Source organism: Aptenodytes patagonicus, chromosome 26, assembly GCF_965638725.1.
Source record: "Aptenodytes patagonicus chromosome 26, bAptPat1.pri.cur, whole genome shotgun sequence".
Taxonomy (NCBI): Eukaryota; Metazoa; Chordata; class Aves; order Sphenisciformes; family Spheniscidae; genus Aptenodytes; species Aptenodytes patagonicus.
Window position 1 is genome coordinate 1713987 of NC_134974.1, and position 128925 is coordinate 1842911.

The following is a 128925-nucleotide window of genomic DNA, read 5'->3' on the forward strand; positions in this document are numbered from 1 at the left end:
TTCCCCGTATTTACATCTGACACACTTTTTTCATTTTTACCATCTCTCTTTCATATGACAATCAAAGATTTCTAAAGGCGCTGTCTAACTACAGCCTAAATAAAACTTTGCAGCAAAGTATTTATAGGTTTGTTCTGTACATTGTGATACTGAAGCACAGATCTGAATGGACCTGTTTGAGGGATCCCTGTGAGTCAGTAGAGCATCACCCAAAATCAATTGTGCCTGACGTCTAATCCACAATCCATCCCAGTGTTGACACATTCTTGCCTTTTATGGGACAAGAAAATGTAATTGCTGCGTTAGATGGGAATGACCTGTACGTAGTCACAGAAAGGAAGACCGAAGTTCATCTGTGATTCACGGGAAAATCCAGGCTCAGAAGCATCTACCTCTACCACATTACGCTGTTTTGTTTATTTTTTCTTGAGCTACAGCCCTGTCTAATGCATATTTCCATAAGAGCTGCAGAGATGCCATGGCTGAGTACTGAAAGCAGGACAGCAATACTTAGCGCTCTGTCCCAGCTAATAGTCCAAATATCATCTTCAACATTATTGTGAAATTAAAGATTTCACCTTACTATGGAGGGAGGCACATGGCCCACCTTCTCACAACGTCAACTGCTAAAAATTTCTAGAAAGTAAACTAAAGACAGGTTTTATTTAAAATCCTGGGAAAAGAATTAGAAGTACATTAAAGAAGGACAGAGGAAAAGAGGAACAAAGAATAACTGCACCTCTGGGAGTGCGAGCAGGACTTAGGCTGGTGGGTTCACCTCAAACCATTCTGCTCTGGGATTTGATGTCACTACCATCAACACCATATTGCAGAATGAGACTAAAACACCATCTATAACAAGAATAAAAGAAATCCTTGATAGGACACACCATGCAGACAGGTTGAAATTATCAGTGAAGGACATCTTTGGGCTAATGCCGAATGTCTCTTTAAAATACCCAGTACCATTGGGTAATTCAGCTAGAGTATTCCTGCGCTAAATATAATCCGCATGAGTTAACATTAGTAAACATTTTTCTTTCACATGGAGGTGTTGATCATATTTAGCTCTTGGTCCATGTGACATCCCGGAACAGCTTGAGGAATTGGTACTTCTGAATTACAAACGTCTCTTCCGCTTGATACTTGTTGTCCATGACCAGATGCATTAGTTTCTTAGGTATTGGCGTCACTTTGCGTGAAATACCTTCCAATCTCTTTCATAGGGAGGTGAGGGAATTAGAGTGCTATTAATAACCTATGGGACAATTACAGTGCTAAAAGCACAGTGCATCAAAGGGAAAATGTCGGAAGCTGAATACAGCGGATAGAAATGGGCTGGGATATGTAATTAGGTTACACTTGCCAAGAGATGTCTCATGTCCCAGATAACCCTTTGGAAGAGTATAAAAGGTCTCTCATCCCCGTTTCCTTCATTCGCTTCTCTGCTTCTATACACCTTCCTTCCTGTTGCTGAAGGGGTAAGTGCAATTTTTCTATTTCTCTTGAGTTTCTTTATGAAACCAGCTGCTTTCATACAAGCTTTGGTAGAGTTGGAGTATGATACTCACTCCTCACCTCTGGACCTCGGTCATGCCAGAGACCAAGTTCTTGTTACCCAAAAGCTGTTTTATTAACACAAATGACAAGTGGGATATAGACTTAGCAGGCAGAGGCTCAAGCCGAACCAAAACAGCAGAAAGATTGGAAAATACAGAGAGAGGACAGTCAGAGGACTTAATGGAAAAGACACTTCGAAGTGTTTGAGTAGAAGGCACTGGAGGGTCCGGGGCTGCATATGGGCAATTTTGAGTAATTTTCCTCTGAAAAGCAAATTGCATCTGTAAAAGGTCATGTTTTTAGTGGGGGATATAAATCATCTCCCAATAGCTAATCAGCATTGAAATCGCTTTCTTATCCCTGAAGAACTAGACATTAAGAAGAAAATAGGGAATTCCAGAGCAAATTAGAGAATGCAGGTATGCTCACGTACATTGGGGCCGCTGTACTAGCATGACCATTTCTCTCTTCCCTACAGCTTTGCCGATACTCCAGAAAGATGTGCTCTCGCAGGTCCTGCCACAGCCATGAAACCTCCTGCCACGACTCGGGGCCCTCCTGCCATTACACCATCCAGAGGCAGCCTGTGCAGAAGTACAACTACGTGACGCCCTGCAGCCCCCCTGTGCAGCCCTGCTGCCCCCCCGTGCAGCCCTACTGCCCCCCCGTGCAGCGCTACTGCCCCCCAGCCCCCTACTGCCCCCAGTACACCAAGAACATCTGCAAGCTGCCGCCGACATACCCCAAGTACTAGCAGCAGGATCCAGCCCCGGCACCCAGACCCACCGGCTCGCTCCTCCCTTGGATGCTCTCAATGCCTAAAGTTTGAATCACTGGATCTCTTTTCCCATTTTTGGTTTGCGTGAATCCTTGAATATCTCATCTCTGATTAGAATTTTCTTCAAAATATAAATCTGATGTATTTTAATTTATTTAGCATGCAAGATCCAGCTTATGTTCTTTTCCAAAAGGCTGGGAATGATTTCTGCTGGTAGTGGTTTACATGTGATATGTCAACCTCCAAAACCTGTAGATGAGACAATAAAATTTCATTTCCAAAAATAGAAGTTGTTTATGATTTGTTTATTCTTTGACCTCTTTACTTGAGAATTATCTTTACCTCTGACTTCTTAGTCACCGCTTCTCATTCTTTTCTTCTCAAACTTATCACAAAATGCCCACATCCTAAAGTTGCAAAATGAATGAAAGCCAGTCATTCCCGATGCATTTCTGTGGGAGATGAATGCATTTATGGACAGCACACAGGGAGCTCATCTGTACCATATTTAGCCTAGGACTGTCTTTCCCAGTTTCCTACTTCAGCAGCACCTAATACTTCGTTTGTCACTCTGACTCAGAATTACAAATGTTTTGAGGTGTCTAATAAATGCAAATAGGCTCCTGGAGGGCTTCTCTAACCCTCCTTCTTTCACTGAAGTTCAAATTACTGTTTTCAATGAAAAATGCACACACTTAAAAATAAATGCTAAACCTCTCTCTGCTTTTTACAACCTAAGACTATCCTTATCTTCCCAGCCACCAGCCCATCTAGCTGAGACATCTGTTCTAGAACAGGATCGCTTGCTTCCTTCTGCCAGTGCCTGCTTCTCTGCATTGGTTTCACAAAGAGCTCGACAACTAGCTTCAGCTTAAATTATTAACTTAGAGTAACTAGAAAAGGGTGACACATATGCACTCTACGTGACAGAAGTGACGTAAGGGCCTTCCCAAAACTTACTTTATCAACCTAGATGAAATGTTTCGACGTTACTTATAACTCGCAGTGCTGTTCAGAACGCTGCTGGTGAGATTTTCCAAAACAAGAGCTAGCTTTAAAAGACTTTTTTAATTTTTTTTTTTTCCGAATCATGGCGTTGAAAAATAAATTAAAAAAACACAACCAGAACATGAAACCATGGTTTCCCAGGATGTATTTTCAAATTCAGAATGAATTAGCATCACAAAAAACTGCTTGCAGAGTAGCAAATTTTTTTTTCCCAAAATTTGACATGAAAACAGAATCATAGAATCATAGAATAGTTTGGGTTGGAAGGGATCTCTAAAGGTCATCTAGGCCAACACCCCTGCCATGGGCAGGGACATCTTCAACTAGATCAGGTCGCTCAGAGCCCCGTCCAACCTGACCTGGAATGTTTCCCGGGATGGGGCATCCACCACCTCTCTGGGCAACCTGTGCCAGTGTTTCACTACCCTCAGCATAAAGAATGTCTTCCTTATATCTAGTCTGAATCTACCCCCCTTTAGTTTAAAGCCATTCCCCCTTGTCCTGTCGCAACAGGCCCTGCTAAAAAGTCTGCCACAATCTTTTTTAGAAGCCCCCTTTAAGTACTGAGAGGCTGCAAGAAGGTCTCCCCGAAGCCTTCTCTTCTCCAGGCTGAACAACCCCAACTCTCTCAGCCTTTCATCAGAGCAGAGGTGTTCCATCCCCCTGATCATTTTCGTGTCCCTCTTCTGGACCCGCTCCCACAGGTCCGTGTCTTTCTTATGCTGAGGGCTCCAGAGCTGGATGCAGGACTCCAGGTGGGGTCTCACCAGAGTGGAGTAGAGGGGCAGAATCCCCTCCCTCGACCTGTTGGCCATGCTTCTTCTGATGCAGCCCAGGATATGGTTGGCCTTCTGGGCTGTGAGCTTCAGCACATTGCTGGCTCACGTCCAGCTTTTCCTCCACCAGTACCCGCAAGTCCTTCTCGGCAGGGCTGCTCTCAATCCCTTCATCCCCCAGCCTGTATTGATACCAGGGGTTGCCCCGACCCAGGTGCAGGACCTTGCACTTGGCCTTGGTAAACCTCATGAAGTTCACACGGGCCCACTTCTCAAGCTTGTCCAGGTCCCTCTGGATGGCATCCCGTCCCTCTGGCATGTCGACCGCACCACTCAGCTTGGTGTCATCTGCAAACTTGCTGAGGGTGCACTCGATCCCACTGTCTATGGCATTGATGAAGATATTAAACAGTACCGGTCCCAATACGGACCCCTGCGGGACGCCACTCGTCACCAATCTCCATCTGGACATTGAGCCATTGACCACTGCCCTCTGGATGCGACCATCTAACCAATTCCTCACCCACTGGACAGCCCACCCATCAAATCCATCCCTCTCCAGTTTAGAGAGAAGGATGTTGTGGGGGGACCGTGTCAAAGGCCTTACAGAGGTCCAGATAGATGATGTCTGTAGGCCTTCCCGTGTCCTCTGATGTAGTCACTCCATCATAGAAGGCCACTAGGTTATAACGTCAGGCAGGACTTGCCCTTGGTGAAGCCGTGCTGGCTGTCTCAGATCACCTCCCTGTCCTCCATGTGCCTTAGCATAGCTTCCAGGAGGATCCGTTCCATGATCTTCCCAGGCACAGAGGTGAGACTGACTGGCCTGTAGTTCCCCAGGTCTTCCTTTCTTTCCCTTTTGAAAAATGGGGGTGATGTTTCCCCTTTTCCAGTCAGGGGGAACTTCACCGGACTGCCACAACTTCTCAAATACGATGGCTAGTGGCTTAGCAACTTCATCTGCCAGTTCCTTCAGGACCTGTGGATGGACCTCATGGGGTCCCATGGACTTGGGCACCTTCAGGTGCCTTAGATGGTCTTGAACCTGATGTTCTCCCACAGTGGGCGGCGCTTCATTCTCCCAGTCCCCGCCTTTGCCTTCTGTGGCTTGGGCGGTGAGGCTTGAGCACTTGCCGGTGAAGACTGAGGCAAAAAAGTCATTGAGTTCCTCCGCCTTCTCTGTGTCCTGGGTAACCAGGTCTCCTGTTTCGTTCCAGAGAGGGCCCACATTTTCCCTCGTCTTCCTTTTATCCCCGACATAGCTATAGAATCTTTTCTTGTTGCCCTTGATGTCCCTGGCCAGATTTAATTCTATCAGGGCTTTAGCTCTCCTAACCTGATCCCTGGCTGCTCGGACAATTTCTCTGTATTCCTCCCAGGCTCCCTGTCCTTGCTTCCACCCTCTGCAGGCTTCCTTTTTGTGTTTGAGTTTGTCCAGGAGCTCCTTGTTCATCCATGCAGGCCTCCTGGCGGTTTTGCCGGACTTCCTCTTTGTTGGGATGCATCGCTCCTGAGCTTGAAGGAGGTGATCCTTGAATCTTAGCCAGCTTTCCTGGGCCCCTCTTCCCTGCAGGGCTTTCTGCCATGGCACTCTACCAAGCAGATCCCTGAAGAGGCCCAAGTCTGCTCTCCTGAAGTCCAGGGGAGTGAGCTTGCTGTGCGCCCTCCTCGGTGCCCTCAGGATCTTGAACTCCACCATTTCGTGGTCACTGCAGCCCAGGCTGCCCTGGAGCTTCACATTCCCCACCAGCCCCTCCTTGTTGGTGAGAACAAGGTCCAGCATAGCACCTCTCCTCGTTGGCTCCTCTACCACTTGGAGAAGGAAGTTATCATCAATGCATTCCGCCAGTTCCTTCAGGACCCACAGATGGATCTCATCAGGTTCCATGGACTTGTGCACCTTCAGGTGCCTTAGATGGTCTCGAACCTGATGTTCTCCCACAGTGGGCAGTGCTTCATTCTCCCAGTCCCCACCTTTGCCTTCTGTGGCTTGGGCGGTGAGGCTCAAGCACTTGCTGGTGAAGACCAGCAAAGTCATTGAGCACCTCCGTCTTCTCCATGTCCCAGGTAACCAGGTGTTCCGTTTTGTTCTGGAGAGGGCCCACATTTTCCCTCAATAAATAAAATAAACCCTGAAAGATATGAAGACCTCTCAATAGGGACAGCTGCTCCCTTGTGAACTCGATAAGCAACTTTTAGGACCCCCTTGTTCTAGTTGCATCAGGACTTGCCCATGGGATGATCCCAAGGCGTTTCTGCAGCACCCTCCTGGATAAAAGTCACAGGAAAGGAACAATTACCCATTTCATTGTCCTAAAGTAAAGACTTGGGCTACTGTGAGAGAAACTCAGTCGTAAATAGTGAAGCACTGCAATGAGTAAAAATTACAAAACTGCTTAATTAAGACAGGAGCCTGAAGCAATTTGGGATCTGAAAACAGGCTGCCAATAGGTGATAGCTTCCCAGCACAAATCCTTCCTGCTTAGGATTTCAAATCCTCTTCTTCTAGGAGGAATGTAAACAGGATAATATCATGACACAAGGGAAAAAAATCTAATGGTTGGTGGGCTCACAAATGGCATGAAAATATTGGAATTGGGGATGTCCTTCTAGCGTCATCTCCGGTATTGAGGCGTAGAGGTGCGTTTGAGCTAGTCAAGAGAACTTCCCTGTAAGTGGAGTCCATGTGAGTTGTGGCTGTTAATTACAGTCTCTTGTGTCACGAAAAAAACATATCAATCAAAATGTGAGTCTGCCATGCAGACCAAGGGGCAGCATGCAGGTTAGGAGTCAACACTTTTGAATTGTACGTTGATGCAATAGTGGTTGCCCAACAATAAATCACTTAATAACTCTAGGGTTAGGTTCGTTTTTAATATGTAAATATGCAACTGCCTTCAAAATTCCCTTATAAAGCAGATTGGGAAATCCATTGCCTATTAACATGTTAGGGAAAAAGTCATAATTGTTTTTCCTGACTGTGTCAAATCGGAAATACTAAAAACTAGACACAGAAGATAGATATGAACGTAACTACTTAATTAATTGTCAGCATTGCCAAGAGATGCATAATTTCTTGGACAGCCCTTTGGAAGATATAAAAGTTCGCCATCCCCTGTTCCTCCTTCATTCAACATCAGCTCTCGGCACTCTTATTCTTCTTGCTCCAACAAAGGGTAAGTTGGATTATATTATCTGCTATTGAGCAGCAGGAGCTCACATAGGAATTCTAACTGACTAGTTCTGCATTTAGACATTAACTTTGTCTTTGAAATTTCTTATTTTTGGTGACTGGGTACCTGAACATGTAAGCTACACAAAGAGTGTTCGTGGTTTGCTCACAGCAGATGGGATGACAGAAAAATAGGACTAATTGAAGGACCAAATCTACCAAGACACAGAGTCTTTTGGACCCAGCAAGGAATTAATTCCCAAAGTAGCTGGTGATGGAGGGAGAAATGTCTCAGGCAAGTCAGTACAGTTTTAGAAGGAAATTTTGCCTGAAAAAGCCAACAGTAGCATCTTGGTAGGGAAATGCCCACCAGAGCCAGACCATCGTAGAACATCCCCCAAAAGACAGGGTAGTATCACGTTCAGGGTCAAGGTATCCCACATATGACAAAACAGAGGAAAACTAAATTTCCCAGACCACTACAGAAAAAGAACCAAGGAAAATGCAGGAGGTTACAGTGGGGCAGCCGTGCCCAATTGATGGTCTCTCTCTCTCGCTCTTCCCTACAGCTTTGCCGATACTCCAGAAAGATGTGCTCTCGCAGGTCCTGCCACGACAATGACTCCTCCTGCCACGGATCCCACTCCTCCTGCCACGACTCGGGGCCCTCCTGCCATTATACTATCCAGAGGCAGCCTGTGCAGAAGTACAACTACGTGACGCCCTGCTGCCCCCCGGTGCAGCGCTACTGCCCCCCCGTGCAGTGCTACTACCCCCCCGTGCAACGCTACTGCCCCCCAGCCCCCTACTGCCCCCAGGACACCAAGAACATCTGCAAGCTGCCGCCGACATATCCCAAGTACTAGCAGCAGGATCTGGCCCCAGACCCGGACACACCGGCTCGCTCCTCCCTTGGACGCTGTGGCCGTGGATGGCCTCATCCTTACTGAAATCCCTGGCTTTCTGCCGTGTGCCTCACTGCTGGTCTGGATGAAGTGTTCCCCTAACAGTCATTCAAGGTGTCAGTCTTTCTAATTATCCAGGAAATGTCCTTTCTAATTATTCCGTGCATAATTACTGTTGGGACTCTTTCTATGCCATGCACTTGTGTTTCAGACTCATTTGGGTGTGGGAAGCAATAAATCTTACAATTCATGAGACCCGCGTTGTCTTTCCATTTCTTTAGGCACTTTTTCCTTTAGACTTTTTTATTTTTTTCGGGATTCTTCAGTCCAATTGCCTCATATTCTCAAAGTGTCCCAATATTTGGTGGCCAATAACAACAATTCCCATGTTCATTTGGGAAGAAACCAGACACGTCAGTAGAGGAAAAACTTCTCACCTACCAAAAATCCACGAGGACCTAAAGGGCTGAGCAGAACAAAGCTTCCCCTGCTTACACCAGACAATGAGCTGGTCTACACAGAGTTTTGTTCCGTCATTTTGCAAACAACAGGATCGAGGACAAGTGAATGCAAACTCTTTGGTTTTGGGGACAAGCATAGCTCATTAAATGAAAGAGGAATAAGTAGTTCATAGTTGCTAATATTCTTACTCAATACATGCAATAATTTCCTCCAAGCTCAACTTCAGAACTTGGGCATATACATATTTTCTAATACCTTAATACCTCTGAGCCTCTCCAAACAGAAGTCACAAACTTCTTTTTCATATTCCAGTGTTGCTTGTCACTAGTATATACTTCAGAGCGGAGAAACGCGTTAGCCCGGAGAAGGTCCATCTCGTGTAAGACTCTCGTGCACTCGCAGAGCACAGATCTGAACACCACAGTATGCTACTAGGTAGAGCTTGTAAACCAAACACTGCTGAATGTAACCGAGCAAGTATCAACCCCCACATTGCTCTAAAAATGACATTTCATCACCGTAGATTGGGCTTCCCTCATATACTCCCCTGAAAGAACTGCAAGCAATGGATGATAACTCTTTAGAGATCATGTTTTCCTTAGCAGGATCTGAACTTGAAAGATTCAGAAACGTTTCTTGGGAGGGTGTCGCCTAGGACACCCCAGTTTTGGAAGGCTGTTGAGGAGGTAGAAAGATTTTGGAGGAACATTGGTGTGATGGTCCAGGCCAAAGCACGGAGGAATGGAGAAGTGTCACACAAGCACCGGCTTCGCCGACTGGGCAGCTGCAGCCTTTCTTGGATTTGGACCCGCAACTGAGTCACAAAATGTCCCTGAGGGATTCATGCAATCCTCCCTTGCTACACAAAACTCACCACAAGCCATTATACCACCTCTAACCTGAAGAAAAGCTCTAAGAAACCCATACGTTAGAGAGAGCTCCTCATTAGCAGTTAGCAAATTGCTCTAGTGGGTAACATTTTCCAAAGCTGATGAGTCATGGGTTTCATTTTCTTACGCTTCAAGGACTGAGTCAAACAGGACTATAAATCCAAGTTCAGTGCCCGTAATTTTGCCACTGGTGACAGAACCCAAGATTTGCTCAAACTCCAGCTCATACGCTCCCTTCCTCTGAACCCTTTGCGTTCCAGACATCTCTGCAGGTGAGGTCAGGGGAAAAGAGTGTAAGAAATCAGTGAAGGGAAAGAGAAACCAAGGGACAGCAAAACTTAACATACTCGGACGTTGTACAGAGCTCATCGCCAGACATTGTTCTCTGATCTTAAGTACCGAATAACCTTTGATACACGTGGCACAATCTGATGGGGTCATGCAAATCATCTGGCAAGTCAAGGAACACGTGAAGAATCAGAAATATTTCCGTTTTCGCCATACCAGGGGATGGAAGAGATCATGCAAGAGTTCCCAGCATCATGCCATACCCGTGAGTTGCAGCTGGTAATCCCATTTCCTCTTGGCATTCAACAACATGTAAATTAAAACCCTGAGCTGTCACCTGCACAAAACGGTAGGCCTACCCCAGGAGTCAGCATTTCTGAGACGTAAAGACGTCTTTCTGTCACTGATGTAATCCCAGTTGCCCATTCACAAGCTAAGTAACACCTATGAGATTAGTGTCGGTCTCCAGGAAATGGGAGAGAAATGCCTTCCAAAATCCTTGTTGGAAATGCATTCGGAATTACAAACGGGAGGAAATACAGCGCGTCAAAGAGGAAACGCTAAAAATAGGATAGCGCAAACATCTGCGGGATTGAGTGTGGAAATAATTAAATTGTCATTGCAAAGAGGTGTCTCACATCCGAGATAATCTTTTGGAGCCATATAAAAGATCGCTCAGCCCAGTCCTCCTCAGTCGCTCACCATCGCTTCCAGACACTTCTCCCTGTAGCTGAAAAGGGTAAGACCAATTTTACTAGTTCTGTTTGTGCTGGGAGAGAAGAAACCTCCACCAGAGGGTTCATGGACTGCCTGGGAGCTGGGACTTTGCTAAATGCCCTCTGCTTGCACCCTTGCGGTGCTCTGAGGCAGGCATGGTGAACGGCGGACGGAGGGATGGGGATCACCAGGGAAGGTGCAGCAAAGGCACACAAAGGGATCCTCGGGTGAGACAAGCTCCGTGCTGTTTCACAAGGGAGATGGGGTTTGGGAGTGGCTCATGGGGCTCATTGCATCGGCTTGCAGGGACCTAGCTTCAGACAGCGATTGCCAGAGCAAGCCCTGCAGATTAGGCAGGGTCGAAGGGGCATTCGGTCGGGATTAGGCAGGCAAAAAGAGAGAAACAGTTTGCCGGGGAGCTCAAGACAAATATTATGAAAACCAAAAAGGGGAGGGAATGTAAGAAGTGGATCGGGGGCTCCTCTCACCACGTTGATCTCTTGCTCCTGACAGCTTTGCCCATTCTCCAGAAAGATGTGCTCTCGCGAGTCTTGCCACAGCCACGAAACCTCCTGCCACGGATCCCACTCCTCCTGCCACGACTCAGGGCCCTCCTGCCATTCCACCATCCAGAAGCAGCCTGTGCAGAAGTGCAACTACATGACGCCCTGCTGCCCCCCTGTGAAGACCTATTGCCCCCCCGTGAAGTCCTGCTGCCCCCCCGTGAAGACCTATTGCCCCCCTGTGAAGACCTGCTGCCCCCCTGTGAAGACCTATTGCCCCCCCGTGACGCCCTGCTGCCCCCCCGTGAAGACCTATTGCCCCCCCGTGAAGATCTGCTGCCCCCCCGTGAAGACCTATTGCCCCCCTGTGCAGCCCTGCTGCCCCCCCGTGCAGCGCTACTGCCCCCCCGTGCAGTGCTACTACCCCCCCGTGAAACGCTACTGCCCCCCAGCCCCCTACTGCCCCCAGTACACCAAGAACATCGGCAAGCTGCCGTCGACATACCCCAAGTACTAGCAGCAGGGTCCGGCCCCGGCACCTGGACCCACCGGCTCGCTCCTCACCCAAAGCCTCGAGCTCGTCTCCTTGCTCTTCGCTTGCCAGCCCGGCCGCTTCTCTGCAAGCACACACTTCTAAACCGGTTGGAGGGTAGTGTGGCATTCGCATGAAGCCTCTCGGTTTAATGAGCCTTTGAGCTGTTTATCTTCCTTCTGCCAATGCAAAGCACACTGTCCGCTGGGAATAGTTTCTTTCTTGCTTTGCTGCTTCATTCTCCAGCAAGACAATAAAAATTATGTTTCAAGCCTACCTAACAGTTCTGGATGTTTTTGGTCACCGCTCCGTCATATCTGCTTGTCTGGCGGCATCTGGTTTTTCTCGTGGTCTTAGAGCCGTGCTTTAATCCCTGGTGAAAATAGCTAAAGTAGGAGGAACGCCAAGGAAACATGAAAGTCAAGGAAAATGCCCAGGGCACCCACCAGTGACGCCAGGAACGCTGCACCGCATGCAGAAGGCTAGGAGAAACACGTTGGGTTAATTCCTGGGGAAACGAATACTTGCACTGAGCTCAGCAGATGCCACGGGGGTTTCAGAGTTACAGCCAGGGGCCTGGCCTGCACAGTCATGTTTTTACTGCAGACGTGATCTTTAAAAGCCGCTGCTATATTTAGAAACAAAACAAAGCAAATCCTGCAGGGTTTGGAACCTGCCTTGGAACACCCTCCATGAAACAATTTCTACCGTGTAAAATGAGAGAAGGGTTCCCCAGCATGACTCATCCATCCCAGGGCAGGCATGGGAAATAGGCTGGATGAGCCGGGCACTGCTAGTACCTAGTAAATGACCAGTTGGTATCTAAGGAATTGGAATTAGTTATTTATAGGTTACGGAGAAAATTGTCATTACAGAGGACCAGGCTGCTAAAAAGGAAAAGTTGCCAAGAGGATGCAGAGAGCAGTTAATTACTGACCTACATTCAAGTTGTTGCCGTTGCAAAGAGACGGCTCATTTTCACGCGACCCTTGGCAGCTGCATTACAAACTCTTTTCCTTAGGCGTTCTTCACCTCTCTGCAGTTGGGTATTGAGTCAGGAAGGCTCTCTGTCCATAGCAGTGGTTTTGTCCTCACGTACATACGTTCACTTTCCCTTGCTGCCCCAGGCCTCCAACTTTCTGTCCTGTGACTAATCACAGCACGTTTCATTTCCTCTTCCTTTTCCTAGTCCCACAAAAGGCACAAAGCCTCTGGACTGGTTACGCTTCCTGCTGTGCTCAAGCTTGAAATTCCTGTTAACCTGAGGATGAGAAATGGCAGCAATAATGGGGAAACGAGAACAAAGCGTGTTGTGTTGCGTTGCGTTGCATTTTGTTTCGTTGCATTTCATTTCGTTTCATTTCGTTTCATTTCATTTCTATTCTATTCTATTCTATTCTATTCTATTCTATTCTATTCTATTCTCAGCTTTTGTCAGCCCTGGAGAGGTTTGACACCTGGAACATCAAGGACCAAAGCCTTTATGAATGCTTTACCTCGTGAGGATAAGTTTTTTAAATCAGAGACCGGAGACATTTGGCAAGAGAAGAAGTCCGCTATACCTAACGCTCCAGAGAGCTTAGAGGAACATTTCTGCTCTGCTGAGTATGTGTTAAACAATGTAACGGCGGATTTCCACAACCAGGATAAACCGTGAGCAAACCCCTAAGGATTAATGCGGAGGAATTTGCCTTCGCTGTTTCACGGCGAGGATTGCTTCACTGCATCCGTAACTCTCAAATCCAGCCAGAGAGAGTGGTGTTACTCTGGGCATCTTACGGAGCCTGCTAAGTTCATTCACTCAATGTGAAATTTTATTGGGATTTTTTTTTTAATCTAATTTGAATCTTTTCTTTTGTAAAACTCCTCTTGTAAAATCGGTTACGGGTCTCCCAGCTGCCTAGGGATCTGTCTCACATGGCTTTAGACAGCTCTGACGTTCTCATCCAGCTCTAACAGCAGCAGTGGTGGTTTTGACTCCAAGGGACACGAGGTGAAGCAATGCACCGGATCCGTACAAAGTCACGCAGAAGACTGCCTCGTTTTGACCAACGTCTCCTGCTTTACCTCGCTGCTCAGGATCCCCCACTTTTCTGACGGCGGAGTCTCCTCTCATTTCTCCGAAGGCTCAGAAATCCCCTCCTGGCCATCTCCCAGGTTGCCATGAGCCTCCTTTATTGTTAGCTGAGATGCAGGTACTCGGCTGCTGTAAATCTCCAGCACTAATCAGATTAGCATTTCTAACGTGTGGCAGTAGCCTAACCGGGTCATTAGCATGAAGCCAACCTCAATAGGAAAGGAAGCCTATGTTTTAGGGGACAGGAACATTGACCTTGGAAAGAGCTTGCCTGGAGAAGTGGTGACTTCATGGTCCTTTGAATTCTTGGAAGCAAGACTGGGTAGCTTTCTACAAGCTGGGATGTAGCCAAACAAAAACAGTGGCCACCCAGCCGAAACTGGGTGCAAACGGATGCTTTATGCCACCAGCAGTCAAACCGAAGGTTCACGATGACCTGTCCCGTCCTCAGCATCTGTGATCTGGATCGCCCTGTGTTTCTATATGAGCAGAAAGAGCCTGAATCTTGTCTCCTTCGCCGCAGGAGAAATCAGGATATCTCCAGTGAAGCTGTATGCTGTGGGGGAGGGTGGTCAAGGGTCCTTCAGTGCTCTGTTCCCACAGATGCACAGCCCCGCAGCAGCAGGAGCAGCCCTCCTCCTCACGGTGATCTCAGAAATGAAACTTTTAATCACGCCAGTCACAGTCCCGGCCCCCATGAATTCCCTCGGACCGGAGAGAGATAATTTTTTAAAAAGATGTAGTTTAATTTGAAATCCTAAAGATGCTCAGCGCATCATGTGAGGCCTTCAGGCTTTCGTGCAAAATAAATATTAACATCATTAATAAATAACTGCAACATCATCATTGACATCAGCACTAATGACTGCCAATGAGCGACTGAGAACTGAGCATAGACTTATTTCAAAAATAACATCCGTAGGTGGATCTTTCGTTACTCGAGGGCATACTACAACTTAAACCAATGGAATAGGAATTTTGCAGATCAAGTTATGCTAAGCAGAAACAGGATGCCAAACTTCCAGAAAAGTTTTGTGTTTTGCTTTTATTTAAAGATGTTCAAAAAGGAATTGGAAAAATATAGACTCCGACCTGACCCAAACACGACTCTAAATTTCCATGATGAATTTGGACAGTCCTTTGCACCTAAAATTTCTGATATTGGCAAGGCCAAGGGCATGGTTTTTACCGTGCATGGATGGGATGAGGCAACAAAGGATGAGGTGCCAAGAACTTTCTGTTCCATATTTGCGCTTCTGATGACCCGAGCCCCCAAAGACAGACATTGGGCATCACCATTTCTGCATTCAAAAACAAAACATGGGACCATGGAATTACACTTGCTGGAATTCTGGTTTAAAAAATCGTATCAGGGAGTGACTGACATCCAGAAGGCCTCTGCATGCCTCTGGAATCCACTGCTCCTCAATCTTAATTATGATTTTTATGTCAATTGAGCACTCGCTAGCTCTGAACAAGCCACCTAGCATCTCAATGTAACAGCGTTACCATATGCAAAATGAGCAGAAACATACCTTTTGGGCAGTTCACAAGCAGCACACAAGAATTAACTTGACATTAAAAAATTGTAAAAAATTTACAGAACAAATTGATAATAACACAAAATTGAGGGGTTGGTTAAAAACAATGAGGCAAAGACTAAATAGATGAAGGCACATTCAACAAATAAGTATAGGCTTAGTGCGTAAATCATGAATTGCTGTGGGGTACCTCATTTCCGGCAGGACAATTTCGAGCTAAATAAAAGGTCTCCCCATCCCTTTGCTCCTCACTCAACTGCACCACTCAGTTAGCACGGTAAGTGTTACCTACTCGTAGTGTTCCTTGATAGCAATGGTTCTCATTTGGTTTTGGTCAAGCAATGAATTGAAACGTGTCTTTGTATCTGATCTTTGTAGGGGGTTGAACTAGATGACCTTTAAAGGTCCCTTCCAACCCAAACTATTCTATGATCTACAGCTCTCTGAAATCCAGATTTTTCTAGCCTGTTGGTCTATTGCTTATTGAAAAGACAGTTGGTGTAGAGAGCATAGTTGAAAACAAGCTTCTTGGGATGGAAATTCAGGGAGTGATCTTCATGGATGAGCACAGGGAAGTTAGTTACCAGAATAGCTCAAAAGATGCACAAATATCGCTGGGATAGTGACAGGTGGCTTGATTTCTGTAAGGATCTTTTTTTGCAACTCAAGACAAATGAATAGGAAGCAGTGTGCAATATGGCTATCACCCATGGGCCTAGACAGCAGCATCTGCATGCCAAAATAAAACACATCTATATAATTGGAAAGATGGGTTGTATCTGAAAGTACGCTGTGTTTCAGGTTCTCCCTCCTTCCACCTTTGACTACACTACAAACAACATGTGCTCTACCAGATGTTGCTCTACCGGATGCTGCTCCGTCGTGAAGAGCAAAACGGTGTGCTGCAGCCAGCCGTGCCAGAAGACCGTCTGCTGCGACCCGTGCCAGCAGTCCTGCTGCTGCGACCCATGCCAGAAGCCCTGCTGTGACCCATGCCAGCAGTCCGTCTGCTGCGACCCATGCCAGCAGTCCGTCTGCTGCGACCCATGCCAGAAGCCCTGCTGTGACCCATGCCAGCAGTCCTGCTGCTGCGACCCATGCCAGAAGCCCTGCTGTGACCCATGCCAGCAGTCCGTCTGCTGCGACCCATGCCAGAAGCCCTGCTGTGACCCATGCCAGCAGTCCGTCTGCTGTGACCCATGCCAGAAGCCCTGCTGTGACCCGTGCCAGCAGTCCGTCTGCTGCGACCCATGCCAGAAGCCCTGCTGTGACCCGTGCCAGCAGTCCGTCTGCTGTGACCCATGCCAGAAGCCCTGCTGTGACCCGTGCCAGCAGTCCGTCTGCTGTGACCCATGCCAGAAGCCCTGCTGTGACCCATGCCAGCAGTCTGTCTGCTGCGACCCATGCCAGCAGTCCTGCTGTGACCCATGCCAGAAGCCCTGCTGCGACCCATGCCAGCAGTCCTGCTGTGACCCATGCCAGAAGCCCTGCTGTGACCCCTGCCAGCAGTCCTGCTGTGACCCATGCCAGAAGCCCTGCTGTGACCCCTGCCAGCAGTCTGTCTGCTGCACCAAGGTGTGCCAGAAATCCTGCTGCTGCTGTAGCCAGCGACCCTGCTGCTGCTGTGGTTGCTGCCCCTGCTGCTGCCCTGGATGTCTGTCTTGCTGCTCCTACGTGGTGAAGAAGAAGCCCGTTGTGGTGTGTTGCAGCCCTGTGCGTTACTGCTCTCCCATGAGGAAGTGTTGCATACCCATCCAGCAGTGCTGCACCACAGTCAAGAAGTGTTGCTGAGCCAACTCCGGGTAGCAAAAGCAGGTCTGCCAGCTCCCATCTCTGGCGTGCAACAAGAACAGGCACAAGGAGATGAAAACCTGCTCATTCACTTCGGGTTCAAACGATGATGGAGTAAACGCCTAGCGATTTTCTTCTTGTTTTCAAACTTAAGCGATCTTCTTCTTTCTGTCCTTTAATTATTGAACATCTGCAGTGCACTTGAATATATCACCCATTGTATAAGGCGAAGAGCTATTAGATATTAGTGTGGCTGTTAATTCTCTTCTTGGTGTATGGGACTTCGCTGTTAATGTGGGACTTTGCTGTTAATGTGATCATCCTTCATTTTCTCTCTTGACTTGTAGACAATAAAACTTAGCATTAAGCAAAACGCAAAATATCTTGTCTTTTGGTTGTTCTTACACCATTTTGCCCAGAATGTGTCCTCATTCTGGTGTCGTTTTCTATGCCTTCAGCCAGGATCCTGCTGACTACAGACATGCTCCTGTGGCACAGCAGAACATTTAGGAAACAAAGAGCTGCCCGGCCATACTTCCCATCGGCATAAATTGGATCATGTCTAAAGACAGCAAGCAGAGCAGTATGATCCCTTCTTGCACCTACTGATCATCTGCCTCAGTTAGCTCAATTTTTACTACAAATCTAAATGGTTAAGATAAATAAAACTCAAAGGACGCAGACTGACTGAAGCATGCATAATTCCACCATCTGAAAACACACCACTCCATAAGATGTATACGAACTCATCCCCGATATCAGAAAAGGTATTTCAATAGGTACCAAGAGGAATTCACTACTCACTGAACGGCAGGCACCGTCTTCCACTACCATCTTCAAAAACAGAATTTCAGAAAATGCCTTAAGTCGGTGAATTATTTTTATGTGAGCAGAGATTTTCATATGCAGCATTCCTGGATTAAAAGCACTGGAATGAAACCCAGGTGTTAGTATCCAACTTAAAAGCTTCATTCCTAAAATAGCACACACATGAGTCAACAACACCCTTTCTACCTGGCTGGGACTTCCTTTACCATTAAAATTCAGGACTCAGCTCTGAATTGCACATCTCCGGAAAATGCCTTGAGCAGTCTCTTGATTGCTTCCCTCAACCAAACCTTCAGAGCATACACAAAGTCTGCATTAGAATAATCTTCTCTACCACGTTAGACTCTCCTGAAAAGATTACTCAGGTGTTTATGAGTTTTTGATAAAGAGGTAAATCAGGTACAATACACTGGCAGAAGGATATCCTATACCATACCATACTATATCAGAAGTGCATTCTGTTAAGGAAATCTTGTGAATATTAATTTCATCATATGCTGGAATAGCTGCCATGACAGATTCCTCCCCGTTCACAAGGGTACTGCAGCTCTCAAATTCATGTAACCACCGTGGAAGTTTACAAAGACATCATGGCATGGCATGGCATGGCATGGCATGGCATGGCATGTAAAAGGGATTTAGTCTAGATGTTATTTGTAACCCAACTATCCATTAAATGCCAGTATCTCCTCAATATCTGTATAAGACCTTGATTAGCAACAGCCTTGCAGGGTTCACATCCATTTTTAAGAAAGACATGGACCTATTGGAGTGGGTCTGGAGGAGGCCACAAAAATAATCGGAGGGATGGAACACCTCTGCTGTGAGGACAGGCTGAGAGAGTTGGGGTTGTTCAGCCTGGAGAAGAGAAGGCTCCAGGGAGACCTTATCATGGCCTTTCAGTACTTGTAAGAAAGATGGGGACAGACTTTTTATATGACAATATGACAAGGGGTAATGGTTTTAAATTAAAACAGGGTAGATACAGACTAGATATAAGGAAGAAATTTTTTACGCTGAGGGTGGTGAGACACTGGCACAGGTTGCCCAGAGAGGTGGTGGATGCCCCATCCCAGGAAACATTCCAGGTTGGGTTGGACGGGGCTCTGAGCAAGCTGATCTAGTTGAAGATGTCCCTGCTCACTACAGGGGGGTTGGACTAAATGGCCTTTAAAGGTCCCTTCCAACTCAAACCATTCTGTGAGTCTATGATTCTAACACAGGGATCATCTTCACCAGTATGACGACAATAAAGCCTGATAAAAAGGCAATGAATGACTTATTCAGTGCACGACATGTTTGAGGGTTTACACAAAGAGGGCATTATTTCCTGCAGGCAGGTATCTGGCTATTATCGCGTGACCAAAACAATGCTCCCCTAGGGACAATTCCAGAAGAGACACCCAACATCATAGGAGGTCATGTTCGCATTTTGGGAAGAAACTACGTGTCCCAGCCACCAAGGATCACCTGCCACCACTCCAGCCTCACATTCAGAGTCTGCTGAACATGATGGCAGCCTTTATTTGCCATCAATAAATGCTGCCTCAGCATCTTGGGACTCTCATCCTATACTGATGACCCCTCTCATCAGATGAAAACTCCATCAACACCTTCTTCTCACGTGGAGTTGTCCTGGCTTTCCACATGGCCACAGTTCCTTCCCCCATCCCCAAACCTGTTTCATAATATCTGCCTTGACTCCAACCATCTCATCCATTCCCTCCTGACTGTTCAGCCAAGCTTTGCGTGCACAGCAGCCTTGGCCTTAGCACATTGCAACCAAAACGACTATAAACAATTGCTGGAAAAGTCCCATCGGTGCCTGAACTCAGAGCATCTGTGAGATACTAGCTGGGCTCCTGAGGTACAGGGGAAAGGCATGAAGAAATGCACTCAGGATTGGATTTCCAGGCTTGAACCTCATGCTTGCCTACAGTGACATAGAATCAAATTGTTAGTATGAAACACTCTAATGTGATCATCACGAATACCATCAAATACAAGCTATCTTGGTCTCACAGGCCTTAGAAATAATCTCAGAAAACGGAGTGTATGAAAACAATACCGAAAAAAGCTAACATGTGTGCACTACTGCTTTGAAAGCTGCTTAATTTAGACTTAATCTATCCCTTCCATGGATGAAAATGAACAAAATTCTTAATAGTTTAGAAGAAATAAAAAGCAGGGGGTGTGAGGACCAAGCACCATGGAGGGAAACCCAAGAACAAGACTGAGAAAGGAGAAACTCTTCGGTCTTAACTTTGACCACACAGCCACCTCTCGGAGGCAGGAAAAAAGGATTCACATTTACCAATAGTTTCCACTGGTCCCCCAAAATCCCAGCCAAAAGCAGAGGGGACACATGAGCGGTGACATTTCCAAGTTCCAGGCATAGTTCTCCCACTGCTTCAGCACCCGCCTCCCCCAGGCAAATTGTAAAGTGTCTCTGCGTCTCAAGGTCATTCCTTGGGAAGTGGATAGGAATACCTTACAGCTACCTCCGGTTCCCATTAATGCAAATTCATTAGAAAATGTGCACCTGTTGTTTTTATGTACCACTAATTATGGTGCAGAATTGAGGTGGTGAGCAAACAGAAGGAGGTAAAGATTAAATACCGGAAGACACATGAGAGGCATCCACTGGGTGATACACGGTGACGTCAGAATTGCCAAAGAATGCCTCATTTCCAGGGAGACGGCTTTGAAGCATATAAAAGGCTCCCCATCACAGTGGTCTTCATTCGCTCATCTTGACTTCTCCTCACTTGTCCTCACTGGTCAACAGGGTAAGTCAGAGCTTACTACTTGCCTTTTCATTTGCACTCTACTGTACTTCTGTGTGCTTTTGCAGGAAGCCATCCGTGATTTCCTGTACTGTCTGGTTTGGGGCCCATTTTGAGAGATTGGGTTTGGGATGCACCTGGGTGGCTTCTTTCTGATGGAACCAGTGCTGGACAATATGTCAAATGCACTGGTGGCTAATGCAAAAATGTGGAGATCTCGGGGACAGGCTGTCATGGGATTCTGGACAGTAGGGACTTCCCCAGCCAGTTTGGGATGGACTTTTGGATAAGTATGCTTTAAGCTGCATAAACAACTGGGAAATTCAGGCAGAGAAAAAGAGACCCTCTCTGTTCCTTCCAGCTTTGCCTACACTACTACCAACAACATGCCCAACGGAGGCTGTGGATGCTGCGGTGGAAATAACTACTCCGTGTGCTGCTACAGCAGCCCAAAGTGCTGCAAGACACCGACATGCTGCTCGCCCATGCAGTGCTGCTACCCCAGCTGCTGCATGCCCATGCAGACCTGCTGCTACACCATGAGCAATAACAACGGCGGCTGCTGTGGCGGCCACTAAACCCACTCGGCAAAGGGCAGGCAGGGCTGCGCTGCCTGCTGCTTCCCTCCTGGCTCACTCGGTGTTGGATACAGATATGGATATGGATACTGCCCTAAATGGTCTTCCTCATTTCCTTAGAGACTGTAGATCATCTCTCCTCTTCTTTGTCTGCCTTTAATCACCAAATGCCTGTAATGTGCTTTGAAGTTGCTACTCACTGATCAGTGTGATTTTCCTTTGTAAGAACTAGTCCTGCTGTTAATTTTCCTCTTGGTGTGTGGGATGTTTAATTCTTTTCATCACTGTTTTGCTTCAATCTGTCTGAAAAAAAACAATAAAATCTGTAGTTCATAACCCTGCAAAACTCCTGGTGGTTATCTGTTTGCTAGCTGGTGCATCCAGAGTGCATCACCACACCTATCATATTTTCTTTGCATTTTCTTCCGGTGTTGGGATGCTGCTGTCTAAAAGGTGCTAACTGGGGGGTTTTGCCTACACAAAGAAAATCAGTGCATCCCTGATGCAGTTCTGAGCTTCTACCTGGGTCTATTCAAACACAAGCTGAGTGTCTGGCATCTCTGCGAGCAATATTTCTCCTCTCACTATAAAACTACAAAGAAATAGGAAGAAAATAATACGTAAACTTGTAAAGGTTATTAATTTCTTCTGAAACAGTTTGACACAGGCACACCCCATCTAGGAAAACTCCATGTATTTCAACGAGCTAGAGGTCTACTTCAGAACCTACAGACAGTCTCTATAAATACTTTAACAGTTACGAGAAGGAGGTCTTGCCTATGCTAAAAAGTCTGGGTTACCAGATTTCGAGCTGAGGTGTTAGAATAAACGGTGAGAAGCCTCAACCGTCTTCAAAGAGTGACTGGGTCAGTAAGAGTGGTACCAAAACAGCATGCAAGATCTGCACTACAGTCCTCAATCTGTGTCTAAGGCCATTTACTGACTCTGTTTCCACACCATTTCAGTCTCTTCTTTGCATTAGGACCCGTAGCCTACTCACCAAAGACCATTCGAGTTACCTAGGTTACACGAATGGCTGGACACGACTACCGTGGGTAGGAAATGCCCACCTAGACCATCACTTCTTCTTGCAGTTGCAAGATTTGCCAATGAGAACGAATGAGAATTTGCCTCCTCAGAGGGGACCAGCAGGAAAGGAAATGCCATGCATGTTCTTCTACACTGTCTGGAGAAGTTGCAATTACATGTGTTGCTCTCCAGCATTTCGCCCAAGGAATTACTCTCATTCCAGGAAAGTCTGGAAAGGAGCTGGCTGCATTTACTGCAGGGGCGAAGAGGCACTAAAATTGCAATCTGCTCCCCCTTGCACTGTGCAGAAAGCAAACCAATGCCCCTGCTAGCATCCTCGGGGCTGGTAGCAGCTCATCTAGGAGCAGCCCTGTTCAGAGCACCCCAGGGATCCCGGAGGATGTCAGGCAGCAGGCAGGGAACTCACCAGGCAGGCTCCACCATCCTTTCATTGGGCAGCACTCCTCTCGGGATAATGTGGTAAGGTCTTCGAATGAGAGCTGCAATTTTAGGCCATGGAAAAAATTCCTCCCAAATACCCGGTGTTCCTGCCAGCATTCAGCCCCACAGCAAAGTGCATTGGAGGCAGTGGCTGGCATTAAATAAGCATTCATCCACCCTGGCTCAGTTGCCCAAGGCTCTGCCTTACCTTGACCTTCCTCCCTTCTTCTCTCCCTCCCAGAAAATAATTGCACCTCAGCAACATCTCTTCCTGCATCACTTCTGAGTCCCTGCCTCCCACTTAGCTCCGTGACCCCAGTTAGGACCAGTTTTCTGTGCTTGTGTCATGGTTTAACCTCAGTCGGCAACTAAGCACCACGCAGCCGCTCGCTCACTCCCCCCCACCCGGTGGGATGGGGGAGAGAATTGGAAGAGCACAAGTGAGAAAAACTCATGGGTTGAGATAAAAACAGTTTAATAATTGAAATAAAATGATAATAATAATATGATGATAATAATAATTAGACACAAAGCAAGTGATGCACAGTGCAATTGCTCACCACCCACCGACCGATGCCAAGCCAGTCCCCGAGCAGCAGCCCCCCCCCGGCCAGCTTTCCCCAGTTTATGTACTGAGCATGATGTCCCATGGTATGGAATGTTTCTTTGGCCAGCTTGGCTGTGCCCCCTCCCAGCTTCTTGTGCACCTCCAGCCTTCTCAGTCGGTGGAGCATGGAAAACTAAAAAGTCCTTGGCTAGTGTAAGCATTACCTAGCAACAGCTAAAACATGGGTGCGTTATCAACTTTGTTCTCATCCTAAATCCAAAACACAGCACTGTACCAGCTACTAGGAAGGAAATTAACTCTATCCCTGCCGAAACCAGGACAGCTTGTCATATCTCTTCCACCTTCATCTTCCTCTCACCCTCTCAGTCCATGCTGGGCTCCTTCATTTACCACTTCCAACACCCACAAAGAGTCCTGCACAACCTCCAAGTCTAAACCCCCCTCCCTCCCTGCTGAGGAGCTGGGCAGGGGTTGGTCCCGCTTGGTGCCAGGGCTCCAGCACACAGGGGGATTTCAGCTGGATGCAAGGGGAGGTTGCAGGAGGGATTTGTTGAATTGCAATGCATCATGCCCAGTCCCAGAGCCATGACTCCTTGCGTTGCCGTTTGCACAGGCAGTGCCGCCCCTTAACTTTTTAATTAAAATGCCAAATATTCTGAAGTGAATATTCAATTCAGAGTTTTTGATGCCCGCATGCAAACCTAAACCCCCCAGACTGGAGGATTTGTAAAAGTTTAGGCAAGCGAAAAGACAAAGATGTCTTTGGCATCACAAAGATGTTCTTAGCATGCATGAGGACAAGATGATCTTGCATGGAGTCACATGCAGGTGACTGAGACCCAGGAGCCAGCATGACTCCCCGATATATCCCAAACACATGGTCTTCTTGCTCCCTCCTCACGTGCATGTCCTGTGACTGGGAACAAACGTAACTATCTTCATGAAATTTTCCAAATATTTGTTTCAAACACCAGTCCGATGACACAGCCCATCACGTGCCCAAAAGACACAAGCCAGGGGTTCAGTTTCGGCTCTTACACTGATTCAGCACCAGCTGCTGCTGAGTAAGTCCCTTAGCATCTTTGACCGTCACTGCATTTGTCAAACAGATACGAGGACGCATTTTTTGGCTCCCTTGCAAGGTTGCAGAGAGGACAAATTCATTAGTATTCATAGAAGCCCTTTGATTATCTGCAGGCTAAACAATTATGAGGTGAAACAAAGGTAGTGATCACAAATAATAAGGCAAAGAGTAAATACCAGAAGACACGTATAGCTAAAAAGTATGGGTTTAGGTTAAGTAAACAGGGAAGTTCAAATGGTCAATGGCTGTCTCACTTCCAGGAGGAAGGTGTCTAGGACTATAAAAGCTGTCATGGCCCAGCTCACTTCATTCGCTCATCTTCTCTTCCCTTTACCTCTCCTCATTCTTCAACAGGGTAAGTGAGAACATCTAAATCTTCCTTCCCTTTTCACAAAAGAAAAATGCTATGGATATCTTACAACAGTATCCATATATAACCAGGTATCTGGACTGGGACTTTGGCTGAAGTTGGGCCTTTATGAACTGTGTACTAGGAATTATGGGGACAAGCTAGAAGCGTTAAAGGATGAAGAGGCCACAGGAGTATCAGCAGGGCCATGCAGAGCAAGGGGACCGAGAATGTTTCATGAGGACCCAGGCCAAGGATTGTGCGCACTGTGCTGTGTGATTCTTGCTAAGACATTAGAGATGCCACGGTACAAGTACGTGGGCATCTACATTGCAGGAAAAAGACAGAAGAGTTACAAGCAAGATTTACTACAAACAAGACAGCACTTGGTTTCAGCACCTTGAATCTCTGAATTTAGCATAAACAGAGCTTTGAATTAATTCTGTATTTCCAAATATCCTGCTCCCAGTCACAGACAGACTCTCTCTGTTCCTTCCAGCTTTGCCTACACTACTACCAACAACATGCCCAACGGAGGCTGTGGATGCTGCGGTGGAAATAACTACTCCGTATGCTGCTACAGCAGCCCAAAGTGCTGCAAGACACCGATGTGCTGCTCGCCCATGCAGTGCTGCTACCCCAGCTGCTGCATGCCCATGCAGACCTGCTGCTACACCATAAGGAATAACAACGGATGCTGTGGTGGTAACAACGGCGGCTGCTGTGGCGGCCACTAAACCCACTCAGCAAAGGGCAGGCAGGGCTGCGCTGCCTGCTGCTTCCCTCCTGGCTCACTCGGTGTTGGATATGGATATGGATATGGATAACGCCCTGAACGCTCGTCCTCATTTCCTTAGAGACTGTAGATCATCTCTCCTCGTCTTTGTCTGCCTTTAATCACCAAATGCCTGTAATGTACCTTGAAGTTACTACCCACTGATTAGTGTGATTTTCCTTTGTAAGAACTAGTCCTGCTGTTAATTTTCCTCTTGGTGTGTGGGATGTTTAATGCAGTTGACGTATCATACTCCCTTTGCTTGCTTTAATCTCCAATTAGTCATGAAAGACAATAAAATTTGTAAGTTATGACACTGCAAATTTCTGGTATATGTTTATCCATTTATTTTTGTCTTTTAAACTATAGCTCTGGTCTGGGACTTTTTTAGCATTTGCTTAGTTTGTGACCATAATGAATTTTTCAACTGTTTGTCACTCTACTGATGACGGCACCCCAGCATATGCAGTAAACTTCTTGGGTCAGTCTCTCATCTGGGGAAAAACAGTGCTTGCTAGTGTCAGTACCTTATCTAAGCTACAGGAGTAGCCTCTTGGCTATGCAGTTTCATGCTACCTTTCCCCTGCTTATGACTTTGAAGATACGGAGTCTGCAATCGAAGCACCTGTATGGTCCTAAAGCCAGAGCTGAAGGGGTTTTTTTGTTAATGGAAATCTTTCCAGTGAATTTGCTGAGCTTTTTGCGGGCTTCTTAAAAGGCTTGATATCTTGTCAATAAGATTAAATAGCAAGCATGGTCTGTATGGTGCAGGGAGGGAGAGAGTCATTGAAAGATGTGGAGTTATAAGTCTAGCCTGAAGGATTCAGAAATACTATCTAATTTCTTCTGGAATTCTATTAAAATGTGGCAGATTTTAAGAGATGTGATTCAGAAATGAAATATTTGCACTTCATGATTTGTAAAATCCTCAGGAAGGGAAGTGACTCCAAAACACCTCTTCTAACATGAAAAAATCCAAAACCAGCATAATCTGGGGACTGCAGTAATGGATTATAAATCTAAAATCCATGTGGGCCCTTAACAGATACCAAGGTCTTTTCCATGCTTACATGAAAGTCCCATGGCTTCCTGCAAGGCAATTACATTTTTCCTGTAGCTAAAGAATAAATTATCTCAGCAGCAGCAAAGTCGTCAGGTCCAAGCACGCGCCCTGGAGTCACACCCCTGAATTCTGCACATGCTTTTCCCAGTGATTCAAACCCAAACGCCACTGGACAAACGTCTGAGCATCTCTTACAGAGGCTCTGCCATGGAGTGAGTGCATGGAAATAGCTTTTGCACTGACAGCCTGGGGCTGCTGTGAGAAATCCTTCGCTGGTACTTAAAAAATGCTTTGACCATCCACAGAAATGCAAAGTGGAGCAGCTATAGAGAAAATGAATCAAAGCAGAAATGTCAGAAAGGTGGATATGGTGCCTGACGAAGCCTGAAATTGTCTGTTCATGAGGTCAGCACTCCTCTGTGGTGTCCTCATTCCAGATTTGCAGCACATAAAAGGGCTTTCGGTGTTGTAGCCACGCACTTGACTGAGGTGCTCCTCACTTGGAAGGGAATTAATTCATTTGAATAGGAGAATATACAACCCATCCACAGCCTGACGTAGTCCACCCCTGCTCCCTGGCATGCTGGTGTCCATTGGGATCCTCTATTCAGAGCTCACGTCTTCCAGTCATCCATACTACACACAGGGCAACAACATCTGCCGCTCATCATGGTCCTGATGTCACCCTTGATTTCCTCACCATCTCTCTGGCTGTCAGGTTTCTCTGTGCTCTGGAAGGTGATGAGCATCATGTCCAGATATCACAGACCTTCTCTGAGAAACAAGGTCCAACCTGCAACCCCATCCACAAAGCCAGCTGGAAAACCTCCCTTGTTTTCTCACAGAAAATTTAAACTTTCCACTAACAAATCAAAAGCCAAAGATTTTTCAGATGGAAGCTTCTGAAAGAAAAAAAAAATCCCTATTGATTGATAACATTTTCAGTGTCAGGAGATGGGTTTGTTTGGCAGAAATTAGTTTTTAAAGAACTAAGTGTACCCTCCGCACTTTTTTAGATGCCTTCTGCAACTTCAGTCCTAGGGTACTCCATGAAGAAAGGTCATCATATCAGGAAAATGTTAATTAAAACCTGATGTCTGTTTTTAAAGAACAGAAGCATTACAATATAAGTTTCAAATGATGTTTTTTCTGAACCTTGCTAATCCAGAATTCAGAGCGTAATAAACAAAAGTCCACTTGGAGTCCGGCCTTAGAGAATAAAATCACAGTTTCACAAAGTTAGCATAATAAAAACAGGTTTTCCCACTTCTAATTATATTCAAGTAGAAATGATAACTGAGTGTAGCTCCTGTTCCACCACAGGGCACTTCCAGCCGCAGATCATGGTACCATGGCACAAAGCGTCAAGAAGAGGCAATAAAATCATCTCATCTCTGCTGAGCGTCAGGCTGGATTTCCAGCTGCGGGTAAAACGCCCAAAGAGCAGTTTGGGGAAAAACCCCAGCTCCATGCAGCACACCACGAACACAACAACTCCTGGTTTGGGGTTGGTCAGGGTGGTGTTAAGCTGAAATAGAGTTGAAAAATCAATCACTTCTTACTGAAAACAGAATTTCACCGTTTCTCCAATTTTTCCTTTTTTAAAAAAATTGCTCTTTATTTTGGCAGGAAGCTTGCTTGTTTTCAATAATAGATTTTTCTCTGTTTTCTTTCAGCCCCTTGAAAAACCATTGCCATTTGCGCACCTCTACTCCAACACCCTGTTTCAAGGCATGAACCATTGGGCACCGGGACCTGGGACTGGACACCAGAACTCCTGGGCCTTTTTGTGGTTTTCCCACTGCCACGAGAAACTCTTTTTGGGCATATCACTCAGCATCACGGTATTCCAGGTATCCTTATCCCAGGATCCCATCTGACTAACATTAGGTAACAGCGTATTTGAACATGACCGATGGGAGAACTAATTAGATAATGGCCACTGCATATGCGAAGAGCTAAGCTGACATTATATCAAAGGAGATGCTAATTGCAGCTGATTAATCCAATAGCAAGTGCCAGAAAAAACACACAGAAGTGGCACTCACTGCTCAGCTATTAATTCCCATGGCATGCCTCATTTCCAAGAGAGCTCTGCCGCATATAAAAGCTTTTGGCCCCAGCGCTGTCCTCAGGACTTAGACTCCCTGCTCAGCCCGTCCGTCACCGGTCGCAGGGTGAGTTGGATTCTCTCAGCTGTCTCTGATTCCTCATTTTTTTCATAGAAACAGCAAAAAAAAATAAGTCAGTGGGTTTTTTTCTTTTTCCCAGACTGTTTATCCCCGAGGGCTTGGCCATCTCTGCCACAGGATGGACTACCATAAAGGTGACAGCGACCAGGACTTGTGCCATGACAGCCCGGTCTGTGGCGAGAAGGGCTGGACGTGGCATGGTTCCACGGGGTGCTGCCACGAAAGCCCTGTGGGCACCACGGACCTGTCCCCTTGCTGTGACCCCGGCAGCCTCAGCCGCGACGTTGAGGGGTCCTGCCAGAGTGAGCCACAGGGCTGCCAGCCCATGGAGCCGTGCCCACCCCGGAGCTGCTGCCCACCACAGCAAAGCTGCAATTTCGGCAAACCCCGGCGGCGGGTGGAGGTGAACCATGTGCAGCCCGTCTGCCCCCCACCCGTGAAAATCCATCGCCGGCCGCTGCAGCAGTACCGCCCACCCCTGCACTGCGAGGAGCCAGGTTGCTGCGGCAAGCCCCGGAGGCGAGTGGAGCAGTGCCCCATGGAGGATGCCTGTCCCCCCGTGATACTGCATCCCCGACCACTGCAACATCGCTGCCCCTGCATCCCGTGCTGCCGCCCACCCATCCAGCACCACTGCCCGGCCACTGTGCCCCTGCCACTGCATCCCTGCCAGCACCAGCAAAAGCAGGTCACTCTCTTGCCACCCTGTCTGCAGAAGAAATGAGCCTGGGGCCAGCGAGGTGTTGGAACCCCTCCCCAGCATGTGCCCTCACACCGCTCAGCATGGGGGATGCTTTGCTCCTTGCCCAAACCGCCGATGCTCCTACCTCCGCTTTCAGCACGATGCAACGCCGCCATGGCTGATGGCTCGTTGCTGCTCTTTGCACAATGGATTCAGGGTCCGCAGTCCCCTGCTTGACCCCAGCACTGACACTTTAAATTCCCAGGGTCCTCCCCTGCCAGGGAATAGGCTTTAATCATCCAAACCCCACTTTGCTCTTCCTCAGGGTAGAGCAGCTGTTTCTCCCCTCTTCTGAGAAGGTGAGCAGCCTGGGGATGAAGAAACCGAACAGAAAGAGCCTGAGCAAGGATGGGGAAACCACCTGCCTTGGATTCACCTTCTCCCATGGGTTCATAGGACTGTGATTTCAAAGTTGTTCGAAAACAGAGACAGGACTGTACTGGAAAAAAAGTACGCACTGCGACTGCAGGAGCATCAGGGACTCCTGCAATTTTATTTTCTCCCTGTATATTCAAGAATAAAGTTGAAAAAATTTAGTTGGCACTTGGTTCCTTTTTTTTACCCCCCAAAATATTACCAACATTACACTGAGAAGATGTTAAAACTCATTAAAATTCTCACAAGGAAACTTGTGTAAATTTAAAATCAAAATTCGAGTTCACACGTGAGGATTTCAGCTCTGGCTGTAGCGGTTTCACCAGGCTGAACTCCATCTGTGTGCTGTAAAACCCTCTCCACTGTGGTTACCCACCACAGGACCAGTGGATGGACTTCACCATGGTCCATCAGCAAGTGATCTAGGTACAAACAGTTTGCTCCATAATGTGTGCCATCACCTTCATTAGCCAGATAGTAACGCTGCACCGGGAGGCCATCCATTATATAAATGTGAATCATGATAATAAGCGTGTGCCCCGGCACATGAGGTGTGTCTGTGCATGCCAGGAATGCCTTTTCACTCGGCGCAGGAAGATGCAGGCCAGGCTCTTCCCCCGCAGCTCCCCACTGCCCAGCTCTTGCAGGCACATTGGTAACGTGCTGTTTCTCTCTCACTTTGCCAGAAAAGTTTTCCACTAGGTGCATTAAATATATATTGTTGTTTCTTTGTATTGCCTAAGCACAGCCCCAGTGTGTCCTCACAGCCACTAGCAACCACAAGGAAAACCAGAAAGTGAAAAAGAAATTCATTCTTGTTTTCTTAATGCAGAAAACCACAACAATTTATTTTTCTCATGTCTAATTTTAACCAAATGAAAAACCACTTACATATGAACTTTAACTTCAGAAATCCCTTATTGTATTAGCTATTTTCTTCCCAGCCTCTTCTCACTGAAGCTATTTCCCAGGCACCTTCCCGGCACGGTGCCTGAAGGGCTGACTCAGAGCCCACAGACCAAGGGCCAGCTTAGCCCTCACGCCGGCACTTCCAGGTCAGCTTTGGTCCGTCTTTTCTTCCGAGCTGCTTTTCACCAGCCGCCCCAGCCCTCCCATCCCAGTTAGGCCATCCCAGCTGCAGGACCGTTTCTCCAGCCTGCTCACGTCCCATCCTCCAGCAATTTCAGCCGCTCACCCCAATTCGGTGCCACCTGTAGATTTGCCAAGTCCCCCCCATTATCCAGGGCATTAATGAAGATGTTAAACAGCACCAGTATCAGCCAGTTTTTCACCTGCCATGTAGTTTACCCATCCAGTCCACATCTCCACCAGTTTAACTACAAAGCTGCCATGGGAGACTGTGCCAAAAGACTTGTAAAAGTTGAGATAGCACCATCCATCGCACTCCACCATCCACAGAGCCAGCCTCTTCATCACCGAAACCCATCGGCATGATTTGCTTTTGGTGACTTTGAGGTGGCTCTTCCCAATCACTTGTTTGTACTTCAGGCACCTGGAAATGCTCCTCATGGATAGCAGAAGGGGAAGGCCGGGACATTAGCACGGTGCACAACACAGCTCCTGACTCACAGGTCACCCGTCAGCCTCCACTCAGTGTCTCGGTCTTCTGGAGATGGTGAATAAGTATGTTATTACCTGTCTCACATAGCCAATGTGTGGCTTTAAACGATGTGAGTTCTTTATGTGCACCACTCGGTAACTACATTATAATTAAGTGATGCTTATCAGGAATCATGAGTCAAGCAGAACATGCCAAGTGCTGGGAACAGCATCCAAATGGAGATGTTTTGTCAATAAAAAATTTAGTCCTCATTCCTGCAGTGTGTTTCATTTACAAGGGGAAGACTTGGAACCATATAAAAGGCCTCTGTCCCTTTGCCTCTCACAATCTGCTCCCCTGGTCAGCATCTGCCTTCCCTTGTGAATTGGGTAAGACACATCCCAGAGCAGCTGGGTTCATGTTTGGATGGGTGTCTGGATTGAGGAGGTCACAGACCTGGCATGCTTGCACTGTCCTTCAGACCATGCTCTACACACAAGGGCTAGAGGATGATGGGCTAAGACAAGAAAGAAGCTACTGGGGGACTTGGGTACGGGATTTACAGCAATGACACTATGTGCTGCAGTGCCTTATGGTTGTTTCTGTTCTTGGAGGGGAAAAAAAAATCAAGGGTAAGGTCAGAAAGAGGGTTTGGACGTAATCTGAGCAGTATTGGGCAACTGTAAGAATTTCCTTTAGATCCAGGCTTTCAGGATAAGCAAGGTTGACCTGTGCATGGCTCACTGAAGCAGCTTTATGGGAAATCAAATGAAAACAGAGGAGATGGAAATGCAAGCCTATCTGGCCATGTGTTTTTCAGGTTTTTCCCTATAACTCAAACATGATACGCTCTTCTGGAAGAGAATCATACTTCAACTTGAACTCAACCTGGTACGATCCCTCAGGGTCCTGGCTGGACACCCGGCGCACACCCTTCTGCTACGGCTATAACACCTGCTCCTCAGGGTGCGACAGCGAAGGCGTTGAAGGCATGAGAGGGCACAACTACCGTCATTACGGCTATCGGCAGCCAGTCTGCTCCGAGAGATGCCACGGCTCTGCTGCGGCTGATTCGTGCCACGGAGGCGGGGGCTCAAGCTGTGTCAGGAGGCCCACATACAGCTATGGGTCATCGGGGGGATGCCACAGCTACGGGAGGTCGGTCTGCTCCGAGAGATGCCACGGGTCCTCAGGTTCGTGCCACGGAGGTGGTTCGAGCTGTGTCAGGAGACCCACATACAGCTATGGGTCGTCGGGAGGATGCCACAGCTACGGGAGGTCGGTCTGCTCCGAGACGTGCCACGGATCAGGGTACCAGGGGGGGAAGCCATGCTACAGCAAGCCAACACAGTGCGTCCCGCAGTGCTGCCCAGTGCAGACCTGTCCCTGTCCAGTGCAGCAAGGCTGCGTGCCTGTGGCAAAGTGCATCCCAAGCCAGCAGCAAAAGCAGGTCTGCAAAGTGCCAGCCCGGAAGATAAAGTAGAGGACATGAGGAGTGGGGATGAATGGGGGAAAATTCTCACTCTTGCAACGTTGCCCTGATGGGCGGCATGTCCCGTGTTGCTCACGGATCTCCACTCTTCCTGTCATTTTGCTTGTAACGTGCTTTGAAGATGTAACCCACTGTCTCTGTGAAATATTAAGTGCTATCCACCTCCTTATTTCACAGCAGACGTGGAGGCAATAAAAAATCATTGTTCATAACCCCCTTGCATCAGTGTTTTCCACTTCATCCCTTTGAATTGCTTCTGTTCCTTCTTCTGGCCAAAGCTGGTGTTTGCAGTGTCCCCGTTCACCCTCACATCGAGGATCCTAGTTGATTCAACCTGGTGTCCTTTTATTCCTACTCCAGACAACTTCCTTGTTGAGAAATAACTAACAGTTTTGATCACGGACTCTTTATGCAACCCAGCAATTAAATACTAATATACTAATGTAAAAAAACCCCACACATTTCATCAGAGAGGTAAAAATCAGAGGGTCTGCTTGGCACATCGTTTCACTCACTGACGAGGCAACGGGTACAGTTTGACTTGCATCATAAGTCTCAAAAAAAAGCCCTGGGAAAAAAGTCAGGAAGAGGATTCAGGAATGGGAATGGCACGGCTAGTGCAGAGCAAGACGGGATGCTGAAGCTGGTGGAAAAGAAATGCTCTGGTCCATGGTCCATTAGACCTTCAGAGATCGCAAGCATGACAGATCTTGTCTCACCCCAAGGGAAGCAGCTCCTGCAGGACCTACGTGTCTTCCGCAGCTGATACTCAGTGATGCTCGGTGCCATTCTGATGGCTGAGAGATGCTGGGAAAGACCAGGGAGGGGTGAGAACTCTCAGAGCTGAAGACTTTGACCCAGGGAGAAATGGGGATCATCTGGCCAGGAATACATGTCAAATGGAAATTAGAAATGGGTTGGTAGACATCAGGGGGGCACTTGGCTGGACCCCCTCTCTCTAACGGGGCGAAAGGCCCCAAACTCCTTGTAAGAGATGGCCTGGTAGGGTTAGAAGGGGAATCACCTGGGAGGATTGTTGCAGCAAAGCAGGGATCTGGAGTCAGTGACACACAACATCATGTCCCCAGTGGCTCCTCACACCTCACCCAGCCCAGGCGAGAACCTCCATTGTCTCCGTCTCCCGGTGTCCTGCCTGGCCCAGCCTGCAAGATGTGACACATCGCAGAAATCAGCCGCTTTGCAACATTAATGGTGGAGATTTCTCCTGCAGCACGATCTGGATAAGGAAAAGAAGTAAAAACAGGCGCAGGGTGCACCTTTCTGGGATGGAGGTTTTATAGGTGGACACACGGGGGCTGCTGACATGCTCTGCCCTGACACTGCAGCAAGCCTTCCTTGCCAACCTCTTCCTTGTGCATGTGCAAAGGCTGATGCCAATGTGCATTGCAGAGCACACAGTCCCCATCCCAAGCACAGCTCGGTGGGGTGGCCCAGCCCTGGGGTAGCCCAAATGCCCACCCCACAGGCTGTGCGGTGGATTGCAATGGCTCAGCTACCCCAGTGCACGCAACACCACTTGTGCAAGCCTCGGGGACCCCTGTGGAAAGAAAAATGCCAGCAAAACTATCACAGCAAATGATGCGGGGTGGCAAAGGCATCCAAATCCACTTTCAAATCCCTTCTGGAGATTGCTGGGCTTTGGAAGAGAGGACTGGAGGAGACCTCAGAAGGGCAGCTCCCACTTCCCACACCCCAGGGCAGGAGTTGTTCTGATTTAGCTATTTTGACATAGATTTGTCTAACCTCTAATGAGAGGGATTTCACACAAACAATCCCTGTCTGAAACAAGAGAGAGATCTTCTTTGTGTTTAAATCACCTCTCAGGGATTTGGAGGTTTGAACTTGGACCTGGGGTGTCCCCCAGATCCTTCTAAGATCTTGGGTTTTTTCTGTGCTTCATTTATCTCCTTCGTAAATAGAAAACCAATAACTGACATATGGAAGAATCATGACCACGTATATGCCACCCAGAAACCATGATCCAAACTGGAGAACAAATCACCTCCCGTGACTTGTATTAGGACAACTGCAAAGGCAATTCTTTCCATAAAACCAACAAATTACCCAAAGGAAAAAACTGTCATCCACTCAGAATAGGATCAAGGGACGCAGGGAAGCCTCTCCCAAAGACCAGGAGCTTTGCAGAAGATATGTGGGGCTCAGAGACCAGCTGTAGGGTCAATACGGTCCTGTCTTGTACATGGGTCCAGGTCTCCGACACACGTGAGCATCCTCCCCACCAGGCCATGCTCAGATGGATGTCTCTGTCGCCAAGAGAAATGCTAAACATGTTTGTCACCATCTACGTGATCAGGGGGGTAATTAGTGATCATGAATAATAGTTTCACAAGAATTTTCATCTTCTGACATTTGTGAAATATCCCCAGACACGTTCTGATTTCCTCATCTATCAATTTGTTCAAGTGATTCAGCTCCATTGGTTAGCAATGAATCTCCTTGACTCTGTATTTCATTTTAATTTGATCTGTACTATTATTACTACTACAGTGGCCTCTAGAGTCCTGGATGAGATCAGGCCTGGTGCGCTCTGTAGGCAGAAAGACACTTTTCTCCCCAAAGCAGAGCGTTAAATCAACAGAGACGTGGATCCCGATGCCCTCCCTAATGTACACGTGAGGACGGAGTCACAACACTTTCCTCCCTACTTTTTTCTCCAATCAAAGTGTAATAAAGGGAACCAATAGCAGATATTTGGAACAAGTATCGTGGGAATGGGACACTGTTGGAGACCTTTTGTCCTTCTGAGCCTCCTGCCTGGATGCTCTCTGTCTCCTCTGGGGTTTTAAATTCCTTCTCTTTGGGTTAAGAGTCTCTCTTTGAGCAAAGAAAGGACTGACTTGAAATATTGCAACACCCCTTTAAGTGCTGCTTTGCTGTTTTACTCAGAAATAGGTTTCTCTGGTGCTACTCCCTGGCCATGTCCCACCACCTGCGTTTGCCCACTCTCATCGTTCCAACTGGACACATCCAGAAGGATTTTGCTTCAAAGTCTCGCATCGCCATCTCCCACCTCTAAACCCGAAACCCAAACCTCGGTGACAGCTTTAGAGCCCAGAGGTGACTCAACTCCTTTTGTAACCCACCAGGGCTGAGCCCCACTGCCCCGGCGGAGGCGGATGGCCAGTGCTGGCCCCCCGGGCTCGGCAGAGGATGCTCACGCTCCTTGTTTTCAGGGCACCCCGCACATAGACCAGCCCCGAGCTCTGTGCTCGCCTTCTGCCGCCCCATCATGTGCTCATACCTACATCCATAATTCCCTTTGTCTCTTTCACCCACTCACAACCTAGATTTTTTTCCTAAACTGCCCAAACACACTCATTTTTCCTACACGCCACCATGGCCTTATTTGTTCTCTTTCAAGCCACTTTTATTTTCTGGATCCCTTTGCAACCCCATCCACCAGCCCACCCCACTATCCCACCTTCCTATCCGCTAACATTTTTGCATTGCCGACTTGGGCTCACGGCTGCTTTGCATTAGGCATAAGAAGCAGATAAATGCTTTAGTCAAAGGCAGCAAGACCATCCAGAAACCTCCCCATCCCTGCGTGTGAACCACACCAGGCGTGGTGGGCAATTTACGTTTTTATGGAGTAACGAGAGGAATGGCGATTCCAAAGGCAGGATATTGATCTGCTCGTAATACCATGAGTCAAAACAGCAGTGTAAAAACTCTCCAATTAGCAAAGTGCTCGGGGTGGTGAACAATCAAGTCCCTCCAGTGGAGCTCATCGTGTTTCCGGAGGAAAAACACTGGGCGCCCTATAAAAGACCTCACACCCCATTTCTCCTCATTGTCTCAGCTTCACGTCTCCTCTTGAATTCCTGCTGAACGGGGTAAGTCCAGCTTGATCAAACTTTTGCACTTTTAATGATCACCAGCTTCGTCCTGATCCTGAGGTCTTGACCACTTCTCTTACACATCTCATCTCTGTGACTGTCTCTGGTCACAGTTGCTCAATCCTTCTGCCTGGGTTGTCTTCTCCATCCATGTTTATACATAAATAATAGAAAGCAACTAAGAAAACTTAAAACTTACTGGTTCAGACAACTGAGGACAGGACACTTCAGGTGTAGCTCTGGACTCTGTCTGGCCACCACTTCTCACTAATCATTAAGTGCTTTAACTTCTATCTTATATATTTGCTAAACATAGAAGAGAAAGGAAAGACTTGCTCAAAGGAAGATAGCACAGAGTCCTCTGTACAGGTCAGGGACCGCTACGGGCAGATGTGCATTGCTAATTTTTCTCTCTTCTTCAAGAACCTGGCTTATAATGAGAATTTATTCTTGATATATAATCCCATCTAACTAGACATCTATTACTGCTAGCTGACAGACATCACAGTGTCTCTTGCCTTTGCACCCACTCAAAGATGACAGTCTTTCCAGCAGGCCTGCAAAGATGTGCTCCCGCCAGGACAAAGACCAGTGCCACCGGCAAGAACGGTCCTCATGCCACAGCAGTGAAGGGTGCCACAGGAGCAGCAGTGGATCCGGATGCCACAGGAGCAACGGTGGATCTGGATGCCACGGGAGCAGCAGTGGATCCAGTTGCCACGGGAGCAGAGGATCTGGATGCCACAGGAGCAGCAGTGGATCTGGATGCCACGGGAGCAGCAGTGGATCCAGTTGCCACGGGAGCAGAGGATCCACATGCCATGGGAGCGGTGGTGGATCTGGATGCCACGGGAGCAGTGGGGGATCCTGCCATGGAAAGCCACAGGATTGCCAACAGCAAATTTATCAAGTATCCTCAAAGATGAAGTGAACAGGACATTATCTGCATGTTATACACATGCATGTCCTTGATCTTGTGCTGAGTTCAGAAAGCTTTGCATGTCTCCTAGCAATCTTCAAAGAAAATGTCTTCTCTCTCTCCCCTGGCAAGTTCTGTACCTCTGAGGAGCTTATCTGTGGGTGCTAAAATAAACTGTGTACGTTCACGCTGGCGCGGTTTTCTCTGTATCAGTCTGTGACTATATATGAGCCATTACAATTCGGAGTTCATGAGAGTTTTTTGTTCATGATTTTTCTTTCACCTTATATTTCATATCACAATACAAGACACCTTGTGCTTGTTTCAATAGCCCTGAAGTTACCCTGCCCGGACACAGGCAATGGGGGTAGGTGCTGCCACACTCTCCCCTATGGACTCCAAAGGAAAAGGGAGACAATAAAGATTTTTAAAAGCTGACATTTTAGGACGCCATCTCAGGCCTCTGCAGTGCAGGCAGCTCTCCTCCATGCTGCCTTCCCACAGAGCTGGAGACCCAAAACCCCCCACCAAGACCACATGGGCTGCATTGCACAAGCCCTCAGGGCCGGCTATGGGCACAACCATGGGGCAGAAAAAGTCCTATAGGCAAAGGCAACCCGTGATGGGGCAGAAACCCCTTTTTTTGCCGTCTGGCCCCAAGGCACCCTCCTTGGGGCAGGTATCTCCTCATGCGTGCGACAAACCCCCCAGCAGGCCTTTCTAGAAACCCTCTGCCCAGCACTTCAAGAGCCCTGTGTCGAGCCAGGGGCGTTGCAAGATGCTAGCGTTACACAATGAACTGATAAATTTCTTCTCGGTTCGTAATTAAAATGAATTGTGTAATTTATTGGTCTGGTTATTGCCATTCATGAAATGGATGTTGCCCTGATAAGATTGTTCTCGAGTGTGTCATGATGATCAGAAATATCTGGCATTGCTGAAAAGGGTGCAGACAGCAGCTGAACTCCCTGAACAGGCTGCCTGCTTTCGGTGTAGGAATCATTTGAAAAGGCTGGTTGTGCGAGTCTGGCATTTGCATTAAGCCCCCATTGCAAACCCCATTTTGAAGGCATGTTAAGGTGGACAGCCACAAAATCTAGAGGTGCCCAGGACTGCTGGCTGGGTGCTGCTGATCTTTAACAAACTCAGAACAATTAAAAAGTAAGGAACCGAATACAGCGCAATGTTGAGAGCCAAAAATTACTTTGAGTCTTTTTTCATGGAGAGTATTTACCATATTTCGCCTGATGCCAGAACAAAACACAATTAAACAGAAATGATCAAACCTGGGTACAGTTTGCCCTGACACTCTTCTAGTTCATAATAGCAATTAAGCAATACAAAAGAAGCATTTAGGTTGCGTGTGTGATTCATTAACCCTGCCCTGTCTACCCGCCTTTCCAAAAATCCTTCGTGTTTCGGTAACAGCAAACGTGTCGGATGTCTTTCGGGTTGCAGGAACCACTCAGGACTTGCAGTCCCTTAACGAAGGTTTGGGCACCTGCATTCAAAGCGGGAGCTCACAAGAGGCTGGAGAGACACCTCGGTGCCTGGCAGCTTGTTTAGTTTTCCAGCCACTTCCCAAAGGATGCCAGGTCTCTCAAACAACATTCGCAAAGGCGGGATGGGGCTGAGCCTTCATCGCACTGTGGTCAGCATCTGGGAATAGCATAAAAACTTAATCAGCATGGAGAAAGAGAAATAAAAGGCAGGAGAGGTGGACCATAAATACCAAATGCTTGAGCATCTCTGCGGGCAAGTGAAATATTTTTCAGCCAGTGTTTTCCAAGCATTTTTGCACTGACAAAATCATAGCAGTTCCCTATTTCAGCTAGCAATACTGATTTCAGTCTTTTATTTGCTGCCTGTTTAATTACTGAAATGTCTTCCACAAGCAGTGGCAGAAAAGGGCAAAACAAGATCCGTGGTCCTAAGCACTTCCTAGCCCACGCAGCAGAGGTACAGGAAAGGTACAGGAAGTATCTCAAATTATTGCTTGCGATTAGCTCTCACTGCAAACATGGTACCTGGCCTGGCCTGAAGGCTCGTGTGGGTCTGTGCATCCGTCTGAGTAACACTCAGATTTGTTGGCCAGTTACGAGCTAATTGGGGAGCAGGGAAAAGTGCTCAAAAAAGGATGTTCCTACAAGTTTGGAGAAAGTCCCCGGGGTCTGCCAGGTCCCCGCAACGTGGCATCCACCCCAGGCCACCGTGCGTCACCAAAGGCAGCACCCATGGGAGCCCGTCTCCTCCACGTGGCAGCACCGAAGCCGCTCACAACCTGGAAAAAAACCACCAGTGCTGCCACTCCGGCATTACTCACGGGCTGAAAATTAACCACATAATTATGTACCTCGCTAATCCTGGATCACTACGTTGGGCAGGTCTTCCCCCTTCCAAAAATAAGAATCCCAACTGCTTGTGGTCCTTCTCGCAACAGCAGGAAACTTTTGACCAATAAAAAAGTTTTATAGGGGCTGTCTTTTCTCTCTCTTCACCACTCCGCCGTATTTCTGCTAGTTTTAAGAGAAATGAGCCAACAGTGGTACCAGTCAAATTGCTGCTAAGAAAGAGTTATCTACCATGCCAAAGGCGTTATTGGTACTTATAGACACATCTCCGGGTTTATGGGCATTTGCAGGACTAGAGCACCTCAAGACATTTTAAAAGGATGGTGTGATTTAGGTATATGACATAATTCCCCCCTCCAAAACGCAAAGCGCTCCCCAGCTGTGATCAACACCAAAAGCAAACTGACAAAGCTATGGAAACCAGGGCCACCCACACTACTCCCCTGTTGGAGCTAAGCACGGGTAGAGCTGGCAATTAAATATTTCTGTGGCACAGGAAAGACGACCGATAACAAGAGGCAATACGCGGTGCAGATGAGGTGAGTCACGCAAGCAACCTGAAGAGTAGGGAGGCAAAAAAAAAAAAAAAAGCCATCGACGAATTAAACGAACAGGCAGACCTCTGCAACAGGGAGGTGCTTGATTTCCAGATGGGGTGCGCAGAGAGGGTATAAAAGCACTCCTGTCCCGGAAAGCCTCATTCCCTCCTTGCCCCTTCGCTGCACGAGCATCTCGGGTAAGTGCGGCGATGCTGCGGGGCTTTGGGGCTGGGCGCAGCATTTGAAACTCACTGGGAGGCAGATGGGTTTGGAGTGCGCTGAGCCCAGCGCCTTGTACTGGGTTGGGGCTTGCTCTGTGGGTGCTTGTGAGCAGGGAGGTGGGGTGAGGAGGGTGCGCAGGGCATGCCGAAAGAGAGCAGAGAGATTTGGACTTGGAGGGAGACTCTGAGGCATTGCTTTCCTCCCTCCGGGAGCAAGATGGCTTTGGAAAGCCAGCCATGGTCAGCCTGCCCAGCTGCTCTGGATGCTCCCAGCGTCTTTGGCTATAGCTGTGGTGGGACAATCGCATGGGTAGTATAAGAAGCTGGTGCAAGGTTTAAAGATGATTGTGGGATCTGGCTAAGACTGGATAAATGTACATCCAGATTTCTCTTCCCTGAAGAGCAGAAGCAGGAAAAGAAATTCCCTGACAGCTCCTCTCTCCCCGCAGGTCACCCCAAAATACAACGATGTGCTCCCGCCAGGAGAAGGACCAGTGCCACAAGCAGGAGCGCTACACCCGCCAGAGCAGCGGCGGCTGCCACAGCAGTGGTGGCGGCGGCTGTCACAGCTCCGGCGGTGGTGGCGGCTGCCACAGCTCCGGTGGTGGTGGCGGCTGCCACAGCTCTGGTGGCGGCGGCGGCTGCCACAGCTCCGGCGGTGGTGGCTGTCACAGCTCTGGCGGTGGTGGCTGCCACGGGAAGCCACAGGTCCAGTGCCAGCAGCAGCAGCAGCAGCAGCAGCAGGTCCACCAGCTGCCCTCACAGAAGCTGAAGTGATGGCGTGTCCTGCACGCCCCGGCTCCGGCAGCAAAGGCCACGCATGGACCAGCTCCCTCCGGCCTCCCCAAAGCTTTGCAAGCCTGGAGCTGCCCGGCTGCAAACCCTCTCCTCTGCCCTCCAGGACCATCGCTCCCTGGGGAAGGAGCATCACTTGTGCTTCCCTGCTGCCTCTGCCTGATGCACTGGGCTGTGCTTTGGCCCCATGAGGTGCCCGTGAGACAATAAAGCATTAAGTTCCCGAGACCTCTCTTGTGTTGGCGTTTCCTTAAACTCCTCATCCTTATTTTCCGTGCACACTATAGGGGTGCAGCTCGGTGTAGAGGAATATAGGGTCTATACAGTTACTAGCAGGTCATATATCTTAACCAGGGGAAGTCACCCTTGAGAAAGCAGCCAGCCCTTCAGCACATGTGCACAAGGAGACCATTTAGTGTTGCATTTTAGGGAGAATGATATTGCTGCGTAAAACAGTGCAATTGAATTCAGTGAAGACTTTACTTCTTGTGTTTTCTGAAGCTTGTCATGCATGTGCCGGCGGCAGATGAACTCAGCAGATATCTGCCTCCGTGAGCTGGACTAAGGGATGTAAAGAGTCAAGGGCAGAGCTGGCAGAGAGAGAAGCCAAATCCATCTCCCTGCACAGCCAGGACCTGGCAGAGGTGCTGCTGGAAAGGCAGGGAGGCAACCAGGGAAGGGGTTTTGCAGCTGGGAGCAGCCTGGCCCAGGTGTGTTACAGCCCTGCACAAAGGCCGAGCGAGGGGAGCCGGGCAGTGCACCCATGCCCTGCTGCCAACCCCACTCATCCCAAGAAAACCCTAGAAGTGATTAGTAGTCATATGTTTTGAGGTTCTTTTCCTTTGCCTCTTAGGTTTTTGACTGTTTAAAGATTTTTTTTTCCTGTAACCACAATAAAAAAGGATAGAGGCTTCCCTGCTTCTGTTTTGATGTGGTTTCTGCTTTTAACTGAAAGCTAGAATTAACAATTCTAGCTAGAATTAAAAAAGCTAGAATTAAAGCTAGAACTAACTATTCTGAAAGGCTGGGGACTGCAAGAAAAACACCAGCTGTTATGAAACTTGGTACATGGTTGGTGACACTGAAAATACTCATATGTCCTTTCTCATTCAATGAATGAGATCATCACCTGAAAAGCAAATCAGTGTTAAACTCTCCTGTGCCGAGCATCACCCCTGTCCTGAGCAAGACACGACTGCTACTAATATCCTCCAGAAAAAACAAAAACAGATTGCACAAGACTCATGCACAGAAATGCATTTGTCCTTGAGACCTTAGTCACCGATTATTTTGGGTGGTAGGAGGGATGCACATAGCAATAGCAAGAAGCCCCGTGGACATTGCGCTCAGCCCCTTCTGTGCATGCACGCACTTGCTCCAACAACCACGTGGATTTTGCCTGCAGCGCACACAGTTCTAAGTGGGTGTCTGTGCAGTTCCTCTGCTAATTACAGTTGCAGCCACCGGTTTCTGTATGAAATTTTATGACAACAGCGGCAGCAAGCGCGGTAAATGCCGGCTGCATTTCGTGCTGGGTGAGCTACGGGTCTGCGAGGCTGGAGGAGAGCTTTGCGATCCTCCCCATCACTGACCCCTCGGGTAAGACAGACAGCCATTGCCACCAGGTGGGAAGCTCGTGATGGACAGTTCAAGTATCCAAAATTTCAGATGTGAGCAGCGTGAGCCGCTTATGCCCTGAGGACACCTGCAGCCCTGGGAGAGGTTTCATCCCGTTGTCACCACATCCCCCTCCGCTCACGCTGGGCCACGTGCAGGACACAGGGACCCCGGGGCCAGCTCAACCCCGTGCCAATGGGTGTTTGCCTGAAGCCAGACAGGAGCCACCCAACAGCTTCCAGGAGAAGCAGGAAGAAGCTAATTTTCAGTGCCACTAGTGGTGCTGAGCATAACGAAACAGCACTAGTTGACGTGTGCCTTGGGAAAGACATTGGCTTTCAGCTCAAACAGTCCAAGCCCCGGTGCTATCCCCTCCTCCCTCGGAGAGCTGCCAAAGCATTTCTCTTTGGCAACAAGGTGGATCTTCATGTCTGTTTGTGTGGCTCCCAACATTATCTTCTATGTCTCAGACTTTTTCTTGCCTTTATCCTGTAAATAAGCAGCTGTGGCCTTTAGAGGTCAATGTACTTTGCGGGGTGATGAAGTGCTGGGCAGCTTTTCAACCAGGACAGGGCTGTGCAGAAGGGCCATCTCCGGAGCTCTGGCTTTGCTTCAGAAGACGGACCGATGAAGCAGGCAGCACCAGATGGGTCTTTTAATTCTGCAGTCTTCATTTCCTGATGTTTGTCATTAAGAGGATGGAAGTAGCTAGTCTTTGTCAACGAAGCACTCAGGGGCCTTGCTTAGATGTATGTGAACATAGCAGGACTTGCAAGGCTTTCAGCGGTCTCCAAGACCGTCTTCTGGCTGCTCAGGTGTCTTCTGGGGGGAATTCACACCCTTTAGGTCAAGGTAGGGAGCTAGAAAACCCCTGCTGAAGACCTGAGACCCTTCTCTAGAGGAAGCCCAGGAGGACTTTGTCCTCGCTCCACTGGCTGTCCCCATGGCCATGGCGGCTCTTTCAGACTGAGCATCTAAGGGAGAAGAGAGAGTAACTTTCCACTCCTTCTTGCTGGGATTATTTCTGGTTTTATCTGGTGCTGGCTCAATAGCAGGGATTAGACTCTGAGAGCAGAGCCTCATGGAATGGGGCTATAATTATGCCTGGATTTAATTTAACAAAACAAACCCCAAACAGACGAGCCTTTGGAAACCCAGGCATCCACGGGTTTCCTATTAAGGGCAGGTGAGGCTAGCAATTAGATATTTATGTGGCACAGGAAACAGATAAAAAAGGAATGATACCCATCACGGATGAGTCAAGCAAGCGATGTAAACAGAGGGCGGTTTGATTGGGATTGGGTATTAAATTAATAGATCACTATGACAGAGAGCTGTCTCATTTCCGGGGAAAGGGATCTGAGATCTCTATAAAACTGCTCCTGTCCCAGGGACCTTCATTCCCTCCGCTTGCTTTCCTCTCAAGCTCGGGTAAGTCTGGCAGCACGGATGGATTTTCCTTCTTCTGGGACACATTTGCCAGCAATGGACGTGGAGCACGGGTTTAATGCAAACCCCACTGCTGGGGTGCGGGAATGCTCACAGGGCGGCGGGATGCATGGAGGGAGGCAAGGACCTGTCTCATGGCTGGGCCATGCCATGCTGCTACACCCAGCTGATGAAATCCTCTGTCGGTGGACGCAGAGCACTGCTTCAGACCTGGGGGTTTCCCTGGATCCTGCACAGCAGTGCTGGGGGTGGGATTGCAAACGGGGCAGGCACAAGGGCCCCAGGATTGGGGCGCTGGGGCAATCGGGGCAGTGGGACATGCAGCAGCCCCTGACAGCTCCTCTCTCCCCGCAGGTCACCCCAAAATACAACGATGTGCTCCCGCCAGGAGAAGGACCAGTGCCACAAGCAGGAGCGCTACACCCGCCAGAGCAGCGGCGGCTGCCACAGCAGTGGTGGCGGCGGCTGTCACAGCTCCGGCGGTGGTGGCGGCTGCCACAGCTCTGGTGGCGGCGGTGGCTGCCACAGCTCCGGCGGTGGTGGCTGCCACAGCTCCGGCGGTGGTGGCTGTCACAGCTCTGGCGGTGGTGGCTGCCACGGGAAGCCACAGGTCCAGTGCCAGCAGCAGCAGCAGCAGCAGCAGCAGGTCCACCAGCTGCCCTCACAGAAGCTGAAGTGATGGCGTGTCCTGCACGCCCCAGCTCCGGCAGCAAAGGCCACGCATGGACCAGCTCCCTCCGGCCTCCCCAAAGCTTTGCAAGCCTGGAGCTGCCCGGCTGCAAACCCTCTCCTCTGCCCTCCAGGACCATCGCTCCCTGGGGAAGGAGCATCACTTGTGCTTCCCTGCTGCCTCTGCCTGATGCACTGGGCTGTGCTTTGGCCCCGTGAGGTGCCCGTGAGACAATAAAGCATTAAGTTCCCGAGACCTCTCTTGTGTTGGCGTTTCCTTAAACTCCTCATCCTCATTTTCCATGCACGCTATAGGGGTGCAGCTGGATTAACAAACATGCTCGTGCCACTTGTGCAGAGCTGGTTTCTTTCCGAACCCTCATGATGCTCCGGCGACTGGCCACAGTCGGTGTGGATCATCCCTGAGTGCTTACCAGCTCTGCTCTCCTCCACCAGCTGGGACCGACAGGTCCCAGGTGATGGGAAAGCACAAAAACATCTCCCCATCCCGCAGAGTGTCCTGCCTCGGCCCTATACCCAGGGTATGGCACTGGTCCTGGGTGCCCCCAGTGCCCCCAGACCTCCAGGTCTTTGCATTCCTGCCCCATCCCCTTGAGGCTTCCCCACCACGACAGCTTTTTTTACACAGCTTTGAGCAACCTCCTACCCAGGGAGGCTACTGACGATCACCGGGTGGTTCATGAAAATCAGGCAGGCATCATGTTGTACAGTTTTTATTGCTTTTTTATGGTACTACAACCATTTATGTAAGAAGGAGAAAAATAAGCCCCCAAAAATGCCTTTTGGCTATTTACAATGCAGAAACATCACAGTTAAGACGGCTGACGTATTAACCCATTGAGACAGGTAACAGCTGAGGGACCGGATCCTGCACTCATTAGCTTGAGAGGAATAAACTACTGCAGAAAACATCCACCTGTGTAGTAAAGCGATCATAAAGCAAATCCTTGTCAAAAACCACAAGTCTTCCCCTGACTTTCCAAAAAATTGCAGATGGGGATATAAATATTACAGACCTGATAACTACCTGCAATATTTTTTTCCAGTGAAACTCAGGGTTTCTCCTTGCTATTAAAACAGCCTTGTTTTATTGGTTTATGTATCAGGAGCAATGTTTTAACCGAGCATGGCCAAGGAAAGCAGTCCTGTTTCCTCATACTCTGGCCACTCACTGTTGGTAGTATTTCTTTGCGCAGCTCTGTGCAGGTTAATTACGCAAAGATGTAGGTAAAGGCTTTCCATAAAATACAAAAATGAGAGCTGGACTTCCCTTTTTTTAATGGAAAAGAAAGACAGCATGCTGTCCCAGCTGCATTTATTAGACTGAAACATCCTCATAAGTGTTGAGGTGCATTTTTGGTGTCCCCCCAAACCCATGGAAATTTTGCTGTTGACTTCAAATGAGCTAGAGATGAACTCCCAACCACAGACCTTTAATTTTCCCTGAAGAATCGCCACTCTTTATTCATTATTACTGTACAGCCTGAGCCAACTAATTGCATGACACGTTCCAGCCCTATTGACTAGTGATTTTTTCACTTTCTACCCATTAAAAACAAAAGGAGCTCATGGAGGAAGGGGTTGATATGTCAGCCGTTTCTCTGCCGTTGTGTTTATGAGAAGAAAACAGCAAATCTGCCCCCATCTACCCCCCCCCCCCAGCCTTCAAGCTGCATTTGCAAAGCACCCCAAAGAGACACCCATGGAGCATCGGGACAAAACAAGAGACCCGGGGTTATTTTTGCCTCATGGAGGTAATACATGGAGCGGGGCACGGTCTTCACATCTCCCCTGCCACCAGTGCAAGGGCAGGCGTTGCCTGCACCGGAGGAGCAGAGAGAATCTGAAAGGTGATCACACCGTGCCCACACGTTGCTGGCGCCTCTGTCCTTCGCCCATGGGGCAATTCAGGGATCCTACAGGAAAGGGAAGAAAACCCATGGGGGAGTTCACCCGCAACCACCCCAAAGCGATGCTGAGGCTGGCATCCCTCCCCGCCAGCCCCCATTTCCCCACCGCCCATCCTGCAATACCTCTGCTTTGCACTAAGCTTGTGCCCGATAAGCTTGTGCAATTTTATTGGAGTTATTAGAGCTGATTAAATACTCTCTGGGTCCCCGTGGAGCTGGAGCTCAGCTCCTGGCTCCATCCCATCCTCCTCAATGGATTGGGCTTGCTGGGACAACCGCAAGGGGTAAAGCAGACCTGGGGAGCCATTCACCACCTCTGGGTGACACCAGTTCCGAGGAAGGATCTGTCCCTGCCTAACGAGGCAATGCAAATGCTGTCCGGGAGCTTCGCCTGCTTGCTGCGCTCCCTGAGCAATCCCTTACCTCCTCATCTCTGTGCCCCAGGAGCAGTGGCAGCCGCCCTTCAGTACACACAGGATTTGGCAGAGCCCCTCTCCTTCTTGTTCATGGGCTCGGTGTCTGAATCCGGCAGGCTGGTGATGTATCTGTACTTGCTGGTGGGTGACCTCTGAGAGGACAGGAGCCCATCAGACCTTCCCAAAGGGGCAACGTGGTGAAGCGAGGGCTGGGTCCCCTTATTGCAAGGGCAATGCAACGAAAAGGATAGTCGCAGCAGGCAGCGGAGGCTGCACAGAGTCCAACGTTAAGGTTTCATAGTATTACACCCAGATTTGCCCAGGGAGGAAAGAGGGGCACAGCGGGACCACAGGGCCCTGCGGGACCGGGCACCCCTTTCTCACCCTCCACCTCCCCTTCCCTGCAGGAAAATGGGGCAGTGGGACCGGGAGGGAGCTTTGCTGCCTTGCAATACAAACCCAAGGAAATTGCCCGTGATGCTCATCCCCAGGAAAATCAAAGCTTGGGGAGATCCAGTTCCATCCCTGACTGTGGGGTGGGTGATGCAGGACCCCTCAGCACCGTTGACCACCCCTAAATGTCACCCCGGCACCTTTCCCATCCATCTTTGCACCCTTGAGCCCATACAGTTACCTTGACAGGAGCAAACTCCTGCTGGATCAGCTTCTTGAACTCACTTCTACTGAACGGCTCAGATTTCTTCCCCTTCCTGGCATTGCCCTGGTAACTCTCCATCATGTCAGTGATGGCTTTAATGAGCTTAGACATGTCTCCAGTCCTGGAGAAGAGCAAAACTTGAGGACACAGCAAGGTGGCAGGGGCAGCTCTGCCCGTAGGAAAATCCCCACGTTCCCTTCCAGTAACTCAGAACATTTTCAGTCCATAGAATCATAGAATCATTGAGGTTGGAAAAGACCTGTAAGATCATCGAGTCCAACCATCAACCATGGACCATTTTCAGTCCAGTTTCAGCCTTTCTAAATTTCTTTGCCAGACATAAAAAGAAACCTCCCTTTGCTGAACCCTGAAAGCTAGCCTGCCCACCACCCTGGCTGCTCTTGGGACTTTCACCTTAATTCACTTCATTTCTCCACTTCCCCCACTCCCTGCTTAAATTAAAAGGACGAAGCTCCCTGTAGCCATCTCAGGCACTTGTGGCGTTGAATGAATCAGCTCTTGCAGCTAAGGAAAGTGCTGTGTCTACACACCCACCGCACTCGGGGCTGGGCGGAGGGAGTCCGGGCAGCTAATCCTGTGCTTGTGTCTTTAGTCCTTGCTGCCCCGAGCCCTGCTGGGAAGGACCGGTTGCAAAATGACCCTGAAAACATAAAAGCTCATTTCAAGTACAAAAAGAAACGGCAGAGACTCACCCTGCTCACCTGCATCAACCAGCCGACGGGCGCAGATCGGACTGGTGGGAGCAGCTCTGTGCAAGCTCCTTGCAGGCTGCTGGGGAGTGGGTGGAGGGTGAGGATTTCTTCCGGTCAGTCCTGTTCTCTGGCTGCCTCTCCACATTGCTGCACTTCCCAGGGAGCCTCCCTCATTATCCTTCCCCGGGGAGGATGTTTACCAGCACACCTGGGAAAGACGTATGTAGGTCAGCATGCAGCTCTGCTCTCCACGGTCGTTGCTCGGGGACCCGAGCAGGGAGCGCAGGGGTTTGCGCAGGGGTTTGCACTGGAGACATCTCCTTGGATCAAAAAAAAAAGCTAACCGGGGGTTCTCTTCATATATGAAAGTTTGTATTTAGCTTCCCCCAAAAGGGTTTTTTTCTTTTACAGCCAAAGCGATTTGTGAGTTCGTGGGGCTTTGCAATGCCAAAGCTTAGAAAATGTCTTAAACAAAAGAAGTTCCTGCAGAAAAGGTGGTTTTAATCTTATTTTTGAGGCTGTCCCACGTCTTGTGTGGGATGCCCCTGGGCCCAGACTGCATTCACATGTTTGCCCAGCTCGGACAACGGCATCAGAGCTGTGGTTTCTTCTGCGAGAAAGGAGAAAGAGCACTGAGCTGCTTTTCAAACAGGGCAGCCTGCTCCCAAGAGTGACGGCAGTGTGGGGATGCCCAGTGATGCCAGCCGCCGTGGCCAACGGGGTTATGAGCTCCCTCCCGTGGGAAAGTCACTTACTACAAGTCTCAATGGGACAGGGACAGCCACTGCCCGTCCCAGCAGCGTGGCCTTGGTGCCAGGCTGCATTTCAACCCCAATGGAGGAAACCGAGCCGTGCACAGGGCCAGGCTGCATTTCAGCCCCGACGGAGCACATCAAGCTACGGATGGGACCAGGCTGCCCCAGGGGTCCCGGGGAAAGAACAAGACACAGGGGCTGCGGGGATGCTGCAGCGAGGCAGCCAGAGCAGGACGCCTGGCTCTCGGCTGATTCTCTGTGTGGTCTCAGAGAAGTCAATGACCCCAGGTTTGCTTACCTGGAAAGGGGGTGTAACAAGCCCTCCCTGCTATGAAGGGTGTGCCAGCTTTCATTAAGGGCTCAGGCACCATCCCAAGATTGCCAGATACGGTACAAAGCCAGATGAGATCATGCTCTGCATCAATCTTCCCAGGCGGCATTTGCAGGGCCGGGTTCGTAGCAGCGTTTTTGGGAGAGGAGGGGTTGCTGGAGCCAACCTGTGCCGCCCACGTACCACTGCTGACACCGCCAGCGCAGCACAAGACATCTCTGCAATTAAGTGGGTTGTAAATGAGATGCAGACCATGGTCTAGAGCTAAATTTTACCCTGGCACAGTGAGGCGAGAGGCAGCAAGTCACTGCAGGCCCTGTGCAGCAAGGGCTGCCCGGCACACGGATACTTTCAGTGGAAGCCAGATCAGCTCAGAGGCTGCTCTCGTAGCTTACGGTCCCTGGGAGCTGGAGCTTTCAGCAGAGCCTCAGCCTAGGGGGACTCACTTCAGGGCTATATTTGGGGTGGCCAGGCAACTGAGCACAGACAGCAGCACAATTTTCCTCGCAACTTTTGGGGGTACAGCCTTGCCAGGTTGCTTAGCACAAACCCCACAGAGAGACCGACATCCCCACAATGTCTCTCCCATGAGCCGGAGCACCTGCTGCTCCTGGCCATGCCCTTGATGGAGACGCAGGCAAAGGAGTGTTTTCTCATGGGCTGGAGCCATCCCGATGGCCAAGTGCTCAGGGTTTAAGGCTTTATGTTTGCGGGTCCCTATCTCTGTACAAACGGTCTTGGAAGAGCATCACTCTGCCATGGGGACGGTGCATGTCCAGGCGCAGGAAGGACCTCGGGACCGGGGATGTTGGGGTGTGACCAGGCATGGCGGTGCGGAAACCACGGCACCAGGCAGGAAGCATTTGCGGAGGAGGATGGGAGGGCAACACATGGCAATGGCACCTACAACCACCGTACTCCTCCCTCCACTGCTGCCGCCTCGATTAGCACGTGTCTGCCCAGGGAATGAGGGGAATTAGGAGGAAAATTGCTCTGAATCACTCTGAGCCAGTCCCTTCCGTTGGCTACTCCCTCTGAGTCTGCTGCCACGACGGTGCCATCCCGCGGCGGCACGTCCCCATCCATAGCAGCATCAGGTTGGCTTTGCTGGGCTCTGGGCGCGGGTTTGCGCATGACGGTGCGTCGGGTCCTGTCCACGGGCCTCACTGGCACCCCAGGACCAACCAGTTTAACCTCACTGTGGCTCATCCCTATCGGCATGTCTAGACTGATAATGAATGCGACGTGCATGGTGCTTCAAAGTCCCCAATTGCCACAGCGCTGGGCATTGCGCAACCCTTCCTTAGCCAGCCACCAGGCTGCTGATCCCACGTGGAGGGGTCTGCGGGGGGTGAAGGGGGACTGCAGCAGGTGGAGGAGGTCAACAGTGCGTGGAGGGGGTCCGTGGTGGGCAGGGGGGCCAGGCAGGATGGGGATGCTGGGGCTGGGCTGGATCCCAGCTGGGCGGGATCAGCCCCAGCTGGATCACATCCCCTCATTGCAGGGTCATTCATAAAACCCAGCCCTGTAGACTTCAGCCTGTTTTCTCCAGCCTGGGAGCTTTGGGAGGGGGTCAGCAGTGTGAGGAGCTGGCAGGGCTACCCCGAGGCTATTTTGGTGGGACGGGACAGGGTGGCAGTTAGGGGAGATGTAGCCCTCAGGCTGGGACCCTCTGCAGGGTTTGAATGTAAGCTGATGGCATTGAGGCAAAGCTCAGGGCGAAGGATGTGGGGCACAACCTCCCCCCAAGCAGGGAAAGGAGAGGAGGATTTAGCATTTATCTGCATCCACCATTTGCCTGCTTCTTTGAGCTGTACCCTGGAGGAACTGTGGTACTTCTCCCTTCTCCTGCTTCCCACAGGACACAGGTAAGAAGAGCCGATGTGGTAGTGTTGAGAAGGAAAGGAGCCCTTACCAGCAAAACTGTGTGGTGGCTTGGGCAGGGGGGCTATGAGAGAGGAGTTTTGGGTGTTTGCAAATTGGTGCACGTCCTGATGCTGCCAGCTTAGCCCAAAAAATAAAGTTTTTGTTTCTGGCACACAAATCAAAATAATCCTACTTACTGCAAACAGCACTGGCGGTGTCGAAATAAGGGATGTGCTGAACAGGGGGGCACAGGACAGGGCTCTGGCCGTGATCGATGGGCCAGGATGCAACCCTGGGGAGCAGGGCAGGACTGCGGGGTTCCCGGGCTGCTCCGGGGCTGGTGGCGGCCCCGGCAGACTCGGTGGCATATGCCACCAGGTGGCAGCAGGAACCTGTCGCAGGCTGCCTGGTCCTCAGCTTGCAAAGGTCGAATCCTGCCTTATAACCTGGGGGTGAAGGCAGGTGGGGCCAGGGGCTGCACGCCTCCTGCTTTGTGCTGCTGAAGAACTGCTCTTGGGGTAGCAAGGCTGGAGGAACCCAGGTGCCATCCCCAAACAGGCAGCGTGGCCATGGGCAGCAGAGCACCTTGCCCATCAGCCTGACTGAGCATCCCTCTGCAGCATGGGATACAGCGCGGTTGGGGTGTATCCAGCACCTTCTTCCTTGCACTGCTTTGGCGTTTCCTCTGTTCAGGAGCTGCGAGCTCTGTTGGGGTGAAAGGATGCATATAGACTTGAGGACAGCTCTGCTATTAAGGGAGGACCCGACGACCGCCTCCGGTTGCTCACAGCCTTGCATTGCTGTCCTGGTCCTGCTGCGCTGAGGGTGTGTGGTGGCTCATTCTTCGCCACCTCTGGTGTGATGGTCCAACAGCCCCGGCGGGTGACACAACAGGAGTCCTGCACCCTGGGTTTCAGGGGAGTGTAAAGCCCCACTGTGTTGGCAAATATCCTGTTGCATCAGCACCACGAGCTTTGAGGCTGGTTCCTGCCTGAATCCTGGGGGAAGGTCCCAGGATGGTTTGTCCCTAGCACCCAGATTTGTGTGTTTGGCCCCTGCATAGGGAGACCTCTCTGCTGCAGAGAAGAGAAGGGCTGACCACCCACTGGCAGGGTGCTGAGCTCCTGAAAAGCTTATCTGCTGCACATGGGACCTGAGCCACCCTTGTCCCAAAAGCTGGCCAGCCCCGGGGACAGCTCTGCTCTTGGAGGTGATGTACTTCTGCTCTGGCAGGGTGGTGGTGGCAACGAACCAGCGCTGCTCTCTTCCCTGGGTGTGGGGCTCTTACCTGCTGTAAGTGCTGTAGGATTGGGTGCATGACCCATGTTGGGGCGCAGGATTGAGCGTTGGATGCAGGATCTGGCTCCGGAGGCAACCTGCCACCCTGTGCGGTCTCAGGCAGAGCTGAGTGGACTCCGATCCCTGCAGCAGATTTTTACCTCTTAAAGAAGGTGTTTGACACTTCAGATGTCAAAATTGACTCCAAAGGAAGCTGAAGCAACCTGGCCAGCAGTAGTGAAGCAAACTTGCAACAGTCTTGTGTTAACCAGTGGGCTTGCTTCAGTGCTGCTGGTTTGGGGAAGCTTGTGGCAGGTTCCTTCACAGAGCAGGGAGATTTCAGGGCTTTGACTCACCCTTAGGAAATCACAACTGTTCCTTCTCCTCCTCCCCCCCCCCCCCCCAAAACGTGTTTGCAAATCAGTAGCCAGGCTCTAAGCATGTACGGTGGGAGGCTGCTCAGCAGCATCGTAGGCATTTCCAGCCACACACTCCGGAAAGCAGCTATTAATAAGGGATACCTCCTTGGTGCAAACTCAGGATGCTCCGAGTGAGGAGTTGGGGTTGTTCTCAGTTCTTGTCAACACAGAACCCAGTGGCCAGACCTCGCTGCTGGCTGTAGCACTAAAAGTAAACGCATCAAAACCCCCCCAGCTCCCTTTCAGCCCCATGCTAGGGCCCTGCAGAGCAACAGTGCCCTAAAAAGGGTGCTCCTCCAGAAAAGAGTGCTCAGCCATCCCCATCCTGCCTTCCAGCTCTTGTCTACCACCACAGTTCAGTCCTAGGAGAGACACAGAGTGTTTTCAGGCCAAAACGGTTTTTTTTCTAGTTGGAAATGCAAAGACCTGTCAAATTATGCAGCCTTCCCCGACCTGTGGAGCACATTCCAATGTAAGGAGTATTGTGAGCACCCACTGCAATGAACCCTGCTCTCCCCAGGCATCCACCTCGCCCCTGAGAACCTGCAGCCTGTCTCCAAGGTGGATTTGCCTGATTTGAAGCCATGCTGGGAGAGAGCAAGGTGCAGGACCTGCCTCAAGGAAAACTCATGTAGACACGCAGAAGAGCTTTGACAGCCTCAGGGCAAATCTTTATTTGGCAGCAAAACCATCAAACTTGAAGGAAGAAAAGGAGGGAGGTGGGCAGAGAGGGATGAAGGGGAAAAAGCCAGGGGCTGCAGACACTGCATGGGTGCTTTTGGCTGGGGACCACAGCCCACCTCAGTGGTGGTGTTGGTGTTTGAGCTGCTGCTGTTGCTGCTGCTGCTGTTGCTGCTGCTGGTCCTCAATGTTGTGGAGGTATTCATGGGCAGCAATGGTCACACGGGTGATCAGCAACATCACCTCGGAGAAGCTGATCTGCACATCCTTGTTGATATCGAGGTCCTTCATGATTTCGTCAATGGTGGCCCTGTCTCTCACGAGCTGCAAAGGAAGGGACAGGGTGAGGGCAAAGTCCTGTCATTCACAGCTCAAGCCTCCCCCTGGCTTCTCTGAGAGCCTCACAGCTGCTGGGCCCCCAATAGTCTGGTGCTGTGTGTGGCTCCATCCTCGTGCCATCATCACCCCTTGCTTTGGGTACAGCAATGATTCACTGATTCACCCATGGCGATGAAGCAATCGGAGAGCAATGGGCTTGCATCACTGCAAGGACACCATGCAACTTGGAGACCGATGAAGGCAGCAGTGTTATGTCAGCCACAAACCTCTCCTTTAACATGTTGGATTAAAAACACTTTACCTTCTGCTTTAGCAAAGTGAGTTACAAAAAAAATGGGCTTTTTCGCTGATGTTTCTGACATCGTTGCTCCTAGATGGCAGAGGAGCTCTCGGGCAATATGATCCTGATTTGTTTTTGAAGATAAGGGGATGAGGGTACATATCTGGCTGCAGGTTCACCCGGACCTGGGTGGGTTTCCTTCATCTGTCTTTATGGAGCATGTTTGGAAAGTGGCAGTTGGACAGGGAGGGTCTGGGCAGAAGGTGTTGGGGTGGGAGAGTAGGGTGGGAAGGGAGTGAATCCAGTCTCTGGGGGCATGCAGGCAATGGGGTCCAGCCCAGCTCCCTCCCAGTTTCTCATGGGTCATGAGAAACTCCACTCACCTTCAGGTAGTTCACAAGCTGCTGCTCAATCAGGAGCTTCAGCTCCATCTTGGTCAGGGTGTCTCTGTTCCCCTCCCGCCTCGAGTACTGATGGAAGACATCAATGATGATATCCATGGCTTTCTCCAGCTCAGAGCGCGGTTCGCGGGTCTGGGGGGTCTGGAAAAGAAGCAATTCCACTGAATAATGTCAGGAGCCACAATAGATGGGGAAGTCTGATGTAAACCAGCAAGGCTCCGATACAGCCACCTGCTTCACACCAGATGAGGATGCAGCCTGGCTTTGTTCAGTCATTCTTTTTTGGGGATAAATTTGAGCTGTTTGTTTTGAGTTTGCTCTTATCTACAAGCCAAAGGAGACTGAAGGGGGTTGCAGCCTTTGCCTGCTTCTGCTCTGGGATGTGCAACTACAGATAATAGCTGAGAGCTGATTTCCCCAAAAAATGTGCCTTCTGTAAGCCAAGCACTGTTGGAGCAAGGCTCCCAAAATAGTTGGCAGCGCTGCAAAAACCTCTGTAGAGACACAGAGTATGAGATCTGATGTCCAGGAGCCCCTTTGGTGGTCCGACTGTGCTGTGGGGAGCCTCTTCCAGGAGGAGACATCTCTCCTTGTGGGTTGTGCTTGGATGAGCCTGAGCGGAGATGGTTATCCTCTGCCAGCAACTCATGGCAGCTCACACGGTGAGGAGAGTCTCCCCGGGGGTCCTTGCACCTCCGATGGCCCAACCGGCACCTGGAAAAGAGCATGGAGACCTTAAATGCCTGAGTCACCATTGGACTTGCCTTGCTCATCTTGATGAAGTAGTGAGATCCACTCTGGCTGGAGCGGGGTTGGTCCTAAGCGCGGCATCTCTTATAGCCTGGCCATCCGCCTGCGCCACTCCAGCAGTTGTGAAATGTCTCTGTTTCATCCAATTCCAGGCCATCTTCATGACATACTTGTGCATTGCTTAAGGCTCTGGGGTAGTTCCTTAAAAGGGGTCTCTGTGGTTTTTCCCGCAAGGTTGGCGTGTCATGTACTCTGGCTGGGTGGCAGGGAGGTGGCCGGGGCACGGCCATATCCCCTTTACCCCCTCCACCTTGCTATTGGGGCTGCAATTCTCCATCAACTCTCGATAGAAGTCCATTCCCCTCGGCTTCTTCAATTTCACCTGTTCTCCTCTCCTCCACAGGGGTGTCTTTTCATGCCACGAGGCAAAGGGGACCCACAGCATCATGCCTGCACTTCTCCAATGAGCCAGCACTGCTTGGACCCCATAGCATCCCCATCCTTGCAGACCTGGTGCACCCAAAAGCATCCCACTGCTTCACGCAGCCCAGCACTGACAGCGTGGTCAGGGTTGCCTGTGGGACAGAGGGATAGGGACAGAGCTGGTGCTGAGGGCAGTGCCCCAGCACTGGGGGACCATCCCCTGCCTGCAGCAAGCAGGTCTTTATGAAAGACAAGTAATACAGGGTGGGTTCCCAACCTCGCTGGTCTCCAGGAACTTCATTTCATCTCCTCAGGTTAGCAACAGCCTGTGCCAAGGGTGGTTTCTCCCCACCCAAGGTATGTTCTGAGCTGTGGAGACCAGGTGTGGCTGACAGGTGGATTTTCACTTCTTAGGACTGTGTCCTCACCTTGTAGCTTCTTTTTCTTTATTGTTTCTCAAGTGTTGCAGAGACCCAGCGCGGGTGCTTTGGCTCAGAGCAGCTAAGATCAGGAGCAAAACGAGATTTTCCAGTGCTTCTTCATTAAAATGCTCTACCTGCTGATTCAGCTGACCTGTTTGGGGGGGGTTTGTTTAACCTGCCAAACATGATATTAATCTTAGACACAAAGTGGAGGCCAAAACAGGGCCATGGACAGGCCTGGGGCAAGCTCCAGGAGCTCCAGACAAGCTGACATGGAGCAGCACCATGCAGGGAGCTGCTTGGAGATGCAGCCCTGGTCCACACGCAGTGGCCACCCGGATCCCAGCCCTCACTGGTGGGGGTGTGCTGCATTTCACAACAGGAGTGCTTTAATGCATGAAACTGCTGGAGAAGGGCCAGGGTGTTTCACAACAGGGTGTCAGGGACCATCCGCTCAGTTGCAGAATTTTGTAGCAATTTCAGGAAACCGTACTTTTGGTCATTTTATCATCCCCGAGGTAGGGAAGGGCAAGGATGGATTACAGGGTATGCGATGGGCCAGGGATTTCCAAAGAGGGATGGTGGCTACACCCTCAGATGTGCCCGCCAGGCAGCAGGGATGAGACCCCAGGTATTTAGTTTTTGAATGCCGGTGCAGTCACTAAGGTGACCAGGGAGCCTGGGTATCGCTTAGGGTCACAGGAACATGTGCTAGCACAACTTTTTGCCTGGCTCTGCAGGTCTCCTTGCAGGGGGAGCCTCCCTGTCCAGCCATGCCTGTAAGCCATGCTGAAGTGGCTGCAGCAAGCTGCAATCCTGGCCCTGAGGCCACTGGGGTTGAGCAAGCAGCCACTTGCTGGAGCTGCAGAGGGGAAGGAGTGGGAAGCAGGCGTCAGGTGGCGCGCAAGCAGCCCAGTAGCCGTGGCAAGTGAAAGATGTGGTTCGGGGTGACTGGGCTTGGTTGTGCCCTGAGGACCTGAGCCCTGGCGGGGCACCCCATGCTTGACAATCATTGCAAAACTCTTTCAAAATATACATTTACAGGCAAGTGACTGGCTGATGTGGGAAGAGGGCACGGCAGGGTTTGTCACTATGTGGTTTGCTGTGGTTTCACAGCAGATTTTAGCCCAGGATCAGGATAGGACATATGTTCTGTTTGCTAGACATGGTTTTAGCTTGGGGAAACCAGGGGGACACACTCTGAGCCCTGGCTTCTGAGCACCTTTGAACATCATCAGACCAGCGATGATCCAGCTGTGACCTGGCATGTGCAGCCACCACAGGAGCTGGGGCAGCCTAGAGGTTTTCCCATCCTGGAGCTGCAGAAGAAAGGATTTCCCAGTCCTTTAGCTTGAGCCAAAAAGCATTCACATATGTCTCAGCCATATCAAACAGCTACAAACTCAGCTGCTTGGCAGGTACCACCTTGGTCCAGCCCAAAGGGAGCTGAGAGCCAGCTCTGCTGCCCGCCCAGGCATGGCACAACTGCTGCAGGGTGCTGGACCCTCTCCAAGCCCTCCTGGAGCTCTGGCAGGTTGCAGGGCTGGATCTGGCCATTGCACCTGCCCTTCCTGCCTGTGCTGCAACATGCAAAGTGTTGCTCTCGCTCGTGCTGGGGCAGCTGCCTGCTCAGCCCCATGGGGCTGAGGTACCTGAACGTTTGGTGAGGAAAAAAGCTGGTTTACAGTGTATTTAGTATTCAGAAATGGCTTGTTGGTGCTGCGAGACATCTCCCAGATGGCTCAGCCAGGGACAAGATCCTTGTGCTCCGCTGGAGCCCATCAGGGTTTTGGTGAGAATATTTCACTGGTGGAAAACTGAGATGGAAACCATCTGGGTGTTTCATCTTGGCTGGGTAGCAAGTGATTCAGCAGGGTTGGGAGGGAGCACTCCGGATGACTTGTCTGTGTGGGAAAACTCTGAAATTTGAGTTTTCATTGGGATTTAGGGAGAAAATTTTAAATCTCAGAATTTCCCACGGACTAGAAGCTATATATACAGATAGTAACTTCTGTGTGTATTTTTTTTCCTAAGAGCACCCTGGCTTGTTCTTGTGGTAAAGGCTGTGTTGTGTTGTGAACTGCTGTTGTCATGGGTATTAATGCATTTTTCCTGCTCACGGGTGATTCTGCATCCAGAAGACGCACTTGGCGTGGCCATGGGGAAAAAGCTGGATGAGGATGGGCAAAACAGGAGGTGCTTCCCTAAGCTAGGCTGGCTCTGCTCTTCCCAGTCTATGCAGAAAACTTCCTCTGCCAGGAGAAAAACCTCTAATACAACTGCTGTATGTTGCAGCTGGTGGTTAAAACCCCTGCAGAGCTCAGGCAGTGTCTTGCGCTGGTCTTCTGGCCATTAATACCCTCCTAGCCCATCAGTCCAGCCCTCTCTGCTTGGACCAGACGCTGAGCAATACAGCTCTTGCCCACTCACCACACCTCGATCATAAGCCTCTTCCTTTATGGGTTTTTGGGGCGTCCCATCTAGGCAAGCCTTTATCCCACAGCTCCAGCAGGACTGTGCATTCACTGCAGCTGGTGGCCACCCTCCCCAACCATGAGATGGATGCAAAAGGGAGTGCTGAGATAGGAAGGACTCAGTGAACTTCAAGTGATGCTTTATTGTCTCACAAGCGTGAGTGATCCAAGCAGACAGAAAGCAGCCAGAGCCCAATTCCTATAAGCAACCCCCTCTGAGTTTTTCATGGGTCGTGCATTGAGACTCAATCCTTGTCTGGTGTACAGCGGTCATCCCCGTGGCTGATGCGATGGGCATCATCGGTCAGCTTGGCCAAGACGATGGTGAACTCCTCGAAAGTCAGCTCTTTGTCCTGATTTAAGTCTGTTTCTCTGAAGAGATTGCTCAGGTAGTCGCCATGGTTCCTGCCCTGAAATTGGGGGACAGGACATCTGTTAGCATGCCCCCTCCCTGGGCTGCACTCCCACCGGTGGAAACCGGGCCAGCCTTGTATGACCTGGGAAGTGTTTGGAAGCTGCGAGATCATTGTGACCCTCTCCTACCTTGCAGCTAGCCCCTAGTTAAAACCCCAGATGGACAGGCTCTTGTCCCAAGCCCCTTTGGCTGCTCCGTACCCTTGCAGTGGCAGGAGGGATGAGTGTGGATGGTCCCACAGCACATGGACAAGCTGGGTCTGATCACAGAAACCCATTCTGTGGACCAACAGCCCTTGGAGGGGACTGTACCCCGTTCCCCCAGGAGCATCCCTGGAGGCAACCTCAGCCTCATCCCCCCCCCCCCCCAACCCCCCAAGGAGAGCACCCCTCCGGGGAGCACAACAGAGCTCCTGTGGCACTCACACAAGCTTGCAGGAAGGTTGGTGCCTGCTCAGTCAGCAGCGTCTTGAAGTCGTTGAAGCTGAGGACGTCATGCTGGCCCTCCCGGATGCTGTAACGGTGGTAGACGTGCACAATGGTGTTCAGGGCCATCTCCAGTGTGCAGTTTCCAGGGAACTGCCGGGTCTCGGGAAGGGTGGTTGTAGTCTGGCTTCTTGCAGACATGGCTGAGCTCTTGAGGTACCTGCAGAAACTGCGTGGAGAAATCTTAAAGCCATGAGATGCATCAAAAATCAGGTACCCCACGCCACGCTCTTGGCCCCCACCCCAGGCACCCCAAGGTGGGTTGCGCTGCACCTCGCCAGTGTAGCAGCAGATCTCCACCAGGAGCCCTGTCTCATTGGGGCTGAGCAAGCCAGCAGCACCCAGCGTGCCCAGGGGCAGTCGGTGGCTCCTCAATGCTGAGCGGGTAATAAGTGGTTTTAGAAATATCGCCGTTTTACAGCATCACCCAACCACCTCTAATTTTAGCTTTGCCCAAGAAGCGACTTGTTCTCACTGACCGGGAGGCATTTGTCAGGCAAATTAGACAAACCCATCAGGCTGTAGTCACGTATCTGTACTGTGCCACGGACAGCAAGGATGACTTTAAGGCAGGGAGCACAGTTCAGGTACGGGCTCCACTGCAGCCTCTGCCTGACCACCTCCTCCTCTCTCTGCGAATTTCTCTCTCCTCTTTGGGCTGCAAACCCTTTCCACTGCAGACACTGAGCACAGAGACCCTGCTCTCTGATGGGTGCCACCGTGCAGATGACACCCCCGAAGGGCTCTCTCCTTGCCAGCAGAAACAATTACAGCTCCACTAAATTGCCACAGAAATGCCATTAATTTATGCTTGTCTTGTTGTAGCCAAAACCAGCCTCCTACCCTGGCCCAAGTGGAAAGCATCACCCTGGAATAAACAGGCATGGCATGAAATGCTATTCAAAATCGCTTCTCCCTCATCTTATTTCCTGCAAGAACCATTGCAGTGTTACTTACCCTTGTCTCCAAGAAGGCTTTGCAGAGGATGGGTCTGTTGCAGTGATCCAAGAGCCTGGGCAGCCCTTTTATACATGTCTCAGGTCTTCTTTCATCAGAGATAGTGACACACCTGCTGCAAGCAACAGCTTGAATTAGCATTTCCCGTACCTGGAAATTGCAAGGTAGGAACTTCTGAACCCCTCCCCACCTCATACCTCTGCACGTAGTTCCTGGTTGCACCCACCAGGCTTTGGAAATGCTGTCCTTCCACCCCACCATCACCTCTGACAGGGCTGAGCTGTTCAAGTGCTGGGCAAAGAATGGGAAAAACACTGGCTGTACCGTCACACCTCAACGTAAGTGTAAAGGTCAAGACCGTCTTGGCAGAACTTGCCAAAACCTTGCAAGTTTTGCAATGTGCTGAAAATTTTGTGTGCTCTCATGCTTGACATAGAAGAAAGATGGGCTGTTTCAGAGAGATATGAATAACTTTGTCCCTTGGTTGTTTTTAATGTGAGCTCTCTGTTTTCTACAATACTACCAGGTTGGACACTAGCAAAGACGAAGGTAGCATCTGCCTTTTAATAAATTGTTTTCCAGAGTATTTTCCATTACTTTCTGCTTCCACATCACTTGTACCGGACCTTTCCTCTTGCTCCAGAAGCTTTGTGGAGGAAACTGAGCATAAAACAAGAAGAAACCCTGAGGTCAGGGTCTTTGCTGGCTGGAGCATTAACTCGCAAGTGTTTTGCAACAGTCGCTTCTGTGCCACCCATCTTGCGTTAGCAGAACAGGTACTAGAAGAACGAAGAGACTATAAAAAGATGTAAAAATAAGACAATAGATTCCAGGAACAGGGTAGGAACAGAAAAACAAAAGGGTAACCATTCCTGTTTGAGGATGCTTCTTGCATGTCCCTGGGAGGAATACCAAGAACTGTTGCATGAGTTTTATTTTGGTAACCCTGACTCACTTCATTGCTTTTTTTGTTTTCCTGCTCTACTCATTAGGGACTGTCAACAATCCAAAACTGCATCCTCATTCCCCAGCTGGCCTTGCAAAGCATTGGCCGAGGCTGGTTTTTGCCCTGTGCACTTGCATAGTCCCCACGCAGACAGACCTGTGGGCTCCGAATTCCCATCTTTCCCAACAGTGTTCCCCAAAACCTGCGGGGGAGGCAGCTCGCAATGCCCAGCCTCACAAGCGGAGTGATGCCCAAGTGACAGCCGGGTGCCCTGGCAGGATAGTGAATAATGCCTGCTTCCCAATGGCAAAATTGTGGAGCCAGAGAGTGATCACCTGTGTCATCGAGTGCAAATAACCACGCAATAGCCCCATGCTTACTTTCGCAGCTCGGTTTCACATGGGACAGGCTTCTGGTTTCAACTGGTGTTGGAAATGTTGGAGCCTCCTGAGCCTGAGGGTTTCCCACTTCAGTGCACAGTCACTGGCAGACACAGGAGCTCTTTTCCGCTCATGTATCTGTTCCCCAGGAGCCCGTGGTGGCTTGTAAATGTGCTGTGACCTGGGGGACTGTTGCCCCACGCTAACAAAAACATCCAACTTTATTGTGCAGAGTTAACACCAGCTCTCCGGAGCCCCTCGGCCTTGTTCTTTGCTGTGTTGGGGCTTGCAAGATAAGCGCTGGTTGCTTTGCAGGTTGCAAAAGCGTTGCGTGTACCCCCAGCTCCAGAGCCATGTCTTGGCAGCCACCTGGGGAAGCAGCCCCTGGCTGTGCTTCACCCCTGGCATGTCCTGGAGATGGTGCAAAGAGGCGCTGGGAGAACCAGGACTGAGGATGCTCTTGTGCAGCCACCGGCTGCCCCTACCCAGGGACCTCCCCAGTGTGATGGGGTGCTACGCACCCCATCGTCTGCTGGGGCCAACCACCCTGTGCAGGGAACCCGCTGAGCCTCGGGAAGGCAGTGGCAGCATGCCGGGGTCTGATATGCTTCAGGATGGGGAGCCCACGCAGCCTGTGCTGCTCAGCTGGGACCCAGCAGCACCGCTCTCCTGGCTCCCTGCTGTGCAGGGAGCAGGGTCCCTCCATGCTGCCTTCCCTTTCCCATTGCTTCTCCAACTTAATCTGCATTTAACCCCCCACAGCCATGGGCTGGGTGCATATTGCATCCTCCCTGGAGACAACAGGACACATAATACAGATGCATTTGGTGCTTGAAGAAAGAAATTTTATTTCAATGTCATAGGCAGAAGCAGATGACAAAGCTTTGGTTACAGATTTGTCTGTGCTTGTGGACAAACGGAGGGGATGATGCTGCTGGAAGAGCACAATCCCGTGGGCACAGTCACTCTGGGAACCACTTCACTTGCTGGGAACGTGGCCGTGGTCCTGGCCGTGACCGGCATCTGGATGCTTGTCATGGCTCCCGCAATGCTGGTGGGACCTATTGTGGGCATCAATGACTACGAGATTCAGCGTGGTCAGGAACTCTGTGAACTTCAGGCGACCGTCGTGGTTGCAGTCTGCTCTGGCGAAGAGCTTGCTTATGTAGTCATCAGTGGTCATGTTAGGCTGCAGCAGGACAGACGTGAAAAAGAGTCAGCCTGAAGCGCAGCGGGGTTCAGGGTCACCCTGCCAGCCCACAGCTACAGCACAAGGCTTGCCCAGCAAGGTTTCAGGAAAACCCTAGAAAAACCCTCCCTCCCCTTTGGGAGGCTCTCGGCCACACCCATGCCCCAGGGAGGCCACCACTCCTGCAAGCTCTCACCAGCGTTAAGAGAGCTGGGCCACACTTGGCTCTTACCGGCATGGTGTTGTAGAGGAAGGGCTTGGCGGTCTCCTTCAGCAGCTTTGAGAACTCAGTCTTGCTCAGGTAGTCATCTATGGGGTACTTAATGGCATACTGGTGGTAGATGTTGATGGCGCACTCCAAGGCGAGCTCCAGGTCGGTTTTCATCTTGCTAGGAAGGGACAGGCAGCAAAACATTAAACCCCATCGGAGGAGAAGGACTGCCCTCTCCTCCGGGAGCCCCAGCCAGGCTCTGGCTGTCTGGCGAGGTCAGGCTCATCCCAGTGGCCATTCCGGCAGCACGAAGCCTGAAGCCACCGTTTGGCAAGGACCTACTTACCCACGAGCGGTGCTGGGGCTGACTTCTGCAGACAGCGGTGCACGGGAGGAGAGGAGTGGGCAGGAGCAGTGACGGCGTGGTGGAGGTGAGGTCTCTTTTATACTCTTCCTGAGCTACGATTTGTGACACCCTCAAATTTTCTTCGGGGCAATAACCCCAGGAATTGTGCAAGGCTATGCGGAACGCCTAGGCGGAAATTTCTTGCCTGGCTCCAGGAACTGGCTGTTCCCACTGTTAACGAGGGAGGGGACGCACCAAACTCGTTAGGGCAAAACAAGGAAACACCAAAAGAGACATTTGCAGGGAGCCAGCATCATGGGTCAGTGATGGTGCAGGGGTTTTCCCAGGAGCCAGCACATTCCTGCAGAGTTTGGGGGTCTTTGCGGAGGTGATGGAAGAGGACTTTTTCCAGATCACACAAAAGGTGATGGGTGAGGGTCTCCAGTGGGATGATGCTGTTTTTTCCCAATGTGGGATGTGGTTTATCACTCCTGTATCTTCCCTGACGCTGTTGAATTTCACTGGAGGTGCGGTGTCTGCCCCCAGCACACTGCTGGAACCTCCCGCTGCTGGGGGATGGCCAATGCATCCCACCCTCCAGTCAACTCCCCAAAATCATGACCAGCATTCTTGCTGAATCATTTCTTAACAGCTAGCCAGGGAGCCAAGACAGACGTTGCAAATCCGGGCATGCCAGCATGCCGGAAACCTGCCAGTCAGTCTTAGGAGGTGGCATTTCCCGGCAGCTGTAATTGCTGCTGGAAACCGAGGGCATTGGTCATTGCCGCCTATTCCCAGTGTTGGGGAGATGCCGCCACATGCGGGAGACCCCATGGTGTTCCCAAGTGCCTGGCACAGGCTGCTAAACCCTGTGTGTCTTGGGGGAAAGACGGTCTAAGGGGGCTGGTGAGGAGCCTGTGCCCAAGGATGCCCAAGCCCTTCATCCCAAGTCCGTGCTTGGTGGGACTGGCACAGCAAAAAGCCTGTGCTAGCCGTTAAGGTTTTTAGGAGATGGGAAGGACAGCAGTGGTGAAACATCTCCCCGTCAGCCTCCTAATCCAGGAGCTGGTGCCAGAAAAAGCCTAAATTGCAGAAGAGTGAAACAAAGAGACAGGTTGTATGATGGAGGGAGACGGGTGCATCCTCCCCGGGAAGGGGAGCCATGCAGGGCTGATCGGTGGGACACGGGTGCACCATTGGCGAGACGTGACAGGACACGCGTGGGGAGGTGTGAAGGGATGTGCCTGTGCCACGTAGGGAGGTGGGAGGAGACACGCGTGCGCCGTGGGGCAGGCAAGAAGGGATGGGTGTGCACCATGGGTCCTCATGCTGCCATTTGCTGCCCAACCTGCCACGGAAGCCACGTGCCCACACACCAGGAGCTCCCGGCACATGCCCTGCCCTGGGGCCTGGCTCCCGTGCCATGGCAGCCCACGCTCCGCTGCAAGAGTCGCCGTGGGGTGTTGGTATCTGCTCCGTGGCCGAGTGCAGCCGCAGGGCTGGGAGTGTTGGTGTTGCAGGGACGGAGCCAGTACGGCCCTGAGGGCACGGCAGCAGGGCAGTGGCAGGGGTGTGGATGGATGCAGGCAGGCTGGGATGCCTGTGAACAGCATCATGCCAGCTTCAAATATTAACAGATCAGGCATAAAAAGGGCTAAGGGCTTGTAGGGGGGTCCATTTCACCTGCCTCTGGGATGCAAGCGTGGTGCAGCCACATTCTCAGGTGTTTCACTGAGCCTGGAGGGATGGATACTTTTTTTTTTTTCCCTAATATTGATGCTCAGGTGAGCACTGGATCTCAGAAGCTGGGGTTCGTGGAACAACCCTTACTACCTCCAGTTGGGGGAGCAGGGGGATAAGCTTCAACCCCAGTCTCCTGGCAAACCAGGCCTTGCAAAGCCGAAGGTGCAGTGCCTGGGTGGGAGCCCCAGGCAGAAGGCCAGGCAGAGCATCGCCAGCACCCAACAGGATTCGTCTGCGGGGACATGAGCATCGGGTGCAGCCCCTCGCTGAGTCCTTCCCACTCACCCCCAGCAAGAGAAAAAACAGTGTCGTCCATGAGGTTTTAATTTATTTAAGGTTCAAAAATGACCAGAAACACAGCGACAAAACTTTACAATAGGAAATTACAAAAAAACTTTACAAAAGGTCCTTACAAAAGGACCCCAAAAGGACCCTGGGGCTCCTCGCCCCGCCGGCTGGCCCAGCTCTACATTTTGCATTCCTTCAGCGCATCGCTGTAGATCATGGCCAGGGCCCCCAGGAAGGTGACATACTCCTAGAAATTCACTTCCTCGTCTTTGTTATGGTCCAGGTCCAGTCCACGCCGCGGCTGTGGGCAGCGCAGGGATGGAGGGGAGCTCAGCGAGTGGCCGGGAGCTGGTCCAGCCTTGGGGCAGGGAGCAGGGAGCGCCTGGGGCATCGCTCCCTCTCCACCCCAGGGGATGTTCTGCAACTCTCTAGCTTGCCCTGGTGCCAGCAGGGCAGGAGGGGGCAAAGCCCCTCCAGACCCAGCTCAGCGCAGCCCCCAGGGTCTGGCCCCGAGCAGGCAGGGGGCTGCCCCGCATCCCCACGGTCATGCCACCCCGGGGTGCTGCATCAGCTGGGGCCGGTGGCTGCAGGGTGACTCACGGGGCGCAGCCCAAACGTGGCTGCCGGTCAGCTCCGCACGCAGCCCCAGGGCTGGTGGAGGGGGCATCCTGGGGGGGGGCAAAGCCGGGGCTGGACAAAGCAAAGCCTTCATGGCATCTCCGCTCGCCGGTTCTTCTGGGAGCAGCCCCAAGCCCGCCGATAAAGGTCTGGCTCCCAGCAGGGTGGCGGGGGGGGCATCCCCATCTGGAAGAGGCATGCTGCACATCTGGAGCCCGGCACGCAAGCCCGGGTTGGCCGCAGCTGTTCGGTGAGGGGCAAAGGGGATCAGAGGGAGGAAATGGAAACTTACAGACGTGAGCAGGTCAGGCTCCGGTGCAGGGAAGGGAGGGCTGTGGTTGCACGGCTCCTTGCATTTATAGCCATGGGCTGAGTCCTTCCATGCTGGCGGCCCAGGGGGACTGGCTGGGTGCACGGGGGAAGCCACTCCTCTGCACGCCATAACCCCACCCCAAGCAGGAACGCAACTGAAACCCTGCTCCCAAGGGTTCACTTGGGGTGGGGAAGGGACAAGGGTCCTGGGTGACTTCCCAATGCAGCAGGTCCTGCCCCACGGAGCAGCAGGTGGGGGGACAGATGCTGACCCCGGGTGAGCTTAATAATCACGGCTAAAAAAGAGTTGTTCACCCGTCACTGTTATCACGGTGCCGGTCAGAGGCATTAATCCCTGCGAAAGCTCCTGCCTTGCCTTGCACGGCCACGAAGCAGTTACCAGGGCTGCAGGGCAGGGTGCTGTTGAGCAGAGCCCGCCGCTGACTCACACTAACGTGGCTGGTGGGGATCAGCCCCGTGGGCGGTTTACGAGGGCTCAGGGAACGCAGTGCCCATGCCGCGGCGGAGCAAACTCCAGCTTGGAAGCACCCTTGCTCTTGCTCCTCATCCGGTACCAGCAATGCGCACATGGAAGGGAAACGGGACCGTCCCCAGTGTGACAGCACCCCTGTCCCTGGGGCAAGAAACCCCCATTGCAAAGCATGAGGAGGACTTTGTTTAAAGCAACCTTTATTGAAAGAGCATCAGGAAGACAGCAGGAGGGTCACGGGGGCAGCGACGCAGCCCAGGGCCGGTGCCCCATGCTCATTTCTTGCGCGGCATCTTGTCGGGGCAGTCCTGGAAGAAGTCGTTGCACATCATGGCCATGCAGGCCAGGAAGGTCACGTACTCTTGGAAATCCACCTCGCTGTCACTGTTGCTGTCCAGGTGGCACATGAGCTGCTGTAAGCTGGCCTCACTGGTTTGTCTCTGCCCAGGGGCAAGAGGGGAGTTAAAATGGGGGTTTGCATCAAGGGCCACATCCCCAAGTCCCAGCATCGCCCATGGGACGTGGCACCCCCTGCCCCACACTTACGCTGAAGCTGGGCAGCTCCTTCATGAGCATCTCCTTGAGCTCCTGCTTGCTGAGCTTGTACTTGTCCCCCTCCTTCCCTGAGTACTTGTGGAAGGTAGAGACCATCACGGCCAGCGCCTGCTCCAGGGGAGATGCCATGGGGGATGCCAGCAAGCCTGGAGGCACCAACAGCACAAGCAGGTGAGAGCAGAGTTCGGCGACCCCAGACACCCCCATGCTGGGGGGCCAACGGTCTCCCCCAGCCCCCCCAGACCGTGCAGACTGCCCCAGTGCCCCACTCCCAGGCATGCACCGGGATGCATCACCATTTCCTCCCTAATTTCACCCTCCCACTAGCAGCCGGGCTAGGCGTTGGCCATCTGGTACCGGTGCCGAGCAACCTCCAAAAAAGCCATGCCGGAGGGGAGAACATGGGGGGAGGCAGCAGCCCCCTCCTGCCCGAGCCAGGCAGGGAAGGGGCACACGCACTTTTCCAGCCCTCAGAGGTGAAAGGCAGCCTTTGAGCTCGGCTCGCTGCAGCAGGAGCTTCACGCTCAGCCCCAGGGGAAAACCTCTGTTGGGGGACCCCACTGTGAGATGGGGCAGCTGCGCCATCGGCAACATCTGGAGGGCATCTGGAGGGCCAGCAGGGCGAGGGGGAACAGAGCATCGTAGGAAAAAAAAATCAACTCACCAACAGCTCAAACAAAACAGCCGAGGACGGGCAGGGCGGGAGGCGAGCCAGCGTCAGGCGACGGCATTTATAGCCCCGCCTGGGACACCTCCCTCGCTACCCGGATGGGAAAGCACCAATGCTGATCCGGCGCCTGTCTGGACATTGGTTGGCAAAGGAGGAGAGGAAACCCTGGGAGCAGCCCTGGCCCCCCCAAACCAGTGCTCCTGCACTGCCAAGGGGGCTGGTTTGGGTTAGAAAGAGCAAAATGTGCCCCCGGAGCTGGACGGGGACCACCTGGTTGAGGAGAATCCCTAGGGACAAGGGATGAAGCAAGGGCAGCGGTGGGCACCTCGTCCCACCGCTGCCAGCAAGAGCAGGTGATGCCGGTGCGGGGTGAGGTGCCGCGCACAGCGGTTTTGGCAGCATCCCCGGGGATGTCTGGAGCAGCACAAACCTGAGCGGGGTTTGTCCATGGCTTTGTTGTTGTGCTGGGGTTTGGGTGAGGTTTTTTTTCCTGGTTTTAACTCGACTGCAAGCAATTTCTGTTTCCTAACTGCGAGGGCAGTGCGTCACAATGCCCCATTGTGTAACAGAGCACTATTTTGGTGTCTGCATGTCCCGGGCACGTGTCAGGGAGCTGCGGGGGAAAGCCAGGAGCTGGCAGTTTCCAACCCCCCTGCCGCGGGGCAAGCCAGCTGTTCGCCGTGGTGCAAGGGCTGACAAATACCCCAAGTGTCCCCGAGCCTGGCTGAGCCCCCTTGGGACAAAGGCACCCACTGCTGCGGGGACCCGAGTGAGAAAAACAGGGGGTGAAGCCCCGCTTCCAGCTCACTCCGATGTCCAGCAGGATGCAAAACCTCACCAAACACCGCACAGCGTCTCCCCAGGGGTTTCTTTAAGGACCATTTTGGCAAAAGAAACCCCCAAGCCTGAACCTCGTCTCCCTGTTAGCAAACTGGTGTAAATTACTGGGAGGGGGCAGAAGCTCCCAGGGGCTCTTTATAAAGACCCTGGGAAGGGGCAGAGCAAAGTTTGGAGCTGCTGGAAGGACTTGGGGGCTCAGGAAGGACTTGGGGGCTCAGGGACAGGCTCTGCCAGGGCCATGCAATGATGCAGAGGCTTTGTAAGGACTTTTTGAATCTCGGGTGGTTTCTCTGGGGTTTTGGGGCTGCTGGGGGAAGCTGGAGAACAGCTGCAGCACCTTCTGCAAACCAGCCTGGACCTGCCAGGAGCTGCTGCGGCTGTGGGGAGGTGGGGGGGTGTGGGGTGTGAGCCCCGTGCTTCCCAGCCAGTATCACAGACTGATGTGCTCAGGAAACTGCAGCTTGTCTGCAGCCCCACGGCTCCGTGGTAAACCTGGGGGGCTCAGGTTGACCTTCTCCAATGCAGTCCCCCAGCATGGGCTCGTCCATATCCCAAGGGGGCTAAGGGTCTCCTCCAGCTGCTCAGAAACAGCTCTTCTCTGTGGGAACTGGGGACACGCTCTGGCTTTTGTGTTTTGCACAGACCTTGCATCTTGCTGTCAGGTTCCTCCGGACCAGCTTTCTCTCCCCACACCCAATGCGTTACCCAGGGCAGCTCATGCCGACCTACAAGCTGAGCTGGGCTCGGGGAAGCTCGTATGTTTTGAGCTAAATGCGCACTGAACCTCTCGCCGAGCCAGCAAGCACGGTTCAGGGGGGAATGTCCGAATATGTTGCTTGGAGGCGGCGCTGAGCTGTTTTGCTCAGGCTTTTCCAAAAAACGCCTCCCGGGGCTGAGTCGCACCGTGGAAAATCCCAGGGAGGAGGCATGAGTCACCCAGCTGCCCGCTAACGTACGGCTCATGAAACCCTGCTGATGCACACCGAGGCTTTGGAAAAGCTTTTATTGAAAGCCCTGCAGCGACGCTGTGGGCAGCGGGGGTCACTTTCTGCGGGGCTGCTTGGTGGGGCCATCCTTGAAGAACTCATTGAAGCCCATGGTGATGCAGGCCAGGAAGCAGATGTACTCCTTGAAGTCCACCTCGCTGTCCTTGTTGTGGTCCAGGTCATTCATGAGCCTCTTGAACTCCGCCTCATCCATTCGTTTCTGCAAGGGGGGAGAGCGCGGTGGGGGTAAGCGGTTTCGGGGTGCACGGATGAGCGAGGTGCTTCTCCATCCAGCCCCACTGCTTGCCCCCACAGCATGCCCCTGTGATCTGGGGCATGCTGGCACGGCTACAGCAAATATGCCTCTCAGTCATGAAAAAGTTTGGCTGAAAAATTTCTCCTCCCTCCTCCCAAATTAAACCACAAGCTAGAAGGGGAAGTGGGGGTTAAAAAAGGATTTAAAAAATTGAAATCGGAGTACGATTTTCTTTGCCAGTCAAAATATTTCTGCGGGTATAAGAAAGCCAAGTTTCCTTTCGATCTGAGCATGCTCCAGCTCAGATCCTCCTGACCTCATCCCTCCTTCTCCCCAGGGCTTGCCCTAAAGCACGAGGTCTCAGCGTGTCGCACATGGGCTGCATCTGTCGTGCATGCTTTGGGGAAATTCAGAGACCACCTCAGCTCACCCCGGTTTTCCATCGTGCTATGTGGAAAGACCCGAGGCTAGCTTGCTCCTGCCCCTACAACACCTCCTGCCCGCGCCTGGGCACCTCCGAGGGATGCAAAGGGATGTGCCCCCACGGCCACTTACGCTCTCGAAGACGGGCAACTCCTTGTTCAACAGCTCCTTGAGCTCCGCCTTGCTGAGTTTGTACTTGTCCCCTTCCTTCCCCGAGTACTTGTAGAAGGTGGTGACCATCACAGCCAGCGCCTGCTCCAGGGGACACGCCATCACCAGTTTCCTGCACGCCTGGAGGGCAGAGCACCGGGGATGGGGTCAGGGTAGGCATGGGGCGGCAATGGGGGTCTGTCCCCCCCACCCTGCCCAAATCGGTCCATGATGCTGCAGAGGGGCGGCTGCAACCCCGGTGCCTCTCAGGGAGGCGTTTCAGGGTGCAGCGACTGCTGGGTGAATTGCAGCTGGAGAGCAAAGCTGCACAGCGAGCAATGCACAAGGAAGGGGAGCAGAGACTCACCGGGGTCAGCACAGAGCAGGCAGCAGCAAGGAGCCAGGGTGCTGCAGCTGGAGCGCGATGGGCATTTATAGCCCAGCCGGGGCGGCACTGCCCAGCGCGCCCCATGCAGCCCCCTCGCCTCCAGGCTTTCCCAGCAGCTCCACACAGGTGGTTTTGCCTGCGCCTCATTTTTGCCTAACGAGCTGTGTGATCCCATTAGCGGGAGGTGGGTGGGTTTGGGTGCTGCTGGGAGGAGCTGCCGGCCCTACTGGGGAGTCTGGGGACGGAGGCACAAGTCAAGGGATGGGCGCAGGGACTGGGAAGGGCTGGTGCACCCCTTGGGGCTCCCCGGAGAAAGCTGGTCACCAGCCCACATCCTCCCCTAAGCCATCACTGTACTCTCCCCCACACCGCCAGCTTTCTGGGTGTCCCCGGTCTCCCCGGGACAGACGGTCCCAAGCAATCCCATCCCGGTGACCCCAATGCAAACGAACAGGCTCCGCAGTGGGGCTGGGGAGGTGACAGCAGTTTTATTCGAGCCATGGGCTGGGGCTCGATGCCGGCTGGCGGGGCCATAAGCCTTAGCACAGAAGTCATTGCAGAGCATGCTGAGGCAGCCCAGGAGGACCTTGAAGTTCATCATGTTGACCTTGTCCTCCAGGTCCTTCAGCAGCACCCAGAAGCTGCGCTCATCCAGTTGTTCTTGGCACAGAGCATCAGCAGGGTCAAGGACGGTGCTCGCCGGCTGCGGCACAGGTAGGCATCAACTGCAACGGGTGGTTTCGGTGGATGGGGGAAACCTGTTTCAGGGAGGAGCGAGCCCTTCCCTGACCCCCACATCTTCCCCAGTGGTGGGGAGAGATGTGAGGATGCTGGTGGGGCTCGGTCCCGGGTGTCCTCACGCTCACCCCCATGAAGCTGGGCAGCTCCTTCAGCTCACCCTTGCTCAGCTGGTACTTGTCACCCTCCTTCTCCGAGCACTCGTGGAAGGTGGCAATGCTGGAGGCCAGGGCTTGTTCCAGGGTGGTGGCCATCCTGGCAGGAGGCTGCTCCCAGGGGAGCAGGGGAGGCCGCCTGGCTTTTCCCTGCAAACCCCCAATTATGTTTGCATTGCCACCCATCCCCAAGAGCCTGTTTGGGTTGGAGGAGGGAGTCAAGGTAAATCCTCATCTGGCGAAACCCAAGGTGGCCTGGCCTCAAGCATCTCAAAGACAGCCAACCTTTCAGTCTCTGGTGATTGCAGAGAAAATGTGTCTTCTTTCTCCCAGAGATTTGGCAGCTGGAGAGGAACTGTGGGGGAACACACATTCAGGGCATTTTCTGAAATCTTGCAAACCTTGCGGCATGTGGGACCTCGAGGCTGGTGCACCGCCAGGGCTGGGTTAGCAGCTGGTGCAGGGTGCCTGGAGCTGATCCCGCCGGAGACACGAGGACAGGAGCGTGGGTTTGAGCTCCCTAAATTGGGGCCAGCTGCAGAGCCTGGCAGCCCCGTCCCTGTCCCAGGGCCCCGCACCGTCCCTCTCCCCACCTGCCATATGGTGCCATGCAAAGTGCCCCAGGGCTTTCCAGGAGGAGCACCCAGGGGTGCAGCTGCCGAGCGCACGGGCACACAAACCACCCCCTGCCCACACGGATGCCCGTGCAACGCTCTCTCCGACACACAGGTCGCCTGCGCACTGGTGCACTGCAGCAGCCCCTCCCGTGCCCCCCAGGTTCCCCATGCACCCGTGTTTGCTCCAAGCAGCTCCAGCGTGGGAAATAATGTGACCAGCACGGGCACAGGGGTTGAGACTGCTCAGAGCCCCAGCCCGAATGCCCGGGTCCTGCGGGGAAGCGTGCACAAGGCGGGGACATCCTGAATTGTTTCTGTGTACTGCAGCCGATCTGCATCTAGAAATGAGATGTTGGGGGCTGGTTGCCCCTCACCCTGAGGGTCCCTTCTGGAGAGACCCTGAGAGTCTACCCCGGATCCCGCCGGATCGCTGGGATCCCGTGTGAGCAGCCAGGCGCAGCGCCCAGCCGAACCCCACTCACCCCATAAACAGCGGCGTGAGTCACGAGCCCTGCCCTCGTCCAAGAGGGATTCCTCCACCGTGACTCAGCCACAGCCCTGCCCGGCTGTGCTGCCTCCCACAGGGGTACCCCCGGTTTGCCCGGGACCCCCGGTGCTGCAGGGCAGGGGAAGGTGGGCTGCATGGGCAGGGGGACAGGCAGGAGGCAGGAGCCAGTGACGCTCCTGCATCGGGGAGGGGAGCAGCAGGGTCAGCAAGGGGGGGCTGGCTGGAAGGGGATGAGGGTCTCGGCTCCAAGGTGCTGACATCCCCCCGCTGTGGGAGTGGGGGTCATGGGGGCCACTGCCATGCTCGCAGGCCCGGGGCCAAGTCCCCTCCCAGTGGAAAATCCCCAGCAGGCGCCGGGGCTGCCAGCTTGGGCTGCCCGCCAGCACCGTGGGCGTCACAGGGCGCCACGAGCCAGGCTGCAGCACACTCCCCGACGAGCACTGCCGGCCCGGGGTGTCCCGGCACACACGGGGCCACAGAGCTTTTCCCTATCCCCATCCCAGGTGGGGGATGTGCAGCATGCCGAGATGCAGCACAGGAATTGGGGTCCCCCGAGACGCCCCGGGGTTGGGGCAGCCATGCCCTTGCGGTGCACAGATGCGGAGCTGTAGTCCCAGGCTGCTCGGGACCCCGCATGAGGATGTGGAGAGGGTCCCCTGGGACACGCAGCAGCAGCATCCGCACCCTGTGCCCCAGGCAGCAGCTCGGGGTGCTGCGGGGCCGGTGGGGTGCCGGGAGGCCACGGTGTCTGCTGACACCTCGTGGTGGCTCGATCAGCCCCAGGGAGCCCATCCCTGCGAGGCCGGAAGGCTGGGACCGGCGTTATTGCCAGTCCAGGGCACACAATGACTGCGTGGGTGATGGGGGACAGGGCAGACCCCCCCTCCCTCAGCCCCCCGCATCCCCTCGGTGCATGCATGTTGTGGGGCAGCCCCCAGGAAGGCAGAGCCTCAGCGTCACCCACTGCTCCTCCAAACTTTATTGCTGCAATAAATAACCACGGTGGTGTTGCCCGGACGGGACCACGCCGCTCCCCGAGCCCAAAGGACCAGAGCACCAGGCAGCACAGGCAGGGCAGACCCTTCACCAGCTTGAGCAGGGGGAAAGGCACCCTTTTTCCAAGAAGACCCCCGACTTTGAGGGGGAACTCCAAGGGGAGAGGGGGTCCCAGTTGTGACGGGGTTTCTGCCAGCAGGGCCATGTCCCAGAGGTCGGAGAACAGACAGAATTCACGTCCTAGATGAGGGGAATCCTCTCCCTTTGCTTCTTGCCCAGCAGCCCAGCAAGGACAGGGCTTGCAGAAGAGGATGAGGGCAGGGATGGCATGGTGTGGGGCAAGGAGAAGACCCCTGAGGCTGTGATGGCCTCGCACCCCCTTCTCCCACCCACAGGGTCTTCCCGCCCCAATTGCACCCTGGCATGGCTCAGTCGGCAAAGCCGTGGGAGACCAGGGTGCCCCGGGGCAAGCTGGGGCTTGGGGTGGGGCTCGGCAGCGGGAGAGGCGAGAAGCGGGGAGCCGTGGAGAAGCAGGGGCTGAGCCCGGGGTGGGGCTGAGCCCGGGGATGGTCCGGACGCAGCCGGCTACTTGGTGTGCTTGACGCTCTGCTCCTGCTGGCGGATGATTTGGGCGATGGGGCTGGCGATGCCACCTATCAAGGTCCAGTACTCCTCGAAGCTGATGCGGCCGTCTTTGTTCTCGTCCAGGTCACAGATGAGCTTGTCGGCCGCTCGCCGGTTCCCAGTGTCCTGGGGGGAGAGAGCGGAGCCACTCACACTGGGGCGGTGGGGAAAGTGGGGTGCAGGGTGGGGGGGACCCCATGCAAGCAGGAGGAGCCAGTCCCCTGGCCCTACGCGCCCCGGCCTCACCGTCAGCATGTGGTTGAGCTCACAGCTCAGCATCTTGCGGAAATCCTTCTTGCTGATGCGCCGCGGCTTCTTGCAGCAGCAGCGGCGGCTCGAGTACTTGTCAAAGTTGTTCACCAGCACCTGGACGGCCCATTCCAGCTCCGTGCATTCTGCCATCGCTGCCTGCAGTCACCTGTGGGGACGGGGGGTCAGGGGCGGGGGCCGTGGGACCCTCCACGTGCCCATGCTGGAAGACAGGGGGTGGAAGGGCAGGCAGCGTGCCGCCAAAGCTCATGGTGCCATCACTCAGGGCATGCATGAGGGTCTCAGCTGCTGCCAGCCCTGGGGTCACCACAAGCCCCCGGGCGGGCAAAAAGCAGCCTCCACGGAAAGGCAAAAAGCTGGCAGTGCTGACGTGTGGGGTGCTCGTCTCTCCACATCGCTGCTCATACAGGATCACCCCAAAAATCCTCCATGCTACCTGCCCCGGCTCCAGCGTAGCACCCGCCCCACGCCAGCCGCCCCACCTGCCCCCCCAGGGCAGCCACCCCCGCGTGTGGGACGGGGCAGCAATTATGGCGCTGGGGCCATGGGGCTCCGCAGCGCCAGGGCTGCAGCCGCCGGTTCCCAGGGCTCATTAGGGAGGAATGGGGCTGGGAGCCGCACGGCGGCGGCGGCGGGATAAGGGCAGGAATTACCAGCCAGCCCTCCTCTTGCTTCACGGCTCTGGGAACACCCCGGCAGGGCAGGTCGGAACCTGCCTGAGCCCCCCATGAGCCCAGCCAAGGGCGTCCCCCAAACCCTGAGGTCCAATCCTGCCTGCCTGCTTGATATCCAGGGTCCCCCTCCTCTCTCCACGGTCCCAAGGCTGCCGCAAGCCAGGAAGCTCCTTCCTATGGATGGACCCAACAAGATGGTCCCTGTCACGGGGTCCAGCGTCCGCATCCTGGGCAGGATGCAGGCGGGCAGGGACGGAAACTGCGTCACCTTGTCTGGCCTTGGCTCTTTCCTGCCCTGTCAGTGGCAGGGCGCGGGGCGAGCTGGGGCGTGTTGCTCCCTGTTGTTTCACTGGAGCCATGCTGATTTACACCAGCGCGGGGTGCAATGCCGACCATCACGGCAGCGGTGGCCGCATGGGTCTTGGAGGAAGCCAAAGGGGCAGCATGCGTGAAGCCCAGAAGGGTGGCCCAGCACTGTCCCCCACTCTGGGGGCATCATCCAGGAGGGTGTCTGCAGCCCGGCTGCTCCCTGGGAGCAGGCAGGACCTGCCTGGTGCCCCAAACTTGGCTCACTTCCCCTCTCTCTTTGCACTGATCCTCCCCAATTCAGCCCCAGGCCGTGGACGTTGGCACATCAGGGTGGTGACAAGAGACATAAGGCTCAGCCCCGGGCTCCCTGCACTCTTGCGCTCGTCCCTGCGTGCCTCGGCCTGGCTGGGTGCCCTCCCAAGCCATCCTTGTCTCCGTGGGAGTCTTCGCTGTGCCGCGGCCCAGGGCCACCCCATCCCGAGACTGGGGACCGTCCACAGCTTGCAGGATGCTGGGCACCAGGGTGGTTCTCGAACAGTCCCAGCGCTGGCAGGGGGTCCCGCTGTGATCTGCAGTGCCCAGCACAACCCCGTGAGAGCCGCTCACCGGAGACATCTAGCTCCGGCCCTTCCTCGTCCCGGGCCATTAATTGCCAACAAAAGGTGATCGGCAGCACCTGGGCAAAAGCACCCACCGCACACCCGCCCCCTGCACCGGCTGGGGTCCCCATGCAGACCCCACGCCAGTGTCGCCAGTCCCCCGCCACTAGCGCCCAGCCCATCCTTGGGGCATCATGGCTGCTGCTTCGCCGCTGACTCACGGCACCAGCCCATCCGCAACAGCGCAGCCCGCATGGCCCCGCCGTCGCCTGCGCCCCGGCCCCACCACATGCCCCCGGGGCCAGCCTGGGGCATGGGGACATTGTCACCGCAGTGGGACATGGGGATGCCGGCACAGCTGCAGCAGGGCTGGGCACCGGGTAGGCGGGATGGACAGGATGGGGCTCGCTGGCTGCTCCGCTCCTGCCGCCACGGTCCCCCCTCTTCTTTCACCTCTCCCTCTCCTTCCTCGCACGCTCACCAGCACTAGTGCCCAGAGCCAGGACCCGCAGCCAGGCACAGCCCCGGCGCTCCCTGCCCACGGCCCCGGCATTGCCGCGGGCAAAGCAGGGGGAAAATGCCCCTTTTCCGGGGGCCAGACCCCACTGGCAACCCCATGTGCCAGGCTCTCCATAGGCAGCGGACGTCGATGGACGCTGCCGAGCCCGGTGCTGGACCACCCACCCCCCAGCCCGGCTCCCCTCGGTGCTCCCCCTGCATCTGGCGGGTCCCCTCCATGCCGGCCCCGCACGCGCAGTGCTGCCGAAGAGCTCAGGGGATTTCCACCACCCAACCTGCAGCGTCATCTCCCAGGGCTGTTCCTGGTTGAACATTCACCCCAAAGGTCCCGGCACCGGCTTTCCCGTCCCCGGCTCAGAGCCTCACCTGGCTCCGTCCGGGGATCCTGCTGTGTTTGTCTGTCACCGATTTGGCAGCACGGGCAGTGGGAGCCGATGACGCCCGCTCTCTCCTCACCTTGCACCCATACCACCGGGCCCAGCCAGGCTTTTAAAGAGGCTCCCGCCCCTCCCTGACGTTCCCAGGGCGTTCCCAGGCTGGGGCTTACCTGGGAAATGGCTCCCTGCAATTGCAACACCCGGACGGGTCGGTGCGAGCAGGGACCCGCAGCGGGCCCCAGCTCCCTCCCAGGGACTGCTCTGCAAGTGGCCGTGGCCACGGGGTGATGGCAGGCATTTGGGGACCACCCCAAAAGTCCCCACCGTCTGGAAGGGGTGGTGGGCTCCCGGCAGTGGTGGTTTACCAGACACGGTGCGACTCCAGCCTGGTCCCAGGATTTGCAAACCCGCCGCCATCCAGCCACGCACCAGCCGAAAGGCCGGCTCCTCCATCCCGCGGCACATCCCTGCTGCCCACCCTGCTCCAAACCGCCCCGTGCATCCACCACCGGTGAGGCCGGCCAGTCGGGTCCGGTGCGGCACAGGAGCTGCCCGGCGAGGTGGGGGGCATTGTTTATTTGAACCAAAACCACTCGTTCTCAAGGGTGAAAGGGGCTGGCGCAGGTCTCTGGGGCCCTGGAATCGCAAGCACCAGCTCCGAGCAGGGCCGTATCCGGCTCTCAGCCATCTCTAGATCCACCTGGGACAGACAAAGCTCTTCTCAGCTGGTAGCTGTGCTTGTAAAGTCACATCCATAATTAATTGTCCCAGCAAATTGTACCCCTGTATGTCTACGAGAGCAATGGTGCAGTGATTTGATGCCAAGATTAGATACGGGCGTTATTGGGATCTGCATATTTAAGGATGCAAAGTAGGAGGTGATCTATTACAGGCAGCAGCCACCTGCTCAGAGGACCTTTGGGACTCCTGTCCCAGAAAAAAAAAGCGTGTGTCACCCCGGCTCTCTGCTGGCTTCTTGCTAATCTCGGTTGGGAGGAAGCAAACCCATTCTCGGCCAAGATGCTCCAGTGTCGTTGATGCAACATCCCAGGAGGGTGGGAATCCCTCCCCAACCCTGCAGGCAAACAGCTCACCTCTGAATCATGGGCTTTCATTACTCTCCTGTGCCTGGCAGATGTCACAACCACATCCAGGCCCTATTTTTACAAGGCATCCAGGGTGTGTGCATGTGCTCAGAGCAGCCACGTACCATCCAAACCCATCACAAGACAGTTCCCAGCCATTTTGATCACCGCGATGAGGTTGGCCTCTCCCCTGGTCCCCACCAGCTCCGGGTCTGAAGGGTCGGGAACAGTTTGGCTTTTCATGGACAAGCTCTGCCCCATGGGACCTTTTACAGACGGGGGACACTGAGCCCCAGCTTTGGGGGTCTTCAGTGACTGCCGTGATGGGTACCCTGGAGCCACTGCTCCTGCACACAGTGGCCACCCCGGCACGGATGAATGCGTTTCTCGGCGTTTCCACCAGCACGGTGCCGTGCCCACGTGGTCTGCACTGACTCACCAAGGGGTACCGAACGCCCCGGCACAGGCTGAGCTGTTCCTCCCACCTCCAAGGACTTTCCAGATACTTATCGAGGATGGCTCACGCCGCAAGAGTGAGCGTCCTCCTGACAGCGCACCGTCACGCTGGGGAGCTGGTCACCAAACCAGAAATAGGACCCAGGAGTCCCCACTCCCACGGCACATTCCCAGCCTGTGGTGCTGGGAAGAGGATCCAGGAGCCCTGGCTCCCCTTTTCCCCCCCATCACCCCAACCATTTGACACATTTCCTGTCTCTAATTAAATGCACGCCACACCTTTCTGCTTAATTTCCATGTATTTATTTCCAAGGCAGGAACAATAAATAGTCATTCTCGTTGTGAAATCCACCCCAAGGTGAGAGGAGACAGAGGGTGGCCTGTGGCCGAGCCGTGGTGTTGGTGCTGCCGCACCAGCTGCCGGCCCAGGAGGACCTTGCCACCCTGGCCCGGCCTCAGGTTTCAGTCACATTTCTCTGGGGTTGGGTTGGGTTTGGTTTGGTTCATCTTTTTTTTTTTTCCCCCCACAGCACAGAGCCTCGCAAGGTGATGCAGGTGCCGATGAGGTGCCCGCACCCTCTCCCTTTTTGGGGTCCCCATCCCCATTGTGGTTCTGGGGCTGCCCACAGGCTCCTCCGGGACACGGAGCTCAGCGGGAATGGCCCGGATGGCAGAGGAAAGTTGGGATAACCAGGCTCAGGGGGTGCCCTGCACCCTCTCAAGCCCATTTCTTCACCCTCCGTGCGCTCGGTGCCTGAGCTAATTGCTCCGTCCCAGCAAGCCATCACTTTGTGGCATTTACTGTTTTCTAATTTGCTGTAATTACACAGAAATCCCACGCTCTCCCGGCAAAGGTGGGATCTTGCTGATGGCCTCGCAGCTCCCGGGTCTTTCTGAGCCCAGGATTTCGGGGTCTCCTCTGAGCTCCCTCCAGCCCAGTGTGGAGCCACGTGCCCAAAGCCCTTGGTGTGCCTGGTCTGGAGACACAGCCCTGCTCGTGGGGTCCCTGCGACGGGGACCGCTGGGCATAAGCCACCCCGGGAACTGGACACGTGCACACGCACACCCTCAGCACCATGCACACCCAGAGCACTGTGCACACCCGCAATGCTCACATACACCCACAGCATCCATGGCCATCACAGCGCCGCGCACACCCACAGTGCTCACGTACACCCGCAGCACCCTGCGCACCGCAGCATCCCACGCATACGTGCAGCCCCGTGCACACCCACAGCACCATGCACACTTGCGGCGTCCCGTGCGTGCCCGCAGCACCCCTTGCACCCTCATGCTCTGCACTGGGGCCAGCGGGGCTGTGCAACGCAGCAGCGAGTGATGCTCAGAGCCGTGATCGCTGCAGCCCCATCCCTCCCTGCTCCCCACTTTCCCTCTCCCACGAAGGACAAATGCGGTCACCCCCATCCTGGCTGGTTTTTCTCCAGTGTTTTCCTTTATTAATTTATACAAAAATGGTTGCAAGTGACGCAAGCTGATAACAACCCGCCACCATCCCAGCCCCGAGCCCAGCCGCCAGCCGGGGCCAGCATCCCTGGAGAGGGGCAGGCGGGGGAGCACCGCACAGGCGGCGCGCCCTGGCATAGCACCCCAAAACCTGGACAGGCACAGGGCACCACAGTCCCTGCACCGGGGGAAGAGCAGAGAATATGCCCAGGCCACGAACGGCAACGTCAGGGCCAGCCCGGAGCCCAGGATGCCCCCGAAGGTGCTCGAAGCACGAGGCAGAGCGGTGGCAAAGGGGCTCCCATCGGGCGGCAGGGCATGGGGCCAGGGGAACGAGCCCGCACATCCAAGGGCTTCTGGGGGAGAGGAGCCAAGTCCCCCTCACTGCGATGCTGCAGGGCTGGGGGACCTGCAACTGGAGGGTTTTCGGGGCTGGAGGTGGGACAACCCTGGGGGTAAAGGCTCTAGAGCAAAGGACAGAGAAAGGCGGCTCCAGAGCCGGGGCCAGGAACCCCCTTACCACCTCCCTCCCGCCGCAGCACGGGCCAGAGCTGGGGATGGCAAGGGAAGTTTCCTGACAGGAAGGAGAGACGAGAGAGGGCAGGGATGGAGCCGGGGAGGGGGATCCCTCCGCCCCGGCTGGGGACGCGGGGAGGAGACAAGCCCCGGTAGGAGCGACGCTGCATTTTCCCAGGCGCATCCCACCGGGACCAGCAGCCTCTCGCGCTTCTTGGTGCAGAGCCTGAGGCCTCGGGCGCCTTCCCGTCCCCCGCCGCCCTCTACTTCCTCCGGCAGCCCTTGGCCGCGTCCCCCATCATGTCCCAGTACTCTCCAAACTCCAGCTTGGCCTCGTCAGGGTCTCCCATGCATTCGATCTTCTCGTCCAGCGGTCCAACGCACTGCAGCGGGGACAGAAAAAGCATCGGGGTGATGGGGCTGCGGGGTCCCGCAGGCAGTCCGTGCCCACCCCAGCTCCCCCTGCCCACCCCCGGGCTCTGCCCTCACCTTCCCCAGGTGGGGCAGCTTCTGCACCACCAGGTCCTGCATCTCGTTGGGTGTCAGGTACTCCTTCTGCCCCTTCACCGCGTAGCAGTGGAACTGGTTGATGACGGTCTCAATGGCCCGCTCCACATCGGTGAGATCCTGGCAGTCCTGCACGGGGGGAGAGAGGGTGAGCACCGGTGGGACACCTCCCCGGATGGATGGGACATCCCCCAGACGGACAGGACAAGCCCCCGAGTAGATGGGACACCCCCCCCCAGAGCAGATGTGCCAGTGCTCTCTGCAGACGTTCAACTCCTCCGCAATGATGTGATAAACCTCCTTATCAACATGATACCCCTCCGTACAGATGTGAGACCCCCTCTACAGATATAAGGCCCCACTGTACAGATGTGAGACCCCCATAGAGATGCAAGACCACTCCATACAGATGTGAGAGCACTCCATACAGACGTGAGACCCCACCGTACAGATGTGAGACCCCACCGTACAGATGTTGCATCCCTCCATACACGCTCTGCACTGCTGCAATACCTCCCTACAGCTGCCATACCCCCCCTCCACCTCGACGTGACACCCCTCCCCACAGGCATGTCACCCCCCCATCTCTGCTTGCCCGGACTTCTCCCTGCCCGGGGCCAGCGAGGCTCAGCCACCCCGGCGTCTCCGGGCGCTACACCCACGGTGCACGGGGGCTGCCGCGGCCGTCCGGACTGGTTCTTCCTCTCCTTTGCACAAGCGGCGGATGGCGGCATGAGTCAGTGCCCAGGACGACTCGGCACCCGCCGGGATGGGGCTTGGCGGCGGCAGGAGCCCCTGTCCCTCCCTGTCGGGGCTGCAGACCCCTTCCCTGGCTGGGTGGGGGGCAGAGCCTGGCCCAACCCATGCACCGGGCTCCCTGGCCACTCATGCTAATTAGCCAAAGCTGCGTTTGAAGGGAAACGATGGTGATTCATTCGGCATCTGCGGTTTCCCCTTGAAACACTATTAAACCACATCAGGCGATGCCCATTGGGAAGAACCCAGCAATCTTCAGAGCCTCAGCCCGGCGTGCCGGCTCAGCCGGCCGGGGCCAAATCCTCCACAGGTGCAAAGGGGTGCGGGGTGGGCACCTCCCGTTTGAAAGCCGAGGAAAACAGGAGACTTTCTGCCGTTGGGCATCCTTGGAGAAGTTGCAAGGAGTGAGTGCAGCTCCCAAAGGTGAGTCCACGGGAGCTGGAGAAAGCTGCCTGGTTCCCCGAGCTTTCAAGCGGCTCCAAGTCTGCAGCACCAGGTTCCCCTGCCCAGTGCTGGGGCAGCATCGCCGAACCCTGAAACAGCCCCCCGTCTCCTCCGCTGGAGTCTGGCTCCAGGATGCGGCTGGCCCGGCACGCTGCTTTGAGTCACCCCATGCCCAGGGCTGTGCTCCAAGGGATGGGGCCGTGCAGGGTCACCCCTGCGCCCCGCACCCCGCCGGGGGCCCCGGCCCTCCCGGTGCCGCAGCGTCGCTCATAGACCTTGCGCTTCTTGCGGCAGTTGCACTGGCCCATGCTGCTCCTCGCGGGGTCTGTAGGTCCTCGGTGGCAGCAGTGGTGGGGCTGTCCTCTCTGACGGGGTCTTGGGGAGCTGGCAGGGGAAGAAAGCCAGGCTCAGCTCTCGGCTTGCGGGGAGTTCCTCCTCCTTCGGCTCTGGGACTGAGCGCAGGGCGAGGAAAGAGCCCCGGGATGCAGTGAGCTGCCAGGACACGTCCCAGCGGCAGCAGCATCCCTGCCCCAGCGGCAAGTCGTGGCAGAGCTGAGCAGGGGGGTGCAGAGGGGTGATGGGACCCCTGGGCACGGACCCCCATCCCGCGGTGGCGGATGGGCCACTTACCTGCTCCACGGGCTCTCCTGGGTCTGCGCGGGCTGCGGCGTGCCGGGGTTTTATACCACAGGGAGCTGTGAGTGGGAGCTCCCTGTGCGCCGCCAGCTGCGGTGTGGTGCAAGGCGTCTCATTTCGGAGCCTGGCCCAGGGCCAGCGTGGGGCTGGGAAACGCCTCCTTCCAGGCCACACTGATGGCTCCCCATCCAGCCCGGCACGGCACAGCCGCGCAGCACCGTGTGGGAACAGCCACCCAGGCACCGGGCCCTGGCCGGCTCGGGGACAGGTCACCCCATGGCAGGGATTTCGCCATTTCCCAGCAGCGCCGGGATTTGGGAGCTGAATGCCAGGAATGGGAGCTCGGTTAAGGGTGCTGAGCCAGGGACATGCTGGGCCGGCGGACGCATCCCCCCCCCCGTGCCACCCAAGATGCCAGAGAGGATGGGCATTGATGACCTGGAGGTGGTGGCTACCGCAGCCACGGCGGCATCGCTGCTGGAGATGCTCCCGAGCCCCACCCTGGTCCCAGCCACATCTCTGCCACCCATCGGGGTTGCCCTAAGCAACCCCACAGCCCCGCAGGAAGGCGTTTGTGGGGCGCAGGGTGACACCCCGCAAAGCCAGACCAGCGCAAGGGTAATTTGGGAATGGCCCCATCCATCCCAGGTTCCCCACAGCAGCCACCCCAATGCAGAGTGAGCCCCGACCCACCACTCGCGGTGCTGGGCTGGTCCCCGGGCACAGCGTGGCCATGGGCAGATGCAGGCAGGGGAGGAGATGGGCTGTCCAAATCGGGAGCCCCCGGCTAAGAACAGCAGCAACGCTCAGGCTCAGGGAAACCTCTTTTATTAGCTCTGCGTCAGCCAAGTCTCCCCACCAGCCCCGTCACTACTTCTTCCCCGCTTTCTCCCGCCGCATGGCCTTCGCCAGCTCCCCGATCAGCCGCCAGTACTCGCCGAATTTCAGCTCCTCGTCGTTGTTCACATCCAGCTCACTCATCTTCTCCTCCAGGGAGGGGACGTCCTGCGGGGAGGACAGGGGAGGCTCGGCCACATCCCGGTCCCCAGCGAGCGGGATGGGGATGGGGGGGGAGCAGGGGCTGCTGCTCGCTCTTGCTTGCAAATCCCAGGGTACTGGGAGCAGCCCCCCAGCTTGGGGGGACCCGCAGGGATCCAGCCGCCCCCCCCAGCCGCCCCACACATGCTGCCCCTCGCCTCACCTTCATCAGGTTGGGCAGCTGGAGCTGGACCAGCTCCTTGAACTCGCCGGCCGTCAGCGTGCCCTTCTTGCCCTCCTTCCCCGCGTAGGTGAAGAAGACAGTGACGATTTTCTCGATGGCCGTCTCCAGCTCGGTCAGCTCGCCTGTGGCCATGGCGCTGGGGCACGGCAGTGGCCCGGGGCTGCAGGGAGAGGAGCCGAGAGGGGATCGGAGGCAGAGGGGTGTCCTGGGGAGGCGATGCCCGGCATGTGTTGGAAGAAGGGGAACCTCTCCCCTTCCCTAGCCCAGGGTGCAGCGAGTCTGCAAGGGCTCAGCTCAGCTCTGCAGGGCTGAGCAAGGTCCCGGGGCTGGGGGCTGTCCCTCCGCTCCGCTGCTCCCTAGGGACCGAGCGCTTTGGCCAGGCCCTCCCCGGCTGGCGCGGGGAGGGGGAGCAGAGCCCTTCGGTGACGCCGCTGCCATCCGGCGCAGCCTGGCAAAAACGCCACAGAGGCAGCCGGGATGGGGGGACATCAGGAAAGGGATGGGGGTACAGCAGGGGTCTCCAGCGCCGCTCTCGTCCTGCGAGCACTGGAGACACGGTGGCCGGGGTGGGGCCGGTGCTGAAGGCAGCAATTCCCTACTTACCCCCCTTGCCTGCAGGCAGGGAGCTGCAGGTAGGTTGTGGCCCCCCCGGGGAGGTTTTATAGCCTGCAATGCGGGACGGGAGAGCGCAGCACTTTGTTCCCCGTGCTACGGTGTTGGGTTTCCTGTTGCAACCGGACAGACGCACAGACACCGCCCGGGCGCGGAGACATCCTCCTCTTCTCCCTCCCCGTGCGGGCAGCAGACCAAATTCAGCGCTCGGCCCCGCTGGTGTGAACCTGGCCCGGCTTCCGCGGCACCGCCTGGGCTCTGCTGCCGTGGGGATGCTCCGGTGGGGAGCAGGATGGGACCACGGGGCAGAGGGGAGGGATGCGGGAGGACAGAGCGGGTTTGCTCCGGCACCCACTGGGCTGGAGCATCCCACGGGGCTCGAGCATCACCCAGACCTTTCCAGGGGTGCGGGGCAGGTCTCACCCCCACGTGCATGCAGGGCTGGGGTTGCCCAGGTCTCACCCCACTGCAGGGGCAGGGCTGGGGTTGCGCTGGGGATGAGGACGTGGCCCCCAGCGCCCCGCTCATGTCCCACCGTGCCCTGACACGGTGGCTCATCCCAGCCTGTGATCCAAGCGGCACTGCGGACCCAGGGCCGGGCTCGACCCGCACCGAGTGAGAGTTGTGACTCAGCCGCCCGCTGACATAATCCCTATTAATAGTGGGCTTTGTGAAAATTAATTAATCCAAATTAATTAGGGGGTTGGAACTGCCCGAGCGTTCCCCTTTAATCATCTTGTATTTATAACATGGCAGCCCTGGCAGGTTTCCACCTGGGAGACTGAGCAGCTCCGTGCCGCGGCACTGCCGTTCCCACGGGGCCCCCAAGCCGCATCCCATGCCCCGGCACGGCGCCTGGGCCCCAGACAAACCCCACATGGTGCCCACAGCACGGCCCCGGGGAGAGGCAGTGGGGACACCAAGGACGGCGGCCCGGGATGGGGCTGACATTGGGGACCATCTCTGCTCGGAGCACGGCAGGGATGTCCCCGATTGCCAGTCACCCCATCCCTGCGCACCACAGGGGTTGTGTCCTGGCGTCCCCACAGCAGCGTGACACCAAACATGACGGGGAGCGAGACCGGGGCAAGCAGCCCCCCCCGGGACGGCACGTGGGAGTGGGGTCCCGGGGAGCCCGACACAGCGTGGAAACCCCCCACCAGCGGTGTTTTGGGGGACCCAGAGCAGGGAGGTCTCTGGCGCAATGCTACCGTCACCAGCCCAGTTTCTGCTGAGCCCTGACGCACTCACTCCACCTCTCCACAGGGATGGGGAGGCTCCGGCCAGCACCCGGCAGCCCGGTCCCCGCCCCACACCCGTCACACCAACTCACGGGGGAGGAATTGGCTTCCTGCAGCCCCATCCGGCCCGTCCCCTTCCCCGGGGTGACAGGGGGGACAGGGACAGGACTTCCGCCGAGCCCCACGTCAGGGGACCAAGATGGTCTCTTGGGAAACCTCTGAGATGAGTCAGGCTCAGCAGGGACAGGGACAGGTTCGGGGTGAATCACCGGCCCTGAGAGCCAGGCGGGCCCGTGACTCGCTGTCCCTGGAATTCGGGGTGCCAGGACGGGGCGAGGAGGCAGCAGGCGCTGCAGCAGCCCCGCGACAGGATGAGGCCAAATCACAGGCGGCAGGAGAAACAGCACCTCCCGGTCAAGCCCAGGATCCCTGTTCAGGGCCGTCCCCACAGACAGGGAGCGGTGACCCGGCCTTGGGGACCCCGACGCTACTGTGAGGGGGCAGAGCATCGCAGGACCCCATGTGCTGGGGCGAGAGCTCGGAGTCAGGGTGCAGGTGCATTCCAGGGGGTTGGCGCCCGCCCCCGTGTCCTGGTCCTGGTGTTGTCCCCAACTAAGACCCCAGCCAGGAACGGTCACTGTGGCCACCACGGGTGCCAGCCTGGCAGCGGTCCACGCCAGCCCACCGCACCTATCAGGGCTCGTTGGAGGGGAGCGTGGTTATTTGAGGCTGCAAAACTGGGTGCCCAGTGCCATCTCGATGCCCCCGGCCCCGGCACGGCAGGCGCCCGGCAGCTCCCCCTGCTCCAAACCCCAGGGATGGAAAAGCCTCTTCCATGCTCCAGTGATGGGACGGAGAGACAAGATCGGCCCAGCCCCGGCACCAGCAACTGGAGCAACTGGTTTAGCTGGGTCAAAGTGGAGCACTGGGAGTCGCAGCGGTTGAAACCTGTTCCAAGATGTGTGTAAACCTCCTGGCATGTCCCTCGCTGCTCCCGGTTTGGTAAGAGCTTGTCCTGGGGATCTGCCAGCGCGGACACGCCAGGCGTGCTCTCCCCACGGCTGGCACCGCAGCGGCAGGGAGCAGGGCCGCGGCGCCGGGGGCCGACCCCTCCGTCGCCCACACGATGCCCCCGTGGCGTCGGGGTTTACCCTTGGGCAGCTGGCTCCGGCCGGTCCCACCGCTCAGGAAACGCCTGGCCGAATCCTGATCTCTGGGAAGGTTTGGGGTTTAATAAGAGCAAGGCAGAGCTCCTCCGAGCGCAGCCGGAGCCCTTGGGGAGCTCAGCACAGCCGGGCGGTTGGATGCACCGGTGCCCAGGGCATGGCAGCCCCAGCTCTGTGCCCACTGCGGGGACCGGGGTCAGGTTATTTTTAAGCTCAGGACCAGGCGGCGATGCCTGTTCCCATCGCGGGCAGCTGCTGCCCAACCGGGCAGGTGACACAGCCCCAGGGGGGGCCAGGCGTTCCCGGAAGGGGCGGCCGGATCCTGCCCGCTGCCGAACCGCACTGGGGACAGGGGCACAGGGGCTCCACTGCCGCCAGCCCCCGCGCGGACACCGCCAAGTGAGTGCCACCGGGGGCCTTTCCCGTTTCCCCCTGTCCCCAAGCTCTGGGATCCAGCCTTTCCTGGAGCTCACCAGCCCCAGGCCCCCCTCCCTGCCCCACACCAAAAATGGGCGCTGTGTCCTCCTGGGAAGCAGCTCTTGAGCCTCCATTCGGGACTCCAACTTCCATCTGGGACCTCCACCTCTGTCTGGGACCCCCACTTCCATCCGGGCCCCCCACCTCCAGCCAGGACCCCCACTTCCATCCGGGACCCCCACTTCCAGCCAGGGACCCCCTTCGCAGCCACCTCAGCTGCCCCAGGTGCAGGACAGGGGCTAGACCCCCAAGACCCTGCCCATCACCCCGAACCCTCCAGCCTCCCCCCACGCCGTCCCGTCCCCGTCCCCCCCAGCACAGGGCAGTGGTGGTGGGGTGGCCGCACGGGGTCGGGGGACCAGGTGACAGGGTAGTTTTGCCGTCCCCGGGTGGGTGGGGGTGCCGCGCGGCCACTGCATTTCCCAACCGCGAGGACAGGAAGCGCAGGACATGGAAACGGAGGGAACAGGATATAATTAGCCCCAAATTAGGACTGGAATCTGGGATAAAGAGCCCGGCACCACCCGGCTCTTGCGAAAAGCCGCAACGCTACGCCGGCAGCTGCCGGCAGCCCCCCTGCGGGGGGGGGGGCCAAAAAGGGGAGACAATCATGCCCGCCTGAGTTTGGGGGCTCAGCACCGGTGCTGTTCCCCTGGGGATGCCGGTGCCGGGGAGGCCGTGGTGGGTTGGGCCCCAGGCTGCCCCGGCCGCGCGGATGCAGGGCCGTAACGAGAGCCGCAGCGAGGCCGGGATTATCAGCATCGGCGATGCCAGCTCGGGAATCTGGTTTCTTAGCCGAGCCGTTGCTGGAGCAACCTCCAGGCTGGGATTGTGGGGCTTTTTTAATTTGACAAGAGGCCTTTCTGTGTGCTGGGAGCGGGCGGCCCCAGGGGGGCCTGGGCTGAGTCACCCGATAGCCCCCACCGGCTCCCCCCCTCTGGTCCCGGCTGGCTCCCATTGCGAGGCCAAGGACACCGGATACCCGCGCCTTATCAGCCTGGGGGAGGAGGCTTGGGGACGGATCCGGCATGGCACCGCGGCGCTGACAGATGGGGGATGCCGGCAGGCGCCGAGCGGGTGACGCCGCGGGGTCAGACCCCAGGCGCCACGGTGCCACGGGGGCTGTGGCTGCGAGCGGAGCCAGGGCCAGGCGCAGGATGCGACCCAGGGCTGGAGGGCAGAGCCAGCCGGGGGGGGGGGGGGCCCAGTGAGGGACCCCGCTGCCCACCCCGCACATCCCCGTGCCCCCTGGCATGCCGCTGCCCCACAGGGCCACAGCAGGGCCAGCCTCAGCCATGGGGGTGCCAAGAAGGGCCACCCGAGGTTTAGCATGGGGAGGGACATGGAGACCCCCAAAGTGACTCTCGGCATCGCTGCCCGCCCCTCCCCTGCCCACTGCCACCCCATAGGCACCGGCGGGGCTGGAAACGCTCCTCTGCGTCATCCCGGGGCCGGTGTGGGGTGAGAGGGGCAGCGGGGTGCCGCAGGTTCGGGCTCCCCGCATCCCGGCCCCCGCGAAGGCGGCGCAGGGTGGCCCGGCGGTGCCAGCCGGGCTGTCCAGCCCCGGTATCGGATCCTCCCGGAGGGAGGGGGCTTGGAGCTTATTTAACATCCCCGGCTGGCCCAGCCCGGCGCACTCGGAGCAGCGGGCGGGCGGCACAGCGGGGAGCTCAGGTGAGAGCAGGTCCCGGCCGGGGCACGGGTGCCCTGCGAGGGGGCAGGTGGCCGGGGCCCTCTGCCACAGAAGCACCCCATCCAGCCCTGGGGAGCAGCGGGGTGCCCCAAGACCCCCACAGCCCCACTGCCGGCTCTCTGCCCAGCACCAAGTGTTTGGAGCGGAGGCCACGGCGTGCGACGCTCCCCGGCAGGGGACAGGGCAGGGGGTGGCTGCGATTTGGGGGCTGCCCCTCACGGCAAGGGGGGGCTGGCGGCTGTCCCCCCTAACGTGGCGGGTGCCTCCCCGCAGCCGGAGCCATGGCATCGCAGCTGGAAGGGGCCATGGAGACGCTCATCAACGTCTTCCACCACTACTCGGGCAAAGAGGGGGACAAGTACAAGCTGAGCAAGAAGGAGCTGAAGGAGCTGCTGCAGAGTGAGCTGGGCTGCTTCCTGGAGGTAGGGACCGGCCATGCTGGGGCACAGGAGCCAGGGGGGTCCCCCTTTCCCTCCATGCCCTGGGGCAGCAGCATCCCAGTGGGCTGCCGAGCCCCGGGGCTCATCCTGTCGCACCCACACCCACACCCCCCCCCACAGACCCAGAAGGACACGGGTGCCGTGGAGAAGATCATGCAGGACCTGGATGAGAACGGCGACGGGGAGGTGGACTTCCAGGAGTACGTGGTCCTGGTGGCCGCCCTCACCGTGGCCTGCAACACCTTCTTCTGGGAGAACGCCTGACCCAGGCCGGTCCCCACCCCGCAGCAGCCAGCCACGGCGTCCCCAAAATGCAGAGCCACCCCCCGCCACCCCCCCAGCTCGCCCTCTGCTCCCCAGCACACCTGGGGGATCCCACCGGGATCCAGCTCCACAATAAAGGCACCAACCCAGCCAGAGGCGTGTTGTCAGCTCCTTCGTCTCCAGGGTCGGGGTTTCTGCCCTGTCCCCCCTGCTAGTGCCCCCGGGGATACCAGGGAGCATTCCCTCTCCTGAGCCACGGGGTCACAGGGAAAAGCCACCCTGGGTCACCCCAAGTGCCTGGAGACGTCCCCGTCTCCACCCTGCTCTGGCTCCTCCATCGCACCCTGCACCCCACCCTGCCCCAGAGCCTCGCACCAACCCTGAATCACCCCAGGGCACAGCACAGCTGGGGCGGGTGACCCCGGCCCGCACTGGGGTGTTGGGGTGCAGGACACGGGGGTGCAACATGGGGGCAATGAAGGTCCGGGGCGGGGGGGGGGGGGGGGGGGGGGGGCGGCCGCAGGCTGGGACTCGTTGCCCGTCCCGCCAGAGGGGCGGGCACCGCGCTCCGTGGGGCTGGAGGAACCGGTTCTTATCTCCTCGCCCAGCGGGCCTCCAGCCAGCAGCCCCCACGCCGAGGCCCGGCCCGGCCCGGCCCCGCGCAGGGCCGCCAGCGCCATCGTCTGCCGGGGCTGGAGCCTGCCCCGGTGCTCCCCAACCACCCCGCACGGCTCTGGGCCCTCACCCGCCCGGTCGGGCCCCACACGGGGGCTGCCACGGCAGAAAGCGGGGACACATCGGGGACAGCCAGGCCACAGGCCTAGCCCGGCCGCGGGGGGAGCGGAGGCCCCGTGAGGCCTCCTCAAGTCTTCGACGCCCCCGCCCAGGCCAGGCCCCGCCGGGCGGCCCTCTGCGGGATCGATCCCCGCCGCAGGGCTCAGGCGCCCGCCCGCTCCTTGATCGCGGGGGGAACCGGGGACCGGCCCCGCTGGAGCCCGGCCAGGCCGCAGCGGGCCCGGCGCCGCCGCCTGCCTGAGGGAGGCCACCGCCCCCCCCCCCTCCCGCCCACGGCTCGGTCCCGCCCACCGCGCCTCGAAGCACCAATGGCCGACGGGGCGGCCCCTGCGTCAGGGCTGCCCCGCCCAATAGTAGGGGGCGTGGTGACGTGCGGGGCTCTGCGCCTGCGCCCTGCGCGTCGCCGCCGCCATTTTGGCCGGCGCGGGCGGTGGGAGGAGGGAGGGTGTTCTGTGGTTGCTGCCGCCATTTTGTCGCGGCCGTTTGAGTGCGGCGGGAGCGGGCGGAGGGCGCCGGAGCCAGCCCCACACCCCGCGGCCACCCGCCAGCCAGCCAGCCCCACCGGAGACCTGGCGACCGTCTGCTTCGGTGAGAGCGGCTGGCCCTGGCCGGAGGGCTGCGAGAGGCCCGCTGAGGGAGGGAGGCTCCGTGAGGGAGGCCGCGGGGTCCCCTCAGGCGGCCGCGGGGGCTGATCTTTGCCCTTTGGGGGTGTGGGGGGGTGCACTGTTTGCCCCTGCCCAGGCTTTGTGCACGTAGGGTCGGGTTTTCTCCCCCCCATCTCGTAGGGCAGCTGTCGGACTGGGCTGGATCGATGGCCCAGGCTAGGCCTCGCCTTCCTCCCCGTCCTCGGCTGGCGGTGCCAGGGCAGCCCCCGCGCTGCGTAGCGGGCTTATGGGAGCGGGGCTTCCTCTGCGAGCTGCGCTGCGGTTGTTGTTCAGGAAAAACGCTTCTTAAAAACATTATTAATGAAAAAAACCGGGGTGCGGCTGCCTGTTGGCTCAATTTCTAGCTGATGGACTGTAAAACATTGTAAAGAAAGCATTTTGTTCGAGGTATGTTGAGGGTGGGTACTTCTCGGCGGTCGTCTAAGCATTCATTTTTATGCTAATTAAAAAAATAGAAAGCGATCTGCATAGTTAGTGGGTTTAAGCTTAGCACATTTCAGTAGTATTCATCACTGCCAAAGCACTCGGGCTTGAGCTGTGCTCCAAAGATGAGTAACAGCTGAGTTTAAATCCCTTTGCTGCTTTCATGAGGCATGTGGCAGGCTCTCATGTTAGAGGACCGCATTAGGACTGCGGATGAGCTGCCTACCAGAGTATTAGATGTTAAAAAGCCGAAGTGACTGCCCCCTTACAGTTTATCCCTGTCCAAGTGGCGGCAATCATAATGGGAGGATGGAACCTTAATCTTTTTAAAGCAAATGGGACTTCTGTAGAGTAATGCTGGAATTTTATTGACAAGTACATGGTATGTGTCTGTTTAAAACAAATTGGGGTTTCCATCTCACCGATACTAAAAGCTTGGGAAGTGTGGCAGTCTCACTAGATGCTGTACTAAACGAGACATTTGGGTGCCATCTTGACTGCTGATGGACTGTATTTTTGCAGCGTTTCTCCTGCCAGGGGTAAAATTTTCACTTTCTAAAAAGACGACTTCTTAGTAAGGGTGAGTTAGCATAATTTGCTGATTTATGAAACCTGCTGTATCATGGCAGTGGCCTAGAAAACTTATTTAAAATGCATTAATAGAATACCCGTTGCCTGCCCCATTCTTGATTCCCTCCACCAAAGGAGCCGGAATGCAGGTTTTTTTAATGTTTAGTCAAGCGCAAGATCTCCGTGCTGTTTGTTAAATCTAGTTCTCGTGTTTTGCAGATTCTCTTGATCTGAAGATGGCTGCACAGTCAGCACCGAAGGTTGTGCTAAAGAGCACCACCAAGATGTCTCTGAACGAGCGGTGAGGAAGCCAACAGCAGCTTCAGCTCATAAGAAATTTTTTTACTTAATTATCACTGTCCGGTGTCCAAAAACCAACGTGGTTTCTGCCCTCTTTTAACCTCACTAAAACAAGCAGATGGCTATGCACCTCTGTCTTAAACTGCAACAAATGTGGTACGCAAGGTTAAAAGGGCAAGTGTTTTGGAGAAATTTATCCATAGCAGTTAATATTAAACTATTCAACACATAAATATGGTGGGATGTGTTATAACGAAAGAGAGAAACCTCACACCCTCCCTTTTTCTTCCACATGTTTTTACATTTATATAGTTGACGCTGCAGCGTGGTAGCATGTTACCTAAGCTGCAGCAGGCTTGCTGCTTTGTCCGAGGCAGACACACGTGCATGTGGTCTGGCCTGTAAGAGGCATGCAGCAGGCCATTAAACAAGCCCGAAGGCCCTTTAACAATGTTTTGGGCCTTGTAAGAGGCAAATGCTTTGCTTCATCTCCATCTCTCTCTTTCCTTGATTTCTTTATTTCTTCTGTTTTTCCATGCCATTGAGCTTTTGCGGTTCTACAGTGACAACTAACAGCGGTGCTCCAGTTATGTTTCACTTCCTTACTAATCGCTCTTGGATTAACTATGTTAGTATCATTGAACCAGGGATCAAGGGAGCCATTTGTGTGCAGTTCCTGCTCTAGCGAGTGCTGCGGTGAGCTGTGGCCTGAACCGGTGCTCGGAGCTTACCCCAGGGAAGAGGAGTGGTGAGGTGCAGTGCAGGGAAGGTTTGCTGGCCTGTTTCATTTTGGTCAGTCCATATTCCTCATCTGTAAGTGTTTTCTTTTGCAGTTTTGTGTAGCTCCCGGGACACAGCAGAAAGCTGATGGGTTGCTGCTAAGGAGGCTTGCCATCTTGCTGTATGTTCTGCTCCTGTATAGCTCTTAAAGACAGAAGGTTCTTTGTGCACCAAAGAAATTGCCCAGTGAACTGTTTTTATAAGTGAGCGCACTTGGGTGGTGGCATTTCTTACGGCACCAGTTCTGTGGTGCGCCAGAGGCACACTGGTCTCTTCTCAGGGCGATGCCTTTTGTAAAGCTGCCTTCTGGCATTGAGCTTTTAAACAGTTTTCTCAGATCTTTGAGGGTTAATTTGGCTTTTGCAGTCATATTTCAGTTTGCTTTTCTGTTTCTGTGATGTCTTCTCCCATCTGTCATGATCATCTCTGCTTATTGCTTGTTTTCATTCCTTCTGCCATTTCTAAAATCAGTAACCTAAAGCTTTATCACTTCTGAATTAATATACAACATCATTTCCGAGTTTCCAGTTCCTGCACACTTGTGGAAAACAAGGAATACATAATCACATATGATGTGACCTAAGTACCACTCTTTACGTAAGGTTCATGGGATCTGGAGATCCAATCTTGAGAACCATGAAATGCCAATAAATGTATGTAATAAAGCTTTATTTAAACACCCATTTTATTCGACCTTGAAGCTTTACTAACATGCTGAAGAACAAACAGCCGATGCCAGTGAATATTCGGGCTACCATGCAGCAGCAGCAGCAGCTAGCCAGTGCCAGAAACAGAAGACTGGCCCAGCAGATGGAGAACAGACCTTCTGTCCAGGCTGCTTTGAAGCTTAAACAGGTGAGAGAAAGTGGCGTATTCCGGGGCAGCCCGTTGATGCCTGTCACCAGCAGATGGCTTATCGGGATATGGTGGATTTTGAAAAATGCTCCTGAGAGTTAAAAATGAGAGACCTAGAAGGGACTTGCAGAAAATCCCACTTTTTACTTCAGATAAGTAATCCTTTGTAACTTCCTGGTTAATGTTACTGAGTTGGGGGGGAGGGGAGGGGGGGGGGTGTGCTGGCTGTTCATATCTCCTCTCTATTTTTTCAGAGAAATGTTCTCATTCTGGGTTTCTGGATCTGCCGAGTGCTTCATCTCGCAATCTAGCTGCAGTTACAATTGCTGCAGATTGTTACCAGTACTTACTATCCAGTTGAGACTGGTTGCTCCCATCCCCAACTCTACCCTCTCTTGGTCCTCTCCCTTGATAGCATCTGGCTGCGAGGAACAGATGAACAAACTGATTTTTTGATTGCTTGCGAATGCTAGAACGTGGGCCTGGATTTAAGGCGTAGTGTTGCGTTCTCCTCATATAAAGAGTCTCTTTATCATTTCACATGTCAGTGATGAGTACTACAGATGACGGTGTGTTCCTCAAATTGCCTTCTGTTGGTAGAGCAGAAAACCTAAGCAAACATGCTAGATTTTGATTTCTCCGCTGCAGTCAATGTGCTTCTCCATAACTCTGGACTTACGGAAGGGGCAGGGGGCAAAATCTAGCTACGACAGAAACCTCAATAACATACAGAAGTGAGCTGTTTGTCTAGGGCCTGCTCACTGTCAGACTGTAGGGGCTTTTGCAAGTTTTAAAGCTTATGTTTAAATGGGAAGGCTGGTAAGATTAGCTTAAAATGTATGTGTAAGGCACAAATTGAAACCTGTGGGGTAGTGCTACACAGCTGTGCAGCGAGTTCAAATGACGGCAGTGCATGACTTGGCTACAGCAGTAGTTAAACATAATTCTGTGCGTTATCTCACACTTGAGGAGAAAGCCCTGGCAATTTCTTAGCTGAGCTGCCTCACCAAATAGCTGGAATACTTAAACCTGCCACACATGCTAACATTCGGGGCTCACTCTCTGATAAAGAGGAATGCAGCTGCTTTTTAAGATCTCTTGAGACTTCTGTTGTAAAAACAGACTGTGGTGCCAGTTAGCCTCGCAGAGCTTGTAAACAAAAGCTCTGGAAGTGGTAGTCTAAATTGTTTTCTGCTTAAAATAAAAAAAGCTTGAAGAGTTAAGAATTTCACAAGTGGTAAGTGAAACTGGATTGAAAACAAGAAGTTTCTGCTTGCTGAATTGAGGTGCCACAGAGGAACAGGGAAGAACTGGTCTTTTGGCTTCGCTCTTAAACCCATTTGATTTTTATGTTGGGCATAGGTGTACTTTCGTGGTCTTCTGGAATCAAATGCTGCAAGGGAGGGCCCACGGAAGGGCGTTGTAGGGAAATTGGGAAACCTGGTTTATGTTGGGTTGCTCTTCAAAGATTGCAAGTTGCTCTGGAAGTTGATGTGGTGACTGGATTTTCACAAGTACTATACTTGGTATCACCAGGAGCTTTTCTGATCCTTCTGGATGTGCTGGGGAGCATTGATCCCAGTGATGGCTCACCTGTGCTTCAGAAAGGACTTCCCTAAACTCCTGCGGAGCACTGCTTGTGCTAGATTCACGGGTTTGTGTTTTGCATCCTCTGCATCTGAGTGCACAAGTGTTTACGTAAACCTGCTGTGCTTTTTTTAATGTAAAAAACATCTGTACTGACTGTGGTTCTAGCCGTGCATTTACTTAGTAGCTGGAGCAGACCAAGGTGCTACCCGAGGTAGAGCAGAAGGGCGAGCACTCTTAGGCTGTCTCAGTGCAAAGTCCAGCAGCTTATCTTAAACTCTCATGGTAAGTGACATAAACGAATAATTGGGTGTGGAACATACACATGCTTTCTCATTCCTTTCTGCCAGCGTGGCTGGGCAAAAGAGAGAGCCTAATATTTTAGGCTGCTATGGCTGTTGGAAAAATGATTGACTATCTAAACTCTGAGGCAGTAAAACTTGAAATCTTACTACAGCTACAGAAGAGACTGATTTTAGAGGAACGAATTCAGCTGTCCGCAAACTTGGGTCAAGTAGACAAGCAATAACTTTAAGCAACTCTTGGAACCTGTAGTAAAATGCAGCCTTTATGGCTGCTCCCATCACCTTACCTTCTTAGGGCCAAGAGCTCTTGTTCCTGAGACAAGTGTGAAGGTTCCCACTGTTGCTTCTTAGCTCCTTGTAGGGTTCAGCAGTGCCTACAGAAGCTCTAGCCTGCTCTGTGGGGACCGAATTGGTACCAGTGCGTGTTAACAACACTGGGATGTAAATTGGCTGTTCAGCTGTTGCTTCATGAGCAGTTGAGTCGTCTCTGCAGCAGTTCTGGCATAGGCATTTGAGGACAGGAGCTGCTACGGCTGGCCCGAGGGAAGCCAGCTCTGTCTGTGAAATGGAGTCTGGTGGCTGGACATATGACATGGGGGGGGGGGGGTGGGGGGGGAGGGAACCACTTCAAAAGCCAGATACACAAAGATGACTATTTTGCTGTTGTTCTGGTGAGGGTAAATTTTATTCAGTATCATTTTCTTTTCGTAGTATAGATGGAAAAGTTGGTGCTTTTCCTAGCTGTTGCCTTAGTCTGTGTGGAAGCCTAGCCAGGATGGGGCAGTAGGAATGATATCCGTGGCATGTGGCTCCACAGATGTCGCTTGCTCTGCGGAGGTAGGTTAGGCTTGTGCCACAGCAGGAGTAGTTGCTTTCTATCTCGGGGATTTGCTTGGACTGCCACCTTCCAGCAGGAAGGATTAGTGGGCTGCCTTGTGGATTAAGTGTCTGCTTTGATTTGGACCGAGCAGCACTGCTAAAAATGGAGAAAAATATTTCCTTCCAAATCTGCAAACTTTCTTGTCTCTGTACAAACACTTGCTTCCAGGAAAGGGCTCTGTTCTCTGTCTGACCTTCACAAATTATCCCTCCCAAAGCAGATTTGATTGTCTTCCTTTGAAGCTTGATTATATACTGCAGAGAGCTGGTGACCCTCTTTTTTTTTCTTTAAAAAAAAAAAAAAACACCACACTACTTTTATTGATAGGCGATTGCTATGCTGTTTGTGTTGCAAGTCTGAGATTGCTGCATGACTTTCTTGTTTCCTAAAAATCTTCTATTCCAGAAGAGCTTAAAGCAACGCCTCGGTAAAAGTAACATTCAGGCACGATTAGGCCGGCCGGCGGGACCCCTTGCTCGCGGAGCCATGGGAGGAAGAGGATTGTCTATGGGGCAGAGAGGCTTGCCACGAGGAGCCATGCGCGGTGGCCGGGGAGCAAGAGCTCTGCTGAGAGGAGGAGTCCCACTCAGAGGTCAGTACTGTGGCTGAACTGGAGTTGCTTACGTGTCAGCACCGCTGTCTTTTTGACAGCGTGACTCCGATTCTGTCGCTCGGCCTGAAAACTAATTTCTTTCTGATTTGAATTCCCTTTCTCTACTGAAGGTCAGAGCCTGCTTCGTGGAGGACGAGGTATATCCCCCAGGATGGGCCTGAGAAGAGGTGGCATTAGAGGTCGCGGTGGCCCTGGAAGAGGTGGTCTAGGCAGGGGTGCCATGGGCCGTGGAGGACTTGGTGGCAGAGGTTAGTGTGCACAAACTTCAAGAGCGACACGCTGCTGCTGCATAAGTAGAAGTAAGCTTTAATTCTCTTTCCTGTTTAAGGCTAGCATGCGTAAGTACATGCAGCCCCCAAACCCCTCTCTTCTTGAATTGGTGTACGGCATAGTGCTAAATTAAGGCTCCCTTTCCTGAAATGTCTTGCCAGGCCTTAACGCCTCGCCAAGATCCTTGACTGTGTCAGTGTAGAGAGGGTTCTGGGGGCTCTCGGCAAAGCTGTCCGCTCCTGCAGGTTATCACTGGCTGCGTGGTGCTTTGAATAGTAGTCGAGGCAGTGAGTAATCTTCCAGCGTATCAAGGAAGACTGCACTTAAGGAGGAGATGATCTAGAGCCTGTGTAAAACCAAGAGACTCTTAAAATAATTAGCAAGGGGAAAAATTTAACAGAAGAGAAAGCCTAAACCCCTGCAAAATCTAAATTCAACGTCTGAAACTGAGTCAAGTCTTGGGTAAATGAACTCTCTTGTTTTCAACAACAAATCAGAGAAGCAGTAAAGCAGGAGCGCAAGAGGAAGTAGAGGAGACAGCTGTTGATGGTAGGGATGTTAATGTTTCAGGCAGATGTTTGCTTAGAACATCAGCCAAACGTGCTCTCATGTTACTTTGGGATTGGCCCAGTGTTTGCAGGAGTTAGAGCAGACAGTTACGGGGAAGCTGCATATCTCTTGACAGCCTTGGCTTGTAGCTTTAGCTTTATTTCTGAGCTTGACAAACAAATACTGATCGATGTGGGCTCTCGGGTATCCTACTTCTGAAGTAGTCTGAAAACCTCTCAGTTTGAAGTACTTGTCTGTAAGCAAAAATTTGCTTGTGATGGTTAATGGCATTGCCGCTTTGCCAGAAAGCTTCAGCCTGTGCCAGAGGTGTGCGGGATCTCGGGGCACGCTCCATGGGAGAGAAGTATGCAACGCATAGGTGGGGTTGGAGCACAAGCAGGGGAGATGGGAGCCTGAGCTAAGAGCATAGGATCGGATGTCTGGGCTTCTGGACTGAAACAGAAGCAGCCTGGGGAGCTAATCCGGCACGGCAGAACCCGACCTGCTGCGGGAGCTGGAGGTCGGCTGAGGGGTAGCTGCTGCAGGGCTTCCTCGTGGAGGTGCTGAAGCAGCTCTGCCGAGTGCGCTGTGTCGTCCGGGCTCTTCCCGGGGAGCGGCAGCCGTGGCAAACCCCGAAGCTCGGCCTGGTGGAGTGTGTAACCGTCCTCTTGTCTCACTGCAAGGTCGCGGCATGGCGGGCCGGGGACGAGGGGGCTTTGGAGGTCGCGGCAGAGGACGAGGACGAGGAAGAGGATCGGCACGTCCTGCATTGACCAAGGAGCAGCTGGACAACCAGTTAGATGCTTACATGTCTAAAACGAAAGGACACCTCGATGCTGAGCTGGATGCTTACATGGCTCAGACAGACCCAGAAACAAACGACTGAAGGTCGTTCCGAGAGACTGTTGTTGAAGTTAGTGTGTTATGTCAATGCCCGTAAGCTAAAAATGGAAACCCTGATTCATGCTGGAAGGACCCGCAGGAATAGGGAGCGGCCCTGTTCTACCGAGAGATCAGACTTTAGTGTGTTCCTTTAAAGTTTTGATACTATCTGTTGTATGAAACCTTTTTTGGGATTGGTTTTTTTATCTTCTTTTTTTTTCTTTCCCCGAGTACTCCAAACACGAATGTGACAGATCTGCTGCAGTTAATCTGCTGACATCGGCGCTGGTGACTCGCCGTGCCCGTGCAGCGCAGCATGGCGTGCACGCCGCCCGCGCTGCCGTAGGTGAAGCGCTCGTCGGCGCTGGGATCGCGTGCTTTTGTGCCTCTTGAGCTCCGCGGTTGCGTTTTGGGATCGGCCCTGTCCCCAAGCGTGACCGAAGGGCCGAGTTCACACCCGCGGTTCCATTTAACCCCTCTGAAGCAAAAAGAAAAACCACCTCCCAGCAGGGTGAACAGTCAGGCCAGGTTTAGGTGTAGCGCTCCTTCTAGACGCGCCAATCTTCTTGTTTCGCCCCAAAACTTCCTCTTCTGTCAGTAGCCAGCGTTCTGTTAATGCCTAGTGCAGAGCACTCCCCAGGTTGAAAACTTCCTTGGGTTTGGGGTTGGGTTTTTTTGTTTGTTTTTCGATAAAGTTTGAATTTCTTTTGCGTCGTCTTTGAACAGGTGACACCAGGGGTTTCTGTATCTGCAAGAAAACAAGTGTTTTTGTTTAAAGGAATTGGAAGCAGGAACATAAAATTACAGCCGTGAGGGCAAAGTGCGGTAGAACTGTCTCTTAAAACAGGGGGTCCAAAATTCATCTGTAACCTTTCGGTGTAACCAAAACTGCCTGCACTTACCCTGATGGGTTTGGGAAGGGGTCTGTTCCTCCCCCTCTCCTCAAGTTTTAAGTTCAGCCATTCTGTGAACCGTTCCAGTTTCAATGGAATCTTGTATTTCTGTTTTGTTGTAACAAAGGAGAAATAATTATAAAAGCAATGTGGACTCTGGGTGGTTTTGTTTGTTTTTCTTCCTGGCAATGGGCTTTTTCTGCTCCTGCTCTGCCGTGCTCTGGGGGTAAATTTGCTTTGCAAGGGGTGGAAGGAAGCCGAGGGAAGGCTGTGTCCTCTGTCGCCAGAGGAGTCGGACCTCGCCGCGGACCCTCTGGCCGCCTCGGGGCGGGAAACCTCCCGGGTGGGGAGCGGTCACGGTCAGCTCGCTGCCTCCGCGATCCAGGCCTGGGGCTGAGGATGCTGAGGCTGCCCCTGGCTTTTCCATCCCCGGCCCTCCCAGCGGGAAGCCACCCCTTTCCCCGGGCTGCCCCGTTGCAACGGGAAGGGGACCCTCGGGAGCCGGGGACGGGGCCCGGCTGGGGCGGGCGGGCGCGGGGGGGGGGGGGGACTGTGAGGGATCCGGCTGGGCGCGGGCAGCCGCCCCGCCCGCCGTGGAAGCGCGGCCGCTATTGGTCGGCGAGGCGAGGGCAGCCTGTCACGACGCCTGCTATTGGCTGCGACGCGCCAGCGCCTCACGCGCCCCGGCTTCTCCTTTTGTTATTGTAGCAAACAAGTTGCAAAGCGGCGGCAGGAGCGGGCAGGGCCGCGGGCAGCCCGAGGAGATGCGGCGGGAGGCGGGCCCCGACTGAGGAGAACCGGGCGGCGGAGGTGAGTAGCCAGCCCGGCCCCGCTGCGTGCTTCTTCCCCCTCCCCGCATCGGCCCCAGCCCCGCTGCTCCCCGGGTCCCGTGGGCGTCCCCGCTCGCGTCCCCTCCTCGAAGCCCTGCGCCCAGCCCGTCGCCCCTCTCTGCCGACCCCGCCTGCCCGCTGCAACGGCCCCCGGCCCCTCGCTGTCAGCGCGGTTGCCCCCGTTAAACCGCCGTGCTGCGCTGCCTGGGCACGGGGAGCCGGGGCCGGACCGGACAGGGGGACACAAGGACCCCCACCCGCTCAGGCAGCCCCTCTGCGCCTCTCCCCGCTTCCCTCCCACCGGTAGCCCCAAACCCCGCTCCAACGCTGCACCAAAACCAGGGAAACACCCGGTTTTTCAGCCTGCGGGCGACCTCAGGCTGGAGGTGGGCCGCTGCCCCACAAAGTCCTGGGAGTTGGGATGTGGCGGGGATGGCCCGTTGACACCCGCTTTTCCAGGGTATCCCTCTGCCTTCCTTCCCCGCGCTCCTCAACCTCCCTCCGTGAGGCAAGCCTTCAAGTACAGGGCGCATCCCCTTCCCCAGCCTGGGGAGCCAGAGCTGGGCCAGGGGCAGAAGCCAGGCTGGCAGCGGGGAGGCGCAGGCAGGAATGAAGTCCCCACCCAGGCACCCGCCGGTCCCTTTGTCCCTGCCCTTGGGATTATCTGGGAGCAAAGTTAGCGGTCCCGGAGCCGAGGAGATTAGGCCGGAGTCCGTGTCCGTGTGGGGGCTGCAGGAGCTGGTTTCCCCCCACCCTGCGCTGCTCGTCCCCCTCCTAGGCTGGGGGACAAGGCTGGCTCCAGCTCTGGGTCTCAGGCCACGGGATCAGCGAGATATTTTTACGGCAGGAGCGATGCGGGGTGGGGAGGAGGGGAGACCTTGATCCCAGCCCCACGCTGCTGCAAGAGGAGCCCTGACAGGTTTGTGAAAAGCCCCCAGCCACATCTCCTCGGCTGGGACAAAAGACTCGCGCAGAAATGTCACTTCCCATTTGGAGCGGGGCGATGAGGCACCTCATTATTCCTCTGGTTCGCTCTGACACCGGGGCAGGAGGGGTCTTTTGGTGTCCGCTCTGCCCGTGGTGCCGATGGGTACAGCCGTCCTCTCCGAGAGCCGGTGAGCGTTCCTGGCCATCACATCTCCAGGGGGGAGCTGGAGCCAGGGAGAAGCTGTCTCTGGCCCCTGCTCACCCCAGTTTCCCCCAAACCAGACTGAGCTGAGTTTCAGTTGGGGCTGGAGACGGCCCTGGCCCTTCAAGTCTTTCCCGGAGCAGCCGGCATTGGCCTTGGGGTCTAGCCACCGGAGCTGGGGGGAACCAGGACCAATGCCAGGGCCCCCGAACACTCCTTCCAGGGCGATCCTGGACAGCCTATGCTCACAGAGAGTCCCCACCGCCCTCTTTCACCTCCTTTGGCCTCAAAATTGAGCCCTGAGGCAGAGCATGCCAGGCAGGCAGGGCTCCTGGGAACAAACAGGCTGGCAGAGAGCAGGCAGGAGTGCCGGCATTGGGGCAGCACCGGGCATCCCTGGGATGGGTGCCCGAGGCTGTGTCAGCACCCACGGGGTGAACCCGATAGCCTGGCAGGGTGCTCAGGGTTGTGCCCCAGCCATGCAGGGCTCTGCAGGGCCCCTCCAGCGTCCCTGGAGCTGTCCCCATGGCCAACGGCATCTGGCTCGTCTCAAGCCGGAGGACCCCAGCCAGCAGCATCGCTCCGGCGAAAGGGGGGCCATGGCCCTGCGCCCGCACAGGGGGAGACGAGTAGGCAAGACGCTGGCAGGACAGCCTGCCTCCCGCGGATAAGCGGCGCGGAGCAGGGGCTGACGGTTTGTTGTGTCTGCCGCCGGCCCAAGGTTTTTCCCAGGCCCTGGAGCGTTGCGCCCGCCGTGACGCAGAGCCGGGACCCTGCTGCAGCGGCACCACAGTGGGCGCAGAGCCCCGGCACGGCCACGGCCGGGGGATGGATGCTCATGGGGCCCCGGCACGTGTGCATATGCATGCGGCTCTTGGCGTGTACACGGTCTGGCAGGGGAGGCAGGAAAGGGAGAAGCCCAGCAGCGAGCGAGGGGTTAAGGAGCGGCGCCAAGCTGGGGCTCTGTTTAGTCTGGCCCCCGCGCCAGCGATGGGACAGGCAGCGCGGAGCACGTGTCCATCACCCCGGCCCAGAGCGAGCGCTTGCACGCACGCAGGCACCCTTGCACGCTGCGTACACGCAGGCGTGCTCCCTGCCAGGCCGTTGGTGTGACACGGCTGGTGTCCCCACACCCGTGCATGCTGCCGAGAGTGACGCCATGGCCCAGCTCTGGCTCTGCTGCCGTTGGAGCCCAGGACCACGGGGGAGCTGGGGACACCCCGAGTGTCCCGGCATCGCTGTAACCCCTGTGCCTCTTCCCACCCCGGACAGGGACCGTGGAACCTAGGCGTCCGGGCTGGCCCCCCCCATTCAAGGTGACATACGGCTTTGTCCCACATCCTCCTTGCCTGCCACATGCCGTTTCCAGGGGCTGCCACGTCCCCGGTGCCACACAGGGGCCGCGTGTCCCTCTTGCCAGCACCGACTGCCCTGTGTCTGCCCCGTGGGCACCGGCACCCCGCACGGTGCTTCACTCCTGGCTCGGTGGCCCTGTGCCACGGCGGCCGTGCAGGCGAGGGCAGGGCAGACAGCAGGTCCCCTGCCGCAGGATGACAGGCAGGGCCGTGCCGTGCCGTGCCTTGCAGGGGAGCAGCGCCATGTCCCTCGGCGCGCCCACGAGCAGCGACGCCTGCCTGAGCATCGTGCACAGCCTGATGTGCCACCGGCAGGGCGGGGAGAACGAGACCTTCGCCAAGCGGGCCATCGAGAGCCTCGTCAAGAAGCTCAAGGAGAAGAAGGACGAGCTCGACTCGCTCATCGCTGCCATCACCACCAACGGCGCCCACCCCAGCAAGTGTGTCACCATCCAGCGCACCTTGGACGGGCGGCTCCAGGTAACCCTGCCGCGCCGGGACCCGGGTGTCTGGGTGCCTCAGCAGACCTGCGGCAGCCTGACAGCCCCCCGTGCACCCCACGGCCCTCCCCGAGCTGGGAAGACCTGGGTGTTGGGATGCCCCATGACCCCTGAGACCCCACAACCCTCCCTGAGCCGGGGTGCCTGGGTGTTGGGGTGCCCCATGATCCCCAAAATCCCACAACCCTCCCTGAGCTGGGGGGGGGGAACCCAGGTGACCCATGACACCCCATGTAAGCCCTCCTCAAAGTTGGGGCACCTGGGTGTTGGGATGCCCCAAGACTCCAGCCCTCCCCAGTCTGGGGGAACCCAGGCATCCTGGTGCCCTGAGACTCCCCCCTAGCCGTCCCCGAGCTGGGGGGATCCAGGCATCCAGGCACCAAGGGGCCCGGTGGAGGGGACCCCCACAGGGAGGGGTGCACAGGGGGACCCCCGCCTCGTCAAGCCTGCGGCTCCGGACTGGGAGCCACGCTGACTTCAGTGTCTGGGCTCGCGCCCACCCACCCGCAGCCGCAGCTGCCCCAGGGATGGGGGGGGACAGGGACAGGCAGAGGTCCCCACCCTGCCAGGGCAGATGCATTCAGGCAGGGGCAGCCGCAGGCAGCGTTGCCCCCTGCCTGCCGTCCATTCCCCCCCCCCCACCCGCGCTGGCATCCCCCCGGCGACTCTGCCCCCCTTCCTGGGATGAGTCACTGTCTGGCAGCCTGCGAGCCCGGGAGGGGGGGGGCAGCGGGGGGGGTTGTTATGTCTGGAGCCGGGGAGGCGCAGGGGGAGCCCCCCGACTGCTGCGGGGTCCCGGCCTGGCGCCAGCCCCCGTGCCGGGGTGGGGGGATGCTGGGGGGGGGGGCGGGTCTGGCGCCGGACACGCGGTTTGCAGCACGGTGCAGCCAGGCTGGATGCAGTCAGCCGAGATCGGGGGGGAGATGGGGGGGGGGGGACACACACCATCCCTGTGCACCCCCACCTCGTTGCCCCGGTGTCCCCATCCTGTCCCGGTCCCCCCCCCGTGTCCCCCCCCAGGTGGCCGGCAGGAAGGGGTTCCCCCACGTCATCTATGCTCGGCTCTGGCGCTGGCCTGACCTACACAAGAACGAGCTGAAACACGTCAAATTCTGCCAATTCGCCTTCGACCTCAAGTACGACAGCGTCTGCGTCAACCCATACCACTACGAGCGCGTGGTGGCCCCTGCCATCGGTGAGCCAGTCCCACCGGGACCCCCGGGGGGGGGGAGGACACCCCAACTCCCGCCACCAGCACCCATAACGCCCCCCCCCCACCCCATCTCTCCCCGGCAGGTCTGAGCATCCAGAGCACAGGTGAGACCCCGGCACGGGGCCGGCGGGGAACACCCCCGGAGCCAGCATCCCCCCCCGGCAGCGGGTCCCCGTGCCCCCCATGGTCTCCGGTGTGTGTCCCCCCCCCCTCCCCAGTGCCCCCCACGCGCCTGGTGAAGGAGGAGTTTGTCCATGACTGTGTGCAGATGGAGGTGCCGCCCGGCCGGGAGCAAGGGGCCAAGCGGGCACCGCGTCTGCCCCCCGCCGAGCCCTACCGCCAGCCGCTGCCCCCCCTGCAGCTCCCCGAGTCCCCCCACGTCCCCGGGAGCCTCTACCCCGCGCTGCCCATGTCACCCCCAGGTGAGACCCTGTTAACCCCCATCCCCATCCCCTGGGAAGGGTTTGGGGGCATCAGCCTGAGCCCCCTCACCCCGTATCCCCCGCACAGTGGCCCCCGGCGGCTCCCTGCTCTCGCTGCCCCACGGCGAGGGGCTGCTGCAGATTGCCTGCCCCACGCCGCCCCCGGCCGCCCCGGCGCAGCCCCCCCCGCAGAACGGCTACCCCAAGCCGCCCTACCACAGTGAGTACCGGGGACGCCCCGCATCCCCCAGTTCGACAGGGGTCCTGCGCGGGGACACCCCCCCCCCCCAGCCACCCTCTCTCCTGCTCCAGGTTCGCCAACAAGCTGGACCGGCGCGGCCGTCTACGCACCGAGCCTGGGGGGGCCACAGCCCACCCCTCCGCCGCAGTCCAGCAGCCGGAGCCACCCGCAGCCCCCACTCCACCACCCCAACCACTACTGTAGGTTTGGGGGGGACAACTACGGGGCGGGGCAGGGGGGGGAGGCGGTCGTCTGCAAGGTCCCAGCCCCTTCGCTGCGCTGACCCCATCTCTGCCCCCTCCCCAGGGCCCCCACACCATAGCTCCGGGCCGTACCAGCAACCGGTGTCCACCCACCCCGGTAAGTGCCCCCCCACCCTGATTAGCACCCTGGGGATCACCCCCTCCTGGAGCCATGGGTGCCCTGACCCCACCCTGTCCATGTGTCTGTGTCCCCCCCCCCCCCCCCGCCCAGGGCCAGAGTTTTGGTGCTCCATCGCCTACTTCGAGATGGATGTGCAGGTCGGGGAGATCTTCAAGGTGCCGTCCAGCTGCCCCGTGGTCATCGTGGACGGTTACGTGGACCCCTCGGGGGGGGACCGCTTCTGCCTGGGGCAGCTCTCCAACGTGCACCGCACCGACGCCAGCGAGCGGGCCCGGTGGGGCGGGGGGCGAGGCGGGGGGACGGGGGGCAATGCGGAGGAGGCGGGGGGGGGGGGGGGGGGGGTGGTGAAGGGCAGGTGTGGGGTAGGATGGGGAAAAAGGAGGGGGAAGCTGGGGGGTACAGGCGTGAATGGGGGGTGAAGGAATGAATGGGGTAAAGGGGGGTGCATGGGGGGGGCAATGTGGGGGTGAGGCATGGGGGAGATGGGGCAGAAGGGGGATGGATGGGGGCGCAGGCGTGATGTACGGGGCAGAGCGGGGGTATAGGGGGCAAATGGGGGATATACGGGGCAGAAGGGGGGATATAGGGGGCAAATGAGGGATGTACAGGGCAGGTGGGGGGATGTAGGGGGCTAATGGGGGATTGGGGGGCAGGTGGGGGGATATAGGGGGCTAATGGGGAGTTTGGGGGGGCAGAAGGGATATAGGGGGCAAATGAGGGATGTAGAGGGCAGGTGGGGGCATATAGGGGGCTAATGGGGGATTGGGGGGGCAGGTGGGGGGATATAGGGGGCAAATGAGGGATGTACAGGGCAGGTGGGGGGATGTAGGGGGCTAATGGGAGATTGGGGGGCAGGTGGGGGGATATAGGGGGCTAATGTGGAGTTTGGGGGGGCAGAAGGGGGGATATAGGGGGCAAATGAGGGATGTATAGGGAGGTGGGGGGATGTAGGTGGCTAATGGGGGATTGGGGGGCAGGTGGGGGATATAGGGGGCTAATGGGGAGTTTGGGGGGGCAGCCGGGGGATGCTCCGTGGCGGGGTGCCGGCGCTGACGGTCTCTGCGGGGCAGGCTGCACATCGGGAAGGGCGTGCAGCTGGAGTGTCGGGGCGAGGGCGACGTGTGGATGCGGTGCCTGAGCGACCACGCCGTCTTCGTGCAGAGCTACTACCTGGACCGGGAGGCCGGGAGAGCCCCCGGGGACGCCGTGCACAAGATCTACCCCGGCGCCTACATCAAGGTGGGGCGTCCCCGGGGGGGAAAGAGAGGGACCCCACATCCCCAGGAGGGAGGGGTGCCGGAGATGGAGGGAGCCCCGTGCCCATGTTAAAGGGGGTCCCAGGCAAAGGGTCCCCCATGCTGGGGGGGAATGGAGGGACCAGTGATGGAGGGACCCCCACGCCCACAACAAAGGGGGTCCTGGGCAATAGGTCACCCATGCTGGGGGGCAATGGAGGGACCCCAGGGATGGAGGGAGCCCCATGTCCGTGTTAAAGGGGGTCCCAGGCAAAGGGTCCCCAGTGCTGAGGGACAATGGTGAGGCTCCAGGGATGGAGGAACCCCCACGCCCATGCTGAAGGGGGTCCCCGGGGCATCCGCCCCCCCGATGCCGCCCTGCTCAGGGGTCCCCCTGCGTTGCCCCCCAGGTGTTTGACCTGCGCCAGTGCCACCGCCAGATGCAGCAGCAAGCGGCCACAGCCCAGGCTGCGGCCGCTGCTCAGGCTGCCGCCGTGGCCGGCAACATCCCGGGTCCCGGCTCAGTGGGAGGCATCGCGCCCGCCGTGGGTGAGTGACCCCCCGGGGCTGGAACGGTGAGGGGGACGGGATCCCCGTGGCCATGGGGATCCTCCACCCACGGCCGTGTCCCTCCCGGGCAGGGCTTTCAGCGGCGGCGGGGATCGGCGTGGACGACCTGCGGCGGTTGTGTATCCTGCGGCTGAGCTTTGTCAAGGGCTGGGGGCCCGACTATCCCCGGCAGAGCATCAAGCACACGCCGTGCTGGATCGAGGTGCACCTCCACCGCGCCCTGCAGCTGCTGGATGAGGTCCTGCACACCATGCCTGCCGCCGAGCCAGGCCCTCTGCGCTAACCCTCGCCCCTCTTAACTTAATTTTTGTAAGAAAAAGCCAAAAAAAAAAAAAAAAGGGAAAAAAAAAAAAAAGCGGAAAGTACCAAAAACGCGCGGCGGGGGCTGGTTTTAACCATTATTTAATGAACGGGTCTGGATTTTGCCGCCTGGCTCTTGCCTGCGCCTTCCGCGGGTGCTCGGCGCTGTGGAGGGCGAGGGGCGCGCCGCCAGCTGTGTCTGCAGCTGCGCCTCCAGCTGTGCCCGCAGCTGCGCCCCTAGGACTACATTTCCCAGCGGCCCCTGCGGCGCGGGGCGGAAGTTGCCGTTCCCGCCCCCCCGCTGCAGACTGCATTTCCCGGCGGCCCCCGCGCTGCCGCCATTTCCCGGCGGCCCCCGCGGCTGTTGGCGGCGCCAAGATGGCGGCAGGGAGCGGTGGCCCGGTGGCGCGGGAGCTGTTCGCTGAGGGGCTGCTGCAGTTCCTGCGGCCGGCGGTGCGGCAGCTCGACGGACACGTCCACGCCGTCAGGTCCGGTGAACCGGGAGCGGGGTCAGGGAGGAGGGAGGGCCCGGGGCGCCTGAGGGGAACGGCGGGAGCGGGGCTGAGGGGGGGCTGAGGAGCAGGTACAGCGGCGGGAGCGGGGCCGGGGGGGGGGGGCAGGTTTGGGGGGGGGGGGGGGTGAAGGGTTTTCGGAGCACCTGGGGGGGCTTAGGGGTGCCTGGGTGGGGAATTGAGGGGTTCGTAGGTGGGCTGAGGGGGCCGCAGGGGTTGGTGCCGGTGGGGGCAGGTCCCTGGGCTGGGGGGGCCTTAGGGGTGCGTGTGGGGTGGGGGTTAGAGGCGGGGGGGCATGTAGGTGGTTTGGGGAGAGTTAGGGATGGCTGAGAGGGAGGGGGGTGCAGGTAACGAGGTGGGTGGGGTGAGCGTTTGGACCTAGGGAGGGAGTTAGGGGCAGCTGGGGGCGCAGGTTCCTTGTCGGAGGGGGAGCAGGGGTGGGTTTGGGGCCGGGGGGGCCTGTGGTGGAGGGTTTTGTCCTGGCTACCGAGCCGTCCCCTCCGCAGGGAGAGCCAGGTGGAGCTGCGGGAGCACATCGACAGCCTGGCCACAGGTGAGACATGGGGGGGGGTGGAGGGAGTCACATCTGCAGCCCGGCTGTGGGGGCGCAGCGGGGTTTGCCCCACACCCCCACCCCCCCCCGGGGGTCTGTGGTGCCCTGGGCCCGCTCCCACCCTCTGCCCTCTCCCCAGAGCTGTGCCGCATCAATGAGGACCAGAAAGTGGCGCTGGACCTTGACCCCTACGTGAAGAAGCTGCTGAACGCCCGGCGCAGGGTGGTGCTGGTCAACAACATCCTGCAGAACGCCCAGGTCAGCGTGGGGACCCCGGGGGGGGGGGTTGGGGGCCACAGTGTTTTGGGGGATCCCAGCCCCCCCACCCCATCCCCCCTGTCCTGACGGCTGCCACTCCCCCGCGCAGGAACGGCTGCGGAGGCTGAACCACAGCGTGGCAAAGGAGACGGTGCGGAGGAAGGCCATGCTGGAGGCGGCGGGCGGCTACCCCCAGGGCCTGCCCGGCAAGTGAGGCCCCCGCGGCAGCACTGGGCCGGATCCGCCTCGCACCACGGCTGCACTGACAGCCCTGTGAGCTGGGCCGGAGGAGCGGCCCCGGATGGTGATGGGCGTGACCCCGTAAGGACAGTGAAGGGAGTGGGCCGCTGGCAAGGGGAGCAGGTATCCCTGTTTGTAGCAGCGCTCTCCTGAGCGTCCGCAGCACGGGAGGGGGGAAGAAGTCCTGCACAGTGAGGCCGCAGCTCTTCAGCTGCAGCTGAAGGAACCGGGGGACCCTGAATTGTATTTCCAGGTTTGTAGGCGCCGTAATAAAAGTGACCGTGTGTTGCTTACGGGCTGGTGAGGCAGCGTGAGTCTGTAACGCTCCCACGTCACGGCCGCAGCCTTACATTGACGGGCCCGGGGGAAGCAGAACCAGGGAGATGCTGCCAGCAGCGAGAGCAGGTTGGGGTTCAGCATCCTTAAAGTTTTGGAACCCCCCCCCTCCTCCCGCTGTTAGACCTTTTTCTGGCCCCCCTTCTATAATGTGCATCTTCTGCCTAAACAAAGAGGACACACTCGAAAGGGGGGGAACGCTTTAATGCGCAACTTATAAAAACACATATAAGGGACGGGTCACATCGGCTGGCTGCATTTGCCGAGGACAGGCTCAGTCCTCTTGCTCGGTTCTTCACGTCCATCAGCCAGCAGTACCCGGCAGCAGGGAGGCCAGCTGCAGGGGGGGGAAGACAGGCTGCTGAGGGGGCGGGGGGAAGCGCCGTCCCGGGGCGCAGGCAGCACGGACCGTTCCCTCCCCTGCCCAGAGCTGCCTTCTCCCAAGGCAGCAGGTACCGACAGGCTTTACCTGGGCGAGTCACTCCTGCGTCTCCATGCTTTCCTCCTCCTCGCCTGTAGCGGGTTCTTCCTGATTCTCTTCTTCCTCTTCTCCTTCTTTCTTCTCCGGAGGCTTTTCGTAAGCCTTCTCGGAAGGTGTCACTATCACTCCATCCCACGTGGACATTTCAGAAGCCAGGTCTGCAAAAACAGGGGTAGTGAGCAGGCAGCTCGCCCCAAGAAAGATGGGGGCGGCCTCGGGCGGTGCGGACAAGCCCCGTCCCCAGGATGTAGCAGAGGGAAGCACGACACCCTGCCTCGCCAGCTTCGCCTCCCCACCGCTCTGGGCTTTAATGAGTCGCTTCTCCTTGGAGCCCTTCATTTTCTCCAGCAACGCAGAAAGCCCGTCGCGTTTCCCCACCGAGACATCGACAGCCTGCGCGGAGGAAGACCCATGCGTTGCACCGACCCCACTTACAGCTGGCGTCACCCTCTTGGCCGAGGATTTTCCTGTAGCCTCCGTGAGAGAGAATCCGGACGAGCGTCTGCGCGGTGTAGCACACCATGTCCTGCGGGGACGGGGAGGAGTCAGAGCGTGGCCGGGTTCTAGTCCCTTCTCCCGCGGCAGACGAGGCAGCTCACCTGCTGTTCGAGGGTCATAACCGTGTGGACTCTGAAGTTTCCGCTCTCGCAGGGATCGGTGATACCAACAGATCCGGGGAGGAAGAGCCCCGCGGCCAGGATCTGAAGGCAGCGCCTACGGGACAAGACGTTTTGGGTTAAAAACTAGACCGTTCCAGCACAGAAACACAGCCAGAAAGTCTGCAATTAGCACAGCTAGGTGAGGAGTCTGCTTTGCCTCCCGTTCAGGTCCCTTCAAGCCCTGATGTGCCGCCGCAGATGTTCAAAACCGAGATGGTAAGAGGAATTTATACGAGTGAAGCAAATGGCGACGGACCTGTAGGCGATGTTGAGGGCCAGGGGCTGCCTGGTGGGGTTGTTCATCACGGCATAGTGCCCCTGAAGAGGTGAAATAAAGAGGGAGTTAGGACGAGAGCAGCCCTCCCGCAAAGAATCCTGACTCCTGCTGCGGGAGCTACAAGCAGCTGTTTTATGCCGGAGCCCAGGCAGCTACGAGTTAGCTACGGCATGCCCGGCACACCGTCAGCGTTCCCCCTCGTGCGCTCGGCACACCGTCAGCGTTCCCCCTCGTGTGCTCACCAGCAGGTCCAGAATCCAGGGGGTGAGGGGCTCGAAGCCAGGGAATCGGATTCTCAGGTCTTTCAGCAGCCGGATTAAGACCTTCACCCTGGAGAAGACGGCAGGAGGAGGGTTCGTAACGCCTCACGCACCTTCCTGCTGCAGGAAGAGCCCTCCTTGCTTCCCCCCCCCCCGCCCGGTTCTCTGTAAAGGCGATTATTTCGACCAGGCCTCAGAGCTGCAGTTCCCCGTTTTGAGGCCAAACTCACGTGGACTGCGAAGCGTTCTCCTCGAACCAGCGAGCGTGTCTGATGGCAGCCAGGGCGCTTTGCAGCACTTTGATGTCCACTGAAAGAAGCAGCAGAAACGCCTGGGTTTTCAACCGAAAGGGGAGTAGGTGCGGGGAGGCAGCTGGTTTCCCCCCACCCCGGTGAAGGTTCACGTGCGGGGCAGAGCAAGCTGAGCTCTTACGGTGTAGTTCGGGGTCCAGCTTGCGGAGATTGGGCGGCACCGTGGTGATAAGGATCTTCACCGTCGCGTCGGCCGAGCTGATCTCAAAGCCGGTCTCGTTGGTCAGCATGGTCAGGACTGGGGAGAAAGAACAAAATTCCTCACAGAGGGGCTAGAAGACCTTACCGGCACCCGGGAATGCAGGAAAGACCACAAGATCTCGGCAGCGGTGCTGCGGCAGCAGGCTGGGCGCCATCCCCTTCAGAAAAACCCCAAAGCTCAAGGGGAAACTGCCTCGCATCAGCCTACGTCCTCCTCGAGCCCGTACGACACAGGAGAGCGTCCCACCTTCGCTGGGGTCCTGCGCCCTCAGGCTTTCCACGACTTTGTTTCCCAAGGCTGCCACAGCTTCCACTAGGGAGAAGAAGAAGCAGAAGAGGTGGTCGGAGCGGGGCCGAGCGCCGCGGTTCAGTCGGCAGCCGCCGCGCAGCCGGTAACTCACGGGTGGGTAAGATTTTCAGAATCACCACCAGATCGGCCACGTTGTGCCCCGTCGTCATGGTGCCCTTCTTGTAGGAACCGACCTGGCGAACCTCCTCGATTTGCTGTTTGAAAAAGCAAAGCAGAAATGAGTGCATTTAACGCATGTGATACGTTTCTGGGAGCCAGCATGAATCTTTAATCCACCTGGGGCCAGGTTTGGCAGCTAGAACACCAGCATCCCTCGTGCCGAAGCATCTCCCCACGTAGCTGCTCTCTTTTTTTTTTTCTTTTTCTCCAAGCTCACCGCTTTTGGACTCACCACTTCAAACGTTCCCGGTGCGACAATTAAATTGTCGATCACGTTGTTTATTTTGGTCACCAGAGAAAGAATGGAAGCCTGAAAAGGAAATGGGAGAGGGGTTGGTGTTACCAGCCAGTTGTCCAGTACGACTTGAAATAATCTGATCTTGGCACAGCATAATGCAGACAGCCCTGATGCAAAATACGTAACAAACAGACAAAAGAAACTTATTTAAAAATCACTGTCCGAGAAACTCCACCTGTATTTCTACTGCAGTGCTTGTTTCAGAGAGGAGTAATTACTTTTTAGGCTAGTAATGACTACTCCTGGCTATACTCTCCAAAGGATAGTCTGGTTTTGCGTCCTCTAACGCTGCAGTAACATCCAGCCGAAGAATTTAAGGTAATTTGGTGGCACAAAACCTGTTCAGCGGCGGTGGGAGCAAGGTCCTGGTTTCTCTTCAGCAAGGCTTCGCTGAACGCGGTCTCATCGGCGGCAGGTTTGACGCGGGGGAAGGCCATTTCGCACTGAAACGGGATCAGATATCAGACTGCAACGCCCGAGAAGATGACTTCGGTTCAACCCACTCACCAGCAAAATTTACTTGTTTTTTTTTTTTAAATTCTCCAGTGCTTGTTCCCTTTGCGATTCCCCATCGTGCTCTTCACTTGTTGCTTTTTATCAATTTCACGTTATCCTAAGGGAGGGAGAGCAGCTGCCTGTCCCGCCTGTACACTCTCACCGCGTTCCGACAGGAACGGCAGAGGAGCCGCCAGCGTGCCCGTGCAACTAAGGGGTGTGAGACGGGGCGGATCTAATTTAAGAATGGCTCTGTCAAGAGGGGGTTTATTAACTATATTACAGTCCCTTGAGAATAACGCTCTTTGTTTGCGGAGCTTTTCAGTTGCTATGACGGGATTCGCAGCCACAGGGCCTGGAAGGCAAAAGTGAACTTGTTTGCTTTGAGAGTCACGTGTCTGTAAAGGGCGGCAGGAGGAAATTATTAAAGGTGGGAAACGCGCGTTGGCTGTTGGTCTTTGTGAGGACCGACAGGGCAAAAGAACCTGGAGAACTTCCGACAGGTGTGTGACAGCTATCGGAGTAACCCAGGAGGTTTGTGTTACAGAGAGCTGACAGGATTGAGGGCCTGGGTGAGTGAGGTGCCTTAAAAAGCAGAAAAACCTCAATCGGGGCATTTATTCGTTGCGATTGTTACTCAACCGCATCCTAGTCATCCCGTGTGACACGAGTACCCCAAACAACGGAGACAGTAAGAAGATCTATTTTGGGTTAGTTACTGAACCGACAGCATTTTCAGTGAGCTCCTTTACTCCGGCTAAGCTAAAAGAAGTTAAACCATCAAAGTCGGCAAACGAGGGTTTGTTTTTTTTTTTAAGCGTCTTTAAACAAGGAGAAGTCCCGCAGCTGCTGCCTGCGAACAGCTCTGGAGGAGGGGGGTTACTCACGACATAGAAATCAAAGGGGATGTGCGGCACAAAGGGCCGGAACCTAAAGGGGGAAAGAAAAAAAGAAAAAAAAAAAACAAATTTATTCTCTGTGGGGGCGTCTACTCGCTCGCCGCTGTGTTCGTCATCGCCGAACGCCCCCCCAGCTCCCCGTCACCGTTTCGTGGAGGTTTGTTCCCGAGACGCGAGAAAGGCCCTACAGAAATAGGAAAGGTTTCTTCCTAACCCACCCCCCCTAACGATAACTAAACCCCCCCCTTCCCGCGCCCCGGTGCCATCGGGCGGTGGCCGTACACCGAGGGCTCCCCCGCAGCGCCGAAGAGACCCGGCCCGGAGGGGCCGGCACCCACACCACACCCCCCCGGTCCCCCGCTCTACGCCTCACCGTTATCCTGCGCTACACTGCAAGCTAGAGCCCCCGGTTTCTGCGCCCCGGCAGCTCGCCCCCCGGGGGCGGCCGCAGCCCACCCCCTAGGCCTGACACGCTAGAGAGCCACCCTCGCTAAAGCAGAAGCCAGACTCGCCCACTGCCAGGGCCTCCCCTGGAACCAAAGCGTCCGCCGCGGCCTCTGCCTCGATCGCCCCTGCGAAAAAGAGAAGGGAAACGGCGTTAGAGGAGCGGGACGGCGGCCCCGGAGGGGGGGGGGGGGGGGCTCCCCTGATCCCACCGCGGGCAGCCCGCCCCGAGGGAGCTCCCGCCTCCCGCCCGGGCCCTCCCTGAGGGGCCCCAGCGCCTCCCCACGGGCTCCGGCCTCGCACCGGGGATGCCCGGGCGTCCCACCCCGCGGAGCACGGACCCTCCCCCCCCCCGGGCCCGGTCCCCGCGCACCTCATGGTTCCGCCGCTCCGAACAATGAACGCTGTCCCGGAGACCCCGCCGGGTTTGCGCTCCCACAACCCCGCAACAACCTGCCTGCCTATTGGTTCTCGCCCGCCGCGAGTCCGCCCACTGACAGTACTCCGCTGCAATCCATTGGTTCAGTCAACCATCAATCCGAGGCGGAGGGGTGGGCGGGGGCGGGGGAATGAACGCGACCGGTCATGGCGCCAGGCCATGCGCGCGCGCCGGGCGGCCGCTGGAGGGGGTACGAAGTTCACGAATGGAGCGGCCGGCGAGCTCAGCGCGCATGCGCGCAGGCCGAACGGGTACGTCTAGCGCCGATAGGGGTAGCTGGGCAGGCAGCAGAGTGGCGCAGCGGAAGCGTGCTGGGCCCATAACCCAGAGGTCGATGGATCGAAACCATCCTCTGCTAGCGAATGTTTTCCACCCGTGGGGGGTTTTTTTTTCCCCCTTCATCAGCGCCTTAATTCATTACTTTAATTTTTGCCGCCGCCTCTGGCGCTCCCTGACGCTTCTCCCCGGCGAGACCGACCTGGTGCAGCCTCGTCCGGCACGGCTCGGACCCTCGGGAGGGTCCCGGGACGGCCGGCGTCACGCGCGTCCGCGGGAGCCGCGCGTGTCCCCGCAGCGCTGCGCGTGTCCCGGGGCGGGAGTGCCACGCGTGTTCCCGAGCGCTGTGCACGTCCCCGGGAGCCGCGTCTGTCCCCGGAGGGCTGTGCGTGTCCCGGGGCGGGAGCGCCGCGGGTGTCCCCGGAGCCACGCGTGTCCCCCGAGCGCTGTGCGTCTCCCCGGGAGCCGCGCAGCCCCCCCGGAGCGGCATCTGTCTGGGGCAACCTCCCCGTTCCCCCGGGGCTGCCGTGATCGGGACGTGGAGCAGGACCTCCCACGGGCGGGCGGGGGGGGGTGTGGAGGGGGGAGAGGTGCCCGAGCCCCCCACGGAGCCCCCCCGGGACTGCCCGAAGCCCGGCGGGGCGGGGGGGTACCGTGGGGACGGGGTCCGGGGCCGCGGCGTGTTCCCAGCCTGCTGATGAGTTTGTCAGGTCTCAGCCCCCCACGGCTGACCGGAGGGCGGGGGGCGGGGGGGGCCGCGGTGACGGAACCCGGGTGGCCGCGGTACCCGCGACGTGTCGCGGCGTGACCCGCCGTGTCCCCGGCGTGTCGCGGGTTACCGCGGTCACCCGCCACCGGCGCCAGCCCGCCGCCCCACTTCCCACGGGTGGGGATATCCACACCCACCACCGGGCGGCCCCATCCTCCATCCCCGGTCCTCGGTGGATGCCGGGGCGGGGGGGGGGGGGGGCGGGAAGGAAGGAGTTAAGCTCGGTGTGGATGATAACGGCCCTTTGTGTCACCGGGGGGGGGGGGGGGGGGGAGTGGGGGGGGGGAAGGAAGGGCTCAGCCCCGCCGCGGGGGGAAAAGCCACTCTCCGTGGGCGATGCTGGCGGTGCTGGCCGTGCTCTGCGGCGCGGTGACGGTGGCGGCGGCGGCGGCGGCGGCGACGACGGGGACAACCGCACTGACTCTAGCGGTGGTGTTACCCGAACGCAACCTCACCTACCCGTGGGCTTGGCCACGAGTGGGACCGGCGGTGCGTTTAGCCGCCGCCGCCGTTAACGCCCGTCCCGATTTATTACCCGGTTTTACCCTACGGTGGGTTTTCGGTAGCAGCGAGGATCGACACGGTGTTTGCTCCGAAATGGCCGCGCCGTTGGCCGCCGTCGACCTACGGCTCGCTCATCACCCCGCCGCTTTTTTGGGACCCGGTTGCGTCTATACGGCAGCACCGGTCGCCCGGTTTACCAGCCACTGGCGGCTTCCACTAGTGACAGCGGGTGCCGAAGCCCACGGCTTCGACGACAAGCGGGAGCAATTCGGGTTGACCACCCGCGCCGGTCCCAGTCACCGCAAACTGGGTGAACTGGGCGTGCAGCTCCACCGTCGTTTCAACTGGACCCGGCGGGCTTTACTGGTTTACTGGGACGAGAAGGTGGACGACCGGCCGTACTTCTTCGCCGCCGAGGGGCTGTACGTCCAGCTGCCCACCCTGCGCAACCTCACCGTCATGGACGTCGTCTTCCGCGACGGCGGCAACTTCTCCTTCATCATCCAGGAGATCAAGCAGAAGGGACGCAGTGAGTGCCGGGGGGACACACTCACCGGTGGGGGGTTGGGGGGGGGGGGGGGTGTCTTGCCATGCACCGGCACGGGGAGGGGGAACGGGGTGGCGGGGGGGGTGCCGGTGCGGTGCACGGGTGGGCACGGCTGTGCGTGGCTCTACGCAGCTCGGCATGGGTGTGCATAGCTCCACGCGGGTGTACATGGGTGTGCCCGGCTGTGCCCGGCTCTACACGGCTGTGCACGGGTGTTCACGGCAGTACACGGGTGTGCACGGCTGTGCCCGGGTGTGCACAGCTCTACACAGCTCCACACAGGTGTACACGGGTGAGCACAGCTGTGCACGCGTGTTCGTGGCAGTACACGGGTGAGCACGGCTGTGCCCGGCTGTGCACGGCTCTACGCGGGTGTGCACGGCTCCGCACGGGCGAGCGCGGCTCTGCATGGCTGTACGCGGGCGTGCTGCATAACAGCACACGCATGTGCTGCCCCGGCCCCGCACCCTGACCCCCACCCCGGAACCCCGCCCCGCACCCCACCGGGAGCTGCTGAGCATGGCCGCCTGCCCCGCTCCCCTCCGTCCTGGTGGCCCAGGCTGGCTCCGTCCCCGTCCCAGTCCCTGCCAGCTGCTCCAGTCGGAGCCGTCCCGGATGGCACCAGGGGAATGGGTGCCGGTGGGGCTGGCATTGGGTGGGTGGCGTCCGGCCGTCCCCGCCCTCACCATCTTGCTGCTTAGCCTCGGCGGGTGCTATTTTGGGGCCCCACGGTCCTGGTGGGTGGCACGGCCGTGCCCCGTGCCGGGCAGCAGCCCGGCTGGGGTCCCGCCGGCACCACGACCCAGTGCTGAAGGGGACCATGGCAGTGGGGGCAGGCGGCACCCACCGGGGTCACCACGCTGCTGAGAATCAATCTCTGCCGGCGATCTGGGCCACAGGGAGGAGGAAACGGAGTCGGGAAAACAGGAAGCCTCGGCCTGGCGCCCGTGGCGGAGGGCAAAGGCGGGCAGGGCACGGGGGGGCAGGCAGCAGGGTTCGGGACCCCCCGCTACCCAGCATCCCGCTCAGCCCCCCTCCACCCGCTGGGCGGCACGACCCACCACACATTCCCTCCCGCATCGCGTGTTAACCGGGACCCCCCCCCCCGGGATGCTGGCCTGGGGTTTTGGGGTCCCCCGGGGACGGGGGTTCTTGGGGTGCCATGAGCCATCTTGCCCCACGCAGTCGTCTACGTGTGCTGCGCCCCGGAGACGCTGCGGGAGCTGATGCTGCAGGCAGGGCGCGAGGGGCTGACCCACGGCGACTACGCCTTCTTCTACATCGACATCTTCGGGGCCAGCCTGCAGGGCAGCCGCTTCCCCGAGCCCCAGCGACCCTGGAAACGGGGGGACCGCCACGACGCCAACGCCCGGCAAGCCTTCGAGGTGAGCCCGAGGCTCCGCACGGGCACCCACCGCGCACGCGTGTGCACGTGCACAGGCACCCACCCACGTGTGCGTACCCCGGCACGGGGAGCAGGGCCGTGGTGGGTGCCGGAGCTGGCGGAGCAGCCCCCACCTCCCCCCGGTTCGTTCCCCACTGCTGGCAGCCGCCGAGGAGGAAGGAAATGAGATTAATGGCCCCGGGTCCCAGCTCCGGCGCTGCCTGGAGCAGAGGCTATTAATAGGCACGGCAGAAAGGCAGGCAGTCCCTGCCCACAGCCTGGGACCCCCGTCCCCGAGGGGACCGGGCAGGGTCCCCGTCCCCAGCGGGGTCCAGCCAGCCCCGCTGCCAGCCGCTCTCCCCCATCCCAGGCCGTCACCATCATCACCTACAAGGAGCCCGAAAACCCCGAGTACCGGCCTTTCCTGGTGCGGCTGAAGGAGGAGGCGCTCGCCCACTTCAACTTCTCCATGAAGGACGGCTTGGTGGGACACAGGGGAATGGAGCTGGGAAAGCTGGGGGGGCACGGGGCTAGGGGGGCACAGGAGGGAGCTGGGGCTGCTCAGGGATACGGGAGGGAGCTGGGGACAAGGGGACATGGGATGGAGCTGGAGGTGCTGGGGGACATGGGATGGAGCTGGGGACAAAGGGACATGGGATGGAGCTGGAGGTGCTGGGGGACATGGGATGGAGCTGGGGACAAAGGGACATGGGATGGAGCTGGAGGTGCTGGGGGACATGGGATGGAGCTGGGGACAAAGGGACATGGGATGGAGCTGGAGCTGCTGGGGGACACGGGATGGAGCTGGGGACAAGGGGACATGGGATGGAGCTGGAGCTGCTGGGGGACACGGGATGGAGCTGGGGACAAGGGATGGAGCTGGAGGTGCTGGGGGACACGGGATGGAGCTGGGGACAAGGGGACATGGGATGGAGCTGGAGGTGCTGGGGGACACGGGATGGAGCTGAGGACAAGGGGACATGGGATGGAGCTGGAGCTGCTGGGGGATGCGGGATGGAGCTGGGGACAAGGGATGGAGCTGGAGGTGCTGGGGGACACGGGATGGAGCTGGGGACAAGGGGACATGGGATGGAGCTGGAGGTGCTGGGGGACACAGGATGGAGCTGGGGACAAGGGGACGAGGGGGCATGGGACGGAGCCAGGGACGCAGGGTGGAGCCAAGGCCACTGGGATCAAGGAGCTGCGGGATGACCTGTGGCTGCCGGGAATGAGGGGACGGGGACCCCCGCCTGCGCCCCGTCCCCCAGCCATCTCCATTGCCCCCAGATGAACTTCATCGCGGCTGCCTTCCATGACGGGGTGCTGCTCTACGCCCAGGCCGTCAATGAGACGCTGGAGCGGGGCGGCTCCATCACCAACGCCTCCGCCATCACCCGCCAGATGTGGAACCGCACCTTCTACGGTGAGCCTCATCCCCGTCTCCCCCCCGTCCCCACACCGGCTGGGTGCTGCCTGCCAGGCGCCCGCCTGCCCCACTCCCAGGATGGTATTTTGGGATCGGAGCCCCCACCCATGGGCTGGGGTCCCCGGGGTCCCCCTCCAGCCCTTCACCCTCCGTCCCCAGGTGTCACCGGCTTCCTGAAGATCGACGAGAACGGGGACCGGGAGAGCGACTACTCCCTGTGGGACATGGACCCTGTGCGGGGGGACTTCCAGGTGAGCCCCGGCGCGGGGGCAGCCGGTCCCATGGGGCAGCCGGGGGCCTCCTCCCGCCCATTACTTGCCCCAACCCCCCCCCCCCAAGATCGTGGCCAACTACAACGGCACCACCAAGAAGATCCAGATGGTGTCAGGGCGCGAGATCCACTGGCCGGGGAACACGGTCCCCTCCGACGTCCCCCCCTGTGGCTTCGATAACAGCGACCCACTGTGCCGCAAAGGTGAGTGGTGTTGGGGAGGGGGGCGACACGACACGAGACCCCCCGCCCCGGGCACCCACCAGCCCCTCACCGCCCTCCTCTTGCTGTGCAGCCAGCCTGTCCACCCTGGAGGTCCTGTCCCTCGTGGTCAGCCTGATCCTCCTGGCCATCACCATCACCTCCTTCTTCATCTACAGGTAGGGGTGCTGGGGTCGGGGAGGGTGACCCCGAGGCTGCGCCGCTGTCCCCGGAGGTGGCGAGGCCGGGGGGTGACGGACATGCGGGGGTCTCGCCCTGCCCTCCCGGCGCAGGAAGCTGCAGCTGGAGAAGGAGCTGGCGGCCGAGCTGTGGCGTATCCGCTGGGAGGACGTGCAGATGAGCAGCCTGGAGAAACACCTCCGGAGCGCCGGCAGCAAGCTCACCCTCTCCCTGGTGAGCACCCATCCCATCCCCAGCCCTGCCCCAGGGACGGGGACCGGGGACCGGGCTCACCCCTCGTCCCTTCCCGCAGAGGGGCTCCAACTACGGCTCGTTGATGACAGCAGAGGGGCAGTTCCAGGTCTACGCCAAGACGGCATATTACAAGGTATGGGGGTGCGGGAGTGGGGATGGGCACCCACCACCCCGCTGGGCACCCGTCGCCCCGCTGGGCACCCATCGTCCCGCCGGGCACCCATCACCCCGTGTCTCCCCAGGGCAACCTCGTGGCCGTGAAGCACCTCAACCGCAAGCGCATCGAGCTGACGCGCAAGGTCTTGTTCGAGCTGAAGCACGTAGGTGGACCCCGGCTCGGTGCCGCGCGGTGGGATGGGGGTGCCCGGCCCGGCGTCCCCTGGGTGGGGTGGGACGTGCCATGAGCCTGGTCCCACACCCTGCTCCACCTTAGATGCGGGATGTCCAAAACGAGCATCTGACCCGCTTCATCGGCGCCTGCACCGACCCCCCGAACATCTGCATCCTGACCGAGTACTGCCCGCGCGGGAGCCTCCAGGTACCGGCGGGGTCCCGGCTCCCCGGCAGCCATCCGGGGCTGGAGCCTCTCCCTCCAGTGCCCATCACCCAGTATCGGGGCTGCACGGTGCCCATCACCCAGCGTCAGAGCTGGACGGTGCCCATCACCCAGCGTCGGGGCTGCCCAGAGCTGCTCTGCCCGGTGCCCAGGGTGGGAGGGAGCCAACCCCAGCGGGCAGATGGATGCTGGTCCCCCCATCCCGGGACTGTCCATGGTGGGGGGACGGCAACGTGACCGTCGTGTCCCCAGGACATCTTGGAGAACGAGAGCATCACGCTGGACTGGATGTTCCGCTATTCCCTCACCCATGACATCGTCAAGGTAACGAGCCGGTTCCCGCTGGGCACCCAATTCCCATGGAGGGTCCCCCGTTCCCATGGAGGTGGGGGACAACCAGGTCCAACCACTCTCCGCCCTGCCAGGGGATGCAGTTCCTGCACAACGGGGTGATCGTCTCCCACGGGAACCTCAAGTCCTCCAACTGCGTGGTGGACAGCCGCTTCGTGCTGAAGATCACAGACTACGGGCTGGAGAGCTTCCGCGTGGCCCCCGACGGCGAGGACTCCCACGCGCTCTTCGCCAGTGAGCACCCTGCCCGTCCACTACCCCCCCCCCCCCCCAGGGAGCAGCCCCTGCCCGGGGTCCCCGCCCGGCCTGAGCCCCCTCCCTGGTGCCACAGAGAAGCTGTGGACGGCGCCCGAGCTGCTGCGGATGGAGTCGCCGCCGGCCCGTGGCACGCAGAAGGGCGACGTTTACAGCTTCGGCATCATCCTGCAAGAGATCGCCCTGCGCAACGGCGTCTTCTACATGGAGGGGCTGGACCTGAGCCCTAAAGGTGAGCAGGGGGGGCCGGGGTGATGGTGCCAGGGACCCGCTGATGGGTGGTTGGACAAGCAGATGGGTGCTTGGACCTGGTGTGATGGGTGCTTGGACCAGCTGATGGTTTCTTGGACCTGCTGATGGGTTCTTGGACCTCCTGATGGGTTCTTGGACCTGCTGATGGGTTATTGGACCTGCTGATGAGTGCTTGGACCAGCTGATGGGTTGTTGGCCTCGCTGATGGGTGCCTGGACCTGCTGTGATGGGTGTTTGGCCTTGCTGATGAGTGCTTGGACCTGCTGATGGGTGCTTGGACCAGCTGATGGGTTCTTGGACCTCCTGATGGGTTCTTGGACCTGCTGATGGGTTCTTGGACCTCCTGATGGGTTATTGGACCAGCTGATGGGTTGTTGACCTCGCTGATGGGTGCCTGGACCTGCTGTGATGGGTGCTTGGGCTTGCTGATGAGTGCTTGGACCTGCTGATGGGTGCTTAGACCAGCTGATGGGTGCTTGGACCTGCTGATGGGTGCTTGGCCCCGCAGAGATCATCGAGCGGGTGAAGAGTGGGGAGCGCCCCAGCTTCCGCCCCTCGGCCAATGTGGGGTGCCACATGGAGGAGCTGGGCCAGCTGATGCAGCACTGCTGGGCCGAGGACGTCCTGGAGCGCCCCGACTTCAACCAGATCAAGGTCCAACTCCGCAAGTTCAACAGGTACCTCCACCTCCCCCAGCCCCGTGGGTGATGGGTGACCCCGAAAAGGGTCCCCGGGTGGATGCTCACCCCCTGCCCGCAGGGAGAGCAGCAGCAACATCCTGGACAACCTGCTGTCGCGCATGGAGCAGTACGCCAACAACCTGGAGGAGCTGGTGGAGGAGCGAACCCAAGCCTACCTGGAGGAGAAGCGCAAGGCTGAGGCTCTTCTCTACCAGATCCTGCCCCAGTGAGCACTAGGGGGGCCCCGGCCCTCTGTGCACCCCACCCCCACTGCCGGGCACCCCGGGGCACCACACCGGCATCCCCTGCCTGCCCTGGGCGGGGGTCCCCTATGGATGCCCTGCATGGCTGGGGGTGCTTGGAGGGGCTGGGGACACCAAGGACCCCCACATGGCTTGGGGCTGGAGGTGTTTGGAGGGGCTGGGGACCCCCTGGGGACCCCAAGGACCCCCACATGGCTTGGGGCCAGGGGTGCTTGGAAGAACTGAGGACCCCCCCCCAGACTGCTGCATGGCTTAAGGTGCCTGAAGGGGCCAGGGACCCCAAGGACCCCCCCGCCGTGGTTCAGGGCTGGAGGTGCTTGGAGGGCTGGAGACCCCAAGGACCCCCTGCCATGGCTCTTTGGGGCTTGGGGTACCTAAAGGGGCCAGGGACGACCCCAGACCCCCAGCACAGCTTGGGGGTGGGGGTCCTCAGAGGGACCAGGGACAACCCCAGCCCCCCATCATGGTTCAGGGCTGGGAGTCCTCAGAGGGCTGGAGACCCCGAGTACCCCCCGGCACGGCTGGAGCCTGGGGACGCCGTGCCCCCAGGAGGGGTTGGGGGGGGGGGGGCTGTGCCCCCCTCTCACCCACCCCCTGCGCCCGCAGCTCGGTGGCGGAGCAGCTGAAGCGGGGGGAGACGGTGCAGGCGGAGGCCTTCGACAGCGTCACCATCTACTTCAGTGACATCGTGGGCTTCACGGCGCTGTCGGCCGAGAGCACCCCCATGCAGGTGGTGACGCTGCTCAACGACCTCTACACCTGCTTCGACGCCATCATCGACAACTTCGACGTCTACAAGGTGAGGGCACGCGTGCACGCGCACGCACACGCGTGAACGTGCATGCACCATGGGTCACGCTGGACACCCCAGAGCCGGTGTCGCACCCACCGGCGTGTCCCCGGTGGTGTCCCCCCCGCTACCCAGGTGGAGACGATCGGGGACGCCTACATGGTGGTGTCGGGGCTGCCGGTGCGCAACGGGAAGCTGCACGCCCGCGAGGTGGCCCGCATGGCCCTGGCGCTGCTGGACGCCGTCCGCTCCTTCCGCATCCGCCACCGGCCGCAGCAGCAGCTGAAGCTGCGCATCGGCATCCACACGGGTCAGCGGGGATGGGGACGGGGACATGGCACCCACACGGGTCAGCGGGGACGGGGACGAGGCATCCATATGGGTCAACGGGGATGGGGACAGGGACGTGGTACCCACACGGGTCAGCGGGGACAGGGACAAGGCATCCATATGGGTCAGCGGGGACGGGGACGGGGACGTGGCACCCACACGGGTCAGTGGGGACAGGGACGGGGACATGGCACCCACATGGGTCAGTGGGGACAGGGACATGGCACCCACGGGTCAGCAGGGACAGGGACATGGCACCCGGCACCCAAATGGGTTAGCAAGGATGGGGACATGGCACCCACATGGGTCAGCGGGGATGGGGACGAGGCATCCATATGAGTCAGCGGGGATGGGTTCGGGGACATGGCACCCACATGGGTCAACGGGGACGGGGATGAGGCATCCATATGGGTCAGCAGGGATGGGGACAGGGACGTGGCACCCGTACGGGTCAGCAGGGATGGGGACATGGCACCCAGCACCCAAATGGGTTAGCAAGGATGGGGACATGGCACCCACATGGGTCAGTGGGGACGGGGACATGGCACCCCACGGGTCAGTGGGGACAGGGACGGGGACATGGCACCCACGTGGGTCAGTGGGGACGGGGACATGGCACCCCACGGGTCAGTGGGGACAGGGACGGGGACATGGCACCCATATGGGTCTGTGGGGACGGGGGCATGGCACCCACATGGGTCAGCGGGGATGGGGACGGGGGCATGGCACCCACATGGGTTCATGGGTGGGGGGGACATGGCACCTCCCCGGGTCTGTGGGGTGCGGAGAGATGGCACTCACATGGACCAGCAGGGATGGGGGGACAGGGCACCCAGCCCTCCCATGGACCCCAGGGACAGGGGAGGGGACACCGGCACCCAGGGGGACAGTGGGGCCACCGGGGCTGGGAGCTCCCAACGAAGGGGGCCGGGTCAGGACTCGGGGCTGCCGGGGGGGGGGGGGGGCGCTCACCGGGTGTCCCACAGGACCCGTCTGCGCCGGCGTTGTGGGTCTCAAAATGCCCCGGTACTGCCTCTTCGGGGACACAGTGAACACGGCCTCGCGCATGGAGTCCAACGGGGAAGGTGAGGGGCCGGGCTGGGCACCCATGGGTGCTGACGGGGCCATATCTGGGCTGGGCACCCGTGGGTGCTGACGGAGCTGCCTCCCGCCAGCCCTGAAGATCCACATCTCGGCGGTGACCAAGGCCGTGCTGGAGGAGTTCGGCTGCTTCGAGCTGGAGCTGCGGGGTGACGTGGAGATGAAGGTGAGCCCCGGCCCCCCCCCCCAGCAGCCCCAGCCCCCCCGATGGCTGCCCTAATGGGGTCCCCCCAGCTGGATCCCCCCCCCCCTCTGCATCCTCATCCCGCAGCCCCGCTGGGGCAGTGAGCACCCCCTGCACCCCAACCCCACCGGGGCAATGCCTTCCTCCCAAACCCTGGTCCTGCTGGGGCAATGAGCACCCCCTGCACCCCGACCCATGGGGCAACGGGCCCCCCCCCCTGCACCCCAACCCCGCTGGAGCAATGAGCCCCCCCCCGCACCCCGACCCATGGGGCAACAGGCACCCCCCTGTACCCCGACCCTGCTGGAGCAATGAGCCCCCCCGCACCCCGACCCATGGGGCAAGGGGCACCCCCCCGCACCCCGACCCTGCTGGAGCAATGAGCACCCCCCTGCACCCCAACCCCTGGGGCAATGGGCACCCCCCTGCACCCTGACCCTTGGGGCAATGGGCAACCCCCTGCACCCCAACCCCTGGGGCAACGGGCACCCCCCTGCACCCTGACCCCACTGGAGCAATGAGCACCCCCCTGCACCCTGACCCCTGGGGCAATGGGCCCCCCCCTGCACCCTGACCCTTGGGGCAATGGGCCCCCCCTGCACCCCAAGCCCGCTGGGGCAATGGGCCCCCCCCTGCACCCCAGCCCCCCTGACCCCCCCTCTCCACAGGGCAAGGGGAAGGTGAGGACGTACTGGCTGCTGGGGGAGCGTGGGAGCAGCACCCGGGGCTGACACCCCCCCGCCCCGCAGCGGCACCCAGGGCCCACGGGGCCCTTCCCGGTACCACCGCCAAGGGCCCCCCCGGGTTCAGGGCCAGGCGGGGGACACCGCCAACTGCACCACGCTCCCCAAAGCTGAACCCCGACTGCTCCCGGGGGCAGGGGGGGGACACGACACCCCGTCCCCGAGCAGCCCGGTGGCCTGACCCTGGCGCAGGCACCAGCGGAGGAGCAGGGCCGAGGCCGGCGGGGGGACAGGGCAGGGGGGACGACACGGGGGGGACGGGGACACCCCCAGACTCCCGGGTGGGGGGGTCACTAGAGCTCTAATTTTTGTAATAAAGCTGGTGTGTACGCACTCGCCGTTGGTCTCAGTGGGGTCCCCCTGCGCCCCCTCCCCTGCACCCCACATTGGGTGTCCCCATGCACCCTGGTCCCACCGGGGCATTGGGTGGTCCCGGGGGTCTCCCCGAGCGGCCCAAGCCCCCTCTGCAGGGAGG

At 56.4% G+C, this 128925-nt stretch overlaps 21 protein-coding genes, 6 long non-coding RNA genes and 1 other non-coding gene across 44 annotated transcripts; 17 read left to right on the forward strand and 11 right to left on the reverse strand.

Moving 5' to 3' along the window:
• Positions 1-1434: 1434 nt before the first annotated feature.
• On the forward strand, positions 1435-2627 carry LOC143171121 (uncharacterized). Its single transcript, XR_012997139.1, has 2 exons — positions 1435-1481; positions 2039-2627. It is a non-coding gene; the product is annotated as an uncharacterized LOC143171121 (long non-coding RNA).
• Positions 2628-7234: 4607 nt separating this feature from the next.
• LOC143171117 (uncharacterized) lies at positions 7235-8454 on the forward strand. The gene is made up of 2 exons (XR_012997138.1): positions 7235-7298; positions 7864-8454. It is a non-coding gene; the product is annotated as an uncharacterized LOC143171117 (long non-coding RNA).
• A 2049-nt stretch (positions 8455-10503) lies between these two features.
• LOC143171050 (uncharacterized) lies at positions 10504-11867 on the forward strand. Its single transcript, XM_076359802.1, has 2 exons — positions 10504-10578; positions 11070-11867. Exon 2 carries the CDS (start codon positions 11091-11093, stop codon positions 11574-11576), a length of 486 nt encoding a protein of 161 aa, XP_076215917.1. The 5' UTR covers positions 10504-10578; positions 11070-11090; the 3' UTR covers positions 11577-11867.
• Positions 11868-15965: 4098 nt separating this feature from the next.
• LOC143171051 (uncharacterized) lies at positions 15966-17370 on the forward strand. The gene has a single exon (XM_076359803.1). The coding sequence runs from the start codon at positions 16050-16052 to the stop codon at positions 16998-17000; it is 951 nt and encodes a 316-aa protein (XP_076215918.1). The 5' UTR covers positions 15966-16049; the 3' UTR covers positions 17001-17370.
• Positions 17371-20550: 3180 nt separating this feature from the next.
• LOC143171196 (uncharacterized) lies at positions 20551-21528 on the forward strand. The gene is made up of 2 exons (XR_012997156.1): positions 20551-20617; positions 20976-21528. It is a non-coding gene; the product is annotated as an uncharacterized LOC143171196 (long non-coding RNA).
• Positions 21529-24640: 3112 nt separating this feature from the next.
• LOC143171170 (uncharacterized) lies at positions 24641-25754 on the forward strand. The gene is made up of 2 exons (XR_012997153.1): positions 24641-24669; positions 25163-25754. It is a non-coding gene; the product is annotated as an uncharacterized LOC143171170 (long non-coding RNA).
• Positions 25755-28668: 2914 nt separating this feature from the next.
• On the forward strand, positions 28669-29971 carry LOC143171143 (uncharacterized). The gene is made up of 2 exons (XM_076359918.1): positions 28669-28678; positions 28773-29971. The coding sequence occupies exon 2, from the start codon at positions 28812-28814 to the stop codon at positions 29415-29417; it is 606 nt and encodes a 201-aa protein (XP_076216033.1). The 5' UTR covers positions 28669-28678; positions 28773-28811; the 3' UTR covers positions 29418-29971.
• A 1762-nt stretch (positions 29972-31733) lies between these two features.
• Positions 31734-33075, forward strand: LOC143171127 (uncharacterized). The gene is made up of 2 exons (XM_076359897.1): positions 31734-31760; positions 32192-33075. The coding sequence occupies exon 2, from the start codon at positions 32213-32215 to the stop codon at positions 32852-32854; it is 642 nt and encodes a 213-aa protein (XP_076216012.1). The 5' UTR covers positions 31734-31760; positions 32192-32212; the 3' UTR covers positions 32855-33075.
• Positions 33076-36684: 3609 nt separating this feature from the next.
• Positions 36685-37919, forward strand: LOC143171141 (uncharacterized). 2 transcript variants are annotated; one of them, XM_076359915.1, is made up of 2 exons: positions 36685-36741; positions 37300-37919. In XM_076359915.1, exon 2 carries the CDS (start codon positions 37310-37312, stop codon positions 37673-37675), a length of 366 nt encoding a protein of 121 aa, XP_076216030.1. In that variant the 5' UTR covers positions 36685-36741; positions 37300-37309; the 3' UTR covers positions 37676-37919. The 2 variants fall into 2 exon arrangements, with proteins under 2 accessions (XP_076216030.1, XP_076216031.1); XM_076359916.1 differs by having other exon boundaries at positions 36712-36741; positions 37297-37919.
• A 2748-nt stretch (positions 37920-40667) lies between these two features.
• LOC143171059 (uncharacterized) lies at positions 40668-41797 on the forward strand. Its single transcript, XM_076359813.1, has 2 exons — positions 40668-40750; positions 41224-41797. The coding sequence occupies exon 2, from the start codon at positions 41243-41245 to the stop codon at positions 41549-41551; it is 309 nt and encodes a 102-aa protein (XP_076215928.1). The 5' UTR covers positions 40668-40750; positions 41224-41242; the 3' UTR covers positions 41552-41797.
• Positions 41798-44546: 2749 nt separating this feature from the next.
• Positions 44547-45560, forward strand: LOC143171087 (uncharacterized). The gene is made up of 2 exons (XM_076359849.1): positions 44547-44617; positions 44990-45560. Exon 2 carries the CDS (start codon positions 45009-45011, stop codon positions 45312-45314), a length of 306 nt encoding a protein of 101 aa, XP_076215964.1. The 5' UTR covers positions 44547-44617; positions 44990-45008; the 3' UTR covers positions 45315-45560.
• A 1197-nt stretch (positions 45561-46757) lies between these two features.
• LOC143171058 (uncharacterized) lies at positions 46758-49089 on the reverse strand. 3 transcript variants are annotated; one of them, XR_012997130.1, is made up of 4 exons: positions 49023-49089; positions 48286-48430; positions 47659-47803; positions 46758-47241 (listed from the first exon to the last, which is right to left on the reverse strand). It is a non-coding gene; the product is annotated as an uncharacterized LOC143171058 (long non-coding RNA). The 3 variants fall into 3 exon arrangements; XR_012997131.1 differs by having other exon boundaries at positions 49032-49083; XR_012997132.1 differs by lacking the exon at positions 49023-49089 and adding an exon at positions 48724-48777.
• Positions 49090-54316: 5227 nt separating this feature from the next.
• LOC143171041 (protein MRP-126-like) lies at positions 54317-56190 on the reverse strand. The gene is made up of 3 exons (XM_076359786.1): positions 56137-56190; positions 55355-55513; positions 54317-54676 (listed from the first exon to the last, which is right to left on the reverse strand). The coding sequence occupies exons 1-3, from the start codon at positions 56143-56145 to the stop codon at positions 54473-54475; spliced, it is 372 nt and encodes a 123-aa protein (XP_076215901.1). The 5' UTR covers positions 56146-56190; the 3' UTR covers positions 54317-54472.
• A 3379-nt stretch (positions 56191-59569) lies between these two features.
• On the reverse strand, positions 59570-61370 carry LOC143171061 (protein S100-A8-like). Of its 2 annotated transcripts, none has more exons than XM_076359814.1 (3): positions 61299-61370; positions 60282-60510; positions 59570-59851 (listed from the first exon to the last, which is right to left on the reverse strand). In XM_076359814.1, the coding sequence occupies exons 2-3, from the start codon at positions 60480-60482 to the stop codon at positions 59687-59689; spliced, it is 366 nt and encodes a 121-aa protein (XP_076215929.1). In that variant the 5' UTR covers positions 60483-60510; positions 61299-61370; the 3' UTR covers positions 59570-59686. The 2 variants fall into 2 exon arrangements, with proteins under 2 accessions (XP_076215929.1, XP_076215930.1); XM_076359815.1 differs by having other exon boundaries at positions 60282-60524.
• Positions 61371-63447: 2077 nt separating this feature from the next.
• Positions 63448-64456, reverse strand: LOC143171049 (protein S100-A12-like). The gene is made up of 3 exons (XM_076359800.1): positions 64371-64456; positions 64046-64202; positions 63448-63813 (listed from the first exon to the last, which is right to left on the reverse strand). Exons 2-3 carry the CDS (start codon positions 64196-64198, stop codon positions 63604-63606), a joined length of 363 nt encoding a protein of 120 aa, XP_076215915.1. The 5' UTR covers positions 64199-64202; positions 64371-64456; the 3' UTR covers positions 63448-63603.
• Positions 64457-66424: 1968 nt separating this feature from the next.
• LOC143171305 (uncharacterized) lies at positions 66425-67400 on the reverse strand. 2 transcript variants are annotated; one of them, XR_012997177.1, is made up of 2 exons: positions 67312-67400; positions 66425-66702 (listed from the first exon to the last, which is right to left on the reverse strand). It is a non-coding gene; the product is annotated as an uncharacterized LOC143171305 (long non-coding RNA). The 2 variants fall into 2 exon arrangements; XR_012997176.1 differs by having other exon boundaries at positions 66425-67205.
• Positions 67401-68004: 604 nt separating this feature from the next.
• Positions 68005-69121, reverse strand: LOC143171302 (protein S100-A4-like). Its single transcript, XM_076360197.1, has 3 exons — positions 69041-69121; positions 68368-68522; positions 68005-68261 (listed from the first exon to the last, which is right to left on the reverse strand). Exons 2-3 carry the CDS (start codon positions 68503-68505, stop codon positions 68097-68099), a joined length of 303 nt encoding a protein of 100 aa, XP_076216312.1. The 5' UTR covers positions 68506-68522; positions 69041-69121; the 3' UTR covers positions 68005-68096.
• Positions 69122-70876: 1755 nt separating this feature from the next.
• Positions 70877-71824, reverse strand: LOC143171300 (protein S100-A4-like). The gene is made up of 2 exons (XM_076360196.1): positions 71684-71824; positions 70877-71092 (listed from the first exon to the last, which is right to left on the reverse strand). Exons 1-2 carry the CDS (start codon positions 71822-71824, stop codon positions 70928-70930), a joined length of 306 nt encoding a protein of 101 aa, XP_076216311.1. The 3' UTR covers positions 70877-70927.
• Positions 71825-75063: 3239 nt separating this feature from the next.
• S100A16 (S100 calcium binding protein A16) lies at positions 75064-78570 on the reverse strand. Of its 2 annotated transcripts, none has more exons than XM_076360194.1 (3): positions 78465-78570; positions 75974-76145; positions 75064-75853 (listed from the first exon to the last, which is right to left on the reverse strand). In XM_076360194.1, the coding sequence occupies exons 2-3, from the start codon at positions 76127-76129 to the stop codon at positions 75689-75691; spliced, it is 321 nt and encodes a 106-aa protein (XP_076216309.1). In that variant the 5' UTR covers positions 76130-76145; positions 78465-78570; the 3' UTR covers positions 75064-75688. The 2 variants fall into 2 exon arrangements, with proteins under 2 accessions (XP_076216309.1, XP_076216310.1); XM_076360195.1 differs by lacking the exon at positions 78465-78570 and adding an exon at positions 76776-76852.
• Positions 78571-81447: 2877 nt separating this feature from the next.
• S100A14 (S100 calcium binding protein A14) lies at positions 81448-84410 on the reverse strand. The gene is made up of 4 exons (XM_076360198.1): positions 84334-84410; positions 83979-84087; positions 82486-82632; positions 81448-82379 (listed from the first exon to the last, which is right to left on the reverse strand). Exons 2-4 carry the CDS (start codon positions 84009-84011, stop codon positions 82260-82262), a joined length of 300 nt encoding a protein of 99 aa, XP_076216313.1. The 5' UTR covers positions 84012-84087; positions 84334-84410; the 3' UTR covers positions 81448-82259.
• Positions 84411-85151: 741 nt separating this feature from the next.
• Positions 85152-86293, reverse strand: S100A13 (S100 calcium binding protein A13). Of its 3 annotated transcripts, none has more exons than XM_076360202.1 (3): positions 86165-86293; positions 85541-85721; positions 85152-85344 (listed from the first exon to the last, which is right to left on the reverse strand). In XM_076360202.1, the coding sequence occupies exons 2-3, from the start codon at positions 85691-85693 to the stop codon at positions 85210-85212; spliced, it is 288 nt and encodes a 95-aa protein (XP_076216317.1). In that variant the 5' UTR covers positions 85694-85721; positions 86165-86293; the 3' UTR covers positions 85152-85209. The 3 variants fall into 3 exon arrangements, with proteins under 3 accessions (XP_076216317.1, XP_076216316.1, XP_076216314.1); XM_076360201.1 differs by having other exon boundaries at positions 85541-85766; XM_076360199.1 differs by lacking the exon at positions 86165-86293 and having other exon boundaries at positions 85541-86151.
• A 2099-nt stretch (positions 86294-88392) lies between these two features.
• S100A1 (S100 calcium binding protein A1) lies at positions 88393-91607 on the forward strand. 2 transcript variants are annotated; one of them, XM_076359775.1, is made up of 3 exons: positions 88393-88416; positions 91024-91172; positions 91311-91607. In XM_076359775.1, the coding sequence occupies exons 2-3, from the start codon at positions 91032-91034 to the stop codon at positions 91452-91454; spliced, it is 285 nt and encodes a 94-aa protein (XP_076215890.1). In that variant the 5' UTR covers positions 88393-88416; positions 91024-91031; the 3' UTR covers positions 91455-91607. The 2 variants fall into 2 exon arrangements, with proteins under 2 accessions (XP_076215890.1, XP_076215889.1); XM_076359774.1 differs by lacking the exon at positions 88393-88416 and adding an exon at positions 88821-88979.
• Positions 91608-92683: 1076 nt separating this feature from the next.
• CHTOP (chromatin target of PRMT1) lies at positions 92684-101980 on the forward strand. Of its 2 annotated transcripts, none has more exons than XM_076359906.1 (6): positions 92684-92837; positions 94127-94208; positions 95689-95842; positions 99023-99206; positions 99338-99475; positions 100730-101980. In XM_076359906.1, the coding sequence occupies exons 2-6, from the start codon at positions 94144-94146 to the stop codon at positions 100930-100932; spliced, it is 744 nt and encodes a 247-aa protein (XP_076216021.1). In that variant the 5' UTR covers positions 92684-92837; positions 94127-94143; the 3' UTR covers positions 100933-101980. The 2 variants fall into 2 exon arrangements, with proteins under 2 accessions (XP_076216021.1, XP_076216019.1); XM_076359904.1 differs by having other exon boundaries at positions 92685-92837; positions 99020-99206.
• A 590-nt stretch (positions 101981-102570) lies between these two features.
• Positions 102571-110029, forward strand: LOC143171129 (mothers against decapentaplegic homolog 4-like). Of its 5 annotated transcripts, none has more exons than XM_076359899.1 (12): positions 102571-102631; positions 105367-105615; positions 106656-106830; positions 106932-106952; positions 107067-107270; positions 107359-107490; positions 107562-107711; positions 107818-107871; positions 107986-108169; positions 108966-109134; positions 109541-109679; positions 109772-110029. In XM_076359899.1, exons 2-12 carry the CDS (start codon positions 105379-105381, stop codon positions 109981-109983), a joined length of 1677 nt encoding a protein of 558 aa, XP_076216014.1. In that variant the 5' UTR covers positions 102571-102631; positions 105367-105378; the 3' UTR covers positions 109984-110029. The 5 variants fall into 5 exon arrangements, with proteins under 5 accessions (XP_076216014.1, XP_076216015.1, XP_076216016.1 ...); XM_076359900.1 differs by having other exon boundaries at positions 107583-107711; XM_076359901.1 differs by having other exon boundaries at positions 109057-109134; positions 109772-109924.
• Positions 110030-110353: 324 nt separating this feature from the next.
• On the forward strand, positions 110354-111856 carry SNAPIN (SNAP associated protein). Its single transcript, XM_076359911.1, has 4 exons — positions 110354-110488; positions 111019-111065; positions 111205-111323; positions 111433-111856. The coding sequence occupies exons 1-4, from the start codon at positions 110379-110381 to the stop codon at positions 111535-111537; spliced, it is 381 nt and encodes a 126-aa protein (XP_076216026.1). The 5' UTR covers positions 110354-110378; the 3' UTR covers positions 111538-111856.
• Positions 111857-112085: 229 nt separating this feature from the next.
• Positions 112086-117135, reverse strand: ILF2 (interleukin enhancer binding factor 2). 3 transcript variants are annotated; one of them, XM_076359909.1, is made up of 15 exons: positions 117067-117135; positions 116779-116821; positions 116238-116279; positions 115194-115298; positions 114790-114867; positions 114490-114592; positions 114336-114401; positions 114009-114125; positions 113807-113885; positions 113559-113646; positions 113296-113357; positions 112980-113094; positions 112816-112906; positions 112369-112538; positions 112086-112236 (listed from the first exon to the last, which is right to left on the reverse strand). In XM_076359909.1, the coding sequence occupies exons 1-14, from the start codon at positions 117069-117071 to the stop codon at positions 112378-112380; spliced, it is 1155 nt and encodes a 384-aa protein (XP_076216024.1). In that variant the 5' UTR covers positions 117072-117135; the 3' UTR covers positions 112086-112236; positions 112369-112377. The 3 variants fall into 3 exon arrangements, with proteins under 3 accessions (XP_076216024.1, XP_076216023.1, XP_076216025.1); XM_076359908.1 differs by having other exon boundaries at positions 116238-116280; positions 116762-116821; XM_076359910.1 differs by lacking the exon at positions 117067-117135 and having other exon boundaries at positions 116778-116817.
• Positions 117136-117418: 283 nt separating this feature from the next.
• Positions 117419-117490, forward strand: TRNAM-CAU (transfer RNA methionine (anticodon CAU)). Its single transcript has one exon. It is a non-coding gene; the product is annotated as a tRNA-Met (tRNA).
• A 1023-nt stretch (positions 117491-118513) lies between these two features.
• On the forward strand, positions 118514-128647 carry NPR1 (natriuretic peptide receptor 1). Its single transcript, XM_076359907.1, has 21 exons — positions 118514-119210; positions 120414-120613; positions 120983-121096; positions 121900-122035; positions 122198-122289; positions 122378-122513; positions 122605-122689; positions 122804-122924; positions 123004-123078; positions 123188-123265; positions 123379-123483; positions 123754-123825; positions 123927-124086; positions 124184-124339; positions 124868-125036; positions 125119-125265; positions 125909-126101; positions 126228-126402; positions 127409-127507; positions 127598-127689; positions 128376-128647. The coding sequence occupies exons 1-21, from the start codon at positions 118514-118516 to the stop codon at positions 128436-128438; spliced, it is 3165 nt and encodes a 1054-aa protein (XP_076216022.1). The 3' UTR covers positions 128439-128647.
• The last annotated feature ends 278 nt before the right edge of the window (positions 128648-128925 follow it).

Coding starts and splice junctions, on each gene's coding strand:
- S100A16 (XM_076360194.1), bottom strand. CDS start 76,129: ATGGCAGAATGCACGGAGCTGGAATGGGCCGTCCAGGTGCTGGTGAAC. Junction 75,854..75,973: donor AGCTCAACCACATGCTGACG/GTGAGGCCGGGG, acceptor CTCTCCCCCCAG/GACACTGGGAACCGGCGAGC.
- CHTOP (XM_076359904.1), top strand. CDS start 94,144: ATGGCTGCACAGTCAGCACCGAAGGTTGTGCTAAAGAGCACCACCAAG. Junction 94,209..95,688: donor AAGATGTCTCTGAACGAGCG/GTGAGGAAGCCA, acceptor TCGACCTTGAAG/CTTTACTAACATGCTGAAGA. Junction 99,476..100,729: donor TGGAGGACTTGGTGGCAGAG/GTTAGTGTGCAC, acceptor TCTCACTGCAAG/GTCGCGGCATGGCGGGCCGG.
- LOC143171061 (XM_076359814.1), bottom strand. CDS start 60,482: ATGTCTGCAAGAAGCCAGACTACAACCACCCTTCCCGAGACCCGGCAG. Junction 59,852..60,281: donor CAACCTTCCTGCAAGCTTGT/GTGAGTGCCACA, acceptor CCCCAATTTCAG/GGCAGGAACCATGGCGACTA.
- LOC143171051 (XM_076359803.1), top strand. CDS start 16,050: ATGTGCTCTACCAGATGTTGCTCTACCGGATGCTGCTCCGTCGTGAAG.
- LOC143171300 (XM_076360196.1), bottom strand. CDS start 71,824: ATGGCGTGTCCCCTGGAGCAGGCGCTGGCTGTGATGGTCACCACCTTC. Junction 71,093..71,683: donor AGTTGCCCGTCTTCGAGAGC/GTAAGTGGCCGT, acceptor CCCCCCTTGCAG/AAACGAATGGATGAGGCGGA.
- LOC143171129 (XM_076359899.1), top strand. CDS start 105,379: ATGTCCCTCGGCGCGCCCACGAGCAGCGACGCCTGCCTGAGCATCGTG. Junction 106,953..107,066: donor TCTGAGCATCCAGAGCACAG/GTGAGACCCCGG, acceptor CCCCCTCCCCAG/TGCCCCCCACGCGCCTGGTG. Junction 107,872..107,985: donor ACCGGTGTCCACCCACCCCG/GTAAGTGCCCCC, acceptor CCCCCCGCCCAG/GGCCAGAGTTTTGGTGCTCC.
- LOC143171049 (XM_076359800.1), bottom strand. CDS start 64,198: ATGAAAACCGACCTGGAGCTCGCCTTGGAGTGCGCCATCAACATCTAC. Junction 63,814..64,045: donor TCCTCTACAACACCATGCCG/GTAAGAGCCAAG, acceptor GTCCTGCTGCAG/CCTAACATGACCACTGATGA.
- LOC143171087 (XM_076359849.1), top strand. CDS start 45,009: ATGTGCTCCCGCCAGGAGAAGGACCAGTGCCACAAGCAGGAGCGCTAC.
- LOC143171302 (XM_076360197.1), bottom strand. CDS start 68,505: ATGGCATCTCCCCTGGAGCAGGCGCTGGCCGTGATGGTCTCTACCTTC. Junction 68,262..68,367: donor AGGAGCTGCCCAGCTTCAGC/GTAAGTGTGGGG, acceptor GCCCCTGGGCAG/AGACAAACCAGTGAGGCCAG.
- LOC143171141 (XM_076359915.1), top strand. CDS start 37,310: ATGTGCTCCCGCCAGGACAAAGACCAGTGCCACCGGCAAGAACGGTCC.
- LOC143171041 (XM_076359786.1), bottom strand. Junction 54,677..55,354: donor AGCTTGTGAACTACCTGAAG/GTGAGTGGAGTT, acceptor CTTCCTTTGCAG/CTCGTGAGAGACAGGGCCAC.
- S100A14 (XM_076360198.1), bottom strand. CDS start 84,011: ATGGGCCAGTGCAACTGCCGCAAGAAGCGCAAG. Junction 82,633..83,978: donor ACTGCCGCAAGAAGCGCAAG/GTCTATGAGCGA, acceptor CCCCCCGTGCAG/GACTGCCAGGATCTCACCGA. Junction 82,380..82,485: donor AGCTGCCCCACCTGGGGAAG/GTGAGGGCAGAG, acceptor TCCCCGCTGCAG/TGCGTTGGACCGCTGGACGA.
- NPR1 (XM_076359907.1), top strand. CDS start 118,514: ATGCTGGCGGTGCTGGCCGTGCTCTGCGGCGCGGTGACGGTGGCGGCG. Junction 122,036..122,197: donor GTGGAACCGCACCTTCTACG/GTGAGCCTCATC, acceptor CTCCGTCCCCAG/GTGTCACCGGCTTCCTGAAG. Junction 123,079..123,187: donor CCAAGACGGCATATTACAAG/GTATGGGGGTGC, acceptor GTGTCTCCCCAG/GGCAACCTCGTGGCCGTGAA.
- LOC143171143 (XM_076359918.1), top strand. CDS start 28,812: ATGGACTACCATAAAGGTGACAGCGACCAGGACTTGTGCCATGACAGC.
- ILF2 (XM_076359908.1), bottom strand. Junction 116,281..116,761: donor AGGGGAGGCCCTGGCAGTGG/GCGAGTCTGGCT, acceptor TTCCCCCTTTAG/GTTCCGGCCCTTTGTGCCGC. Junction 113,647..113,806: donor GAGAACGCTTCGCAGTCCAC/GTGAGTTTGGCC, acceptor CGTCTTCTCCAG/GGTGAAGGTCTTAATCCGGC.
- SNAPIN (XM_076359911.1), top strand. CDS start 110,379: ATGGCGGCAGGGAGCGGTGGCCCGGTGGCGCGGGAGCTGTTCGCTGAG. Junction 111,066..111,204: donor CATCGACAGCCTGGCCACAG/GTGAGACATGGG, acceptor CCCTCTCCCCAG/AGCTGTGCCGCATCAATGAG. Junction 111,324..111,432: donor ACATCCTGCAGAACGCCCAG/GTCAGCGTGGGG, acceptor TCCCCCGCGCAG/GAACGGCTGCGGAGGCTGAA.
- LOC143171059 (XM_076359813.1), top strand. CDS start 41,243: ATGTGCTCCCGCCAGGAGAAGGACCAGTGCCACAAGCAGGAGCGCTAC.
- S100A13 (XM_076360202.1), bottom strand. CDS start 85,693: ATGGCCACAGGCGAGCTGACCGAGCTGGAGACGGCCATCGAGAAAATC. Junction 85,345..85,540: donor AGCTGCCCAACCTGATGAAG/GTGAGGCGAGGG, acceptor TCCTCCCCGCAG/GACGTCCCCTCCCTGGAGGA.
- S100A1 (XM_076359775.1), top strand. CDS start 91,032: ATGGCATCGCAGCTGGAAGGGGCCATGGAGACGCTCATCAACGTCTTC. Junction 91,173..91,310: donor AGCTGGGCTGCTTCCTGGAG/GTAGGGACCGGC, acceptor CCCCCCCCACAG/ACCCAGAAGGACACGGGTGC.
- LOC143171050 (XM_076359802.1), top strand. CDS start 11,091: ATGTGCTCTCGCGAGTCTTGCCACAGCCACGAAACCTCCTGCCACGGA.
- LOC143171127 (XM_076359897.1), top strand. CDS start 32,213: ATGATACGCTCTTCTGGAAGAGAATCATACTTCAACTTGAACTCAACC.